Source organism: Tigriopus californicus, chromosome 7 (assembly GCF_007210705.1).
Source record: "Tigriopus californicus strain San Diego chromosome 7, Tcal_SD_v2.1, whole genome shotgun sequence".
NCBI lineage: Eukaryota > Metazoa > Arthropoda > Copepoda > Harpacticoida > Harpacticidae > Tigriopus > Tigriopus californicus.
In genome coordinates this window covers 9,597,870-9,730,507 of record NC_081446.1, presented here as the reverse complement: position 1 = coordinate 9,730,507, position 132,638 = coordinate 9,597,870, and the positions used below count along the sequence as shown (strand labels likewise).

Here is a 132,638-nt window from a genome sequence, read left to right as displayed (position 1 = left end):
AGCGTTCAATATCTTCCTATTCCATTTTTATTTTAGTTTTAGTCACAAGAATAGTCTGAATCATCTGAAACTTCATCTCAACGGAGAATCCATGCTATGTTCTTATTCCATATGTAGATTGTGCATGAACAATCGCCTTCTCGCCCTTCATATAAAGCTTTAAAGTACACCAACATGGCCAAGCTGGCTCAGCGTGGCTGAAGGGAGAACGATCGTTTTTGGCTTGACGACAACTAGCCATGAACAGAGAGCGTTCCTAGCTTGGCTGAGTTGCTTTGCTTGCTTGCTTGCTTGCTTGCTTTGCTTGCCTGTATTCAGACATCTGTGGGACTTACCTTGGTGCTGGCTTGCCAAGCAAATTCCAGTAAGTGCATCCAGCCACCGAACAACTGGAAAAGTAAATCCTCACAATATTAAGTGAGACTTAACCCGTGTTATTGAGATTGTCAGGCCTTTGGGCGCCTGGAATTAACTTCAAGAGGGATTCTGGGGCTCTTTGGAACCTTTCCCCAGATTTTGGCTCGTGTATGAAGTCACATTAAAGAGGGCGTGGTTGCCTGCTTGGTTCATTGCTCTGTTGCAGCTGCACACACATTGCCATCGGCATCTCTTCCAAGCTTAGGGAGGAACCAGAGATAAGGACGCGGAGAAAAGGGACCCAGACTTGCAATGCCATTCGGATCCTTCTTCAAGAGGTTCTTCAAGAAGTCGACCAAAGACTTGGCCACCAAATATGGCGGCGAAGATGCCGGTAATTTGGTTGATGGAGCAGTGGATGCGGGCTTCGCTCACCTCCGGCTGGACGAGAAAATGGACGGCATGTTGAACTCCTTCACCGGAGGCCAACAAGAGCACCTCATGAGTCTCTTCGGAGATGTGGGGGGCGATCCAGTGGTCATGGAGCAGACCGTCAGCAAGAAGGGATTGGACCCAGCTTTGGTTGGCAGTGTGATCAGCATGATCTCTGGCGGAGGCGGGGGTGGAGGGGGAGGCGGAGGAGGAGCCTCTGGCGGCGGGTTCGATATCGGTAGCCTCATACAGACAGTGGCCAGTCTGACTAAGGGAGGCGGAGGATCAGGTGGAGCTGGCGTGGAAGGATTTCTTAGCTTGATCATGAATGCGGCAGGGGGTGGGGGAGGCGGAACGGGCTCTACTAATAATATCCTTCAAGTTATCATCGGTCTTGCCAAGTCTTTTTTTTCAACACAATCGGGAAAGAATCCCGCCCTGCAAGATTGGGGCTCGGCTGGCGCCAAGGGCAATGGCGATCTGACCAGTTGGGCCATGGCCATGGTCCGTGACCTAATTTTCCCGGGTAAAAAGGCCAAGGACGTGATTGACGAAGATCCGGGTGACAAGCCTAACCCGCAAGGCAAAGAGGGAATCAAGGGTTGGTTCGATGATCACCCCGAAATTGGTAAAATGCAGAAGGATGTGTTTGATGATATCTTTGATACTCGAGATGACGATGACGAGAACCGTCTAGTGGATGATCCCACGCCCGTGATCCCCATCCCCAAAGGCTTCAAAGAGGACTGCTCCATTCTCGATAAAGCTTCCATTCTCTTCCTGAACAATAAGATTCTGCTTGATCTTCGCAAGGAATGGCGATTTTGTTACTCAACCAAAACCAACGCCCAAGATTTTGACGAGTTCTTCGACTTAATTGCGCTGAAGGGCCCCACCTTGATCATTATTCAAGAAAGCAATGGAAATGTGTTCGGTGCCTTTACCTCCACGAGCTGGTCGGACTCCCAAGGTGGCTGGATGGGCAACGGAGATTCGTTTATATTCTCATTGAAGCCCAAGATGGCAGTGTTCTACTCCACTGGCAAAGACGATAACATCATGTACTGCTCGCGCGACGAAGGCCTCGGATTGGGCGGCCGGGTTGGCCGTCATGGTCTCTCTATCAGCACTTCCTTGGAATCTGGATCTTACCACGAAGACGTGGATACATTCGACTTGCCACCAATCATGGCTGAAGAATTTGAAATCTCGCACATTGAAGTTTGGGCTTTAGGACCTGAGACGGACGAGTCCACCGAGAGCTCCAAGCTACATATCCGCAGGGCTAACACAAATATTACCAGCAATCGCGGAGTCGATATGGATGATCTGATGGGTCAAATCTCTTAGAAAGGGCTTCAGTTGAAATCCTGCTCTCAGCCGATCCTGCCTAGCTTCTTGAATCTATTTTCAATTCATGGATTAATTATATAATAGCCTTAATGTGACTTGCTGCTATGTTCCTATGTTATGCTTATGTTCAAAAATGCAAAAATATACAACTCTACCCTAAGAGCAATTTTTTTTTCTTCAAATATTGGTGGTTTTGGAACCATCTTTGCCAGTTCTAAAAAGATGTGAAGCCATACTGGTTCTCCATTGAGAACCGGCTTATCCTTTGCATCTGATATTCACGTAATATCTGAACCATAGGCTAGCCCTTAATGTAGAGCTGATTAGAAACTTGATCAAAAACTTGTGCAAATCTGACTGAAACTCGGGCACAAGATCAATGCCTGCATACTCCCTCCGAATATTCGCGGGTAGCAAATTAAACATTGAAGGAGCCTCTCAAGAAAGAAGAGAAGTGGACTTCATAGCCCCCTTGTGCAGCATAGCACGAAATACGGTTTACGTTCTGCACTTTAGAGGGCGCTTTGTCAATCAGCCTCTACCGAGAAAAGGGCCGATTGGGCCTATTACTTTTTATTGAATTAAAATGTGTTTGTGTTGTTTTTGACTAATAGCCCCCTGACACTGCACGAAATATGTTTTACGTTCTGCACTTCAGAGGGCGCTTTGACATCCAGCCTCTACCAAATAAAAGGCCGATTCGGGCAATTTCTTGTTATTGCATTATAATGCGTTTGTGTCGTTTTTGGCTAATTCTATCAACATCTTATTTATAATTAGTGACCCGGGTTACATAATGTCCGAAAACGAAATTGCGTTCAAGGCAAGGCAAGGCAAGAGCAGTTTATTTAGCTATCTACAGTGCCCACCGTGCCTCTTCCTATTTTTCTTGGGCCGTGTGACGTTGCAAATAAGGGCTCTTATTGTTGGAACTAGCCCGGGTTCTCGAGGGCTATATATATATATATGAAGTGGCCTCAACAGGGGCAAATTTCATCCTTGGAAAGTACTCCAACTTCAGCAAAGGCCCCGGGTTATTGGCAAATAAAGCAGTCTTAAATTTTACATGTCGTCGAATAAGAGCTAACTATTTTCTCTCTCACATACCCAGTCCACTGCCTCAGGGTCATTTGTAGGTCATTTTTGATTTGATGTTCGGTGTGAAATAAATTCCAAGTTTGAGCAAAACAGAAGTCTGGCAGTTTTTGTTGCCAAGCTTGTCGAACTAATGGCAAAGCTGCATGAAGAATCCCTCCCCTCTGCATTTTGAGATTGAAATTGCTCACACTCTTGGGAATGAGGTCTCTCTGGCAGCGAAATACGTAGCTTAACCGTTAGGCTATGCCCATTTCAGTAACTTTGAGGACATTAAGTTTTTTGAAGTAAGCACCCGTGTGAGCATTTCTCTTTGACATAACTATCCACCTTAAAGCCTTCTTCTGTAGTGTAAGTAATTTGTTAATTGATGCAGCGTGGCTAAAAAACTCAAGACAATACTCAAGTTTGCTCTTGATGAGTGCATTATATAATACTAGTCGGATGTTCGGGGGCAAAGCGTTTTTCGACAAGAATAAGGTGAACAAGGTCTGCCTTACCCCTTTAGATAATTCTAAAACATGACCCTTCCAGGACATCTTATCGTCAATAACGACCCCAAGAAATTTTATAAACTCTTCTTTGCGCTCTGCTCGACTATATGACCGTTATGCCGAAGCTCAAAATCGTGATTGACACCTCTTCTGGAAGTGTTCAGCAACATCAGCTTTGTCTTTTTCAGATTCAATTCCAGTCCATTACATTCAAACCATTTCGCCAAGTTACCAAACAAATGATTACACTCTACCCCCATATCCTTAAGGTCGTTACCGAAGTATTGAAGGGTTGTATCGTCGGCAAACATAGTTGTTTTAAACAATGTGGCCACAGGAAGGAATAGATGAGAAATAACAGTGGGCCTACTATAATTCCCTGAGGAACGCCACTGCTGACTAATCTGTGGGCGTGGTGGGGAAGAAAAGGGTACACGAATCAATCAGTGACTGGAACCAACCCAGAAACATGACCGTCCACTTCGACACACTGTTTCCGCCCCGTCAAGTAATTTTGTAACCAAGACAAAATATGGTGGCTGAACCCATAGTGCTCTATTTTTGCAAGTAAAATTTCGTGGTCTAAAGTGTCAAACGCTTTCTTCAGATCAATGAAAATCGCTAAAGAAAACTTAAAGTTTTTGCCGTTTTCAAAGATTTGTCTCAAAAAATGGTGTATGGTATGCAAGGTCGAGTGATTGGGTTGGAAGCCAAATTGGTTTGTGGTCATGTGATGTTTGTTAAAAGGCGTGAAAATCTGCTGGTACACCACCTTCTCCAGAATTTTAGAGATCAAGAATACAAATCGGTCTGTAGTTTGACATGTCTTGGCGATCCCCAGCTTTATGTAGTGGAATGAATTCTTAACATATTGCAGCCCAAATGAGGGGAAAACGTTCAAGATGTGGCTGAACAATAGGCTTGTACCGAGTCAGCTCTTAACATAGTGATACTATCCCTGAATTTAAACGTCCGATATATCCAACCACGCTTTTGAAAACGTTTACCCACCATCAACTGGATATGCTCATGCAACTGTCATTTAGGTAAAAAATCTTTCAAAGACGCAACTTGGACAATATCTCTACCACTTTTCTACGATATACGTATATGCTCTAAAACATCTTTATATATTTATCTCTGACTACTAGATCAACTTGACTAGAATAGGGCACTAGACTAGAGACTAGACCATTGACTAATTCGGAGAGCACTTTTCGTAGATAGAGGAGTGGACATTGGCGGAGAAAGGCCAATTTCCCTTTTTTTCAAAGCTGTTTGGTGGGAGCATTATTAGAAATAAACAAAAATGTACTGCCATATGAACGCACACCTATTTTTACATTCATATTGATCCAATACTAACACTCTAGACCTTCCACTACATTAAATAGAAACTTAAAATAAAGTCGGCTAAAGAAATTAACACCTTTTCTTGCAATGTGTGACATTAGGAAAGTGCTCAATTTTTTTATTTATTTTTATGCTTATTCTTTTTCTATGATTTTAGGGTTTATAGACGATACAAGGGAATGAAATTCCTGGTAAGTTATGGTGCGTCGTAATTTAAAAGATATTTGGTCGTGCAAACTGTTTGAATTAGACGCTCTAGGGCGCCCTTGAATGTAAGACTGGTCTGGGATCGTTAACGAAAAACGATTTAAGTCACGTTTACCACTTAACAATGGGTCATCTAATGGATCGAATTGTCTAGGAGAGCACGGTAGCAAGTTGTGCAAAGCTGGTGCCCGGTTTAAGACAAAAGAAGATTTTAAGCCCCATGGAAAAAGCGCCATTGAGGCCAGATTATTGTGACATCTTTTCACCTTGAAGACGCAAATTGGTTCTGTTCTGGAGCCTAGTGTTTTTGCTGCTGAGGGCGTTTTTGTTTCTCCTTCAACCCACAACGGGCAAGAGACTAGTATTGTAAAATATATCAAATTTGTGCCACGAAAATACCGATCCAATGAGAAATAATCTCGCAATAAAGATTTTAAAATTTAAAAAAAAGTTTACAAAATATTTTAGTAATATTTATTTAGTACTATTTAGTTAGTAAATATTTTAGGCTAGTATCCTTGACTAGCCTCACAAATTTTGACATACCCATCTTTGGAACAATGAGTGGTTGCTTAAAAACTCTGTGGCAGAAAACAATTACCCTTGAGAAGTGAAAGGAAAACAAGGAGCTGACGTCATTCTAAGGAGTAAAACTATAGACAATAGCTATTCTGCACCATGCAGATATTTAATTTGTCATCTATTTTAATTTGCCTGCAGATTGTCTATTGTCTATTTAAATTTGCCTGCTTGTTCAAGCAAACAGCACTCTTTTTTGAGTTCACTTGATTATGGAAATTCAATTAGATCGATCCGCAGGTTGGCTATGATGTTTGTCTAAATTCTCCCTCAACACAGTCGTTAAAATGCTGAGTAAAATAGAGTATTATGGGCCACTTGGATAGTCATTGGTGTGTTGGCTCTACCATGGCCTGCATCATGAACATGATGGTTTTAAATCATAACATAAGCCCCACAGATAGATTTATTTGACAAAAATCAATTACCTGCCCATCAGAAAAAACTCTGCATTTCAAGTTCAATCTTAACAAATTCACCGATCTACTGGTCTCTGGTTTGCCATATCTCAAATTTAAGACCCAACTCAATTGAGCAGTCAGTCCTATCAATGTAACAAGTTGAAAGTACTTATGACACAGACCTTTTTCAAGCAAATAATTAATTTTTCGAGGAGATAAAATGTGCATCTTGGCGCCTATGCTTTGATTCATAGCTTTAACATTCAGGATGCAGCCAATAGTAATGCTAAAATAGCAACAAAACACTGAACAGCCCAAAATGATCCCACCAGCGGTGTCCATGACTCATCTTTAAATACAAGCGGTAAGATGATAATGGAATCACCTAAACCATTCAAAACCATTCCCCATTGCAACAGATAATTCTAAATAAAAAAGTATTTTGATTGTGTGTTATTCAATAACACTGACTAGAAGTACAAAAAAGCTTTTGTCGCCAAAATTTGAATTTAGGAGTGTTGGCAAACAACGTTGTTAAATCTTACAATGTATACTTTGAGATGAGATGAAAAGTTTTTTTTGATTTCCTGCACGATGACATGGAAAGACGTATTATTACGGAAGCTGATTTATTTTTATTCACGAAACCTAACAATTTGATCAGAGTAATTCAGATCGAAGGCACAACATTTCGTGGTAGAGGTACGAGCTCTTCGGCATGTTGCGAGTGGAGTTTTAAAAAAATCAACTTTTTAACGCCTAGGCATACTGTATCCAATAGAACTGGGCTGAAAATCAAATCAAGAAAATATGAACAAGACCGAGCGGAATTTCGATGAGAGAAGTAAGTTAATATGTTTCGTCCAGAACAACTAAGTAATCTGTACATGCTACTTCAAAAATATTTGAATTCACAACATCGGTTTAAATATTATTCCTATTGGCCGGAGGGATTCGGGAGGTTTAGCAAGATGCGAAAGTTGGAGTTGCAATCAGAGACGAGAAGTCTGTCTTCAATGTCTGTGACAACTATTTTGTAGTGGCATCTACAGGGCTCGTTACACGTTGTTTAAAGCCTTAAAAATAACACTTCTCAATAAAATCCGAGGTACGAGCCTTAAAAAACTGCCCTCGGGTTCCTTGTGGTCTTTGACCTCACATTTCGATCCAGTTGATAGGTTCTCACTGTTTTATCCTGGGTCATCCTCTTTTTAACTCCTGATGCTTCAAATAATTTCTTGGCCCAACAGACCATCATCCCATTGCAGTTGAGGGATCTGGAGATGTCAGTCAGGTTGAAGGTGCTTCGTAAGAGTTTGATGATCGCCAATCGGGTCTCTTTTCTTTTAGCACATATTATTTTTCTTTGCTTCCTGTTGAGCTTATTTTTGTTTTCATCAATCGTAACATCTTGAAGTTTATGACACTTAATTTGAAAATTACATTCTTTGTTACGAAGAGTGCTTTTTAAGGCTTTAAACAAAGTGTAACGTTTGATATGACCGGCCCTGTAAACTCATAGACCCATGCTACTTAATAGTAACTTTACACAAAATGTCCAGGTTTTGACGTTGACAGCGTTTATTTGAGTAAGGTTGCATTTTAGTCGGTTAATTTTTATTTATTGGGCTTTTGAGTCGTTACAATTACACCGTTTTAAGATGTTATGGGGTTGCAGCTCCTTTTTTCAAAAAAATAACCAATTACTGTAATGTTGTTACTTCTAATTTCGATCGCCCAGATGACAATGTACTTTAGAATATGAGCAAAGAGGGCAAAACATTTCAATCATTGCTCAAAGTACCCGAAGGAGCATATTAAACAAAAGTCATAAAAATTATGTTTCCTTTGTGATCTGAATTGAAGTGGTTGATGATAAGCATTTATCAAATTTGCCCTAACTCAGATTCTAAATATTTCAAAACATTATCCTTTGGATTGTGTCATTGCAACAAAATGTATTGTAATGCTGACTTTTAGATCTTTATGGCAATATTTACACAAGATAAAGGGGTCAGATTTGAAGTTGTTATTAAGATGAAATTTATAGACATTGATTAACGATGGAATTTTTTAAGTAGATGATCAAAAGTAAAAGCAAGCAGTTCAGGAGACTGGAAAATGAAGCAATAACTTCTTCTGTTCTTAAAGAACTTGTTAGTTACTTGAGCATATACTTTTGAGGCATGTTTATGAGTTCAAGATCGTATCGGAATTGCATAAAATATCTGGTTAAATTATTCTCTGACTTAGCAACTACCTCTAGCTCATACGCAAGGTTCATTAGGCATCTGAATAAAACAAGTACGATAGCTGAGTAAGGGATCAATTTCATTCATGGCTGAAGTAAAACGCGTCAAATTTCGGAGGGATACATCTAAAGGGGACAAAAGATCATAGCCAGATTTTTAGGTCCCATATGCCACTTGTTTCACTAGAAATGAGACTCACGTTTTTGCCATACATTGGGATGAATTAATGAAAGATAAATAATTGAAGAATAAGTATGTAAGAACTTTTCAATTAACACAAGAGCTGTTTCATTCAAATTTTTTTGACCAAAATTTACAAAGCCCCCAATCTCAGCAGAAGATTTTCACCGATTTGATTGTATAAGAGAGTCAAGTCATGGTAGGTGAAAATATCGGCACAAGCAACTAAACAGGGATCTACCCGAGTATATTTATATAGCTATAATGGCAAGCCCTAGAATGGGCCCTACAAATTCAGTACAGGATAACTGTAATACTAAGGTAAAATCCAATGAAGCAAGGATCATCGTAAAAAAAGATTATAAATTTGCGTCTTAGGCAAGAACGTTTTGATTCATTCAAGAATGTTTTCATTCATGAAGAAATAGATTAAGGCTGCTGGATTTGCCGTCAAATTTGAAATATTTTTTTTTTTGATGGCTGTAAGATATGTATAAGGAGTTTATTCCTTTTGTAGTAAAAACAACAAGGTTTCAAAGAAATCGACTAATTAGCAGTGACAGAACGGAACACAAACAAAGAACAAACTGTGGGTCAAAAGTAGTTGGGTTGGTCTTGTGTGGATCAATATTGTGCCTGCTCATCAGGAAATGTATGAAATCCGTTGTTTTTTGAAGGTCTGCCTCTCCCTTTCACAACGTAAGAATTGGGAAGTTGAATTTTGGCTTTTGTTTAATCGTAGCATGAAATGCCATTCCCGATAATACTAGTACAAATGAATAAATGAATCTTTCTAAATGTACTTCAAGTTTCAGCGGCCCATGACGGTTATTGTTCTTTTTCACTGTCTGCATTTTCAGATTTTACAGTGGACTTGAATAAAAAGATCTGGTTCACGGTCCATACAACCGAATCGGTTGGATCAATCAAATGCTGGAGTGGACGCCATGTTTACGACCTATATCTCGACTTTTAGTAGCGAATGCCATCCTACGTATAAGCCCTCTCAATTTAATGTCAACAAGTCCCCAGTGGTAATTAGCGAATGCACTTTTTCGCTAGCCAGTAATCTCTTAGAATCCAAATGACACGTTAGTTACATGCATGAGTAACCTTATTTCAACTTATCGGGGGCATCACCAAGCTCAAGAACTATGGGGAGAGAGGGCGAGAAGCCCAGGACACCTCACATTTTCAACCCATTTCAGACATTCCTTCGTGATCTCTCCAGCGACCTAAGTCCTTGCCTCTGGCTCCTTGAACCATAAATGTATCCGCCGTTGTAAAATGAATGGGCTTCTCCACACATACTTGGAGGAAGAGGAGGAGGAAGGCACTCTGGTTGGAGTGCATCTATCGCACACGGTTGTTCTCTTTCCTGAAAGTGTCACCGCTCGGGTCCAGAGAGATCGAGGGTTGGATGGTCGAATGGTTAGATGGACGGACGGACGGACGGATGGATGGATGGATGGATGGACAGGCAATGTTGCTCAAACCGATGGCAGGGTCTCCAGGTTTAACATTTGAAACCATTACAGAGTACTTACCTCGAAGTGTTTGAGGTGTGGCGACTTGGAAATATGTTTTGCTGATCCTAAGGCTGATTGTGCGTGCTTCTTTCCTGGGTTGGTTCGTTGGTAGTACTAGTAGTAGTAGTAGTAGTAATAGTATAGTGTAGTACTCTAGGGTGGGATGGTTCGTTGGTTGGTGGACAGCATGAGACAGATGGATGGCGTGGGCAATGTTTGCTTAGAGGTATCGTGCCCTGGTTTCCTGCCGTAATAGACAAAAGGTGTCCGAAGGGCACTTAGCCAGTTATTACCTGAGACTTTAGCGGGCATAAATCTCTTTTCAAACCAGGTATGGGGCGAAGAAGCCAGTCAATTATTGTGGAATTGGAGGGAGAATCTCATTCATCTGCAGGGCCCTTTGAATGAATGCATTCAGCTATTCTATCAAAGTGCTAAGGTTGTCAAATTATTTTTTACTCATATTCAATTCGAAGAAGTCTGAATTCTGTTAACATATTTGATCGTTAATATAAGAAAAAATAGGATATTCTGAAGGAGAAATATCATTAATGCCCGCCATAAATCCCCTGTCAATTCCAGGTTTAGAACAAGCTTGATTATTTTGTTGCATATTGTCGGAGGTCAGAGCCTTGGGACGTCTAGCCAAGCCAGATATGTAGTGCCTCATCCAGTAATATCAAAGTGGCTCTTTCTTGTTCAGATGCGGAGTAACACTTGTATAAGATTTCTCGGAAAGAATGATCGGACGTCTTTGGGGAACCAAAAACTAACCGCTTTGAAATTTTGCAGGAAATGGGACGCGACCTCTCGCCTCACAGGGGCTGCTATAACGCGAGCATATTTTTCGGGTAAATGTTTTGGTGCCCCTAACCACGGACTTCTAGAAATATGGACTGCGAACGAGCTTCCCGGCAAATCGGCCTACTCTTGGTCATAGCCACTCTGAGCCACTTTTCGAATTAAAGTAATAAAATAAGAAACGTAGATCTTATCAATTAAGGGTAGGTCAATTTTATATCATTTACATGCAAAGTAGATCGTTTCAAAGTTATGTTGTCAAAGGCTTATGTAGCTGACCAAGAGCAGGCCGAAAATTCAAATTTTATGTAGTGTTTACTAAATAACTTTGAACATGTCTCCTGAGTTCCCTTAGCATAGGTTTGGACTCAAACTTGGCTGAGTTCATCTATTCAACAAGATCTTATGGTCGTATGAAATGCTTATTTGGAATAAGATGAGCGGTTTAGGAGATAGGATATTTTTGCTTCCGTTTGCAGTCCATATCTCTAGATGTCCGTGCCCTAACTTAAAATAGTGTCTTTCAGTTGACCGATATGAACTATTTCTTGTGATTGACCATGTACATGCACTGTGTTTTATTTTTTTTTGTCATGGAAAATGTTCTGTTGGTATATTTGACCGTTAATGTAAGAAAAAATAGATTGTTCTGAAGGAAAAAATATCATTAGAATATAATCAAAATGTTTCATCATTTTGGCTAGGATCGGAGCCTTGGTTTTAGGCCCTCAATTAATCCCCTGTCAATTCCAGGTTTAGAACAAATTTGATTATTTCTGATTGACTGATTTATTGATTATTGATCTATTTGTCACTCTGAAAAAAAGGCTAAATCTTGAGCATGTTGAGCCAGGGATGAGGAATTATTAAAGGCCATTTTTGACCACCCGGCAGAACGTGGTGACGGAAAATGGCAGAAAATGGCAAACACCTTTTCATTATACTTGTATATGCTTTTAATTCGTCTTTACGACTGACTGTGTTGGGCAAAGGATTATGCATTGATATAAGACATTAATCAACATATATCATTCTTGTCGGAAAGGAGTTTAAACTTTGCCACAATAATCGATCATGCCAATATTGAGGTTACCATTAGTCAAAAGATCATTAGATTGTGATCGAAATTGTATGTCTGAGAGATTCAAATATCATTCCGATGCGAATAACTACATTTGCATTCGTTTTCTTTACAATTCGAAGCTTATGGATAACACTTTTGTTCCAATCAAAAACTATACTCCATATTTGACAGTATTTATGAAATTGCTCGGATTTAAGTTAGTGTCAGACTTGTTTGCTTCTACTTTGTGCACTTAAGTTAGCAAGGACCATGCCATTATTTTTTATGCCATTGATCATTGGTTTTTTTTATTTTGGTCAAGCTTTTTAAGCACCGGCGGACATTTTGAACCATCTTCCACCATTTTCTACCATGACTGGTAGACACATACATATACACAGGCATTTTCTGCCTCAAATATTTTTTGAGTAATGAACATCCCATTGATATTGAGTACTGAATCAATAAATGAAAATGAATTGACCCTGAAGACTTTCCTGTGCGAAGCAGACTTGATAGCTTATAAATTGATATATTACAAATTGGTTGATTTTGCAAAGCAATATACCTACGACTTCGTTATTGATGACAAGAATACAGGTCAGAATCAATTCCATCTTCATAGACAAAAGATGTCTATATTATGAGTTCAATAATATCTTAGGTCGAGAGGAGCTTTCACATGCCAGAAAATATCTGCCAACAATTCTCGAACAAGTCCCATGAGCTCAGTATCTCATTTAACGTTTTAACAATACTGATCAATCCTGATGCCATTGTTTGATTAAAACTAATTGACCAATTTCAACGCCGGTCCGTACATTTGAAACCGTTTTCGGACAGGTCACAAGAGCACCTGGAAGAATGCGTCTAATCGGCACATTTTCTGCCACGGCCGTCCGTCTAACATTCAAGTCATGATAAATAAAAACTGAATGACTGATGAAGCAAATGTGAACAAGACACAAGACCATGTCAAAGGGTTAGTGCGGATAGCCGAGTGTTCTCGCCCCTTCTTCCATTGTTCGCTTCGTGACATCTTTACTCGCGTTCAGAGCATCGTAATTTGTAAATGCCCCTTGCATCTCAGCCTAGGCAAAGTACGTTCCATTACTTGTCCGTGTCGTCAGAGCCAAGATAACCTCTATTTATTTTCTTGGCCTTCGAAGTGCGAGAAGTCAAATCGTGTCAATTTCCCGCTTCGGCGACAAGCGAGATGCGAGGAACTGTCGATCCTCGCCTTGACCCGCACCACTTCCTTTTTCCGTCTTGATTCATGACAAAATGACCAAAGTTAGAGCAATGGACTCGATCCTATCTCCTTTTGGTCTCTTGTTGTTCTTTCTCCCGAAAATGTTCGACATCTCGGAAAGACCTCTTTCCGTCAATTTCAAGACAGGTTCTGAGCCTCTTTCGGTGTACCCGATCCTTGCTTGTCCGATGTTAAAGTAGTACGCTTGAGTGTGGAGTGTGGGTACGCACAGTAGTAGTGGTCCTAGTTGTGCTCGTCTTGATGATCTTCTTTTCTCGGGCGACCAATCTTTGATGGCAACCACACTTTGGAAACATGTCCAGGCTATCGGTGAGTGTGGCTCTAAAACGAACTCTTCATCAGGTTGGAGACGAGGGATGAGATTATCATCAAGAAGACTTGCTACTTCCACTAAAAGATCACTTGTTGCTTCCACAGACACACTCACTCGCTCCAGGTCTTTGATCTTGCTCGTTCCGAAAGGAGTTGAAGGAATTTGTCCAAACCATCAAGAAGCCGAAAAAGGACGCGAGAGATGGCTTTTTCTCCCTCCCTCCCTTCCTCCATGTTCTAGCCCCCTTGGATGAGCTGGTTGGAACAATTCCAAAATGAGAGCATAATGAGACAGACTTGAGGTTATGTGATGATTCCATATCTAAGAAACACATTAGGCTTTCAGCTGATGCCGGATCCATAATTCATAGCCTTTCGGCTTCCAGATCTGGTTACAGACGCCTTAAATCAAGAGATCTCGTTACACTTCTAACTGATTGACTTTTTCTTGCTCATCTTCTGTGTCGTCTTCATCATCATCTCAACCCGTTCTGCTTCCATACGGGCGATTATCTTGCTCGCCCCTATTTGTGGATGAAGTGGAGGATGAAGAAGATGATGGGGCTGAGATCTCCTCCTTGAAGGCAGCCAAGAGGCTAACCCCGATTTTCTCGCCCCACCAAACGTGTTATATTAGCAATGCTCATTAAGCATCACCTCCGGAATTTCGGGCAAAGACAGAGGGTCCGACTGAGAATCAATCGTCCTCGTTCACAGCACCCTATGAAACACATCTTCATCAAAGCTCAAAACACATTCCTTGACCTCCTATTCTCTTCAAGTGAATAACACCTTTATCTTGGCTAACTACTTTCTTGACTTGGCAACTGACGATACGTTTTCTAAGGTCAAGAAAACCTAGTATTCGCTTGGAGCGCAAAATGGCCATCACAAACATTTTAGATTTACCAACGGCTTTTGCAGCCAATTCAAACATATGATAATAAATGGAACGAACATAAAAAGGCAAACTCTTGTAGCAGGCTCATATGCAATGAAATGGCACATCCGACTACCTATTGTCAGGGGAGGCGACAAAAACCTCAAAGCCGCCGATATTGCGTACTTACCCTCACCGACGAAAGTGGCGACGGAAATGGCGGAGAAACGAACGGTGGAATGCTCCAGCGCCGATCGGCACAAGTTCACACAACGGACGTAACAGTACAGAATGCGCGGCCGGACCCTCTGTGGGTGTTGTTGGGCTAAAAGTGAACCTACTGAGGGAACTTGAGATTCTTGCAGCTCGAGTAGCAGCACCTTTAGAATGTGTCAATTGAAGATCTGAGTGATGGCAATTTCGGATTTCAAATGGCGAGAGAGAATGTGAGCAATGCAGCCAACGCTAGAGCGATGACTCTCAATTATCTTGGAGACCCTGCGAGCCAGCCCCCGAACGGAGAGAAAAATGTCTTACTTAGCCCCCCATCTCTTCCCCCCCCCTCTCTTGTCCCTCTCGTAGCAGAAGGACGAGGAGAGGTGGAAAGTGCATATATTCATTCTATGGAGAGAAATCGAGTATTTGAACGGACATTTCGAGATGAGTTTTCCTCGAGGAGGTTTTATTTTTCACCTAAATTGTTTGTTTGCACGGATATGCGTTAAGATACTGGCCAGAGACATTTAATCTGTCTCAACTTGACGGAAGATGGAGCTTGGAAGTAATGGAATGCTCAGAAGTATGGTAAGGGTTCAGACTGGTTCCAACGACTGCTGCTGCCGCAGCGGCCGTGGCTGCACTCGAGCCGTACGGATATGAGTCTCTAAAGTAGCCGTGAAGCGATGCCGCAGTGGAACCCGTCGAAACCGCAGAGCCCCCGGTGGATGATGGTGCTGGTGTCAGCGGTGGTAGATGTGGAATGTTATGATTGAATGACGCAGAGTGACAAACCGAGGATGACGAGGGATCGAAAAGCATTGACGAAGGACCCGATTTGTGGGAGAGTGCACTGTTGTGGGACAAGTTCATGTTACTTTGAAGCAGTGCCGAACTGGGATGGGAATAGAGCGATGAAGAGCCGGTGGGATCGTTATTTTGTCCCATGGAGTCTGATGGTTCACATTTAACCGGCTCGGAGGACGATTTCTGATCACTTTTGAAGTTGTTGCAGTTGCTGAAGTTTAGGCTTCGATCATGCTCGGATGGAATCTTATCCAGAGCCTTTCGATCTGGAAACAAGGTTACTGTACATTGATGTCAAGTATAAGGCGAGACTTCATACAAGATAGGTCCTATGACCAACTCAGGCTCACCAGCTTTAGAATCCTCTTTATTAGATGCGGACTTGATGGGGTTCTTCGGCTTTCGCTTTCGCGTCTGTATTCCGTCCTTTCTCATGGCCAAAGGACGGTTCACGCCGTGTAGTTTAAAGTAAAGGCCACAGGCGTTGCACACGGGCTCTCCGTCATTGTTTCGTCGCCATAACGTAGTTGTAGTGGTTCCACAGTTTGTACAACATAGTCCCATCCTTCTGGAGGATGCTTGGAACATGGAGCACTGAAACGTCGGGGACTACATACATTAAGTGCTTACGTAAGTGAGTTTGAATTGAAGGAAAATGTGGCCTTGTTCTTGACACAAACTTAAGAACAAATGATGAGAGAAAATAGGGTTATACCAGTACACAATAAGTCAGTGTTCAACTCTGGGCCTAAGCAGACACCTCAAAGGAAAGTTCAAATAACATTAATTCGTAGAACGGCTCTTACCAATCTCCGTGATGGTTTGACAAGGGGTCGGTTCATCCCATTCATCCTATGATAAAGGCCACATGCATTGCACAGATAGTGGCCAGTGCCATCTCGCCGCCATAAAGGGGTTGACATGGCTCCGCAATTCACGCATTCGCGACCTTCCCCAAAATAGTCTCCCATAGATGGATCTACAAATATGGCAATCGCACGATGAATGCAATTGGCTGATTAACTCATTCACTTGGAACAACCTCACATGCACACCCACTCATTGGACGGACGTGGTCATACTGTGCGTGTATGACACTGGAAGTAAAACCTACCATAAGTCACTCCGGCTCTCTGCAGACTTTGAAAGCTGGCCATGGTAGTGTAGCTATTCCAATTCATCATGTTCTGAGCGTAGGCAGCGTAAGGATTGAGGGCAGCCGTAACGGCTGAGGCTCCGTGTGCCCCTAAATAAGGCGATTCACGGGCCATGGCAAAGCTTCCGGCGGCGGCGGCAGCCGCTCCGTAACTAAACCGGTGATGATAAGACTCTGACGAATCATTCTGTTGTAAAGTGTTCGAGCTCCAAGAGGCACTTGGGGGCGTGGATGAGGCGTGGTGAGTTGAGGGCGACGTGGTGGGAGGCGTCGGAGGGGCTTCCGAAGATTCCACATTGTTCGCTGGCGACGACATGCCATACGTTGGATGTGATCGAACCCCATCGCTCAAATTCGCTGTGGATCCATGACCCGCGATATACATGGCCACGGACGAATGTGTGGGTTGAACAAAGGAGGTCCCATCATGGACATGATGACCGTAGGGAAATCCCACCGAAGATGATGAGGCTGCAGAGAGGGTGTTGGCTCCTCCATTGTAATTGCCCTCCTGCATCATTAGTCCTGGAACTGAGATGAGAACCATGTAAACGTCAAAGCTAAGTCATTGTCAGTTGGCCCAAGAACAGCCAGTCAAGTTCTTTTCAATCCCACGACCTCGATTTTCGTAGGTTAAACAAACATCTGGCCTGACAGAGCTCATTCTTCCTGCATCTCCCAGATTCAGCCCGAGATCATGCCCCTAAAAGTATAAGTCCGGGATGCGCATCCAGATACATTTGTGTCGATCCGAGGGATGGCAATTAATTTATGTTCCTCAACCTACCCAGACATACATAGAGTACCGAGTACGTAGACAGGCAAGAGGATGAAGACGAGGAGGCTTGATTCTTTTCATAAACAGACCCGATTTGGACATTTATCAAATGTGTGGAAAGTCTCGACTGGAACTTTTCCGAGCCAACAACTTCATACTTGATCAAAGCCGAAATTTTTTGCTTACGGTTAGGAAAAAGGTCGGTGGAGAAATTGGAAACCCCGTGTCTGACTTCATTATGGCTTGTGCCAGATAGATGAAGCCTACACTCTGAGGGAAGGCTTTTCGAAGCGGCAGTTTGAAGAGAAACTTCCTCGCCATCACCATTGCGCCAAGTTTCGACTCTTATTCTCTAGTTAATTTGCCTAATGAAGTTGAACCTCGGAAACGCGTGTCATATTTTTCCATCCAACATTCAAATACTGCGAACTTGATATCACTTACTTTCGTTTTACACATACTGTATATTTTGCTATTCAACCAAGGCATTCATGATTATTCAAATTCGCCAATGGCAAATTTGCCATTCAATCTCAAGTCCGTTCCGTAGTTCGCCAAATGATCACAACAAGCTCTCCGTGTGCTCACGTATGAGAGCCCAAAATTGGGTGGGTGTGACACGAGATTTCAAATGAGATCGAGTACACCACGTTGACTTGGTTGAGTGCGTGATGTTCCAGAACAGTTTGACAACACCAGAAAAAATCTTCCTCCAAATGCAGAACTGAGTAAATGAAGAAGAAGACTTTGCCTACTCGGGTTTGACAAATGACCCTGTGCCTGTCGCACTTCAACATCGACCGGAGATGAAATTTTCCGTCTCTCCATTCAAGAAGTACTTGCACTCCCTCATCGCTCAAAACACCATTGCCTGCCTCTACGTAGGGCATGATTTATGTCTAACAAAAGGCCTAGATTCCAATAGCGGATATGGTTTCACGATTCCTGTCAGGGTGGAAAGACTGGTCAAGAAGGTGTTGTGACTATGTATCAACAATGGTTAGATTTCTTGGCCAAAGTGCCAACATTGTGTCTCGTCAGCGTTGTCCGTTGTCACGAAGCCTGGTGTTTCCCAACCTTTGACCTCGTCACACAAATGATGAGGTCTCTTTTCCTCATGTGTCGAGTCGATTTCGGGGGCAAAGGGGTTGTGCATACTTGCATACTTGCTGACTGGCTTGCTGGCTTGGTATTTGGGAAGAAAGTAGCACAAGATGAGGTGATTATCCGCACCTCTGGTAGGCTAAATTCGTCTTGCATCGATGCCGTCAGTGACATATCTCAATTCGGAGGTCGTTGCTCTATGATGCAAAAGACCGACTTTGGTTCTTCACGAACTAGCAAATGGGTGGACACAAGTTTCGTGCATCATCACCTTCAAAAGTGAATGAAGATGATCGTATGAATAGAGTAGAGGGAATTGCTTTGACACATATGGGCATGCATTTTTTATATCTCGTTTTTGTTATACCATATTTTATAGTTTCGTCGATTTTGTTAAATCTTGTTCATTCAATCTGCATTTGTTCATTTTTCATTACTTTAATCAAAGGAAATTACTTGGAGTACCAGCGGTTATTTGATAAGCATATGAATTTGGCATGTGTTTTGGAGTGTTTCATGGAAGCTAAGTAACAACATTCGGTGTGCTTATTTTAAGGTTAAAAAACCTCACACTCATTTTAGTTCAAGAATTCAATTATTCAATGACACATGTTAGAGAATGTCCTGATTTACTTTGTAAACATGGAGAGCGAACACAAACGTAATAACCAAAAGCTAGCAATCAGTAATGCCATTAAAGTACATGTGTTCATTTCAGTCAAAAAAAAAATACTTTTCCCATGTTAGATGGTCGTGAGCCGGTTTCTGACTAGTTGATTTATTGAGCTAAAGCACAGGAAATCAATATGCGAAATTGGATGGACTATGGAGTGTATAAATGGGAGCGAGTACGCGTCAAATGGACATAACATCCCATTAAGTTTGAACAAAGAAACTCGCAAAGGAAATATGGACCTGCCGAATCGTAGTTCAGATGCATTTGGTTTTTTTCCATCTAAACAGCCTCAAAGATCTTTAGTAGGCACTGATAAATTTCATTTCTTCACCAATAATAAGTTCACCAAAAGCAGTGCAGCAATAGCGAAAAAAATCACGGATTTCTAACCGATACAAAGAATGCAATTACTTGTAAGTCGTAAGAGATTTGTTCCTCTCCAAAAGAGTTCATCGGATTTGATACATCATTAATCTGTTTAAAAAAATTGAATTCGGTTTTTATAATAGCTTTTGAAAAAGGAGCTGTAATCCCATTACATCTTAAAATCGTGTAATTGAAAGGATCCCGAAAAAGCAAAAAAAATGCTCATTACTCCTTCAGTACTTCCTCCCATTGTTTTGTGTCTCTCAATAACTGAAGGATGCTGCAATCTTTTGGGGCAATCTTCCCAGAAATTGCCGAATGCCAAAACATTAGAATGACAAACAATAAGAACGATTATCCTGTCATCCTCTGTTTGTGTGTACCTCCATGATCCTTAGTCTTTCACATTTACATGGCTTCATTATTGTATGTGCACGCAGTTCATGTAACAATAAATCTGATCGTAACGAGCAACGCCATTACATTTTTTTGGAACGGTTGAGTAGTGAATTTCTAATTCTCAAAAAATCGTGAAATGTAACCTTTAATTTGTTTGTGGAACGACTTAAGCCCTGATCTAGAGTACAAAACGCGCTCAAACGATAGATTTCTGAGCATTCATCTTATATTTCAACTACCATCATGAACTATGTACAATTAAAGTCATCTTTGATAAAGAACTTCTGTACCAAACCAATCAATTCATGATTCACATATCAGCAGTAGTTCATTGATTGTGTGGAAAGTAGCCATTGTTTTAGAAACCAAATTTGTCAAATCATGTCAGTCCAAGTACGTAAGTGAGCGCGTGAGCGACAGCATTCAAGACCAGAGGGGACCTTAACTAGACAAGCAAGGTTGATGTGGACGACTTGAATTACTCAATTTGCCTTGGCCTTTGTAACATTATTGACTATCAAGGTTCTCTATCTCTTGCCCAGGTCCTGGTGAAAACAAGCTTTTGCTTACACAGAACCTGAGGAATTACATGCTCATGAAACAGTTGTTATGTTTAAATGCAGACCCTAAAACTAGAAGTCGAAAGTACCTTATCACGTTCAAATGTGTTATATGCTTCAGATTTGTTTCATCGTAATTGTAAGCTATCAAAATAAATTCTGATTTGCATAGAAAATCGATATTTTTTATTATTGTTTTTCACAGAACACACAATGTAAGGTTTAAAAAGTCAAAGTTAACACTACCTGAGTCATCATTTTAAAGATTATAGGACATTATGCTTCATTCGTATGTACGGTCAGAAAAGGTTGCAAAATACATTTCGTGACATAAAGTTGTAATAAACTCATAACTATTTGAAACGAAAGCGATTCCGAACTTTTCAGTTTGGCGCCAATGGAATTTCAAGCCAGATAGAGAAATTTCAATTGCTGTGGACTTTTTTGGACATTAAGTAGACCTGCGAGGTGTTTGAGCAAAAATGTAACACTAATACACTTGTAAGCCGTCCAACATTAGTTTTCATATCAACATATTTCATGTTCGAAATGATGTAAATCATTCTGTTCCTATGAAGAGCGGGTAGTCGAAAATTTCGAAATTTAAATAGACTTGAATTTTGTTTTGATCTGAATAGAAGTTTGTTTTGTCTTGACTAGATAACGTTTTCCGTCTGAGACCGGCAAACCTTTACCACGGATTGCAAAATACTCTCCTAGGATCTCTGTGTTTAAAGATCTTGTAAAACGTTTGTTTACATCTTGATATGATAAATTGGCCTAGACTTCCTTTTGAAATTTGCCACCTTCAACCTGATATAAGTAGTAGTGTCTGTCGGATCATCTTTGGTAAGATGAACCAACTTTTCAAGCCTCTTGAGCATTCATTTGATTAACGAAAGAAATATTCGACGATGCATTTCATGAAATGCAGACATTGAAAGTGATTGTCATTCGAAGAAATAAGTTATGTTTGCAACTTAAGAAGCAATCAATATTCATTGTCATTTCGAGCTCTAACCTTGTTATGGTATAGTTTGATATTTCCGTTGAGAATGCAAGTTGGTTGGCCACTCAAAGCCTTGATGCAAAAATGATGTCTCCTTCCATACTGGTAATTCAAGTGGTATATGTTAGATTAGCGAAAGTCTTCCATCAACATGTTTAAGATTGGGATGCTAGTAGCTTTATTCATGGTTTTGACTTATTGATTCCGAAGAACAAAAGAATTACAAAATTGAATTTTACTTACGTTGCACATATAGGTATTGGGGAGCTATTTTAAAGATAGTTCAATGCCATTTTCGCAAGGGTTATTTGTTAAAAGCAATTTAAACTGTTTTCGTTCATATTGGATAAATTCGAACCATAAGATATAAGGAACTAGAATTTTTGCTTATTTTACAGATAACTAGAACCTTTTGTTAAAATCCGAATTGAAGATATTTTTTAATAGCGCCATTTACCATATTACCGGTAACCGTCGAGAAACCTCGAGCATTTTTCATACCTCAGGGTGCTTGAATTTATTAGAAAAACAATTCTTCTGTTCCTTGGTTCTCTGAACCTTATCAAATCCATTTCAAGTAATAGACAGATAGGATATGCTTAAATGAATATTTTGACAATGGTGAAGTTAGCAACTTATATTATGGGTCAAGATATCAACATGCATCTAAATGAGAAGCGTCAATTTCGAAAAAAAGTAAACTAATGTCTAAACAATAATAACTGGGAAGATATGAACAATAACATATTTTAAAGTTGATTTATAGGCTTTGAATGGTTTGAGCAGATACCCTGAAATCATGTTAATGAAGCCTTCGACTGCATGTAGGGATGAAAAGTAAAAATGAACATTTTTTACCGCGATTAAATGAATTCATAAAGCTCCTACTTTCTGAACTTAGAACGTGCATCAAAAAGCGTCACTTTTCATCTGATTTCAAGAGTTACTGTTCTCAACACATTTCAAATTATTTGGTCTTGTAAGTTGTAAAATTCTTCTAAAGGAAGTGAATTCGGGAACACGAAAAGTGCCTTCACATGTTGAATATTATTCATTTTTCAACTAGGTTTCTCCTACAATGATCTCTACAGCTAAGCATAAACTGTTTCCCTCTCATTAGGAAAAGACATAATTCTATAAGCTTATATTGAGCAATTCAACATTGTTTCATTGTTTATTGAGCAAGCATCGAGACGAACTCCCATCCCTTATGATTAAAATGAGCTTTTTAGGGAATTGAGCAACCTTGCAGTGTTACAAAAACAGGCTCGATTTCAGCATATGATTTTCGACAAATTTAGTCTAAAAATACCATTACAAGGAGCTAAATGTTTTCCTCATTTGCTTCAGCTAAGTTGCCATTATAGAAATCAAAGTAAAATCTCGTTCATGACATATAAAGTGAGTAAGTCTCGACCTAACCGATTGGGGTCTAGGCCTACGGTTAAGATGGCATTTTTTAAGCTGATCAAATTAAGTAAGCACATGTTCAGGAAGAGGCTTTGGTCATGAATGGTGAGCTCTGTTCGGTAATTTGAGAATATCTGGTAGAGTGAGTGCCATTTACCACCTCCGCATTCTATCCTGGGTCCGTATTCAAGCGTTTACGCAAAGAATGCAGCAATTATCACAAAGATATTTCAAGGTTGTATAAAGATATGCGATATCTTAAAAGTTGTAAACTTACCCCAAGAAAGGCGATATTCCTATCTGTGCATTAGATTTGGGCCAGTCCGCACCAGGCTTCCTTGGAATGAACTACACTCAGCACCGTACCAAAGCAACGTGCACTAATCACTCGGAGAGAGACAAAACTGGGGAAAATTCTCAAGACACTCGGGGTTGATAGTGCTCGAGATATCACCCGAAACCCACCGAGCGCCCAAAGCAAAGCAAAGCCACAGAGAAATAGAGCCAGCCAGTCAGTCAGGCCTCAACCTAACGATCTAGCCTCAACCGGTGCAAAAAAGAGTTACCCTCCGCCTGCGGCTCCAGTCGGCCTCTTCTGGCTCGTCTTCCTTTGGCGGCGCTCGCATTCCCGTTCCCTCTCCGTCTCCCCCGCCTCCAGTCTTCTCCGTCTCCGCCAGTCTCCCTCTTTTCCTAAGCCGGCATCGTGCAATGAGAGGGAGAAAAAGGGGGCGATCGCCACTTGAGAGAGCTTTTACTGGCGGCAAATCTGTAGCTCCTCCCCTCCGCTCGTTGTGAGGCTCGATTTTTCACGATCTCTCGGCAGAGAAAGAATTCGCTGCTTGCGAGTCGACCGGGGTGAGTGGACAATGAACTTAGAAGACATTGGAGAGACTGCAGCCAGTCCTAGCACAAATACCTGTTCCTCCGCCTTCCCTCGCTAGTTGGAAAAGGCGCTGGATAATGGGGGGGACCGTACAAAAACCCTCGAGTTCAGACGGTTTTTTCCTGCTCTTTCCCAATCCCTCGTATGTATGCTGGACTCCTAATGTCTAAAAGCCAATCTCTTTTACAAAGATAAGCCTGGTTGATGTCTTAATATAGGCGGGGAGAGCCAATGATCGTCTGCCGGCTTGAGGGACAGTTGTTGCTCGTTGCTGAGATGGAATAGGGGAATATAAAGATATCAGGCACAGGTCCGTTTGTCCGACCGTCGGTTGGTTGGTTGGTTGGTTCGTTCGTTGGCTGGCTGGATATTTACTCCCAATCCTCGAGACTTCCATTTTCAAAATGACACCACTCAACTCGATTTGGTCATCCCTACTTTCGTTTTGTTAGTCTTAATAGGGTCTCAAAATGGAAGTTGCTCCATCCCGAGTTAGGGGCCTGGTCATTGGATTCGTTCACTTTTAGTTCAGTTCTGAAGTTCCCCCTCGAGCGAAGAAGGGGAGCGGAGTCCAACGAAGCGCAAAATTGCACTGATTGCAGTCACCCTGAGATCTATGGTGGGGCAATTAGGCCCACGCGATAGCTGCAGAATAGCTGCGATTTTTGTTAGCTATTATCAACATGTCTCCACGTCGATGAAGTGTCAAATTAGCCCAAGGAGGCGTAGTGCCCACGATACACCAATATCGTAGGAAGGCTCGCTTCTTTCGTCCATGTTCATAGTTTCTCAGCGATGAACTTGAAGCTCCCAATTCGGGAATTGAGTCGGCTTCCTGATAAGATAATGAACACTCCGTCCTCGTCTTCTCGAGCAATGCCTTTGTATTTCAGGTTCAAATAATTTACAATCTTAAAAGCAATGCAGTACTGGGAACAAACAAGAATGCTCTATTCTAAATCCATTAATTACAAGGAAGACAATCTGAAGCAATGAAGATGGCTTGAAACAATGAAAAGTTTTATCCGATCCCGAGCCTTATCTTCTGTTCACTATAAGGGTCTTGGCAAAGAGCAATTGGCATCCAGATAGACTCAGAATTTGCAATCAACGAATATGCTCCGTATCAATATCAGAGGAGTAAGTGAGCCCACTGGTTCTCGATGAAAATTACACACAGTCATATGGATTTTAGAGGTCTGGACAAATAGAGGGTCTCCTCCCTCATTGAGAGATAAACACACCGATACTCAGTTCGTACTACACCCAGTCTCTCTTGGCCTGTCTAGCTTGCGTTTGTGTGCAAAACCACCCAAAAACTTATCGCGTTCAATGGTATTATCTTTTGGCTATAGGAAATGTACATGGAGGACCACGTTGGTTTTGCGATTGCAAATGGACTGGAAATGAACACCACCTTGATGAGCCTGAGACATGGATGGACTTGTTCCAGTTAGACCTGAGACGAATATAGGTAGGCACAAAAAACGTTCAACATCAATGAAAGATATGTTGCTCATCAAAACATGTATAGGTCTGGTTCTTAAATTGTTTTCATTTGAATCTAAATTGAGTTTATGATCAAGACCACTTAAATTTTCTTGACGTCTTTAGTCGTTAAGGGTTCTTTTTTGCTGTTTGTGCAAGCAAGCTTAATCAAAACCATAGAGTCATTATGCTGATAATGGTGTCCACCTTGTTCTGTGGTAGTTAGTAATAATGGAAGGAGTAGTGGTAGTAGTACAAAAAGCTGGGGACTGAAGGAAAAAGGCGAGAGAGCGAGAGGGTAAAAAGCCTTCCTTGCGTATTCCGAGAGCAAGATTTAATCTTCATAGATTTGGCCATTTTCGAGTTCAAACAATAGCAACAACAACCACTAACAACTCACTCAATCCGTTCTCCGATGAAGGCACTCATTTAGCCTTATTCATCTGCGGGTGCAAACTACTCGGAAGTTTTTGATTCATACCTCAGGCTTTGGCAATGATGGATGAATGCGTTTTTTGGGCGTTCATTTTTCGGCTTGGACCCTGACATCCATGAGATCAGTTAAGGCGACGTTTTACTGGGCGTTATAAGCCGACAGATTGACGCCAAATGTAAAACTATGACCACTGGCCATCGACCATCACCCAATGCCTTAGTATACGGTTAGACGACCATCCTAGAACCATTGGCGCTCTTCTCAACCTTTGACAAGAACAGTCACTCTGCAAGGATGGCTCGCCGAGTCGAGAACTGTCTAGAACTCTCAACCCAGAGTTTCGAAATCATTTACATTGTAGCGGCCGAATGTGTTTTACGGTCTACATAAAAGCAAAACACTACCATCAGCTTGATCCCACAACAATCACTTAGGTCAATGAATAGTCACTTAGCTCGTTCTAGTGCTTTAAAAGTACCATCTTTGTACAACCACCCTGATTCTGCGTGCAGTGCTCGCCAGCACCCAACAGTCTAACGAAGGGCTCTTATCTAAATTGCTCCTGTTCCGCAGATATTATATCGAATGGAGAGAATTAGGCTCAAGCTTTCCATTATGAGTGACTCGGTCCGACCACAATCGAAGCAGCCTCACCATCACCAATATACTACTGGAGTTCGGAGTTCCTAGTTCTGATAATGAGACTGACTTGTAACGAGTTCCAAAGATATGTCCAGAGCCCAAAGAAACCACGTTATCGTCATGAGGGCCAATGTTCACCAATAGTTGCGCGGGCTCAATTTTTCCCTCAAATGCGAAAATGGCAAAAGTACACAACATGCAATATGTACGTGGCGAGGTTCAACCTGGATCTGAAACGGCTCTTTTTTAACATGGAGTCTCCAAATCATCCACTCTGTCGCGAAGAATCCACACACACCTCAGCTGCCCTCCCCACCACCGAGACCGTGGTTTTCTTTCCGAAGCCAAAGATCTTCTGTGATCATTTGCACGGACTTCTCGTTCTTTGGAGGCATCGAAAGGTGATGGTTTAGGTGGGTCCTTGAGTAACTGTCAGGCTCAAAATTGACAGAGGTCCGACAACCCTGATGGGTCGAGTGATCATAAACTAAGTAGTGCTAATGACCAGGAGAAAAGGAAGACACTCAAAAGGAGCTCAAAATTTTGCCCTGCACTTTATCTAGTATGGGCTGGCACCACCATCCGGAGAAAAACAACTTTCAATATAAATTGGAAAGATTTCCCTATAAGATCATGAATGAAGGAACGAAAGAGCGAACGAGTGAACGATCAAACTTGAGTGTACGTATCGTGAGGACTAGATAATGCTTGGGCCTGGATGGCTGGTGATATGTTATTATTCGTGTTTTATTCAGGTTCTTGGAAGCATTTTGATTTCTATCGACCTGGTGGTTTTGAATCCCCTTGTTTTCTGATGAGGGGGGGGGNGGGGGGAGGTTGGCTCCTTTAGTGGTGTTCGAATTAGTTGAAAAGGCGTGACGAAATCATTAAGACAAAACTCGATCGAGTCCCCGTCTCACTGTCTCGTTGTCTCCGCTTGTCTCTGATCCAAGTCAGATAGACTCATTTCAGGTAGGTACACAGGAACTATCGAGATGAGGAGGGGAGTCACTCACTCGCTTTTGCACGCACTCACTCACGCTGGGACTGGTCTGTCTGTACTCGTTGCATGAATTGGTTGGTTATTGGGTGACGAATTGGTTTGATGATGAGACTGCCAGATCAAGATGAGGATGTGCCCGATGTCGAGGAGCACTCGTGGACATTGCCTCCACTCACTTTGTTGTCCGATTGGAGATTGGCTTTCTCACCTTGGATGATGACATCGCGTAAACATCCTTGGAAACGCTCGTCAAACTGGCCACGAGTCAAATCTAAAGTGGGCAGATCAAAGCTCGAACCTCCCAAATAAACCACGGGATCCACATTGAGCTCGGAAAAGCTTCCCGTCACGCGACTCCCGAAGAGCGTTCCGTCCAGACGTAGCTCCAGGTTCTGGTTGGTTCGACTGACCGAGATCGAATGCCAATTGCCATCATTGAGGAGCGGACTTGGGATGGTCAATTCACTCCGAGAAAGCCATCCCAAGTTCCACACCAGATGGAGCATGCCCTCCTTGAGGCCAAAACCCAAATAGTCATCGTTTGACACGTCCTAGAAAGTCCAACGCAATCATTAATGATTAATACGCCACTTGACGATGGAAGAACAAGGGTTTTGTGAGTTGGTACAGATAGGCATCATGTTGGAAGTGCTGGGCTCACCTGACCAATCCAAAGAATCAGTCCATCAGACACATTAGTGTGGATGTCCAAGCTGAGTGATGTCTCATCTTTGAAAGCCTCGCTGCTACCGGTGTCATACGAGAGATACCCATCGCCCAGTAGCTTGGGAACATCCACAGAAATATCTAGCAAGGCAATGGCAATTGTAGCAATTGTCAGGTGAAGTGAATAGATATATTATTATCATCTCACCATTTTGACATTTTTGACCCTCAAAGCCGAAAGGACAATTGCACTTGATCTCGTGATCAATAACTTCACAACTAGCCCCATTTCGGCATCCATCAGAGCCTTCACAGAGCTCGTGAACTTCGCACTCGCGGCCGTGAAATGGTTCTTCGCATTGGCACTCAAACCCTCCACTCTTGTTCTCATTTAGATCGCATGTTCCACGTCGTTGGCATCGCTCCTTCCCACATGCAGTCCCGTCGCAATCATAAACGTCCCACCCATTCCACCCGAAACTGGGCCTCAATGGGTGCCAATGAGTGTTCACCTGGATATTTCTGAGACATCCTTGGTAGGTACTAAGTTGAAAATCCAGCTCACCCAATGGATGACGATAGTCTTCTTTGATGTTTCCTATATTGGGCATTGAAAACATAAGCAGGTACATTTCAGTTTACAATTTAGTATCAAATCTGTTGTAACGGTACCGACCTAGATAGAGAATAGGTACCACATCAAGACTGATGAGGTCCAGATGGAATCGACCGACGGCATTTTGGCCGTTCAATTTCAAGAAAGCGTCTCGACCAGTCCGACCTGCCTCAATCTGGTTCCATTCATTCGTGTTAATACAGCAAAGACTCAATGTCAGCACGTTGCCAAAAGTGCTTCTGGAGCCACCTAGAGACATTGCCAGCACTAGGCTTCCGTTTTGAAGGGACAGAGAAAAGAAGTCTGCGTTGAAAAAGTCCCGCGATTGCCCGAGGAATAATAGCATTCCTTCTGAGGACTCGGGTTTAATTTCCATAGAGAATAAGGACATTTGCCGCAAATTAGTCGTCAAATTAATCCATAGTTGGGAGTATGGACTTCCTAGCCGTGCATCAGACACATCCAGACCTATACAAGAAGGGGATATGTTGAAAAGTAATAAGATTAAACTACCAATTGATGATGGACTTACTCTCCGTGCAATAGTTCCCACTTTTTCCGAAGGGACACTTGCAAAAATATGTTCCATTCAGATGAAGAGAACATTCCGAGTCCTGGGAACATTTATGCTTGCCCGTGGTGCAAAGGCTCGTTTCCTCCTGACATCGAACTCCAAACCATCCATCCGGGCATGAACATCTGCAAAATGATACGTACCGTTCAGTTGAGATGAATAAGTATTTTGACTGGAAATCATGGAACATACGTGAATGAGGCCCCATATCCAATGCAGGTGCCCCCTCTCTGACAAGGCTGAGTCGAGCAAATGTCTTGATGACATTCCTGGATGTTTCGACCATGCACCTTTTTAAGATTAACCATGGAATGGAGTGGAATGAGGGGCAAAACGGAATACGACGATTTCAGGGAAAAATCGAAGATGCAACCCTCGAAACCTCGATGAACCGGGAGATCATGTGGTAAGAAAGTGAAGTTGTGAATCTCGTGGCCGCCCAAAAACACTTTGGAAGTCCCATTTAGAAACTCGTTCGTTCCCGGCGCCTTTCCAGTTATGTTGGGAAATTGATCTACTTGCAGCCAACCTCGTTTTCCATAGCGGCCAAAGCGAACGGAATGCATGACGTAGCGGTAATCGATAGGTTGAGATGTGAAAATTCTTCGAGGGCCTTTAAAAGAGAAATAAACAATAAACATTCATAACTAACGAACAACCTTGTTCAAGGGCTTGATTTGGATCATGTCATTACCCGAGCCTAGATCCCAGGTGAGAAGGATATGTCCCTTTACATAACTCACTGCCATGTAATCAGTTCCATATCCATTGATTCCGTGTTGTCCCAGAAAGAATAGCAGAGCAATTTGGTCCGAATTTGGAGCTACAAAATGGAATTGAGCCTCAAAAGAAAGGCTCACGTCTTGTGAATTGATGCCATAAGCCAAATACGAGGAGTAGCCTCCAACCGAGGTCGTGAAAGAAGGTTGCGTGATATTGAAGCCTGAAAGGAGAAGGTCCAGCCCCATCTTGAGAGTGAAAATCAGACTTTGCTTCCATCGAATGTTCAAGCCCTTACTCTTTTCACAGAGTGCTCCAATAGTTCCCGCTGGGCACAAGCAAATGAATCCAGGACCAACTTTGCTCCCTAGACAAGTGCCTCCTGATTGGCAGGGGTTTGTGTCGCAAACCAACCGTTCGCACAGAGGCCCAGCAAAACCAGGCGGACAATTGCAAAACCAAGATCCACTCGAGTCGTGTTGCGTGCAAATGGCTCCATTTTTGCAAGGTTTCAGCGCACAGACAGCAGACTGACACTCCACAATGTCTCGACCCGATGAGGCTTCTTGGTAAAATTCTATTGCAAGTCCATTAATCTGCAGAAGAACCAGGCATAAAATGGACGGAACGACGGGCGGTCTTTAGACACAGTCTGCTTTGCTCGGCGTGCGAGTAATATCGGCAAATTTAGTTAAAGAGTTGGATTATACCCGTAGCTGCTTCATGCATCCTTGGAAGCCATGGAAGTAAACGTCCTCTTCGACCCCATGGGTCTTGGACATTTGCCCAAAATAGATTATGTTGGGCTGATTGGGCGTTGGGGATCCCAATTCTTGCTCCCCTCTCATTGTATGGGTGTCATTCAATTTGATCTCTGTCACACAATTGTCGTCCAAGATGGATAAAGTCAGATCCAAGTTCTGCACATAACCAGTGTCCACTCGTTGAGTTGGTTCGGAAAACAAGATGTGCTGAGGGCCACAATTCACTCGGAGATGCAGGATTCCTTCATGGATATAAGCGACCACTTTAACTTGGCCACCTTGCTCTGAAAACAGAAAAGGAGAATAACAAGATTTGCTTGTAATATATTAGTCATGAGGTTTGTTTACCCGTAGTGTAAAATATCACTCCAACAGGGCTAGACGATTGGAAGCTCAACCGAAGAGAAAAAGGTGCCTCTGACAAGCTAATATTTTTGTCCAACTCGTGAACAAGGAGTGAGTGTCCGAGGAATCCAGGAGTGTCCACGTGAAGTTCCTCCTCACATTGAGCACCTCGATATCTTAAGGCACAGTGACAATGAGCCCCTTGTAACGTGCTTAGGCAGACTCCGCCATTTTTGCAAACCAAGCTTTCACATTGGATTCCTGCCAGATTGTCCACTGAGAGAGATCCGCCTTGATCGACATGATTGTCGGTCGAAATGTCAGGCCGAATACTTGTTCCACTTCCTTCGACCTCGTCATCACTGGAGGCAATAATGTCACCCCCCTGTGGGATGTCCATTTCCAAATCAGGTTTGGCATCCGTAGTGGTTGAAGTGGATGTGGTGCTTAGAGCCGAAGTGGTTCCTTCAGTAGTATCTTCAGTAATCATTGCCGAAGTGGTTCCTTCAGTAGTATCTTCAGTAATCATTGCCGAGATGGTTCCTTCAGTAGCATTTTCGGTGGCAATTGCCAAAGTGGTTCCTTCAGTGGTATCTTTAGTGACAATTGCCACAGTCCATTGTTGAGCGCTCTCCGTTACTGTTGAATCCTCTTGGACATCATTCTCTGTTGATTGATCCGGAACACGTTCTTGCTCCAGTTTGCTCGAATCGGGTGTGGTGATATCTAGTTCCTCTACAGCTCCAGAAGTGGTAGAAGTTTGCTCAAAAGTCACGGGAATGGTGACACTGGAGGTTGGTGTGGGCATTGGCGTGGAGACCACATCCAAGGAAACCTGACTAATCACTGTTACAGGGATGGTGGACGTGACCGTGGGTTGGATGACAATGGTTCCCACATCTAGACCCCGTTCCTCCTTTTCATATCCAGGTGAAGTGGCGATTATGAAATCATCACCGGCCAAGAAACTTTTCGTGGATATTTCGGAACTCGAAGGTTCATAAATGAACACCGATGTCGCGGGGGGTACATTCGTTGCGTTGTAAACGATGGTGCTGGTTGGGAAGTCAGGTAAAATAGGCGTGACTGAGAAATCAGAATCGATGTCCATCTCCATGTGAGGTTCAAGACTGGATATTGGTTGAAGTGATGGATCCAATTCTGGAACAGTCTGATCTAAGCGATCAACTTGGATTGATCCAATTGCATTATCATCCCCATCTTCTTCAACAGGTCGGTTAGTGGTAGTTTCTGCGGTGGACGATGTGTCAGTGGAGGTCTGATCCTCGATATATTCATAGTCCAGGTCGAGATTCAAGGAACTTTGTGTGGTGGTATCAATTGTTGTTCTGGTTGAGAAGGTGGTAGTGGTTGTGTCATCCCCGTCATTCAAATGACTTGGATCGGTTCCCAAGAACACGGAAAGATCAAATGACGAGCATTCATCCGAGTCATCGTCCAACGTGCATTGGCATGTTTTGCCTTTGAATTCTTCAGGACACGAACAACCAAAGTCGTCGACACCATCCAGACATTCCCCACCGTTGATACATCTGTTTTTAGAAAGCATGAAAGTCAATGAGATGTACATTTGGAACGCTTGGCGGACTTACTTTGGGAAAGGTGGAAGGGCACAATCATCATATTTATATTGGCAACGAGGTCCGTGGAAATCAGGCACGCAATAACATTGAAAGGAATCGTCCACTAAGAAGCACAGGGCGTCATTTTCACATGGATTGGAATCGCACTTCTCAAGTTCCACTTCGCAGTTTGTACCCGCAAACCCTGCTCATTAATAAAGGTGTTTCCCATGATTAGATGTGCACCCTTAGCCAAACTTTGACTTGAGTTTAGAGAGGACAAACTTACCAAAAGGGCATGAGCAAATGTAAAAGCCTGGCATGTTCATACACATTCCTCCATTGAGACAGGGGCTGGTTGTTGTGCATTCATCAATGTCCTCCTCACAATGGCTGCCAGACCATCCTGAAAGATTACAGGTTGACTTTCATGAAATGCCTTTGATGATTCTCTCGCTTTGTAAAAGTAATGTCCATGATAAGTCTTCATTTGCTCCATTTTTAGTTAAATGGCATTAAAAATAGCTCGTCCATCATGAGACTGCACACCTTGTTGATCCATCCAATTGTTGGCCACAAACAACCTTTACCTGAAACGCATTCGCATGAGAAATCTGTGCCCCATCCATCAACGCACAATCCGCCATTTTGACATTTTTTGTCCTCGGTGTTATTGCTCCAAGGGGAACTGGCGTTGCACACGGACACATCAATCTCGCAATTCAGGCCTGCAAGGACGATGAATTGGTGGTAAGTGAGAAGGCCAGCTATGTATTCGTTGGTGTACCTGATTGCGTGTTCATTCTCATATCTCCATGCAACTTTCTCCCGAAAATGCAGGCCTTTTTGCCAGTCATTATTTGCAACATGCACTTAACTGCACGGCAACGAATGGGAAAGTTCTTGACGGGAGCTCTTTCTCTACGTAACGCAAATGAACTTAGGGATAGACGAAAAGAATATAGCAACTATTTCAACTACTTTGGTAATAGTGTCGTGCACAGAAATACATATTGCAAAAAAATATGTAGATGTGATTGAAGAATAGCTTTGAATTTTTCCAAAATGATATCACCTTTGACGAACGAAAGCAGGTAAGCAGGGCAAGTTTAGATAAAATCAAACATTGGATATCTTCCCACACATTGAAGGGAGAAGATTCTAGCCGTGTTCTTCTTGTCTCTAAGACCGGTAGGCTAGACTATTGGTACTAAGGAATGGCCTCTAGCTCACACTTTTTGTTTGCACACGTTACTTCTTACCTCTAAAGCCCAATTGACATTGGCACGTGAACCCATCGACGTTGTCATGGCAAGTTCCATTGTTCAAACATGGCTCAGAAAGACATTCGTCGATATCAATTTCGCAGAGGGAGCCTAAAACACAAGTAATCATGTTGGTTATCTGAAAAGGCTCGGCCTTGAAGGTTGCAAGGAATTTTGTATTGCTCGGTACAGAACCAAGAGAAAGTGCTCGTCCGTCATTTGTTAATTGACTGCGGTCTGAGGAAGACTCTCAGGGTCTGAAACAATCAAAGCAGTCCCTTGAACGGTTTGACCCATTTTACTCATTCTAGGGAAACTGTGCATGAATACTCCCTCCCAAACGGAAACCGTTTGCCGGCTTGTCATTCTACGTTTTAGATTTGAAAACTCATAATGTGGAGGACTCTTGTCTTCATGGTTCCAAGAGACTCGAACTATTAACCGAGTTTACAACTCTCCTGCTGGTTGGAGTTTCTCAGCTCAGCTCATGATAAGTTTCTCCCCCTTTCTTCGTAGGAGATTGCTGCAAAAATCACACGCAATGCTTACTCACAGTTACTCTCTGGCCTATATTGATCAACCAAAGTCCAGCTTCCTTTAATGTACCAACAAACAACAATACCACGCGCGGCTAGCACCATTAAAACTACTAGAGCTCCTCTTCCCGCTCAGAGCTCGGAACTCTACCGTTTTTGAGGGGAATTATCACGACAAACTTGGATGAAGGGGACAACCGACCAACATGTCCAAGGTACAAGTACTCGTGTACATTCTGATCATGAATGGTTGTGGTCTTTAGAGCCTGAGCATGCTTGCTCGCTTGGTCTTGTTCAATGCACCGTGATTGAATGACAGGCCAGAATCAACCAATGTGACACCTCTTTCGATTGCACAACCAAAGACGATCAATCATTACCTAACAAAAAGCCCAGCACGGAAGCATACTTGGAAAAGGACAGATATGAAAGACTTTGAAGCATTACCACTGAAGCCTGAGGGGCATGTGCAATTGAAACTGGCCACCAAATCCAAACATGTGGCACCATTCTGACAAGGGCTGTTCCAACACTCGTTCCAATCTGTAGCGCAATTGATCCCGGTGTAGCCGTCTTCACAGTAGCAATGATAAGGCCTAATGAGATGAATATTATAGCGGATTGAATATGTTACGACAGATTGATTGACTCGTCAATAGTATCTAACTACGGCTTAACGGCTACCTTGGACCCGTGCCGTTGACCACACATATCCCATGTTCACAAGGGTTCTTCTTGCATGGGTTCTCTGGCGGGTCAGTGGTTTCTCCGTGGGCCAATGACAAGCACATTAGCAAATCAATCAAGGTCTTAAGAGGGACCATGTTGGATCACAACAGTGTCAACGTGCCATTCCTGAAGAGTTGGCGGGATCTTGGGCACCGCTCAGTTTATTGTGGAACCGATCAGCTGTTCCGCGAGCTCATGTCAAACTTGACACACACACATGGCCTTTCACTTTCAAATACCGATCTGCAACTAAATTAATCTTGCCCTCGTTGTTCACTTTCTTTCCGTGGTCCCTCCCGCTTAGAGCACCTTCTCGTCCATCGTCCCACTTTTTGAGGTCATCACGAAAGGAGGGAGAGGAACATGGTGGCACACTATTGTGGCTCCGCAACGCCAGGTTCGAGGCCGAACGAGGTACAATGAAAGGGACGGGGAGAATGAAGAGCAGAAGACGACGTCTTCGTTCGCCACATGGCCAACTAACCAACCTACCTACCTACCAACCAACTAACCAACACCACGAGGATGGCTCCACAAAATCAAATGTAAAGGACAACGTGATAAAGGGAAAACAGAGGCAAGAATAAGAGAGAAACGAGGGGGATGTTGGACTATCACTAGACAAGCCACATCGAAGTGTGCCAACATTCAATAGTATTGTGATTTTTGCGAAGATGGTTGAATTTAAAAGCCCTCTTTGTGACATATGCGTCATAATAGTTTTGTGTCGAGTTGCGTTCAAAAAGTACCGAAAACTTGGTTGAATTGAAAATTGTTTGGTTTAGGTGAAAAACCTTTGAATAGCAACCACTCGATCCTGTAATGATGGCTAAACTTCATAGATTACAAAATGTCAAACCATTTTTGAAGAACTGAAAACGTTTGTTTAGTGTCTTTTGATCTGGAGAGTCCTCTTTCGAAAATCCTGATCTAAATGGTACGAAGATGTATTAAAAAAAGGCGATTCTCTTTATTTGGGCCTCCATTATAGCCCTTTATTGTACATGTCGTCTGCTTTAAAAGGGAAGGACGTGGCCCGATCAGTCTTGAGGCCAGGTGTGTTTCACTGTGGTTCCATGTGGCTCCTTCTCCTTCTTCTCGTCGAATGGAAAATGCAGTCCCATGTTCCAACCACGGTTGGACGACCAAAGATTGGTTGCCATGACAACCTGAGCTATTCCGAGAGGAGAAGTCGACCAAACATCTTGCGAAGACGGCAAATGCTTAGGGATAGATGTTTCTGCGAGCCTATGTGGACGTCCAGGTTGCCCATGGATTTCCGACGTCCATGCGGCTCGAATCACGAGAGGGCAACCTACTTTTACTCTGGGTGTTTTTCATGACTTTGCAGCACGAGAGCTAACTTAACGACAAAGATTTTATTTGAAGTTTTCTCTCATTTTTTTTCAATTTTCCCGAACTTCCTGGTCAATATGATTTATTCAAGAACATGCTTGTGTCTTGGAAAGTTGAATCGTTGGCTAATGTGCCGAAAGTTATTTGTGGATATTCACACACGATTAAGGCTTCATCCATAATCGATTCAGATCCTCATTTTAAATGGCTTCCGACTTGACGTTACGATTAACTAATACATTTCTTATATTTTTTCAAATGCTGGAGAGCAGCACATACATTTTCCAGCCATAGGCATTTTGACCAACATCAAAGTAGTTCCATAACTTAATCAAGCTGAAACTTTGTGAGCTACACGGATAACGTCTTCAGGGGCAAGTTTTGGGCCGGCTTTAACCTTTTTATGGGCTTTAAGAACGTCAAGCCATTTTTTACGCAAAGCAATTGGTCAACGATTGTCCTAGCGTTATTGGGTTTAATGCTTTTAGCTTTAAGGATATTTATAGAAATATGGCTAGCTAACTTTATCTGCTCATTGGACATGGACATTTATGCAAATTTAGGAGGAATAAAATATCTGGCCAAAACATACTCTTTCCAAGGGAGCAAGCGAACGGAACTGACATTGACCTTCACGTCAAGTTATGTGGAAAAGATTCTTTTTCAGCGATTAACGAACAACACCATTTTAGTCATTCTCCGACCAAATCCCTTGCAATGATTCCGTGTTTGAAAGAGAGGGTTATTTTGCTATTTTACAAAATGCTATTTGAAAGGCCACCTCAAAAAAGAGCATTGAAAGCCACGAGAATCAATGGCTCCTTATAGCTCCTTCTGTACGGTACCCACAGTTCAAACCTTGCTTTAGATCCACAACGGTGAAATCCTGATTGTCAGTCTTCGATAACGACTGGCCGTGGGAATACCTAAACTACGCCTTCTGCAATCATGCTCCAATGACAGTGAATCTAGGTTGGTTCATTTTGAAAGCATTCCATAAACCAACTCAATATTATCAGGGTCATTCCCATGACAAATAAAATAGTGTTTGAAACCCAAGTGAAATGATGGCTCTCAGTTGTATGTTGGAAGTATGGATTTGAAGAGGCCCTGGCAAGATTGACGACACCCAGGTGTCCGCGTATTGTGAGAGAATCTGAAAGGGCCTAGGTCTTTTCTTTGTACCGATTTTAAGATGATCTTTTTCTGCAATGTTCTAGCCTATTCTCTGGTTAGCGGTTACAGAAGGGTTGGCCATGTTAAGTGCAAAAAATTCTCAACCACATTGTGCCCAACATGGCAGAGGTAGAAGAAAGGTATGTTCCGATTACATATCTATGAATGCAGTTTATTACATTTTCTGGAACAACGGATTACAAATGTCGAGAATCATATTTAGAAATGTGACCACTTCTGGCTTAACATTTGCTAGTGAATTAATGATTCCTAATATGAGAGTCGATTTTTTTGCAAGAATTAAAGTAGAACGAAGAAACGACGATCTTAAATCCTAGTTCTGACTTATTTACCAATAAACTGAATAAACTGCCTTCTCCACTGCATAGCAAATGTTCGTAATCGGTACATTATTTTTCCCTGAAGCACGTCTTACTACTATAAATATAGCCAAATTTCAAATAATTTTAACCATTTAAACTCTTTCATTGATCGTGAATAATACAATGGAAATACAAGGTCAAACAGAAGATGCCAATAATTGAATGAATGAAGTGCTTTAGTTAGGCCTCGGTTCTTCGGTCGATTGCCTTAAAACCCTGGGTTCACCTTTTGTGGGCGCATATTTTCAAAAATGCCATTTACAGCCAATTCATGGCCTCTTTTATGTTTTGATGAGGAAAAAAGAAACGGATTTTTTTTGTAAATATATTTTTTATCTGACAAAGCTTCGTTTTTTCCTGAATAAAATAATAAGATTAAAGTTTTCATTAAACTTAAACTCATAACTTCAGCTGAACCTTGATCTGTTTTGAAAAATGCTCTTTTGTGTCGTGCTTAATTTGACAAAAGTGTTCCGTTTTTAGGGAAAATATCCTTTCACAAGAGCTTAGTTGCCATGGCTTGGCTAGAAAACCTCTCTAGGTCGGCCCAGTTCAGTTTGCTCATTACGCATATTTGAAAGAATGAAATAATGGTCTTCTAAAAACAGTTTCTGCACGGCAAAATTAGAGGGCAACCATGTTATTAAAAGTTAAAGAAATATCATGCCTTTTTGGGAAACATTCAACCATTATTATTGAATTAAGTTCTAAAAAAAAAAGTAAGAACAGTAATTTTAGTAGCTAAGCATGGAATATTCAAGTATAATTGACACAGAGATAAAAAGTCACCGGGCAAGTAGAGATCAATGAGAATGTGTTGTTTCAGGTAGGCAAATGCAGTGGTGTTTGTTCAAAATCAAGAAAATTTTATTCAGTATTACCAAGCCATCCGTCGTATTTTCTTATTTAGTATTTTGTTGATATGAACCGTAGCTAAGATGAAATAGAAATCTGTTAGGTGATGGACATTTCTGCCATTCCTACATCGATTATTTTTCTTGAAATTAAGGTCAAGCATTGTAACTGTTTGCGATGTCTCGGGGTATCTAATTATTAGAAAAAGAATTTGAACCAAGAGAACATTGTCCTTCCTTAATTTGTACTAGTTCTCCCTTATTTTAAAGCGAGTTGGTCAAGAGCTACCATTGAATAATTTTAGTTAGAGCCAAGATTGGCGAAGGGAGTACTCCAGTAAGTAGAAAGAAAAACATTTCACTTTTAGAAATCAAATTAGATGATTCTAGATCTAAGACTATATATGAAGTTCTAGATCTAAAAACCATGATATATTTATACATTTGTAAGTGTTGGGTACAAGTTTGTCTCAAGCAATCACCTGAATCGCTATTAATGGAAGTTGACTCACGAAGCTAGAATTATTTTTTCCCGTATGTTCAGCTTTCCAATGGTGTATATGGCATGTCAAGTGAATGAAATTAAAGGAAAATGTGGTCCGGCACTCTGATTTTGGCACTTTTGGGAGGGTAAACTAAGACAAACATGACCGTCAACTCGCACCAGCCGCCCATTGCATTCTCAGAATCGTGTGATTTCGAGTGAGCTGTGTTACAAATCCCATCAAAATGAACATGTTTTAATCGGTGAAGGCACTATCAAATTGGCTCAAAACCACAGTGCTATTTGCTAAGACCAGCAGATGAAATGAAATAAATGCCATAATTCAATGCACGCACAGTGCGATTTGGCTGGGCATGTTGTCTTTGATTTAACTGCATAGAATAACGTGGGTTGTTCATGAACGGGTTCACTTGACAACCCCTATATGTAGAATTTCGAATTTTACACCATTGGAAAGCTGAATATCAGGGCTTATCGAGGGTGTGCGTGATTTTCATACCTATTTTTGTCGCACCTACCGTGGCTAGAAAATCACCGTGTTTGGAGCGATTTCAAGTCAACCGCGGCCCTTGGTATTTCCATTTTGGCAAGCCTGTTGTGGTCATCAAATGTTCCATTTACACAATTAACCCAACCTCCTCGCTACAACTCCGCTTCACAACATGGCTGACGAACTCAATCGATGTAAGTTTCACGGCTATAATCCCCTCGATCAGGTCAACCATGGCTGGGTGAATTCTATTTTGCAGTCAGTGGCGGTACCCCGGCCTTTGAGGCCCACTTGGAGAAGAAGCGCGAGGCCCTGCGTCGGGCGCTCCGGGCAGAATATCTCCGCAAGAACTTCAAGCCCGTGGACCAATCCAAGTTCCATGGCCATCTCTTTGATTCGGCCTTCTACCGTTGGCAGGCCATGCAAGCCACCCGCGGCCAATACATGTACCCGACCATGGCTGGATTCGCTCGGGTTGCGGCCATCGTCATCGTCCCAGGATGCTTCTTCACATACTTTTTGATCAAGAGTCGGGTGAGAACGCAAAGGGGCTTGGACTTTCTGACAGGGTTTTTGAATGACAAAGGTGGCATTGGTGGAATGTAGGAACATCAATGGGCTAATAACCAAACCATGTAAATAACCTATCCATTTGAACTCGTCCCACAGTCAGACCGATATTATGCGATCAAAATTTTGGACCCTGACGTACTCAAGATGCTGATTAAGATTATTAATTCATTGTTAGGAATTCGGATGATTGTAATCGGAAATGCCCAGTCTGACTTTTTGTCTTGAAAAGGAATCAATACTAGACATGTTGTTTTGTGAGCCGCTCAATGGGGGAACCTGGTGGAACGAAGCGGTAATCTTATCCGTCCGGTCGACCTCCGCCCTAGATGACATTGGTTCAAATCGATCGTCGGAATGGAATTTCTTAATGATTTGGGAGGATTTAAAATAAATAAATGAAAGATCGAAGCGGATGCACGTAAGGTCGGATAATTGGGTCTGGTTGAAGCCCTTCAAATTCAAGACTTGGATTTCTAAAGGGACATTACATTTCTGACACGAAAGCAGACTGCATCTGCTGATTTGACTCCAACATCCTTGCTGATGTTTCTTCATGATTGCGCTTAGCAGTGTATAAGGCGGGATTAGTAGGGTGTGAGACTTAACAAGTGAACTTTAAGTGGAGTACCCATATGGCCCACTCTTGAACCAGCATGGTTTTGGGGTTGACTGAGGTGTTTTCAAAATGAAAATGAATTCGCTGTTGTTATCATTCAATGCATTGTTATTGTTATTGCTATAGTGTAACTGTTCAGACTTTTTTTTATTTTAAGGAGCATTGGCGAAATTCGATTTCCGCGATGGCTCGCCATGATTAAACTACCGGTATTTTTTGTCTGACCCAAGCATGTTGACGCCACTCGGGCTTACTACAGCCTAATTTTAGATTCTGAGACATTTTGAACAGGAAGCTTCTGAACACAGCCTTTGTTGAAAATGGCAAGAATCTTTACAAACTCGATTGACGACTAGTCGTCCTGTAGCAGCTTTTTGAACTCTTGGGTGTTCTTCCCCCACCTTAGCGGGGTAGAAAATAAGAGCTCCCTGAACTCGGGGCGAGTGGCGTCAATATGCTTAGGCGGAATGCAAGTGGTTTAATCATGATCTCCCTGAGCAGACAGTGAATTCAGCTATGCTCAAAATAGACCGCATTATATATCAATTTCTGTATTGAAAGGTGTCAAACCAATTGAGAAAATGTAAAGCGGATACATTATAATTGTGAAAAGAAACACCCTTTCTGTGGAATCGAAGGCATTGAAAAGTGACATGTTTGCGCCTTGTTCAAATTCCGCGATTTACTCTGCAAATAAGCCTCTCTTGGCACACGGTCTACGAGTCCTTCCTGTTTTTCTTTCAGAGGGATCGGCATGCTCGATTTCGCTCAGGAGTGGTGGCCTATGACGACGAAGAAAGATTGCGCTTCCAACGCAATCTGTGATTAAACATAAGTATATTGGTTACGCCCATGGTGGACGACCGATTGGTAGTAATAAACGTTGCTTTCTTCATGTAATTCCAAATGCTAATCAAGGTGTATCCCTCGTCTGGCCGGATGATGTCGGCCGCGATTTGAACGCTTGAGCTAACACTTTATTTGCACGTTTTTTAATGGAAACATTAAACTGAGAGGGTGGGAGAGCCAAAATAGAGTTTTCCGCCGCCATTGTAATAAGAGGAGCTCGTCAGAAGCGATATAGTAGCATCACACGCGCAGGGTTTCCGATGAATCCATCGACCAACGTCCCGGATTGGCGCCAATTCGAGTGGGTGGGGACGAGGGGACGACAGATGGGTTTAAGACTTTTGTATCACAGGCAAGGTCGAGGAAGAGCCGTCAATAGAGATAAGTATTAACCATGCTAGCCAAGAAGATCACGGTCAAAGACACCAAAGACAACGTGGAGGCGTACGAGAAGTAGTGCGGGTACACCATTTGACACCACCAGATCATGACCAACACGGAGCCCAAGAGCGGATAGCACAAGTGAGACAAGTCCAGGTCCTCGGGCTCGGCTTCACCCGACACGCCGGAGGCGTCACCCGCCGAGTGGGCGGAGGCCGTGGGCGGTGGACTGGCGTTCTGGGACACCAAACAATGGACCACGCAATTGTGAAATAAACCGTGTTCGCTGAGCGTGCGATCATCACCGCCCAAGACATGACCGTTGAAAATAAAGCGCACCCGCTTGTTGGCCGCCAAATCCGGAGCAAAATGCCGCAACTTGAAGCGGCCCAATTTCTCGGCCAAACAAGCCCGCACCTCCTTGTGACTATCATTCAAAAACTTGAGCTTAATGCTAACTCGATCCTGATCTTGGGCTTCATCGCTACTCGGCGGGTCAGCCGACGCCAACGGGTCCGAATCCGCCGCGTTGACTGGTGGCAACGCATCGGAGGACTCGGTATGAGGCGCCGGTGAGTCCGTCGCGGGGTGAGCGGGTGTGGCGGGCGCCACGGGTGGTGTGGGCTGCGGGTGGCTATCGCGCACGTTGGACGACCACCAAGACAAGGCCCCGATAAGGATGAGCACCATGCACGAGAAGAACGTGACCACTTCATCGCCTAGGCCTTCCACCATCATGCTGGACGAGCTGGACGATTTGTTCGGTCTGGGGAGTCACTTGTCGACCACTGGTTTGTTCACTGGCTGCCCTGGACTGGGCTCAGGCCCTCACCAACGAGGGGCTGGCTACCGTGAGGCCTTTAACAAGACACAGGCACCCACGGGAGGAAAAGGGGAGGGGGGGATAGGAAGGTTACTGGGATCAAACTTTCAGATCAAAGAAAACCAATATGACGTAGCAACAACATTATCATCCTTGTCATCTCCGTCATAATCTGGGACGTTTCACTGGAGACGGGTAGTACGTTTTACGTTTCTTTAATAATGAGCCAGGCCCCAGGCCCTGGAAGATTTTTAGGACGGGCGGACGCGAGCGATCAATAAGCTGTCAAAAATGTATGGGTGGTTCCCAATCAACGTCGAAGGCCAGAGCGGAGAGAGGTCTGTCCACCTGACACTTGACCCACGGGATAACAAATCTTCGCCCGACCGTGGATATTCCTATCTAGGTCAGACTTGAGATCGATGGTCGAATCGTGACGTCATTGTGGTGGGTCTGTCTTCGACTGAACATAGAGCTAGAACTACGATAGATGAGCCACTCGATTAGGATTACTCGACGAGTATGTGGCCAGTTTGGGGGTTGAACGTCAAACGGGTCATATTTGACCAGATTAGGTTGGGCCCATGGAGTTGAGTCTGATTGGGGCGGAAGAGGGTTGAGTGGGGATTGCTTATCTGAGCCCAAGCCAGGTTGGGTTTGGATTGAGCTTGACCCTCGGTCTTTCCGTGAATACCCTTCCCATTCCGTAACGTAATCAATAACTGGGGCACTTATGACGAAAATTGCCAACAGTTATGCATGTATACCCGGGGTTAATCTAGTATCTTGAAAATTATTCGGTCCCGAGGAAGTTGCGATAAGGCCTCTCCGTCCACTAGCCGTTCTCTATCTTCGGGGAGTTCCTCTTTAGATAAACTTTACCGCACTATTCTTCCATGGGTTTCCAACTACGTGTTCGAGAACCGCGCATTCCAGCAGCCGCCTAGTCCCTCTCCTATTCCCCCGCCCAGCTCCACAAATCCACCTGCCTGAAGCCCACCTTGACATATTTTGGCCTAGTTCGCATCTCAATCTGACCTAAAGTGCTCATGCTTTTAGGCATAGCTGTGAGACCAGCTCAAAATCCTGAAAGTCCTGGGTTCGTGTCCCCGTCCCGCCGTCTTGTCTTCGTTCCGTCGTTCCGTTGTGTGTGTCTTCCTCCATGCCCACCCACTCTGTGAGCGCTCCCATCGGAGGCCAGACCAATGGTGGGGCCAAGGTGATGATCCAGCCATGTGCCAGCCCCATGGCCTGTCCCGCTCGCCCAGCTCCGCGCTTTTAGTCCGCCCCGTGCGCCATTTGGGCCGAGAAAAGGCTGTGCCTGGTGGGAACGGCCTCCGAGGTCACTACGACGGGTGCGCTTACCTCGCCTGCCTGGTCTCATCCGACTCGGGAGAGAAAGGTCGGCGGCGTGACGGTGACCGGAGAGTACTCCCTTGGCGGCGAGTGGCCTTTTTTTACGGATTGGGTGGACTTGAAGGCCAGAAGGCGGACCTGGTTTCGTCCTCCTTGTCCTCGTCCTCCTCTGCTACCCGTTCTCCTCGTTCGTCTTGGTTGGAGTCAGCAGTCTTTTTGGCCCCTGAAAGTTTGCCGTCTGTGAAGATTGCCATCACTTGTAATCCCGAAGCTTGGACAAATTCCCGAATCTTCGTCCTTGAGGATGGTCCCTATGATGCTACGGGCCCGATCCGGTTGTACCAACCTTGGGATCAGTACATAATTGGCCCCCGATTTCATTCAGGTAAGCTAGAACCCGTGGTTGGGGTCAGGTAGACAGATTCAAGGTGGTGCAAGCATCAGCCAAAGATTTCGAAGCCTGATGGTCAAGAGGACCAATGCCCTTAGAGGACATTACTTCAGGGGGCCTGAATCAATGGGTTGGGTTTTGTGTCGAGAAATATGCTATCAATGGCGTTGACTCACGTTTCATTTGGGTTGATCAGGATGAATCATCTCGGGAGTGGATCGAGCCGTGGTTCCATGGTCAACCACGTGGGCTTGTCTGAATCCCTTCAATATTGTGAGAACGTCCAACACATGATCGAGATCAATGCCGATCACTTGGAGCGCCTCCGAGCGTCGCCCGCTTCCGTCGGACATCTTTACTCCGCGGGTTCAGGTAAAACCACGAAGTTATTGGATGGCGAGTAATGATGGATGATACTCAATTATCGGGCATTATTTCCTTCTCTTCTCGAAATTGTGTAGAAATCACCAAGCAAGAAATCCGTACCCTCGAGGGCAAGCTCGTGAAGCTTTTCAGCCAACAATTGGCCGTTCGAGCCTCCCTGTCCTCCCAGGATCAAGAGGCGTGTCCCACGCTCAAGAAGTTTCCGTTCTTGTCCAAATGGTTGAGCGTCGTAGGCATTACCAAAGACTCGCAGAGCGCCATTTCGAGTCGTTGGAACTCGTTGGAGCAACTCAAGGAGCAGACCGAATCCGAGTTGAACCGTCAACTTTTGGCCTCGGCCTCCAAATTATCCGTGACCCAGAGAAACGAGGACTTGCGTCGTCTTTCGCGAGCTTTACAAAACCTGCGCAAATACACGGATCACCTAACCCTCCATGGGCTGGCCCGTGCGGGTGGACTTGTGGGCGGTGATGTAGTCAAACTCGATCTCCATTGGGACTCTTGGACTAGTGCCTCTTCGTCCTCGCCCAGACTGTCGTCCGAGTGCTCGTCGCCCAAAAGTGATGTGTTCGTGCCCAATAATAACACGGCTTCGGTTGTGAATACCGGACATGTGGTGAATTATCCGCCTCGAGGCGATTCGGCTTCGTCCTCAATGAGCTCGAGTAATTCCTCACTGCCTCCGCCTTCACCTGGCCTGACCTTGTCACCTCCCGTCATGCCATGGCCGGAGCGGAAAGCCACGCCCCCGACCACGCCGCCGTGGTCGGCTGTCGCCTTGTTCAACAATAAAGCTCAAAACCAAAAGTTCCCTACCACACCCCCTCCCAATAAAAAACATTCCATTACGTCGAGCTCTTCGCGGTCGGATTATCCCTTGACCAAGTCCAAGTCTCACGAGTGCGAATTAGGCAATCGGATCATTAATACCAACAATAGCTCGTCGGCTAATAGTGGAAGCGAGGTCACGATGTCCATGCATCATAAACCTTCAGTCTTGCCCACCACACCCCGTCCAGCTACCATCGACGAGAACGGAGAGAACCGTTTGCATTCAACGATACCTTCATCATCCTCGGCGTTTACCTCGGCGTCGATATCGTCTTCGACTTCGTCCACCTCTTCGAGAAGAAAGCACCTGACCACGGAATCGGCATTCTATATTGAAGACCCAGTGGACACGGGTCCCTCTCCCGTGGCTTCTCCACATCCCTTCGATCCGAGTTTCGATCACTCCAACGCGTTGCTCTCCATACCGAGATCACCGAGGACCCCCCGAAGCATGGGTCATGCCATCAAGCATATCTTCAAGAAAACCCTGAAACCGGGAAAATGTGCCCTGTGCTCGGAATATATGTTCAATGGTAAGTGACCTTATATTCGACCCGCCCAATCAACTCTCTATTTATAACTTCTCATCTACTCTGCTTTCCAGGCTTAAAATGCAAAGAGTGCAAGTTCAAATGCCACCGTGATTGCGAACCTCGAGTGCCTCCGTCGTGCAGTCTTCCGGACGATTTGGCAGACTTCTATTTCCGAAGCATCACGAAAGATGGCTCGCCTATTCTTCCCCCTCGGATCCACAACCCCTCCTCCTCAACCATTCACTCGGACCACCCCATGCGAATGGGAGCGGGCTCTCAAGCCATCATACATCCTTATCCAGAATCCTCTTCGAATACCTCCAGTTGCAATTCTTCCACGCCCAGTTCGCCAGCCGTTGTCGTGACCTCGCAACCGTCCGGCTCGCACTCGGCCACGATCTATCAGAGTCGATGCGGAAATAAATTTACCTTCCCGGATCCGCCTCACGGACTCAGACCGCAAGATCCTCTCTCCTATCATTTAGGTCAGCCGCCGCCGAAAGTGACCAGCCCCAATTCGATCATTGACTCGGTCAAATCTTGTGATAGTGACAAAACGTTGTCGGGTAAGAATCGGACTAGTGTTTCACGAGGACTGCACGCCCTTCACAATGTAATCACGAAATTTGCTTGCTCTCAGTGTCATCTCTCACAGGTACTTCAGGTTCCTCAGGATCGGCGGGCACTGCCTATCGACTTGATTCGCAAGATTCGACCGCCTCCGTTGATGATGGGTCGAGCACGTGGAATGCGGGGAGGCAAACCTCGATTTCAATCCGAGAGTGGGACATACCTTACGAAGAACTGGTCATTTTGGAGCGAATTGGAACCGGGCGATTCAGCACAGGTATTGATTGGCTATTGTTGCTTGTTACTATTCGCTCATCGTTAGCTTAAATGACCTCCTATTGATTTTTCTAGTCCATCAAGGCAGCTGGCATGGAGATGTGGCGATTAAAATCCTGGACATGGAGAATATGGAGGATGAAGCGACTTTAGAAGCTTTTCGATTGGACGTGTCTACATTTCGGAAAACGCGCCATGAAAACTTGATCCTTTTCATGGGAGCGTGCATGAATCCTCCCAAACTAGCTATAGTCACAAGCTTGTGCAAGGGTGTGTTGTAATTCTCTTGATTCAACTAACAAATATCAGGCCTCGTCTTTTCAACGGCGATTATTAATTGCATTCATTCTAGGTAATACCCTGTACACCCACTTGCATCTGCGCAAGGACAAATTCCCTCTCAACAAAGTGATAATAGTGGCCCAACAAATCGCTCAAGGAATGGGCTACCTCCACCATCGAGGGATTGTGCACAAGGACTTAAAAACGAAAAACATCTTTCTTGAAAAGGGTCATGCCATCATATCCGACTTCGGTTTGGTCAATGTGGCTCGGCGACTCTGCGCGCGGCACACGGCCGGCAATCGATCTACTCCGAGGTAAATCAAGACATCCCAAATCAAATCAATTGTCGAGCCGATTATTGACTTTAAATCTTCAATAATTTCTTTAGGGAGAGCATGAGCATTCCTCAAGGATGGCTGTGTTATTTGGCGCCCGAGATCATGCGTGCCCTTCGTGTTCACCCGACCGAGGGTGAGGACCTACCCTTCACTAAAGCAAGCGACGTGTTCGGCTTTGGTACTGTGTGGTATGAGATGCTCACCGGGGAGTGGCCCTGGAAGAATCAACCGCCAGAAACGATCATTTGGCAAGTGGGCAAAGGCATGAAGCCGTCCTTGGCCAACTTGCAGTACTCGCGAGATGTGAAAGATATCCTTCTGATGTGTTGGACCTATCGTCCGGACGACCGACCCGATTTCACACAGTTGTCTAACACGTTAGAGAAGATCCCGAAGAAGCGAGCATTGGCTCGAAGTCCCTCCCATCCTGTGCAATTATCCCGCTCTGCCGAATCCATGTTTTAGAGAAATGCTTCAAAGACGTAAGCGATTACTCCTCTTGACCCTTCCTCTCGCTCTCTCATCTTCTAATGTTTGCCACATGTCAACCTCTCCGTGATGATTATCAGAAAAAAACAAAATCAAACCCATACATTCGCATTTGACATAAAAGTTTTGAAAATGGGACATCTTTGAGTGATGATTTCTTGCAGTTCATCCACCCCCCTCCAAACCCAACAATCTAGTCCACAACTCTTATGAATATTACGATCCTATTTTTACCAATGATTAAAACACATTTCCCTGCCAATTTGACCGAATTTATTCATCTGGAGAGATGACTCGTTTTTTCCGGAGTTCTCTGAATGGAGATTACCCACAATGGGGCATCTCACCCTTTCGCATCAGATATTCGCTTTCATTATTACCTTACCCTCGGGAATGACCGGAGGTTTGTCCTTTCAAGATTGTAAAAGTAGTTTGGACTAATGATGTAGGTTAATACTAAATGCCACTTGGACGAGGTGAACTGGAACTCGAACCAACAAATCGCGCAGTTTTATGAATAATTGTCGACTGCAAGCTCCACCCAAAAATTATTAATCGAAGCGGATTTGTCGATTATATTGCACCAGGTTGGAAAGTTGGAATATTGTCGAGCATTCAATCTGAGTAGTTTGGAGAAACCCTCTCGACTCTCGAGTTGTGAACCTCTCAGTAGGAGCCTGTTACGGACGGAGCTCGTTCAAGCTCATACGAGGGGAAAGGAAAGTATTTCTAGGAGTCCATAATGAGGGAACGACGAAAGACTGACTGGTGTAGTTTTTTTGGTACCGCAGCGTGAGTTGCCTTTCGTGGGGTCGAGAACGCCCTTGGAGGTAGGTAGGCAGGCATAGATGAGACCGACTGGGTATGATTTGTGTGGGTGCTGCTTGTACAGTATGTTACAGCAGTATGTTTGAATGCACGTGCATGTATGAAGTCTGTAGGAGCCTTCTACTTTCCCGTTCGCAGCTACATACACCATAGAGTGCCACAAGAGTGCACATACTGGAATATGTTTTGACATGCTTTCGTCTTTCACGCTCTCGTTACTGGCCTCTTCCCCGCTAAGGACCTTTTTTTGCTTTCAAATGAGCGAGAAAGAAGATCAGGCTCACCTGTTTTCGAAAGGCCCCTCGTTCAAGTTCCCAACGTCCTCTTCTTCCACGCCTCCGCCTCTGCCTCCGCCACCGCCACCGTCACCACCAACATCATCATCCTTGTGCGAACGCTCTTGCTCAAATGTAAAGTCCAAAAATTAGGCGATCCATGCAATGGCTATACATACAGTAGTGGCCTACAAACTTAAGAGAGTGAGTGAGTCGCGAACGGGCTCCGAAGATGGCCAGGGTCCAGGTGCTTTGGAATATAACAGTGTGGTGAGGAACACACTCCCTCACACACTCGCTAACTCACGACCCGAGTCCCGCTCTGTCTAACTAACTCTGAGACTTCACGATGAGTCGTTGGAAAGGACTCCACTTCTCGAATCGACTTGTGGTTATTACTTATGAATTAGACATTGGGACTTGGTGAGTTCATGAGGAAGGGAGCCTGGTGCCCGTGCCAGTTGTTCCAAGAAACATTGGGTGAAAGCGCGATCCTTTAATACGCGACAATCTAGGCACAAGGGGGGGAATGTCCTTGCTAGCCGAGAAAGACTCGTTCTTGTCCATGGCCTCAACCGAGAGTACTCCCTTTCAATCTCCCATCGAGATGACGTTACGGAAGCATCCCGCTCACACGGATATCGTGACCATGGAGGAGGTCAGACTTATGTCCAAGACCGAGTTCAAGAAACTCGAGCACGACCTCCGCACCGAGGCGCTCTTCGGGACCATTTTCAACATTGTTCCAATCACCAATCAAATGTCCAACGGGATCAATCGCCTCTCTCGCAGACTAGCCGCTTTAGAGGAACGCTTCCTCCAATCCAAGCTCCGCCCAGACACAGCTATCAGTCGAACCAAGGTCATCGAAGTCGGAGGCAAGTTGGGCGAGGATGATGGATCCGAACCTGATTATGACGAGATGTTGCTGGCCTCTCCTGGCAGGACCTCGACCTTCGAATCCCGTCCAGAGCCCTATGTGATTGAACGGAGTCGGTGCATGCATCAACGAGTCATTCTCAACGTAGGTGGAGAACGACACGAAGTCATGTGGAAGACGCTCAATTTCCTGCCCAAATCCCGACTGGGACGACTCAAGAGTTCCAAAACCCACGAGGAGATCCTGGAGGTTTGCGATTCGTATTCACTGGTCGACAATGAGTACTTCTTCGATCGACATCCGCGCTCCTTCAAATCCATTCTGAATTTCTTTCGCACCCACAAACTTCATGTGGTGGACGAGATGTGTGTGATGGCCTTTGGCGAAGATCTCGAGTATTGGGGAATCGACGAATACTACTTAGAGTCGTGTTGCCAGCAAAAGTTCAATACTCGTCGAGAGCACATCGAGGACGAAATGAAGAAGGAGGCCAACAACCTGAAGAAAGAGGATCCTGAGGAGTGGGGTGACGGTCGATGTGTCAGTTACCAGAGGTTCCTGTGGGATCTCATGGAAAAGCCCCATACGTCATTTGCAGCCAAGGTAGGTGACCACCCTATTTGACCTCAATGTCATAATTTGATTCCAACGTGGATCAAATATTAAAGCACACCAACCAATTGATTGATTTTGTTGTGACCCAGATTGTCAGTGTGATCTCCATTACGTTCATCGTGGTGTCCACTATTGGGATGACCTTGAACACCATGCCGAGTGTGGCTGATATCGACGAGAATGGCGAACCCACGGACAATGCTCAGTTGGCAATGATTGAGGCCGTGTGCATCACTTGGTTCACCATCGAATACCTACTCAGACTCGCAGGTACAAACATACGCTACAGTACATGTCGTATTTAAGTAGAAAGTAGATTGACTCGGCAGTAAGTGGAAAAAAAGCTATGTCTTACAAGACGAGAATTATCTCTTTGAAGTCTGAGAGGTTCACGTATTTGATGTTCTTTTTTTTGTCCGGCTCATAGGAGCGCCCCAGAAATGTGCTTTCATCAAAGGCGCCATGAACATCATTGATGTACTCTCCATCATGCCTTACTTCATCTCCATCTTTCTGATTGAGTCGAATGCCAATGCGGAGTCCTTTGACAACATCAGACGGTTGGTGCAGGTGTTTCGCATTGGAAGGATTTTGAGGGTGTTCAAATTGGCTCGCCATTCCACTGGCCTTCAAGCCTTCGCCTACACGTTGAAAAACAGTTTCCGTGAGCTCGGACTCCTCTGCCTGTTCATTGCCATGGGGGTGCTCATCTTCTCAAGTTTATGCTACTTCGCCGAAAAGGACGAAGAAGAAACGGCTTTCACGAGCATCCCGGCCTCAGCATGGTGGGCTCTAATCACCATGACCACTGTTGGGTATGGAGATCTCGCTCCGGCCACACTCTTGGGGAAAATCGTCGGTAAGGGTTGTTTGAAGAGAACAAAGTAGTCTTGAACTAACGTCCCCCAAATTTGAAACTCATATTTTTACTAAATACCCCACAGAGGTTGGGTTCGCTAGAGGCATCAAAAACAGTTCAGGCTTTTTATTGTCGAAGAGTTTATTTCGTCAATTGATAAGATTTTATTGTTTGAAGGCTTTCAAAAGCTTGTAAAAACGTTTTCAGAGAGCAGAGCGTATTTAATTTGGAGATAGTGGCCTTCGCCAAGTGAGGATCATAGTTGGCTTACAGATGCACTACTTCGCATCAATCTAATGCAGGGTGTTCGCAAAGCACTTGTCTTAATTGGTATTTTGAATAGAAGCAAGTTTGCTCATTGAGTTCAGAATACATTTTTGTTAAGCATGGGACTAGCTTAGCCGTTTTAAAGACAAAGCCGTCGTACTGAAACTTGTGACTTGGTGTATGGCTCAGGATTAAAGAAAGGTATGCAATCTAAGTCGGTCTTTTGTATGATTCGATAATTTAGGGATTACAATTTCCTGACGTATCCCCTGTGAACAATCTTGATCCATTTGAAAAGAAACATCCTTAGACGATAATATTTTTGAATTTTTTTTTGATGCCCTAACTATGTTAATGCCCAAGTTTTCTTACGATAGAGACAATGTCAGAAGGAAGCAGGAGGAATACGGCTTAAATACTCGTATAGTCTACGGACTTCTAGAAATCTTCTCGTTTTTCCCGTGATATGATTGTGCTATGCCACTGTGGAAAATAAAATTGGTAGTCCATCTGATGTGAATGCACTTTCCTCTCCGAAACTCTCATTTCTAGGGACTTGTTGCGCCATTAGCGGAGTACTTGTAATGGCACTTCCCATTCCCATTATTGTGAACAATTTTGCCGACTTCTATAATGAACAGATCAAGCGAGAAAAGGCCGCCAAGAGGAAAGAGGAAAGGGAAAAGAAACGCAAAGAGGAAGAAAATCCATCCAAGCGGGGATCACTCGCTCCGGAATCTCAGATGGGCGGGATTAAGTCGTCATCAGCCCGAACTCGTGCATCGCTCACCTTCCAAGAAACCAGTCCAGTGGTGGCTTTAAATCATACCAGCACGTGAAATCACATACCACTTTGATTGGACACTCAAGGGACCACCGATCAATCATGCTATCGATTTGAAGGGGATCAAACGAGGGGGAAAAACGAACAAAACAAACGCATTTGGTTTCACTCACGTTTTCCTATTTCAACCGCAAATAACAGAAATATTAGAAATATGTTCATACAAATCATTGACACAATGGTATTAGAATCAATTGATGAATGGACGGACCATTTTGGTCCCCTATTCCCTCACTAAGATTTGGTCTCAAGTTGCTTTTTCAGTTCTGCTCGCTCGTTTTGAAGAGCACGATTGAGTTTCTCCATGGCACCGAGTTTCTTCTTGACAATCTCGAGCTCTTTCTCTCGATCTAAGGCCGTCATGTTCATTCTCTTGACTTGGTCGTTACTGGACTCGAACTTGTCTTTCCAATTGCTCGTGTCTCTCTCGAATTGACGGAGTTTCTTGCCCAGGCGTTCCATCTCCTTGCGGAAATTATTGAAATGGTCCGACTTGTCGCCCAAGCCCTCTTGGAGGGTTTCGTATTGCTTCTGATAGTCTTCAATGTGCTCCTTGATCTCGCGGTTCTGTTCTAAAAGCTCCTCGTTCATTTTTCGCGCCTCTAACAACGCTTTATGGAGTTCCAATCGCTCTTTGGTGAAGTTGGCGTTCAACTCCGCCTTCTCGATCTTGGCCTTGGACAATTGAGCTTCGAAAAGTTTGATCTGAAGGTCATGCTCGATCTTGAAGGATGACATGCGTTGCTCTTTGCCCTCAAACTGGGCCAAAAGTTCGGCCAGTTTCTGAGACAGGAGCAAATTCTCTTCACGAAGTTTGGAATCACTTTCGCCACGAGCGCCAACTAGACCCGAGAGCTCGCTCATGGTATCTTGGAACTTCTGGGAGCAATCGATTCGCTTTTGAGTCTCTTCCATGAGCTTGAGTCCGGCCTCTTCCTTGGTGAGGACAATTTGAGTCTTGAGGGCTTCCACCAACCTCTGCATGGTCTCTTTGGTCTGTTCCTGCTTTGTGACCTGCTCCAGCAGGTTGTTCGTCTCGTCCGTCATTCTGCGACAAAAAAAGGACCAGCAATAAGGTAAGACCGCATCGCTTTTATGGCACTGTAAATGTGGTCTTGCCCCAACTAGTACTTGTTCATGGGCATCCAAGGCCCGGTCCGATCAACTTAAGTGTATCTTTTCGGTGCACCAGTCTTATATTTAAAAAAAAAGAAACACATTGCCTTTGTACAAAATTGAAAGTTTTATTTAATCGTAGTCATTTCCATTGTTTTTACTAAACTTCAAACTTCAAGACTTTTCAGCGTTAAAGAGTTGGCATCAACTCGGATTCGGCACATTCTTGTAATGTTTCGAAAAAACATGTACGGTTAGGTAAGTTTGCAAACACTCAAAGAAAAATGTTTTCATCCATTTTTTATGCTACATATTGTGAGTTTGTGTTTGTTGCCGATCATTTTTGTACCTCGTGTGTAAGACAGCCTGCTCAACCCGCTCAAGTTGAGCCTGCTCAAATTCGTTGGGAGAAGGGCCTTACCTTTCGTTTTGACGGAGACTTTCGTCAAGGGCTAAGCAAACGGATCGCATGTTATCGTCCACTTGGGCCTTGACCTCAAACTTATCTAAAATCAACTTGATTCTCTCGTCTTTGCTAGCGACTGGAACCGGTGTCGTGGGGGCCTCCGATCTGTTGGAAAAATGACGATTAGCATCATAGGGCTTTCTGTCTACTAGAATTGCAAACCATCAGGGTTACTTACTCTTCCGGTTGCGTGCCGTTGGTGTCTTTGGTATCACCCATGTTGATTCGAGATGATGTGTTTTCGTTTATTAAGTTCCTGTCGCTTGAGAAAAGCGATCTATTCTGAGCAAGTTCTCTTGTATACGTGAGCGTGTAAAGGTGAAAGCATGCCCCAGTTTTAAGCTTTTGGCAAATCCGCCAATTCCCGTAGAGAAAGCCCAATGGGACAAAACGTTCCCAGATGCTTGTTCGGCGTTCGCATATCCCGTTACATTGTATATGAATGGAAAGATGAGATGGGGAAAGCACCCAATATGATGGGATGCCCGATGAGTCATAGGAAACGTGTTCGGATTTCAGGATTGTGCTTTTTTTTTGTATTTATTACTCGTTTAAGAGAAAACAGCCAAACAAAACAAGATTTAAACACGACTAAGGACGACGATTTCTTGAGCTAAAAAAATAGTTGCTGGTTCACGGGCGTCCATCGGCGCATTGGAAATGCCACTGTCTTGAATGCATTCGGTTCCCACTTTCACCAGAGACTCTGTCGTCCTTGGTGGATCTTTTGGCTTCTTCTGGGTTTACGAAGGAAAAAGTTGTTGGGTAGATGGGCAATGGCTGTGCCATCGTAATGCTCTGGGGTGCGCCATATGAAAAGTGGGCTATAACCTAGCTTTTTGGGTGGATAACGATTGCGAAAACCCTAAAATGATAGTCAACAAAAAAAACCACTTCAACATTGACTTTTCCGTGAAAGCTTCAGCGAAGCCCCGGATGTCCTCACCTTCGGCTTTCTCAAAGATGCTTCGGATATTCGAGAACACAGTTTTGGAGTCCAAGGCGGCATTAATACCATTGTGGAGCCCACGGCGTTGGTAGTAAGAGACCAGAGGCATGGTCTGTCTATGGTAGGCCTCTAAGCGTTTCTTCAAGGTCTCCGGGTTATCATCGGCCCGCCGAATGAGCGGCTCGCCCGTCATCTAGAAAAATCATCATAAACTCTCTCAATCCTGTCCAATCGAGTCATGATCTCGCCCTTCAACCCGCCACATACATCGTCCAATCCCGGCGTTTTGGGCGGGGCAAACTCCTCGTGATAGGATCGACCCGAGGCCAAATGGAACCACCGCCCGCAGATCCGTTTGACCAGGAGCGAGTCGTCGATTTGGAACTCGATCACCCCATCCAAAGGCTCCTGACGCTGTTCCAGCATGATATCGAGCTTCTCGGCCTGTCCGACGGTCCGCGGGAATCCGTCAAGCAAAAAGCCGTTCTGACAACGCGGCGAATCCAGGTTTTCCGACACCATTCGCAACACCAAATCGTCCTGGACTAAACGACCGTCGTCAATCACGCCCTTAATCTCTTGTCCGAGAGGCGTGCCGCGTTTGACCTCGGCCCGGAGCAGATCACCCGTGGCCAGATGGCACACCGAGAAGAACTCTTTCATGCGTTGGGCTTGCGTACCTTTACCGGCACCCGGCGGACCCAAGAGAATGGCTCGAATCCCGGTAGCACTGGCCGATGAGCCGCTGGAGGGGGCGGGGGAGGCATGAGTGGGGGCCATGCTGGGAGGGGTGCGAGGGGAGGCTCGAAGGGAAGAGAGAACCACCACAATAGACCGACCGGAAAGTCGAAGGAGCCCAACCAAGCTAACAGCAGTCCAATACAGCTGACACTGAAACTCACGTTGTTGGATCCACTGAACAATGAACACTTCTTTCCTTCACACAAGTACAACTCATGCACTTCATCAGACGAAGGCTCGAACTAGATTTACTCGGACTGAACAACGAACGGACTGAGAAGCTGAAATCATCATCAAGGATCAGTACAAGTGGAGATTGGTGACGTGGATCATATGTACGAATGAGTGAGGAGGACCCATTGAACAAGGACAGAGAGGTTCATAAACTACTAGTCAAGAATGAAGAAGAGGCAGACGGCGTGGGATCATAAAGCTGAAACCAAGAGGTTGCGAGCTATTTTGCATGCTTTTGGCGACGTGTTAAGTGCCTGCCGAGCCGGGATGTGGCTCAATCGGCTCAATGGCGAATGAGAAATGATGGGCCGGAAAACGGCTGGTTAGGCCTATTTCCCAAAAGGGAGCCAAAGATATACCTTTTTATTGACTCAAATGGCCAATGTGGGGAATGTTCTCATTTTGAACTTGTGGGATGGAAACGCGCATGCCGATAAAAGCTAATCTAGAGCGACACACGACTGATACGAGAGAAGGCTTAGGGATAATAAGTTTTGAATAATGTTAAGGCAGCGGAACGAAGCGAGTCTTGGGGTCATAAAATTGAGACTCAAATGATCGTAAAGTACCCAACAAATGATCAAACAAAATACTCGGGGAACTATGGCTGCCAAGAGTTCTAATATACCCAATGGGTTGGTCTTCCTGCTGGTTCTTTCGTTCAATTCAGTCATCTGGCTTTCTCTTTGCCTCCATATGTGATATATTTTACTCGCATGTTTGGACCTAGTTTGGACCCATCCCTAGTTATTGTTGAAGTCAATATGCAAGGAAGTTCGGCAAGCCGTCACCTCCAAGTTCGATCAAATTGATTCCAGTCAGATTCTCGTAAAGATGCTGCCGAGTCAGGCGTTGAGTGGCCTATTGTAGGTTCGTGATGTTATCTTCAAGAAGATGATGATGACCTCTTGGATTCTTGTTTGACCCATTGTCCTAATGATTCATCACGTACTGAATCCGTGTTAGAACCAGAGCGTGATGCAAAATGGACGTGAAACCACAGTCACTACTCAAAAGATGGAAGGAAGGCTTTCGTTTTGATCCGGTTTGAGAGTTCTCAATTCTCATCATGTTCTAAGCTCGATTTTTGGATACGGTCGTCTCCTCTCCTCTAGCTCTCGTTTCACCCGTCTCACCACGGTGGTCATAAAGCCTTATCAAGTATTAGGAGAAATTCGCAAATCCATCTTAACAGTCTTGTACCTCACAAAAAACCAAAAGAAGTAATTTTGACCGGATTGATTTATTGGATCCTGGAGCAAATTTAACGCTCAAATGGCTAATAGTTAACAATATTTGCTTTGGATGTTTGTCTTAGACTTCAAAAAGGCTTTTGAACCACTGTGGTAGTCGTCTCAATGGTGAGACGAGAGGGGTAAGCTGATCATCGAAGAATCCAGCCTAATCATGATTGAATCAAACGCTCTGCCATCAAACTCATAAGGCGATTGCTATAAAGCAAATCTTATCTCCGTCTGGCGCATGTGCCCTAAAAACGTGAAGCTCAAACCGGATTCTAAGACTGCAATGGAGCTTGAGAGACTCACTAGTCAAGGACCTTCCGAACTCGGCTTCGGCATTAACAGAGACGCAGCAGGGCAAATTTCGATAGGGCAAGGAGATGATGTATTGAAAGAATGAATATCGTTTAAAACGTTCACACGATGCTTTCTCGCTTCCTCTTGAGCAATGGGGTGCGTTTTGGTTCCAGGGTAATTTCTTGCGATGTTTTCATGCCCCGCTGGAGGCTGCCCATCTTGTTGCCGTCTCGGCCTTTTCGGCCTTTGGGCTCATGCACGTGCATCCCGCGCTTAAGGGTGAGAACAGCTGAAAGTTCCTGGGGGATTTGGAGCAGAGGATCCGTACTCCCCTCTCCAGTGGGGAAACCATACTGAGAACCAATGGAAGACTGGGGCCCAGGGTGAATGTCACAGAGCAGGCCTTCTCTGGATAGCCGCCGCTGAAATAAGGCAAGCGAAACAACAATCACTATCTGTCAGGTTTCGCAGCAATCCTTTTCGGTCTTACCGGCAAGGTACTGCTTGACCCTACGACATGGGAGGATCGTAAAGCGGTCCCAGGCCCGCCTTGGACACCTTGTTGATAGGCCTTGGCCTCAGTCGATTCAGATACCGTTGGTGGATTAAAGTCGTCTAAGAGAAATAGATTGGGGCGTTGGGCAACGTGTCAAGGTGCTCGGCTTGAATTGCATTAACTTACCATTAAAAGGAGGTGGGGGAATCATATCGATGGCGTTTACCATATGTTCCAAGTTTCTGTCCCAGCCGGTCTCCTCATGAAATGTGTGCTTAAGAATGCCTTTTCGAGTGAGTGGCATATCGTTGCCTTGAGCCTCTACAACCATAGGATCACCCCCCGCGAATCCCAAATCGAATGAGGGAATATCATCATCGTGGTCAAACACCGGCGGTCCTCCGCCAAAACTATCATTGGGCGAAAGGTCGGACTTGACAAATGCGGAATTGGTGTGTCGGTTGACTGGACAGACACAAAATCGAATGACCAGACTGGCCACCACTAAAATGGTGACGCATCCCAAAGTACCGACTAATGCTCCCGTGAGCACCGCCCATTCGTCTTTTTCTGTTTGGGCCTCTCGCCCGGTTTTAATCACTCCCGAGTCATCGGCTCCTTCGGAAAGAGTCAGTTCCACGGCAGGATGCTGCAGTGTTTCCACGATTACGTGAGTTGGTTTCCCAACACCTTTCTTATTGGTAGGAGTGACGGTAGTCAGATAGAAGGTTCCCTCCGACAAATGCTGAATGAAGAGATCGAGCTTCTTCGTGGTCTGATTATAGACCACTTTCCCCGTCTTTCTCTCTGCCACACTGACAACGAACTCTTGTTCCATCCCGCCATCGAAGCCAGGGATGCATTGAAGATGGAACGTTTCCGACGATTTGTTTATGATGGTACAATTAGACACCGGATCGGGAGCAACTGGAAGAAAAGCGGAAGTTTGTATCGATTCCATTAATGACTTCGTCGTTGGCTTATTCGTACTTACCAGCCAGAATAATGTGGAAAATGCAGGGGTTTCTTTGGTGACCGACTTCATTGGTGGCAGAGCACATCAAGGTTCCGTAATCTTTGTTATTCAAGGGAGTGTACGTGAGTTTACTCCGTGTGCCATTCACTTTAAGTACTCTCGAAGGTGGGACTCGAATGTAATCTGCCGAATTATTGAACGACCACTGGAAGTTGAAGCTCGTCGGATTGGCCACGATGTCACAAAACACATCTACCATTTCTCCTTTACCCACTCCGTACACAATGGGCTCCGAATGGGCACAAACGGGAACGTCTGTTGAAAAAAAAGGACAAAAGAAAAGAAAGAAGGTTTAGACGGTAAAGGTCAAGGACAAAGATCGATCGTCAACGTCAAAGTGAGAGAAGAGGGTTCATACATTTAACATCCAAAAAGATCTCTTGAGAGCTCCCTCTGCCGATGGAATTAGCTGCTTGACAAGTGTAGGAACCGGTTCTGGACCGCTCGATGCTCTGCAGAACCAGGCTTTGGTTAGTCAAAATGATGCCTCCCGATGGGTTTGGCGTCAAAGGCTCATTCTGAAAAAGACGTGCCACTTCCTTATTCAGTGACTGCCCTCGAAATGTTCTAGTTTCATTTCTACTCGGTGGTAGCAAGCTACTCACATTGAATTGCCACATGACTTTCGTTGGCGGCGGTTGAGCGTCGATTCTGCAGTCAAAGTATACATCGCCTCCTTCGTAGATGTTATCGTAAGAAATTGACGCACCCAAGGCCAGTTCCACTCGGGGAGCATCTGCAAAATAGAGGAAGAAGTGGAACAAAAGTCAGGGATTTGTCTTTTGGTTGTCAGCCGTTTGGCTTGCTCAGTTAGTGGATCGAGTTCTGCTCTGTTTGCGCTCTTACAATCAATTTCCAGTTCCATATGATCTGACAAGGTGCTCTGTTCGATTAAGCCGTTCGTGGCCTTACACATGAGGATCTTTCCAATGTCTTCCAATCGTGGTAGAAACGACAGAATGCTGACACTCGTGTTACCATCACTGGAATCCTGTCAACGGGATCAGATGAAAAAGATAGTGGTGGCGTATGGCGTCTTCAAAATTATTTAAATTTCTCCCTTACCGAATGAGTTGCATCTGTGAGCCGCTTTTCATTGAGAAACCAGGTTATATGAGCGGGAGGCCTCGATCCTGAGGAGCGGCATATGATCTCGGAGGGTCGTCCTGCCACAAAGATTTCCTCTTTGTTGTCGATGGATATGCTCATGGGTGCAAAGTTCATATCCACCGTCACCGTGTTTCGAATGGGTCGAGTCAGATTTGTGTTTTCCACTTCGCATGAGATCTCGTTGTGTAAGAAAGTCCGATCCAAGTGAGGAAAGGTAATCTCGTTTCTGGCAGTGCCGTTAGCCAGCACTTGGTAGGTGTCGTCCACCAAATTACCATTGTGCCTCCATTTTACACTGGGGATGGGAACACCTGAGAAAGGGATTAACAAGATAGGGATTGATCAAGGTGAACTCTCCTTCTTTTTTCCTCCCTCCCTCCCTCCCTTCCTTCTGCTATCGTTCTTCGTTACCAACACCTGTTCCACGAGAGGACCGTCGACAACTTACCGTTAAATGCATCGCAAATCAAGGTCATGCTCGAGCCCTCTCGGTACGGACCCACATATGTTGTTCTGGGAGAGCCAGTTTCGTCAAAAATGACCACAGGAGAGGGTGGGACTGAAAATGAATAGAATGTTAAGAATGACTCGTGTCTCGCGAAGGCTGATGATGTTATTGGGCCTCGCCCTCCCCCAAGCATACCTATTACTGTCAGGTTTATGAGGGTATTCCTGGTGGGTGCTTCGGTAAAATCGACTCTGCATCGATATTGGCCTGCGTCAGACCGCATGACATCGTGGACCATTAAGCGAGCAGGAAAAGCCTCGGGACGAAACGTGGCTCGAGTCCCGAGCCACTCGTCGTCTGACCAAACATCCGCCGAAGCCAATCCTCCCGAAGGTCCCACCTCCAGACTAAAAAACAAATCGATAAATTGAAGGGCGATTTGAATGAAACATTCATAAGAAGTTACGTTCGTACCTGAATATTGGAACGCCAATATCCTCTCGATACCACAAGATGAGAGTGACTTGTTCATGGTTATTTGGCAGGCTGATATCACAAGGAAGATTGACGGTTCGGTTGGCCAAAACCACGATTTGAGTCATGTTTGTGACTAGAAAAGCAAGAAAAGTGTTGATTTCGTTATTGCCTCTTAGGTCTTACCAGACAGATCGAAAAAAGGCTCACATCCCGTTCCAATATGCATTCCGTTCATTTACATTAGCTGTTATTTTTATGTGCTGTCGGTCGTTTTGGTGGTGGGGAAAAGGGTGAATAGAAATGTGGCTGGGCTCTCTAACTAAATTACTCTGCTCTCGATAAACACCTTATGTCGAAGGGCCAAACTGGGGCGGGTTTCTTTTTCCCTCTCTGGCGGTAATGTATTTTACAACCTGAAGGAATCGTGGTTCGAATGGATATTGCTATGGGGCTAGCTTTGGCATTGCTTTCCTCCTTTTTGCCTACTACGACTACTATGCTGTCCTTACTACGCGCTGTTTCTCCCGGTCTTGACGAGATCCAACACTCTCTTGAGACCTTTCACGGGGAGTTTGCGACTAGTTTCTCGTTTTGGCCAAGGATAAAATGAGCTTCCCCGGGATCGAACCGATGGCCATTACTCCAGCCTCCAAGACGGACATAGATATCCATCCATCCATTCATCTATCCATCCATGGAAAAGCTGCTTGCTTGCCTGCCATCTACGTACAAAGGGATAGTAATGCCCCCGGTCTCCTTATGCATTGCTTGCCTGTGTTTCATTTTCCTCTGCCACTTTTCATTTGAAGTGATCCTCTTGATGCGTGAGTGTGAATAGCATATGTGCGTATGGAGGGGGGAGGGAGGCAGGCTATTGGGCCCTCTTTCTCGCCAAGTTGGTTCCTGCGCAACAACCATCATCACTTCCTCATGTAAATGTTTCTCACTCGCCCCACCAAAACACGCACCGGTTTTGGTTTTTGGTGTATTGTCAAATCTAAGTGGTTGATGCTCATTGCTTGAAAGGCTCACGATTAGCAGAACAATAGGGATTGGCGAGAAGAGCACACCTTTTTGCCGCCGTTCCATTCGTGCTCAATCTCGAGTCTGTTCATCTATCCCTCTCTTTCATTTCTGGGACGCAAAAAGGCAGCCGAAATTTGTGGTTTTCCTTTACGACTTACGTTGCAAGTGTGAGAGAATAGTGAACAACCACAAACGTACGAACTAAAGAGAATTTGTGTCAGGAACAGAGGCCTTTGTGACATAGCAAGCTATATTTGTTTGTGTGTTTGTTTGCATGTCTTGGTTGTTCTCCTGTGTGGGCTATAGTAGTTCTGCGAGAGGCTTACAGACTCCCAAGGGACGCATACCATCGTACCATAGCAGCAGTAGGGATTCTCAACTGAACCACTTCGCCGCCCAGTGGAGTGCAGTGTAGTGTGTTCTTGAAACATGGGACAAAAAAAGAAACTGAGTCTTTAAAAAAACAGTCTCCTGTTTCAAGGCTTGAGGAGAGCCGGAGGATTTTGCAAGCTCTCGAAAGCTCGTGGGGCCCCAAAGAGATGACGTTGGATCCGGCCATTTTCTCATCTTGGGGCCAAACCCCTTTGCCTTCGAGATTTCTTTGGGTCCAAGTTGTAAAGTAAGTGCAATCATGACATGAAGGTCTTTCGAAATCGATCGCCTCCTGGACAAAACAGCAGAGTACAAATGATGGTCTTGGTGGTTTGAAGTCCGACATAGTAGAACAATACTGGACACCTTGGTTGCACAAGGATTACATGCCTGTGTGCTTGGTAGGAGAAATCCATTTCAATCATCGAAAGCTCTTGATTGAAAGTTCTTCTCTACCTATGGTTCAATTTGCGAGCAAAAACAGACTTAATTGAAGGGCAAATGATCAACAGAACAAAGGAAATAAGAAGAAGAACATCAGAGAGAAACAAGATCAGATTGCCCTTAGGGTTCAAGTTTTGAAGTCTCGCAAATCTCTTCTTACCTGTTGAAGATGCAGCTGTGATTGGCAAATTGGGATCGTCAGAAGTCGAAAGAAGCTCATCAGTCCCATAACTGGGATACGTTAGTGTGGAAAGTAGGAGCATCACGCCCAAGATCGCCATATTTCACTCTGATTTGATTGCTGTCTTTGGGTTTCAAATTCCTGGAGTTCAAAGTCTTGCGGAGGATCCTTTTCGTTTAAGACCGCGTTTGGTTCATTGCAATTCTTGGCGAGTATCTTGTGCAATTTATTTGATAGGACTAGATGATGAGACCGGACATAGAACCCCTCGGTAGCACCATTGAACACTCCTCCTCAACCGCCGACACCACTTCTACTCTATTCCTCCTCCACCACCATCAAGACTCCGGTCTGTCAATAGAAGGTTGAAAAAGTAGTTCATCAGTTGGAAACTCGAACGAACGAAAGGAGCTCGAGGTTAGTCGGTTGGTTGGCGGTTTGCACAAAACACAAGGAGTTTTCCTCTTGCCCGGCCGAGTGAGCCATGCTGGTGTGGTTGATACGTACCAAGAATGGAACTAGCTGAAGGCCAATTGTTTCTCCATCACTTGGGTCTTCGACATCGAGTTCATTGTTCCTTCAGCTCCCACGAGAAGAGGCAAGCCAACACACGAATCTCATTTTTGGCAATCAAAGAAAATAAAAGAGGCCATAGATCAATGCCAAACCTTGGTGAAAGGTGGAAGAAATAAGGTTGGTGGGGGATGGGAATGGGTGTATCCGCTTCTTGGCTACTTTACGCCAAGACCGTAATGGCCGTGTCGAGGAGGCTATCGCACGTCCATGAACTGAAGTTTGAGCTCAAAGTTGAAATTCACTGGTGTTTTGTTCGTTCCGAATAATCACTTTGATGCTCGAGGAAACCCAGCTAATGTCACTCGGACACGGCCTCCAACTTTTGTGAGCCACACAATCAGGAGAAAGAGAAAACGCTGAATCCCTCCTCTCTGGCTCTGCCTGTTCCTCCTCGCCCTTCGTTGCCGTCTCGATCCCCATCGCTCGCACTTCCACTCAACTATAGGAAAGTGGAAAGCTCCCTTTCTTCGTCCGCCACGATCTCACTCGATCCTCGTCTCTTCGTCTCCCATGCGAGTTGGCGACCCCTCTCTCTTTCTCTCCCTCTCCTTCTCCTTCTCTTCTCTGGTTGGTGCTGGTGGAGGTATAAAGGCCTCGCTCGCTTCTTGTTTTTTTTCTACTTCTGTGAAGGCCCTGCCTTCTGAGACGGTTCCAGCCTCGAAAGGAGAGAGAAAGAGAAAGAGAGAGGATAAAGACGAGGCCAAAAAGGTTGGAGCTTGGAACAATCCGTCTACTTTTCTTGAAAGAGTAACTTTTGGAGAGTAGTGCTTGAAGTGGAAAGTCGTAATAAATCATAAGTATTAAATTCGAGCCACTATGTCCCTGAAATGTCAGGCTGCAATTTAGGTTGTCACCGAGATGTTCTATGGTACAACGGGAAAAAATGCAATGGTTTCAAGCATTCATTGGAAAACCCAGCAGTCTCGGCCAAGGATAGCTATTCTACAATTGCCAGAAGGGCATTGGGCGGGTTTTCCCGGCCAACAATTATGATAGAAAAGAGGTCGGGACTTGGTGGTCGCCAAGAGGCAAAGAGGCAATCGAAGCCATGGCCAGCGTGGGATTCTCGGTTGGACTTCATTTTGCTCTCAAGGAAAGTTGTTATGTCTTTGCCACCACTTGGGCCACGTTTAGAGTGTGGCTCCTGGTTTGGTGGTTGGTTGGGTGGTTGGGTTGGTGGGTTGGCAACTTGGTTGGTTGGCTCTTCATGAGAAGTACCGGTAAGGGGAAAGATCGTGTAGGGACAAAACAACCACTGGAACGAAGGTCGAAGCGAGGGAACAGTTGGAATCAACGCATTGGATACGAACGAGGGAAATAGTCGGAGGCAAATCAAAGTGTCTACATGCATATTGGATCAGGCAGAAGGGACCAGGTAGAGAGAGCTATTGGGTCTTTAAACGTTTTCCTTGGAACGAATTGCACTTGGATGAAACCGGCAGCGTGAAATCGAGCCGTCTCATATCCCTCGATCGCCACGCACATGAATTGGGTCAGAGAGAAGGCGAATTCTTGTGTAAATGAGTACAATGATGTATTCTCTATCCCGCACGATTCACTGTAATCGTCTTTTATTATGTCCCCTAACGTGAATTAATGGTCCTTGTCCATCACGATGCTCTTGCTTGACAAAGGGTGAATTGGAACGAAGCCGAGGTCAAACTATTGAGAACCGTTAATATGCCCTAATTAAAGGTCTTGGGATAGCCCATCTACCTTTTAGGGTCCTTGCATCTACGTTCTACGTAGATACTGCAACGGCAACAAATCGCACAGAAGGCAAAAACACGTTGTGGTAGAGAAAATAAAGGAAAAATCTTGAGAAAGGTTAAGTGAATCACAATATTGGAATACTTGTTTGCCTTACAGCTCTTGGGAGAGAAGTGCCTCTCCCACCAATATACTGAGAGCAGTGTTATGGTTTGGACTCAACTCATCATTTCGACAGTAAGAGTGCCCTTTCGTTGATTTTCGAGTATTTTAACCAAAGCAGTCAAACAAACCAACCATGAACCATCTGGTTTCTTGAGGTTGGAAGTTTTTTTTTTTTTTAGAATCGTATGACCAAATATGCTAAAAGTCAGTTTTCCAAAGTTCACTCAAAAGAGGTGGACTGGCTGCAAATGAATTAAACCTATAAGTATCAGCTTTCTAACTACAGCTCAAGATTGCCCTAGTTGGCATTCAAATAAAAGTTTGATCAACGTATCATGAACTCCTTACAATATGGGATTGTAAAAAGATACATATTTGTCAAGTATTGCTTCAGTCCCTTCAATAGTCGGAGTGCTGGCCATATTTCTTTAGTGCGTCAATGCTTACTTCAGGCAACTTTAATGCTTAGACTGATCGCAGTATTTCAATTTTGATTATTAATTATATACTAATAATAATAAATGAATTGATTTAATGAAATAATATTAATCATATACCTATAATAAATGTATGTTATTAATTTCGGTATTCATTAGTATCGCAGTAAGCAAAAGTAGCTTTCAAGTCAGCACTCTGGTGCACTACTTAGGGTAGCTGTTGTATCTAAGGGACAAATATACGCTATGCATTTGTTCATGTTAACATCCGCTTATCCATCTCCTCGTCCAAGGTTTGGGTCGAGCGGAAAAAAAAGTAACCACGGTGCTATTCGTCTTGAGATGAACGCGAAAACTTTTTTAGAGATATATTTCCCTCTTTGCGGATGACACTATCAAAAAAGTTTACAAACCTCCCATACCGACCCCAGCAGAGATCAAGAATGAGAAAAAAGCAGGAGTCCGTCCATGCTTCTCTGAGAACTTCTAAATGTTGACTCGCCAAAGGTTGGAGTGGTTCCAGACGCAATAAAAAAGTCACACAAGTAAAACAAACAAGGATTGTATTCAATACCAGAGATAGATTGACACCTATGAAAACAAGATCGAAAGAAAGGACGCCATCAATTCATGAATGAATGATGAAAATCGGTTGGTCGAAAGGCCCATGGCCCATGGGTGTGATCTAAGATTGGGATGCTTCCATGCCGTCACTCTCCAAAGAAGTGTGCTCTTTGAGGACCGTGTCGGGTGAGGTCAGATTCAACTTTTTCATCGAAAAGTTGCCTGATCTGCCAGCCAACTTGGAACTCAGGAGATTGGCGTTCCTCATGTGGGATGGAGAGCTATGGGCGGTGTAGGTTCCACGGGTTTGAGGCGAATGAAGCCTTTGTAGAAACATATTCAACATGGGGATCTCTCTTAGGGAAGACTTGGCAGCAACAAAACAAGTGTTTTTCTGCCGGCCATCGCTGTTATTGCTATTATTATTGTTGTTATTGTTGATGATTTTCGAGGAACCCTTTCGGAGAAGTGTTCCTTTCTTCGACGATTGCTTTTGCTGAAATGTGGAGTTGAATGGGCCATTCATTACAAGATTACAAGATTCATTACTTCTTGGAACTCATGCTCGGTGTGCTTACATACACTCATTACCAGTTTCCTCATTCATGACCGTTCCTTCGTTCCCTTTCTTTTCCCAAACATCAAGGAATGAACATTAAACTTACCGTGAGCTTTTGATATTCTGGGTTGTCTAGAATTTCCGAATCTTTCAAGCGAGGTTCTCCCTTTATAATCCATTTCGGATCGACTTGGCAAGCTCCCTCATCTGTGGGAAATTAAAACAACAACAAGTTAGTTGAACGCACGGCTCCATGAATGTGCTGAAATTCTAAGGCTTACCTGATGACAGGTCTTTAGGAGCCAAGGCAATAGAGGGTTCAATCGGATTGAGTTCTTCACCCTCACTTTCCTCTTGGACTCGAATGTCGTGTTGTCGTTCCTCTCGTTCATAATCGTCCTCTTCGCTCAAGCTGCTTTCCTCTTGGCTTTCGTAAGACCAACTGGAGTCCTGATCGCGTCGAGAATCCTGAAGCAACAAGCTCAAGGAACGGGATTTGCTCAGAGTGATTTGAGAAAATGCCTTCCGAAGCGAGAAGTAAGGTCGACTTGGATGGGAATTCCTAGTATTGGAGAGGCAACTGCTCGACAAATGCCGACTCAGACCAGAGCGAACCCCGCCAAATGTAAGGCTTCGATGACGAGTCGAATGGCCTGATGGCGCTTTCATCTGATGAATATCGGAAGACAACCTCCTGGTTCGATGGTTATAGCCACCCCCGGCCTCAGATTCAGATCCTGACGAGGTCAAGGTTGACGAGCTGGGAGAAGCCTTGGCTTGTGAGGTCTTCAACCCTCGTCGGACGGCTCGCACTCGATGTTTTTGGCCTGGAAAAATTGTGCACGCTGAGTAATCAGAATCAGTTTGTCTACACTAGTCTTCATCCGAGTTCGTGTGACTGATTGAAATGAAAATGGTGGCTCGAACACGGAAAACACGACGAATGTGTCTTACCTGTCAGATGAGCTTGGAGTTGATTTGAAGAATTGACTGATACAGCACAAACTTCGCAACGAATCGGAGTATTGCTCAACACCCCTGAATCTGATGGGTCTTGGTTAGATTTTCGTGGAACTTGAGCTATTCGCATGTTGCTTCCGTGGTGGTTATTGTTGTTGTTGCTGGTGGTGGTAGTGGTGGTACCATTGTTGACTTGTTCTTCTGATTTCGGATTAATGTACAGAGATTGGTGAGAGCCACCCATCCAGTTGGTCTGGTTGTGACCAGGGCGACCGAGAGAGTTTCTTCCGCTGCCATACGATCCTCGCCCATGGATGTTTTCGCGTCCCCTGGCCAGATACTGAGGATATTTTGATCCCGGATGCAGCGACGAGGATGAGTAGGAAGCTGAACTCAAGAGAGAGCTCGTATCTCCAAAAGAGCGGTTCGACTCTGCCCCGGAATTGGCACCTCCGGCACAAGACCCATGGTTCATGAAGAATCCTGGGTTATTGTGCCCTGTGGGTCAACTTGCCATTATGTGATGGTGATTGAGCACATCTGGATTCATAGCCATGGGCACTGGTGCTATGTCCACATTGGGTTGGGTCGGTATGGGTAGATAGCCAAAGAAAGGATGGGGGGCATAACCGGGCAGGGGGTGCGCCCCAGGGATTACTGAAGGGCACGACGTAGAAACCGGGATATTGGCACTGGGATAGGCCATCAAGCCTGCACCAGGCACAAAGTTTGGAGTGGTTCCATATGCTCCTCCTGGATATAGATGGTTGTAATTTGGGAACATTTGAGGATTCGGAGGGGGTGACGAAATGAATCCCATGGGATTGCCCATGATATTGCTTGAATTTTCTTGTAATCGATAGGTTGGAGTTTGGTCCACTTTTTCTAGAAGACGAACGAGGTGAAACGTCAGAGACTTGTATGCCATCGGTTATCTCTCATAGGAAGACTTACGACTCTTTTCCCAGCATTGCTGAATACATTGCAGCCTCTTGTGATGTTTCTTTCCCGAGGAATGTATTTTTGCTTGCCGGCATGAGTTGAGCTGAATATTGCACACTCTGCAATAATGCGGCAATGGTGTGTTCACCAAGCTTGACCTAAAACCAAATTTGGATAGAGTTGGCATTAGAACGATACTCAAGTCGCTTCCGATTGGACATACATAACGCCGTGAGATGAGCTAAACGATTCTTTGCTTCTTACCCATTTGCCATGCCTGAACCGGCGATTGCGTGACTGCCGCTGCCTCCATGATTTCTGCTACTGCTGTTACTGTTGCTGCTACTGCTGCTGCTCCCATTGGCATTCGAGCCAAAGCCCGAGTTCGACGTGCTCGGGCCTGACAGGGGCTGGAGAAATCCCTGGCATTGACAGGGTTGATAGTCGATGGAACCATTAGATTCCATCATGGCAGAGGGATGATGACTTTGGAACCGAGGATCACTTGGTAGCACACCTCTTGGGTCAAATTCTATGAGAAGCACATTCTCGGATTCTCGGAAACGGACCAAATTTCTCTTCTCAAGGCCCTTTTTCACTGCGAAATGGGCAATCCACATACGACGAGGAGATATGAACACTTTGCATTACGGTGGTTGACTACCAAGTATGAGAGAGAAAGAGAGAGAGACACACACACACGCACGCACGCATGCACTCACTGTAGCACGTACGTACGCACGCACACGTAAGACGAACCACGGCCACCTGGCACACTAGTGCGGTTAATCTGCCTCCTCACCTGCCTCACAACCTCTCCCATGAATAGACTTGCAAGACGTGAGCCCTCTCGATTCTACCTACTGCACGTCCCGACTCCATACGCAAGCATGCATGGTTTCATCTTGTACTTCTGACGAGGGAAAACCAGGGACATGGCCGTCCATCTATCCATCCTTCTTGATCAAACGGGCCTTCGCTTGCACAGGCCATGGAGATACCTACTATTACCACTACCTTCATGGCACTACTTGCCACTCGCGGAGAGAAATCTAGCCAATTGGCAAAACGAAATAACTCAGCAGTGAAGGTATGAACTCTGGTAGAGTGGTAACCACATACCCCGTACCTATCTCGATCGATCCTGCTACCATCGGGCTATGCTATCTGTGCCAGAAGGGCCACCTGATACTGTATTTTCTGTACGTTCACGACGGTCTACGAGTAAATACTTAGCCTACTTAAGCGGGATAAAAGCATGCGGAAAATCCCTGAAGGAAGAGGACTCGGCCCACCATTTAACATAGCTTGTTTGCAACCCACGCAGCTCTGGACGGACGAACCAAGGATTTCGACTCGTAAGTCGGGGCCTTCCATTCCCAACCCATCCGGCACATGAAATTGCACTTCAATTTTCTTGGGGGCCCCTCGTCGTTCACCGATCTCTCGTCCTATGCACAGATTGACAATTGATGGACGGATGGACGGACGGACGTTTGGACGGTTCGGACGTACCCAGGAACGGACAAGTACGAACGGATGGTCGGTTTCTTGGCGGGTACTTTAAGCAGACCAATTATGGATGCAGGTAGTGAAATGTTCTAGACGAGAAAAAGAGATCTCACGCTTTTCGACAACTCGAATCTTAAGTACGTTTGGACCGAAATAATTCATTACCACTGGGATCGGATGGATGTCTTCTAGTTATAACAGCGTTTATTCTTTTTTTGTCAGACTGGCACGTTTTTTTGCAACAATGATATAAATAACAGTGGTAGTAGATGAACAACGACGATCTAAGCAAATTAAATTAGGGCAAGTAGCATTAACGATAATTCACAATTCATCAACAAATAAACGATAAACCTCTGTATGAGATCAAAGGCATCACACACTGACTGTGCGTGGTGAAGGAGAAACGTGGGAAGGAAGGATAGAAGACTGATATCACATTTAGCTGACTGTTGGATCACTGATGAGCGCTTGGTACAACTCTCAATAAGGCAACCCTTGGTTATTTGTAGTCGCCCACAATTTGGGTCAAGTTCATTTTGAAATTGTTCTCTTGTTGAGGGCGGTTAGGGTGGTCGTGGTAGCTTTGGTCTGGGCCAAGCTCGCTGGCATGGCGAAGAGTACTAAGGTTTGTGGAGGAGCGTTGTTCCTCCGACCGAAGTGGGCGATGATCAAAATAAGCATGGCTATCATCATCATCATCATCATCATCATCAATAGCATTACTGAGACGACCATTATATCCGACCGCTTGGGTCGCCATTTGGACGTCAAAAATGACGTGCAACGCCTCATGGTCGGAGAGACTGACCAACTCGTTCTTTTGATTTCGCGTCATGAACATGGGCATGGTGAACTCTGAAGTTCGCATCTTGACGTGTCGCTCGTTGGACGTGAACATGAGGTAGTCGATCCGCTCGGGGAAAGCCTCACGGGTATAGGTGTTCCTGATGTTGCCGAACGTGGCAAACCAAGAATGAAAAGAAGTCTCTGGATGAATATCGAGTAACGAGTCCTTGAGCACGCGTCGCAAGATCGAGTAGGGCTGCTTGCGGCCGCGAAGAGGCAAGGCATTGAGATCTCCACCAAAGAGCTTGATGTCTGCATTGGATCTCTCCACATATTGGGCTGCTTCGAGAGCTTGGGTGAAACGATAATTAGAGTTATCGTTATTGGGGTTGTTGGTGTATGAGACGAAGTGAGTGGTGAAAACATCTACCGAGAGTCCTTCCCAACGCACTCGAGCCCTTCCCACCCCTTTAGAAACAAAGATTTCTCCGTCAAAATTCCAGAAGCTTCCACGCTTGGAGAACGGTTTAAAGTCCACCTCTTCGATTGGATGTCGACTCAAGATCATTAAGCCTGAACAGCCCATTGGGATCAGAAACCCGGAGCAATCCACATTGAAGCTCTCGAAGAAAGTGACAAATGGCAAAGTGTGTCGCAAAACATTATAATCTTCCTTGAACCAAACTTCTTGGAGAAGGATGATGTCATAGTCACTAAGGGCGATGATTTCTCTTAGGGCCAAAAATCTATCACGTCTATCCAGTGACCACGGCCAACTCAGGCCCCAAGCGTTCAAATTTAAGATCTTCAACTTCTTGGACTCTGAAAAAGACGAAAAAAGAAGACGCCATTCTTAAAAGGTCGGCGGTCGTTAGCATCAAAACATGTCTAGCTACATGTGGCTTACTTCAACCCATGTTGCACCGTACCGATTGAGCTCTACTATCACACAAAGCCTTACTCAATGCCCAAAACAACTTTGGCTCCAAACCTGTGAGGGTTTGTGAGACATTTTGGTTGCTTACTCACTTACTTCTCTTTTATCGAGCTCAAGGATAACGAGGGCTCAAGGTGTTCTTTAAAAAAGTTGTTCATTACTACATGCATTTAGCAAGCAAATGACAGGCATGTCATGAAATGTGGTGCCACGCTTCGATTCCGATGAAATCAAGTTCAGCTCGCCCACAAATCATTCAACCAGGCGGAATGAAATGCAAATTGAACAAGAAAGACACAAATGATCGTATTAGCAAGGACTTGTTTGCGGTTATGACAACGGCCTTGATTCATCCCTTTCCGGAAATTTCTTTGTCCCTTTTCAAGACGTTAAATCGTCATTTTTCACAGGGATTAAACGCGTGTTGTTGTTCATAGTCATTGTGCCATTGCTAGAGGGAAAGAAGTAGGAAGACCTTCACTTCTTGTGTCGCTGTTTCTGCGAAAGTATGAATGAGATGCGTTGCCAATCAACTTACCCCAATAGATGTCTGCCTTCCGAGGATAGGGATGCCACTCATCCGCGAATAGAACTGGGATCACGGAGAGCAAGAGGACCAAGCCGAGGATGAGTTTAAGAGCACGTTGAGAGGATGTGTCCCAGGCTTGATAATAAGGCCTCATCCGAGGCATCCTAACTCAGAACCCACACCGATGATCCGCCAAGTGCCCATAGCATGCCTGGTACGAATCTCTCGAACTCGCGGAACAAGCCCCGAAGAGGACAGAAGCACAAACACAACCACACGACCCAGAAACGACTGACTGATGGGACTTTTTTCTCTCTGCTGGTGCCACGAGGATTTCCTCCACCACAGTTGTTGTTAAACAACACAAAAATGGACACCCCCAAGAAATGGCACTTATCCTCGGCGCGTTTTTACCTCCGTCTGGCAAGTCACATCTTGACTTATGGCATCGTAGGCCTGAACTCGGTCGAGATCGTCTTTGCCACCGTCGCCTTCTTCGGTCCTCGGAGGAGTGTGTTTTCAGCCACGAGTGTGTTCACCCTCCTTTTTCTTCTCCTTCTTCGTCGCTCTCGTTGGGTCTTTCTTTCCTCCTCGATCGTGTTTCCTCGCTCCTTCCAACTGATGTGCTTCTTTCCTTCGTTCCGGCGAGGCCGGACTCCTCCTCGTTTGACTTGGACACTTGAGATCGTCGAGATCGGCCTAGCTGCTTTTTTTTCTCAAAGTGTTTGCCTCCAGTTACATGTGTATTTGTTACTTGGTTCGGGTCGCTGGAGATTAGTCCCAAAGATTTTGCTCACTCAAGTCGCACGTGATCGTCGTTCGTTGTTTCTGAGCAGAGAATACAAAAAAAAAACCACATGCGGACGATGAAGAAAAACACACCCAAGCTGTTGTTGCTGATGCTGAATTGTTGAGTTCAAGACCTTGGCATTTTTTGTTCCATTTCAAAGGAATTTGAAAGCCAATTTTTGCGACGCGGATTTCGTGAACTCCGCGATCTATACAATTGCAGTGGAGACTGAATTAAGGATGGATTTGTTGATGTGACCCTCCGAGCATTGTTTTCCCAACCATTCAATTTGTAGCGGCTGGTGAGCGAGCAAAATTTGACACCGTTCAAGGTTTTGCTATTCCTTTTGATAGCAATAACTCTCGTTCAGTTTTAAGCCGCCGCCTCCTCTTCCTTCAATTCACCGAGGACAAACTCGGGTCATGTTCATTTGGTCCTTCATTATTCTAGGGAACAAGTTATGATAAAGCAGTCCAGGAAGGAGGGAAAAGGGGGAGAGAACGCGACACCTTGACCATCATCGTCAGTCTTTTGAATTTCGAAATGTGTATGTACTGTCGACGAATTGGAATGGAAAGATCGTCGTGTACCCGGTGGAGTAGAGCAAGCAAGGGTACGTAGTACGGACATGTGAGTCTGTGCATGCGAGTGCTTGATAGCCTCAGGTACAAATGGGATGATGACCAGAGGTTGAAATAGGCCTTTATTAAGACGACCTGTTCTGATGTGTTCGATCTTTGGTGCTCGACCGGACGGACCGCTGCCAACGGTTTGAGTATTCATTCATGTTTCTCGAGGACTCCAAGTCGGTCGAGAGAGTGGAATGTCCTGACTTTCCACGCACGCGTCTCATCCACCCATCCATCTAGGTATCTATTCATCCACCTGGAGACATGAAGCTCCAAAGTCTTTTAGAAGCCAACATGTAATGAAACCGTTACTTCTTGACTTTCGTCAGTGAAGTCGGACCAGGTCAGACCTAAGATGTGCGTACATTTACTGTATCTGGGGATCAAAAACACTTTGGCTCGCCCTCTCAAGTCTCCAGCATAGTAGTAGGTACCTACGTACGAGTACGTAGGTACGTAGTATGTTGTAGTATGTGTTGAACTGTACGGGTGCTTGGGAGGCATGGTTGACAAGTTTCCTTGAAATTCTCAGCATGCTATTTGCCGGTAATGTCATACTTGATCGCAGAGAGGTGAACGTGTCATTTCTCTAGGTTCCACATTGAGAAGCCTCAAAGTACAAGGTTCAAATCAAATTATGCCATTTTCACTGATAAGCTTGAAGGTACAAATGAAAGTCTCTGGTTTCCGAAATTGCCCTAAGTAGACATCCACCTGTGGATGCTAAAGTATGTTCAATGAAAAATGAGGGCCCGGCCTCGTTTGTATTGTCAAGGGTGAGCTTAGACGACTTGTCGAGTTTTCACAACCTTGCTCTGCTGCCAATCAGTCCGTTCGTTCGTTCGTTCGCTCGAGAGCGGTTCGTCATCGGTGGGGGCAGCCTTCTTCAAGGTGTACAAGTCCACCGTTGGTCTGTACTTGCTCACCTGTGATTCGGATTTGGGGACGACGTACGTGCGTGCACGCAACTCGATCTCGGGGAGGTACTACGTAGGTAGTATGTAGTGTAGAGACTCCATGAAAGATAGAAGATACAAACACATACTGCATTGACTTGAGGGAAATCCCGAGGAGCTTCCATAGACGTACACTAGGTTGAAGAGGCATGCTGGCAGGACTACTGTTCATGCAATGTGTGGTGGTAGTGGAAGGAGAAGGACGGATGGTTGGATGGATGGATGGATGGATGGATGGAAGGGCCTTCCAAGTAGTGGTCTCGCTGCTAGGGCCAGATCATCGAAACTTTTGCCGTAGAGTGAGGCAAAGAGCGAGGGAACGAATCAACGAACGAACGAACGCCCCGATGAGGATGGTAGAAAATTGTGTTAGTTCAGCAGGCTCGAAAGAGAAAACTGAATGGTTATCCGGACATGCTCGGCCATGATCACGTAAAGAGTGGATTTGGTAGTCTACAGTGAGGCATCATGGGCTCCTCTACATAGATCGATTGTTCTGCTGCCTTCAAACTTGGATTGAGGCTGACTTTTGGTCGAGGGTGATCGTCTTCTTCGATGACGACGACGACTACGAACACGAAGAAAAAGTCGAAGAGGACGAAGAAGACGACGCCGAAGACGACGACGACGACGACAGTATAGGATTCGGTCTGCATTCAGGGATTTTGGTCCGGAGACTTCAACGAAGACATGGAGGAGGAAGTTCAAGATGGACATTTTTGTCCATCAAACGATCCTCAAAATTGTCGAGTATCCGGAAATGCTGTGTATTGTCAGTGTATATTTGCTCTAGATCCCTTTCCCACTCCAAATTCGAATCGGTAAGTCCTGGGGTTTTCAGCTTAATCAAGTGGTCTCTGTCCATTCAGATCTCATAAGTATGGCTTATGCTTCCAGGAACTCGTCCAATTTGAACCACTACTGTCGGGTTTGCAATACTCAATTGAATTCTTGTAAGCAAGTGAACATTCACATCAGTGGCAAGAAGCATCAGAAACGATTTAACTACCTGAAGTACTCAATTGATACCGGTAAGTTCAATATCCTGTTACTTCATTCATCGAGTCATTCACCGCTTACCCTAGTACGTCCGTTTTAAACGTTGCTTTTCATGCCCACCAATCTTCGATATAATCAATGCCAGAATTGGGTTGAGTTGGGGATTCGACTAAAGTAGGCGTTTCTTTCTTGCAACATTTCAGCTCAAAACAATATTCTTGAAACCTCCCCTCCCAGTCAAGCACCCTCCATGGTCATAAGTCAACCTATGCAAAGTCAATACAACCCGATCCCAAATGGGCTCGAGGCCAATAGTCAAGTAGTTCCAAGCAATTTCCATTCATGCACTCACAAAATGGGGCCCGTGTTCTTTGTGATCAACGGGACCCCCACCAATCGACCCGGGGACGTCATGTCCGCACCAGTTCTTCCGCCCCCTAATGTGCCTCAGGCACCCTTCCCACCCGTGATGCCATCCTCCTCGTCCTACTTCCATCCATCATCTCCACATTATGAGTATGGACCCACCGGTCCTCCATTGGGACATTACGGCCAGACTAGCCCGACTTTGACATCTGGCCTGGGTAGTTCCTTTGGAGATTGCAAATCGACCGAGACAGGGTCTATCTTAAGTGCCACGTCCTACTCGTCCCTGGGGAATCATCCGCCTCCATTTTCGGGCCATTCCCAAGTCCCTGGGTCTCATGATATGGGTACAACGAATTATTCTGTGATGGTTCCCCGCCACAATAGCTATCAGCCACCCCCGTTCCCAGCCACTTCCCATCAGGAGTTCATCATGCTACCGCCCAATCGACAAGGTCACGTGTATCCACCTCCACCAACGGTTCAACCGGCTTCGTTGTCGAGTCCGGTCTATTCCTCGGATGAGGCTTCGTATCAAATGAGTTCATTGCACCACGCCTTGCCGCCTTGTCAAGGCATGGGCGTGGCCAGAGTGACCAGTGGAGAGGAAAGCTCAGGCAGTGTGGAAAGCAATACAAGTCATGGAGGAGAGATTCGATGTGAAGTGTGCCAAGTTTCGGTCAATTCGTCACACCAATTGCACGCTCATTTAGCCGGTAAGACATATCACGAGTGATATCAGAGAGCTCGAGACCCTTTCGCTATCTCGAGATTTCCAATTTTCTCCTTGTTTAGGTCACAAGCACCGTTTACGTTGCCTCCGTCAAGGCATAGACCCGGCTCAATCGATGCTGCTGACTCCGTTCTCCTCAGCATCTCCCTCGAGAACCCCTTCAGAGTGTTCGTACTCGCCAAAGTCATTGCAGAAAGTGCCAATGATGACCTCTCTCCTTGGAAGTCCCTCAACGGACAACAAGACACCTCGGGAAGTTCGTACCAGCCTTCTGGAGACACCGGAACAGTTCATGCAAGTTCCATCTCGGTCAAACACGAATACTCAGTTACTGCCGAACAAGGCTGCCAATGCTAAGACGATCAACAAGAAGCCGGGCAAAAAGGCCAAAGATGGGCCTACCGAATCCAATGCAACGGTTGCAAGTAGTGAGTATAATATTCAAACAGCTTTTGAAAGGCTGAGTGATTGGTTTCAAAATAAACTTGGTTTTTCTCTACCCACCCTGTAGAATCCCCTTTACCTGCCGGAGGCTTATTGAGAGACTCTCACGAACCATCAGTCACTGAAAACAAGTCAAAGGTGAGCTTTCTAATGAAGTGCAATGGGTTTACTTGATCATATTCAAATTGTCGTTTTTTCCATCGTATGAAATTCCGAAGAGCAAATCCCACGAAATTATCAGGCCTTCCACCCAACAACCTGCCGTCAATGCTGCCAAGGACTCCATGTTACAAGCCAGTCCAATGCTCGACAAGTTTCTGCAAACTTTAGACTCTCATCCTGTTAAAGGCCATTATGTAGGCAAACGAGGAGTTGAACATCCCGCCTCCAAAATGGCTCAGAAGATCTAGCGATGATATGACAACAATTTTTCTGACACGCCCCACGTGGCAACCCAATTTGATACATTGCTTGGCGGAATCGTTGCCTCAATTTGACTTTGAAGGTCGTTTGCCATGAACAATAAAATACGGTGATAGATTTACGAATTGCCTTTTTTCACTTGATCAAATTCAGGAACGATTAGCGTTCTGTCCTTGGATTGATGACCACCAGAAAGTTACCAATCAATGACATGTTCGATTGTCTGATTCAACCTCAAAAGCTGTTCAAATCAAATACATGTATTGTGCACCACGCGACGATAATTAAGAGATACAATCCCAACCATGATTATGATCGATGTACATCAAAGTCTCCTTTGAGTTATTTGGTGCGGTCCAAAAGCCAATCAAAAAATGAATCATACTCTTAGGGCCTCTTTATACTTGCACGCTTACTTCTTGATCCACAAACTGCTCTCTGACATTGTCCAAAAATAAGCCTTCGCTGAGCACATTTTTTCTAAAATTATTTCTGGCAATAATTTCCGAATTCCAAATTCGAATGCAGCCTTGAGTTGACAAAAGCGAGGGTTTCGGATTAATCATTACATATTGCCGACATTATTTAATCATGATCAAAGTGTTCCTGAAATAAATCTATCTATATTTTAATGGTTTCATCAAATACATATGTTTTGTAATTCTGTGTTAAAACAAAACACACAACATATTGAATCACTGAAACGCAATTTTGTTGTTGTTTTAAGCCATATTGAATTTCCAACAATGATTATACAAACTTGTTTGTGTCATCCTCCTCCTTTCAAGGGTCAAATTTCATGGAACACTTCGACTGTTGCATTATATTTTTTGAGAACTTATAAACTGCGATTGAGAATGTAGCCTCTAGTAGTACATCTTGTTTTATCCCTTGACCTTTTTCTTTAATTGATCCAGTTCCATAGATGAAGTAGATAGTACAAACTTTGGAAAGAAAGCAGTTTTCCTATTTTGCATTCTAATTTGCTTTGCAAGCATCTTGCCATATAAACTTAGTCAAGAATTGAATAAATATTGTGCTAAGCCAATTAGCATGATTGATAGGCGAATTTTTTTTTGAATTTGTTCGATTTTGCTGACATGAAAAAGTACAGGTTTCAGATTGTTTGAAACAAAAGTCATTTTTCGACAATCTGGACTGAATATTTTACATGAATATTCAAAAATTGCCCCAATATGGCCAAAAATTTAGTTTTTTTTTTTTTGAGTCTCTAGAGAAAACATCTTTAGACCCGACTGACCTTGGCATCATGGGCATTGAACTGACCAGAATATGCTTTTATTGAGAGTTCAAGTCCGAAGATTGCCCAATTACATTCCGTTAAGCTCGTGTTGCTGAAATCATTCAGTCGAAAAAATATCCGGCAACAAAGTGGTGTTCAACCAAGAACCCCTAAAGCCTGGATAGGCCACAAAACTTGCGTTACATCCTCCAGGCAACAATGGAATGCTCTTCCGATCTCGGGAAACACCTAGCTCTATATTGATCTTTTGAAAAACCTTCACGTATTAAACTTTTGAATGTGCAATTATTACTTTTCGGTACTCAATAAAAACTCTCTCCCACTTTTATTAATTAATGTACTGGGATACAATATAAAAAAGGCCATCTTCGAAGATGCGCCTTCAAAGTGAACCAAGAGCCATTAGTCCCTTATAAACCAATATGTAATGGTTTTTTTAGGACATTATATGATTTGGCAATCGACCTCGTATGTATTGAGAAGGATCTTGTACCTGAGAGCGCAAGAATCACGATTTCTATCACTCAACCTTTATTATGCACAACAACAAAAACACATGTTCCTCTTGACTTGATCGAGACAAGTTCAAGCCAATGTCGAGCGAAGTGACCCTCAATCTGCGGACTTCTGTGCCTAAAATGGCCCCTCAACCCCGTGCGGTCGTCGTCAAACCGGCCGAGAACCTGGCGGTCAGCTTAGCTCAGATCCAAGAGCTTTTCCATCCGGATGTTGGAGGGTCTTGTTCCACCTCGGTTTCGCTGCAGTTCGAGCCTCCGGACGCTATGGAGCGACTAGCATCTTGGCTGGAGGCCTTGAGGCACGCCACCAAGTTCTCTGACCAAGTGGCTGTCCTGGACCAGGTGATGGAGGATGACCATATGGGTTTATTCTTTGAGCAGGCCGAGGATTGCAATTAATGACTGGCCGCCGAATTTAGACCGGATTTATTCCAAAGTCAAGTCAGACAAAGCTGGGATTAGAATCAATGTACATGTTGACACAGAAATTTGCTCAAGTCAAAGAATGAAAACATTGGTATAGAGTTATTAATATTTGTTGATAATGGACTTCTTTAGAGCCTTGACTATTCTGCTTGATCTGTTATCTAACAAATTTTTGACTAACTCTGGGTTTATATCTGTCACGTTTTTTCGATAAGTTTTCTTTGGCGACTCTTGATTGTGTGTAATCAGCCGTGATATTGGCAAACCAATGAAGACCAAACGTGTACGATAATGTTTGGTTAGAGGAGCGCACAAGTCACTCCTCACTCCCCTTTTTTTTGCACCATGATGCATGACATCAAGCCATTCAAAATGGGCCAATGTCTTTTGACGTGGAGTGGGTTCATTTGTTGCCATTTGCCTAACATGTCGGCCACGAACGAAGAATGAAATGGGTATGAATTAAAACCACATCGTCCCTTACAGAACGATTTTTGACTTAGGTGGAAAAGCTAGTGTCAGATCAAGAATCAAGTTTTTAAATTCCAGGTTAGATTAAGCACTGTAATCACAACGCCAAACGGCACGGATGGATGTGTCAGGGTGTAAAATATTATGTACGTTGTCTTAACTCGAGGTGGAAAAAGATTGAGTCCTTGAGATGATGAAGCGGTCCGTTAGATATCAGCCACTTAAAATGGCTGGCTTATTTGTGACAATGAAGACAATGCATAGAATAAGGCAAATGCTTGGTTGAATTTTCTTTACAACTTTCGCATTTTTATTCTAGATATTTGAGGACGGATGGGCGTCTACGTCTAACGTTTGGTTAGCACTGGGGCTCTTCCTAACCTTCCCGCCCTCCTCGCATTTGCTCAACCGTATTCGAAAACAATTGACCCAAACTTCAGAGGTCGACGCCCTTAGTCGCCCTTTGGTCAGTATTTTGACCGTTTTAGCCCGCCAAAACGAGTCCATTTTAGGTCCGGCCTTGGGTCGATGTCTGGAAAGCGGGCCAATTACCAAACAGATCGTCGTGGCTGCTTCCGAGCAATTTATGCCCTTGGTTCTGAATCAGATTTTGAGCATGAATCCGGGAGTTTTTAATCAAGAGCCCCAGTTCACATCCTTGATCCGTGCATTAGGCCAATTGTCTTCCCTGGGGAATATTGACCCACCCCCGAAATCTACTCTTAAGGCATTGGCCGATCTGACACGAGCCCCAGAGACCTCCATGGACCACAAGCTCAATTTTTGCTTACCGGTTTGTCGTTGGATGCTGCTCACCCATGATGTCTTGATTACTTGCCAATCTATGGTAGGGAAACAGTAATTCCGAATGATAAATGCTTCCTATAGAATGAAATCGCAATTGTTCTTTAGGTTGCTGATCTGGAACTGGACCACGACCCAAGCGCTGAAGTGTGTTTTATACAAGCCTTTATAGTGAGTTGTAGGCCTAAAATGTTTCGTGAACAAGGTCCCAAAGCGGTGGACAGGATTCTAGTTCTAACAAAAAAGTGAGTATTTCAGGTGGATCGTGATAGCCTTTTTTTTAATCTTTAATCAACCACTCCATTGCACTAACGTCTTAGGCATCCAAGCGGACCTGTGCTTTTGCAAGTCTCTCGATTTGCTGTTCAGTTCCTCAAGAGAATCAAAGCCGAATTTACTTCGTCGTCTGATATGGAAATGGATCTTGAAAAGTGCTCCTCTCAGTTGGAAGATCTCCTGTGGATCCTGTTCGAATCGAAAATCGAGAGCGTCCGACACAACACGTGCAATGCCTTAGCTGCACTGATTTCAATCCTGCAACACAAGGACAAGCAACATCTGGATGGAATTCTCCGCAGGATTGTATCCATGAACTCGAGATCCAAGATCAGATGTCTAGCATTGCTTCAAGTTCTCAAAGCTCTGCCTTGGACTGGAACTTTGGACAAGCTTCTAGATGAATCCATTCAGAATGAGGTTACGGCTTTGTTTGAGGACGTACATCTCAAGAAATATGCCATCGAGCTCTACGAAGCATTATTGGTCTCCTCCCATCAAGGCTCGACGGAAAGTCCCCAGGAATGGCGGGAACATTGGCTTCCTCCGCTATTTCAGGCATCGCATGAGCCAGAAATCGAGCACCTCATTACCAAAGTCTGGCGATTATGTCCGGACTATTTTGACAATGTGAATTCAACCCATCAACCTACAGACAGTGATCCAAAATCTCAGAAGATTTTCCTCCTTGTGATCAAAAGTAAAAAGAGCTCGAACAAAGCCAAGTACGAGGATTTCCTGGATTTGAAAGTTTATGTCCACTCATTCCTGGCTTTCAACGATGACGTGAGTTCGAACCTTTTAATGAAAAATGTCGGGAAGCATTGCCACTCATGTTTTTGGTCTAGGTGCGACTCTTGGCTTTTGAAAGCCTTATAACTTCACGGAAAGGAGCCGAGCCTTACACAAAACGAGAACTTGAAATTGTTTTGAAGCAAAGCATGGAAAACATGAATTTGGAAACAAATTGGGCCAAAGAGCGATACATGTCTCTAAATAAGAAGGTTCGAATTGTTTACTGGGCTCACTGCAATGGCCGATGATGTTAATTTTGTGTCTTTTTCAAGTTTTGCTGCAGACTCTCTGCGAGTTGGGACGCAATGGTTAATCAGATGGGTCTGGATTACCTTTCTGCGTTTGTTCAAGATCTACGGAAGATTTATTTCCAATCTCTGTTTCCCGAGGCCAATCCTCCTCGACGAGCGATGGCCTTAGAGAGTATACGAATCGTTAGAGAGGCTCTTTCCAAGCAATTTCAACCTGCTCGAGACCAATTCGAAGGAAGCATACTAATCAAAGTCTTAGGAGACAGTTTTGAAAGCAATAAAAGGCTGGCTTTGAACCTGCTGCAAGATTTCAACTCTGACCAATTATCCTTGGCTACCTCCAGCCAAGTGGGTCCCATCATTGACAAATGTCGAATCATGCAGAGATCAACGAATCCGGCGCATTCGCTAGAAGCGGCATATCTGGTGCTGCTCCTCTCCAAACAATGTGGATACAAACAGTACCTCGGAATTGAAGATGCTACTCAAGAGGATGTGATCACGTTTACAATCCAGCGATTGCTAAGAGACTTGACCGATCAACTATCAGTTGCACGATCAAATTTGTCCCAAGCCGCACAAACTCATCCAATGTATGGTGTGCTCCTTAACTTGCGGATGTTTTTCGAATTCAAATTGATATCCAAGTCCGGTTGTTTTGGAGATGAACTTGAAGCCCTATTCAACTTAATGACTGACATTCATGAGGTGATTCTTCCTGTTTTACAAAGCGACGCTCCGGAGGGTGTGACATTCGAAACAGATGCTTCCAGTAGTGACGCCCAAGCTTTATTGTTATGTGCATGGAGAACCAGCAAAGAAATCAGTCTTCTCATGACATCCCTGGCCAAGGTGTATCTCTTGACCAACCAGCACGAGCACTTATGTGGGATCTTCCGATTTTTATGCGATTCTCTGTCGGTGTTGAAGCATCGCGGAGCCTTTGAACAAGCACATCTTGCTTTTGCTACTCTCTGCCAAGCATTGGGCGGCTCCAAAAGACTGAAAAGTTTGGTCGACACGGAACTTGCCAAGGTCCTCCAGGCCATCTCCAATGGAGAGAGCTTGTGCAGTACTCGACGAAGTGCCGGGTTACCATTCTTGATATTGTCCCTGGTGAGTGCTCAAGGTCGAGAAGATCGATCAGGAACACTTTCGTCGGTGATGCAATCTTTGTTTTCGAACGCAGAGGATCCGGACATTCCTGTAGCATCACGAGTGAACGCCCTGCATATTTTAAGAGCTTTGTTTCGAGCCAATGCCTTTGGTGACGATATGTATACCTTTACTGAGCAGGGCCTAATAACCACGATATCCGGATGCAACTCCAACTTGTGGGAGGTGAGTCAACAGAATAGAGTTCCATATTCAGTCACACTACTAGTTCAGTAACATTTTTGTCATAGATCAGAAATGCCTCTACCCTAATGTACAGTACACTGGTCACACGCATCTTTGGTGTGAAACGCGACAAAGATGAGTTTTCGCAAAAAAATGCCATCACAACCAGGATGTTCTTCCAAAAGCACCCAAGACTCTTTCACATTTTTAAAGCTATGCTTCAGAACTTGGTGGAATGCTTGGACAAAGGTCGAGGATCAACTTGGCCTCAAGAATCGGTTTGTGTGCCAATCTTGGTTTTGTTAGCCAAACTCAAACCCGCGCCGATTTCAACTGGCGTTGATCAATTCCCGGTAAGTGAGACATAATCTCTTGCCTGTTGTGGCCTTATCTGTATTTAATTTGCGAATAGAGCTTCCTTATCAAGCCCAAGAGCGAGGTTTTCTCGGAGATAATAAGAAATCATGAGCTAATAGTCTTTTTTCGAGTGTCTGTTCCTCAGTTCGACGGATCAAAACATATTTTCCATTATTCACAATGTCCAAAGAGGAAGGTTCATCGCCTAACTTGCTAGACGATTTGAACTTTCTCGAGCATTTTTACGAGCGTGGAGGCTCAGATGGTGCCGATAATGTGGTTCGACAATTCTCACCATTTTTGTCTCATCCCAATTTTGGGAGCCAAAATAAAGAATTGATGAAAACAATTGTGCGGAAATATTGCCGAAGTGAAGAAACAAATGGCGTTAGGACCTTTCACTTGAAAGCAGAATTTCTAGGCAAACTTCCAAGTGATATCCTCGAAATTGATGTGAGCTCATTAAGACGTCGAAGTCGAACCTTGCCTATCTATGAGCCATCAGAACAAGACGAGATCAACCGTTTCATTCCTCCAAAGAGCATTCAAGAAAATGTTGAATTTCCAAAAATAGAATCCGACGAAGAGAACAATGAACCCAACCCTCCGCCCTTACCGGAGCGCAAATCTCTTTCGTTACCAGCTATAGGTCCACATTTACCATTAGACTTGGGTCAACCCCCTCTATTACCTCCTAAGCGCAAGTTGCCGTCACTTATTGAAAAGAAACCGCCACCGTCAAAGCTCAATTCTTCAGAGCGACCTCCACTCCCGGAGAAACCCAACGCTATCAAGATGAGGCCGTTAGACTCTGACGTGCCTCATCAGCCCCTTTCAGGGACAAAGTCAAATCCAACAAGTCTCGCCCACGAGGAAAGACCTGCATTGCCTCCCAAATACAAACGGAGACCTGGCCCCCGATCAGACGACGAGCTCTCTAATAAGAAAGAGACCTTTAAAGCTCAGAAAAGTGTCAAGGAAATCAGAAGCCAATTCGAATCGATCGAGACCAGTTCCACCACCGGCAAATCCGGTCCCAATGATAGGAGACTGAGGCGACGACCCTCCTCCGTGGTCGTACCGAAATTAAACACTGAAATTCAGACCTGGTTGAGACTCGTCTCAAAAACTAATCCGGACTTGAATAGAGTCATCAAGGTGGTCGAAAAAAATCATCGGATTCTTGGAGTCCAAGATTTGTGTGGTTACACGGGTCTTCATTGGCTGTGTAAACAAGGCAGTTTTGAAGCGGTGGATCGCTTGTTCAAGGCGAATCTCGTTCATCGCTCGGATCTGAATGCTCGATCCCGAGGAGGTTACACAGCTCTGATGCTTTGTGCCATCCAAAGACACTCAAAATTGTACAACATGATGCGAGAGCAGCCTAATTTGGATTTGTCAATGAGAGATTACAGTGGGCGAACAGCTGAGCATTTCTATGGAGAGGACCAAGAAGAAGACTTGACAGATGGACGGAGAGACCGTTCCGGAGGGGAAAGGTATGCCTCATATTCGAGACAAGATTCCCGGACGAGCCGAGGAAGGGAGAGAGTTCATCGTGGAGCCAAGTTTCTGCGCAATGTAGTTCGACAATCGGGAATTTTTTCCCGTGAATGACCAATTCCGATATCAACGATGTGCTTGAATACACTCATTAGTTACTCATTGCCTTACAAATGGTTCGATTGATCAAGTTTTGACTTATTTCTAGAGAACGCGGGTAAAACTACGTACTTGAATGGTGTTTCATTTGCCTCGCTTGCGATTAATAAACGGAAAGCTAACTAATTCCTGTTGCTTGACAAAACTAAAAAAACATAACTGTGCTGTGTTTGTTATTTGATTAGGAGTCACTCCTCAGTTTGTCGATATACCTTAAGGGCAACCACATCCCGTTCCTTTGCCTCGGAACAGTCAATGACATTCACTTGTTAGCAGTTGCTCGATCACGACGAAATTTTAACTCCAGAGTAAATTTTATGTTGAAGGGCGAATCCCGTACATTCCCGACGTTAGGCTATTGCCTCAAACCCAGATTTTATTTCTCTTGTAGATGACAGAATACCTTCCCGTATTGTGCCAATGTGCTGGAAGTTCTATTCAAAGGGTGCGTGAGTTGTCCGCTCGTTGCTTAAACCTATTTGCCACTTCCCCTGCGTCACATTTACATGCCAACTGGCTCCTGGATTGGCTCAGATCACCCAATCTGGACCTTTGTCCTTCGAATACCACCAACCAACTCCATGGACGACTATTGATAGTGGTAGGTTTGATTCCAGATCAAGTATCGAATCTTGGTCACACATTCAATCTCAGTTTTTCAATTTTAGGAATACTTTTTACGATTAAATGGGCTGGAATATACCCGGGACAAGGAGCAGTTTGGTCGTTGGTGGCTGGAGATCTTATGGCAACGGTTTGATGGCTTTGTTCTCCTTCTACGTCATCCTTCGTTTAGTCTCCGATGTGTGGTGTGTCGTATCTTCTTCCATTCCTTGGAACTGATCCAATTCGACGAATCGACTCGAACACCAGATATGCTCTTAGAACTGAATCGTGGGTTACTTCTTCAGCATGAAAACCTAATTGCAGATCCTGAGTCTTGTCGGGATATTGCAGCATTTCATTTCCGATCTCTAACCGTTGACTTATTTGCCGCTATTGCCCTTCGGTTCGAGGTCAACCTTGAAGACATGATCCTCATGTTCAGATTTGGCCCTGAGAGTTCCCGAATGAGTATCCTTCGACAATTGGGCAACTCGCAGTCCCACTTTGTATTGTCCCAATTCATTCCTCTTTTGTTGGATTCTTGTCTCTCAAGTGGATCCGTGATATTGGAACCACAGCACAATGAGTTTTATGAATGCATCCTCGAGGTGATCAACAAGTGGTTGACGAGAGTTGAAAGAGACAATGTGAAAAATCTCTCGAGCTCTCATTTGAATCGATTACAAGAGCTCGTCACCATTTCTATAAATAGGGAGACAATGAAGGAGCAAGAAGACGAAGAAGCAGAAGCAACAACGGCAAGGGCTCTAGAAACTGAGGACAAGAGTGCCAGATTGATGTGGTTTTCCCCACAATTGGTTTGTTTGGCATCGAAGTTGAATTCTTGGAATAAGGTGAGCCATAACTTTAGCTTTCCTAATGGCATTGGTTACATAATAAGTGAGTATGCTACTGCCGATTGCTAAGGAGAGAAAGCCTACCTATTGATGTCCAATAACGGGCGAATGAAACTCAAGCTCTAAACGAGGACTGCGTCATTAAAATGGCAAGTCCTTCAGGGCTTCTTCAACCCACGGCTGAAAAGGTTCCTTTCATTCATTTCATGTTCAAATTGACGAAAAAAGAAATCCGTCTAGTGAAAAGAAGCGTGATGACTCAACACCCCACATTTTAAAACTTCACTTCAAAAAATCGGAAACATTCATGGATCGTACGCTTGATATGGTCCACTAATAGATCTCCTCCACTTGTTGAAAGCTGAATTGAATTGGAGACGTGAACAAGTTCACAATTTGGAGGCGATATCTAACCAATAAGTTATTTGTGGTCTTCAATCGAGCCATTAGTGGAAAACAGATACCTTAAATACATACCACTCGTTGTATTCCAAGAACGAATTTGATTTGACGTCATACGCCCGTTTGGAAATTGAATCTGGTATACAACGATCGATTTCTTCTCCCTAACCATTACTTATCAATAAACAGATCATTTGTCGATTCATCAATTATCAAGCCATATGTTTTCTGACCTATTGTAAGTCTTGTTTCCAACTTTGAATTTCACAGATCAATTCGTCCGCATTCTGGGATTTCTTACTACAAGCGACATCTCATAATGGTCTGGACACGGATGAACAATCCGCTCTGGCCATTGTTCAATGTCTTCAATACTTTCACCAACAAACGCAAAACCCGACGCTTCTTGGTAAGATTCGACATTTGTTCCCCTCTTCAACGATTTGAAAGAATTTCCTCGAAATGCGAGACCAAAAATAGAACCACCAAGTGTAATTGATAACCTGCACGATTCTTCTATCAAAACCAATCAAATATTCCTGTCAAGACTACTTTGTTGATTCCATCCAATTTGTGGATGGATCAACAAGTCGGTCGTACCCTATTCATCAAATGGAGGCTCTGGCCGTATAAAAAGTATAATATGATTCTATCATACATTTGTTTCCGATTTACTCTTTTTCAGATTGGCAGGATTCCCTAGTGTGGTATTTGGTTCTGACTTTGTGTTATCATAATAATTGGAACGTTCGAAATGCCATGTGTCAGTTCTATCTGGCAATGTTTCCCTTAGAGTCTCATTCGCCACCATCGCAGTTGGGACCTAATTTCATTCGCAGGATCCAATGTAACTTTGGAACGATTGGTGGGGTCCTGAGATTCTTGCAAGATCTAGCGGATGACCACTTCCAGGTAACGCATCTGGTGGTTTCAAAAGGTCATCCATCTTCTTTCCATCCATTCCAACCTTCTCTCGCTCACTCTTGTAGGAGGAACGCGACGACTCGATTTTCGACCAAAGTGCGGCTCAAAATTGGCGGGAAAACCATTTGATCAGAAGCGACCTCAAAGAAACCTGTATGGACTTCATTCTGAAATCCGATGTGGATCTGCTAGCCCTCCAAAACTCAGCCGGGCTCTGTGAGGGTCTAAATTCGAAGGCTGCCCTTCTGACTTATTTTGATACAAGCTACAAAAGTGAGACTGGTTAACAGAATGATGATCTATTTTCAAGTTCGAATAGTTTCTTTGACAAAGTCAACATAAAAATAGTCGTATCTAGAGGTGGTACAACGGCAACACAAATGATGATCAATTGTATGGTTCATCTTCTTTGGATCACAAAACAGTTCTCAACCAATACCAGCCATCTTGCTCGAGGGAAAAATAGATTTAAGCTTAAAAAATAGATCCCTCCCCCAAATTTTAAAACCCCCGTAGGAGCTACCCTGATGGTTGTTTTCTAACATTTCGGATGTTTTGAAGAATAAGAGAGGCGGATAGTTGATAGTTGTATCAAGAAGAGAGTGAGTGATGTTGGTGGGGAAGGGGGGGTCAATATTGTTACTTGCACTACTGGGCGTAGTTCAGCATCTCGGAAAAAGGTCAACAACAGAGTGTACGGTACATGGAACAAGGCTGTCTCTCAATTTGGGAGTGCAATGCTAGCTATAGAGTTTTGTTTCGTTGTTCTTGCGAGCTCTTGTTTGGTTTGCCGCTGTTTTAAGGCTTGTCAGAAGCTCATTCGTCATTCTAGTGAGAGTCTGTTGGAGCTAGTTGTTGTTGGATACGGATTGAAATTGAGTAAATAGGTCAAATGGAGTGATATTAGGGGAATTTAGAGCTCAAAATTGCCGGGAAAAGGTTCGAGGTGGAGGGTTGTAAGTCCAATTGTAAGTGGCCACATTTGCGGAAAGATCACAGACAGCTAGGTGTAGTTACGAAGAAGACGTATCCAAGCAAGTGGGCGTTTCTTCATCGATATTTTCATAATTGTTGATAAATAGCATTACAAGCAGGTTTTTTTTTAAATGTACTTATGTGCGGTCACGACCAACAAAGACGAAGGCCGACCAATCCTTTTTCAATCGCCTTTTGTGGTGCTTGTCAAGATCATTAAGCGGTGCAAATAGTGTTGAGTGAGTTTCCCGCCGTTCTTAAGAGGTGGAATTGCGGAAAGGTATTGAGAAAAGGGTGTTGTTAAGTCGTACTAATACTGACAAGTTGTTCATCAAGAGTATCATCAGCAAGGTCTCAGTTCTCTTCGAGAGCTTGCTTCGTGACAGAGAGACTGATATTGTAAAGGTCTTGGTTCAGTTTATGAAGATTGTGAATTTCCTCCTGCGAGTCCGTGGACCCGTCGGAAATGAATCCGGAGCTCAATCCGCCGCTCAGCGGGGTCAGTCCCGGGGCTCCTCGGGCATGCGCTGCACTACCCACACTCAGGAAACTGCGGGGCTCCTGAGGAAGGCCAGAATCTCGACGATCTGACGGGGACGATTGGAGACCCAGAGGGCAACCCGTGCCCCCCATGGAAATATTTGAAGATAATGAGTGATCACGTCCGTACGAAGTGGGCGTGCTGCTGAAGAATGAATCTCTGTGGTGGCTGTCGTCGAGAAACGAGTTACGGCGACTCTCATCCGAGGACGAGAGCGACGAGTTCCGACGACTGCCGTCTGAAGAAGATAGAGAAGAGTTTCGCCGACTCTCCGGCAAAGACAAGTAATAGCCCGAATCGCAGGATAGTGTGGATTCCCGCCGACGGCAATCTAGCAAGTTGGAGAGGATCTCCGAGTCCGTGATTGGAACCTGAAAAAGAGACAGGTCAAACGAATTCAGAAGTTCCCTCCGTTAACTTACCGTTCTCGCGTCTCCTTGATAGCTATTTCGTTTGGCCTGAGGATACAGAAGTGGAGGTGTGATCTCTGGCACGGATCGGCGCTGTAGGTTCATGAAAAGACCATCATGTCCCTCGGGAAAGAGCCCGAATTGGGAGAGACCTAACCCTGACGGTTTGGGCACAACCTGTGATTGGAAAGCGAGGGGTGTGCTCCCACGAACAAAGCTCGTTGGCATACCTCGTGGAGCCACTGGGATCCCACTGGACATTCGCCTGCAGTTGTTTGAACCCACCACGTCCTGGGGAGTGAATCTAAAAGAATCATAGATTGACGTTATTCCTTCACTAACGAAACTTGTTCGGGTTTTCCAATAATTTTAAGTTCATGTACTTACTGTTGCTGCTGTTGTTGTTGTTGCTGCTGACGCATGGAACGTAGTGGACTGGGATTTCTAAGAAGCTTCAGCCAAGCTCGGAAATACTGCTTCTGTTGAGGCTGATAGGCCTCCCTCTCGATGCAATGCTCTAGGAGTGCAGAGGCATTTTTCACCACTTTAGTAACCACTTTCGGAACAGGACAATCACTCAAGACAATGATGGAGCACACTTTCTTCAGAACTTCGAAGATAGATTGGGGAATGTTCTCTGTGTCGGGCTTGCACGATGACGGCCAATTGGGCATTGTCGAATCCTCGGGGATATCCCCGAACGAATCCGACATCCCAGAATCACTAGCGGCCTTCGGTGGTGCAATGACGTGAACGAGGGTGTTGTTAGAGTGAGAGGATAAGTCCATGGAGAGCGAGTGGTGAGTTGCATTGTAAGGCTTTAAAGGCATCAGCACTACCTTTTCAACCTCGGGCAGGAGTTTTTCCAATCGGACCAAATCATCCAACTTGGAAATGTCCTATTTAAAGAAAGTTGATTCAATGCATGACACCTGGGAAATACTTTGCCATTTCACATCGGAAATGCGGGTTGTTTACCTCCAAGGCCAATTGCAGTTTTCGAATGGTCGAAGGTCGTTCGTTGATGAGCTTGACTTCCTTGAGTATTTTCCCCTTCGCACCTTCAGTGACTCGATCCTTGGGGAGTTGTTCCGCGTTCAATGCCATGAGATCCTCGTAGGAAAATTTCAAAAGGAACGTGGTGTACTTGTGTAGACGGAGGGATTTCAGCCAAATGTGAAGCTCTGGAAACAAGAAAAAGAAATAGGAACCGTTTGCTTGACATTTGCAATGGATCAAGCCAAACCGTCATTGAGTCAGCTATGATCTTCACGGTTGAATTCATTGATTTTTTTTCTTTTTACGATTTTGATTTTGCCTAACCTTTCATGCCCGAGCCATCAGGGAGCTTATTTAACAACTCTTCGATCTGCTTCTCCGTTTCTGAGGGTGTCGTACTGAGAGTCGTTCCACCCGACATCATTACGGTGGATCCACTTTTGTTATTATTATATCTGACCACCGTGAGCGAGTTGGATCGGACTTTTCCTCCGCCCACTGACCACTCCCTATCGGGGGTGGAGAGATGTGATCCCACGGTGGGAGTCAAGCTGTGGGATCGCCAGATACGATTGTTAATGGAGGATCGCGATCCAAGATCCTCTTCCTCGATGGCAAAATTGCCCTCAGTGAATGAATGATAGTGTGTTATGGCTCCCCCCACAGAGCTCACCGTCACTTGGGGGCACATGCGACTGTCGTCTATCATGGTACTGAGGCTGTGCGAGGGCATTGTTGAGCTAAACCCAGTTCGAGTGCCTCGGTCAAGGTTTCTGCAAAATCAATTTCTCTGTTTAAATTTGTCTAGAATGAGGTGAATGGGTCGTTTCCACGTACCTTATTGAATGATCGATGGCGGGGTATTGGTCTGAGCACAAATCTGGTTGAGAGTTCTTGTCCATGGGCTGAATCAGGAGTGAGGTTTTCCGGGGTTTATTGACTATTGTGGGCCAATTATTGGTTTGGCATGAGTCAAAATACAGGTCTGTCTCGGGGGCTGAAAGAAATCGGAGTAAAGCCCAATGAATGATAAGATCCGTTTAAGGCCAGCCACATCACGAACGGAGAAGCAGAGAAGACCTCCCCAAGAGGAGGGACAGCAACCACCTGCTCGACGGTAGCGGCGTCTCACCGAACCAGGATTGAAAACGCATATGCTGGTTGCGGTAAATTTAGATCCTTCTCCAAGCAAGAAGGCCTCCTCACTGGCTTGCCCATTCTTTGAAGTCGGCTAAGATACCCTTCCTCCCCCTACTTTGAAAACCTGATGCTCCTGCTTCCTTGAATTGCTTGTGCCAACGACAACCTTTGCCAGGCAACCTTGTGCCATTCGGGCTCATCCGCGGCGAGAAAGACTGCCAGAATAAGAGAGAGAAAGAAGGAAAGAAAGAGCGAGAGAAAGAGATGTGACGTTGTGTGGCAATGATGAAGAATGAATCAATTCATGCTCCAAGTTTCTCCTTCTCTCTCTCTCTCTCTCTCTCTCTCTCTCTCCCTTTCTCTCAATGGAGCCTCAGGTAGAGAACGAGGCCAGTTGGTGGGTGAAGGTATCCACCCACTTCAACTTCAATCACCCAAGAGTCACAATAAGTCGAGAGGAAAATGCGAACCTGCCAGATGGAGATCCTAAATACTGGCCAGACTTTAATCACTTTCCGAATGGAGCTCTTCAAATCTTTGAGAGTGGTTGTATCACTTAAATTGCTATGAATGGCTTTTTCATGTACATAGTAGAATGTTTGCTTGACTCACCTTTCTGGTTCAGAGACCCCACGTAAATGCCACGAGGAGTCTTTGGGCAAGAAACACCACTTGCACCACCATGATCCCAGCAGAAACAGCACTTCTTGTATTCTATCTACACTGAAGTCGTGGCTGATGTGTTCCTAATGCTCATCTTGTACCTAGCAGTTCTTGTATTCGTCGTGGTAATGGAACAGGCACAAGCTCGCACAAGACAACCTTTTTTGTTCGTTCTCAGTGGAGCTCTCTTGCTCATACGCTGTTCCCACCCGCCATTCACGACCAATTGCACTCTGGACTGGCCTTTCATTCTTATGAGGCCGACGACGACGACGACGACTACGACGACCAGGTCGAGGGCAAGAACGAGGACGGCAACAATCGCAGTCTCGTCGCTCTATTTCAAAGTAGGATACATACACTTGGCCATTGGACAGCTTCTCTGCCAAACAGACTTGAACTTGTGTATTACATTCAGAGACTGTGATGATTTCTTGCTAGAGAAGCTGGAACGGCTTTTTTTCAAGACACTTCTACTTGTCCTGGTTGGTCCAAATGAGCTTGAAGCCAGGAACGTTTCTTCTTTTCTTTTTCCTTGCTTTCGTAGCAAGTGGAACGTGGATGGATCTCGGAAAAGCAGACACGCACAATCTGAAGTAGGCCGGCCAAACACAGGGAGAGAAAAGCGGAAAGCAGCAGGTTCAGATTGTTCCAACTTGATGACGTCAATGCAAGGAGGAAAAGAAAGGTCGTCCCTCTCCTATTTCACGAGAGCGAGAACGGCAAGACACGCGGAACAAATTCCATTGAGAAGAGGCATCCACTGGGGTATCCAATACCATTAAAATCTACAACACGTAAGGCAGGAAAGGCATTGACGTCATAGCCTGAATGTAGACTAAACCAGCCCACGAGGACACCTTCAAAGCGGGTTCAGCAGGAACCAAGGAACTCTGGCACCAACACGGTTGGTTTCCACGTACGTCAGTCACTTGGTTGGACTGAAATGGTTCTTTTCAAAGCAAGTGCGGAACCAGAATAACTGCCACCAAAGGATGAGTGGATTGCAGCGAAGAGCTAGCAAGCACTCTGTAAATGAATAAGCAAGTAAACAACGATGAGGAAGATAATAATAGAGAAGCGACTGAGAGAGAAGGAGCAAGGGGAAGAAGAATCAAATTGTGCTGCAACTTCATTCACGTTGGAAACGTGATCCCCGATGGTCTGAAAATAAACTTTCCCGCTTAGACTCACGTCATAGAACTTGGGATTAGGGACATTGGAAGACTAGCTATTCCTCAAAGAAGTGAAGCCAAAACACTTGGGAGTTTTTTTTGCCAAGAGCGCGACAATTGTTGTCACTGCACCTTATAGGGCATCCACAGATCGAGTTGAATACTCTTTTTTTTATCTCTTCCTTGTCTCATGTTCCCATGTCTTCCAAAAGACTTCACATCAAATTGATGTTCTGACACAATAACGCGCGGTTTTTCCTTCTCTTTCACAATCACTGATCCTAAAACTTGTTCTTTTCGGGAATATGGCCTGGCGTAGACTAGCAGGGATGAGTTGAGGCTCGATTTTTAAGAAGCATTCTGGAAACAAGTCTGCTCCTCGCTCTGCGATCTTGGGTCCAAAAGCAGAGTGAGTTTGCAATGTATGGGATGCTGCTCACTCAAATGGGACATGTGACGACGGGCCCCCACAGAACATACGATGACGTCACTCACACTTGAGAATAACGAGAGGGAGAAGAAGAAGGGGAGAAAGCTGGATTTTGGTCGTGGTACTGGTGCTGGTGGTACTGGTGGTGTTCCTGTGGGCAATCTCTGTACCTCATGGTTTTCGAGAAAGTAAGATTGGCTTGTTCAAATTGGAACGAATCCTCAGGGATCCTCCTTCCTCTCCAAGCTCACTTCCAGAAATAATAGCGGTGGATAATTTGAGGGCTCCTTTCTATCCGGACTACACACCAACTAACCAACCGAATAACCGAGGAACCAACCGGCCAAGTGGCCAAGATGAAGACTCACTTGCCGCTTGCGAGAACAGTACGACAAAAGTTGATTTCCGCAGTCGTTTGCCCTTTTCAAAACACTCACTCCCCTATGAGCTACCAAAGTCCTCGTGAACATTGCCGTCCACGCAGGATACGTTTTGAACATATTAGACCAAATAGCTGTATGTAGCCGATCTCATTATTTCCTCGCACGGCAACACGATCGTTGCTCAATCGTCCGCAAGTGCAGTACTACTCGTACGTACCCACAGACTGGAGGTTTTGATGTTCGCTCACTACTACCTCCAAACCACTTCGAACAACAACTCCGTCCTACGCCCTCCAAATGCATTGCCCGACATGTGTACTGTCCTGTTCCTGCGTATGAGGCTCTGCAATAAGGGAATGCGGGACTGATGAGGCCCTCCTGTTTTTACAGTATGTAAGATCTTATGAGAACGTGAGCAACTGACAATCCTGAGGAACTTGAAAACGTGACCCTTCGCGGCAATACCTCCTGCATTGATTGTGTACATCTAAGCACATTGATACTAAGTAAATAAGCCTGCCGAAAATAAGACTAAAACTCCTGTTTATTTTTTAAACTTTTGAATTACAAAAATATAAAATAAAAGATCAGCCATTGTTACTTAATTTAATGCCTATGTGCAATTAAGAAGAAGAAAATTTGTGAAAACAACGCCTGTCAAATAATAAATATAAATAGCATCAATTTCATCACTCATCGCCGGTCTGGCAGAACTATAGATTGAAAGAATGATAGGACGTCGGATGAATACCTGCGGTCTGATGCAGAAAATGTCGAAATTTGGCAAGCCTTAGAAAAATGAATGTAGGTAATATTTATAAAACAAGGTATTACAAACAAAGCACATTTTTAAATCATCATGAGGAAAACTCGAGTAAATGAGAAGTCAACACAATTGGACATGGCTGTAGTCTTACTTACGCTTGCTTCTTAACGTGAACGAGGAAGCTGGCGGGTAAGGTTCATGCTCCGACTGTGTTGATGCCATCCCAATCACTTTAAGGTTTTGGTAGTACGTATCATCCGTGTTGTTGTGTATACGTGTATGCGGTATAGGAGATATCGAGTATATGAGTGTGCAACCCTCCTCGAAGCAACGAGATACCAAGAAACGTCATCATCTCACCCAATTACCACGCAGTCCAAATTCGACTCAGTTCGTGCACCTGGCAGGCGCACCCACTTGGTTGTTGATGAGTTTGATGTCCTGAATTATAGTCATGCTACGTTTAAAGAAGGTAGGGATGATGATGATGATGATAATGATGATGATGATATACTTGAAGATCAGGGTACATGTAGGGACTATTGGCTTGTCTGTCCTACGTGCCACGTACAACCAATAGGCGGCGCCCAGACAAGGGAGGAGTCCACCCTCGAAAAAAATGCACTCTGCTACTGTTGTGCTTCTATGTATGACTGTGATATCCCGTTTCAGTCGTGGTTCTTCCCGTAAGTATTTGCAATGGCTCTTGCGGACCGAGACATCCCATACGAGGGTAGTTTTGTCAAATAATTACTTTGATTCCTCAACGAAACGAAGGTGATCGAACAGCCAACCATCCATCCATCCATCCAGGTGTTTCCTCAAGGAAGACCAACCGCTCATACCATTAGAACACAAAGCACTTCGTGCGGACGCAAATCAGGATATGCAGATTTTGAAGAGACTAATGAGATCACGAGAATGGAAGCTTTTAATCATTGCTTTGTCGCTTCGTGTGTGTGTACTCAATTTCAAATGTACGATATGGCGCCGATGGCAGTTGCAATATTGTTTATGTGGCAAATTGGGCTTGTCCCAAGGATCATATTTAGGGTGCTAGGGCTATTTTTGCTTGGAAGAAAGATTAGGATGCAAGCGACCTTTGACCACTCCTTAAATTTCGATTTGCAAATCAACTAGAATTGTGATTCAAGATTCCCTAGACTGCTTTGAACGAAGAAAAATATGAACAGAGTCTAATCAAATACCCTTCAATGCTTGATTGGATTTGCAGCGTAAGAAAATGACAATCACTGTGAAGACTGTCTTGATAATTGCAACTATGAAATATTTATTGAATTTGTTTTGCTTGTATTTTCGTTCCGGTTGCTAGTTAGTAAATAAGTATTCAAATCTCGATTGAGATGCAGCACATCATACTCTTTAGGTACTTTGAAAAAGAAATGTACATGTTGACGTTAAGAGATTTAGGATAGATTGTTGGTTGACCCCATTAAAACAATAAACTAGGGTTTTCATTTTTATTGCTAACTTCGAGACACTTTTGCTTCAGTTAAGAAACATTTTGCATCTTTTAATCATTTACTATAGTTCGTTGCATATTACACTCTATTATACAGTATAATAAGCAAGTGACTTCTGTGAACTTACTGTAGGAGGGGCATCCAAGATTCAAGCATGATGAATAATTTGTGACCCAAGCCAAGAAAAGTGGGAGGAAAGGTTCTCGGTTTTATTGCTCGTTTTTATTATATTTTAGAGCTAAAGGCATCATGTGCAAGACACTGAGTAATACCCTGATCTTATCAAGAGAAATGTGGCAGTAATGGCACCTTGGTTAAAATGGTTTTAAGAAACAATTTTGATTCCGTAATTGAGATGAAATCCCTAGATGGTGTACTGAGAGCACCTCCCATAAGTTCTAGCTTCACCTTTTAGATTTTATTAGCTTTACAGCCCGTGCGTTCTTCCATCATAAGAATCAATGTTTCCATATTCCACTTGAAAATGATTCCAAGGATTTACTCATTCGAAAATAGTGCGTGGGCGGAACTTGTCGGCAAGGTTGTTGGTTTGGAAGCACGAGATGGTGGCAGAACTGCAGAACAGCTGTAGCACCCATGAGATGTCTTTACCGTAAAGCTTGCCTTGAAGAAAGGCACTTGTTGCTCATAGAGGGTTCTCTGGTACAGGAAGGAACCAATTCCTAATAAGTCAAGGACAAAACTTTCAGCCGAACGTTCTCTGTTTCAAAGGGCTGATCTAGTTCACAGTAGTTCGAACACTCGACTTAGAGCACACAGAGTGCCTCAGCTTTTGTACCAACAAACCGGCAAAACAGCAAATCTGAAGAAAAAAGAGATGGCGAGGGGATTGGGAGCAATAGAACTGGACTCGCTTCCTCCCACTAAGATGCAGTGCTACTCCTCCCAACCATCTGCAACCAATGGTAACGCTGGTCAGGTGGGTTGCTAGAAGGAACCAACCGGTATTCTTTCATATGCACCAGTTGAAAGTAGCGAGTGGTATCCGGTGCAGGAGATGACAGATTCAATCTAATACGGGAGTTTGGTAAGATACCGGAAAGGTCAGGGACGTGTTGGGTTTAACTCTTCGCTCATCCGGGTCTACTAAAGCCAAAGTACCGCAACGGGTGGAAATGGAATGAGGGCTGGCTATCCACAGCTCAAGAGCGATCGACATTTAAGTACATTGAAGCTTGTAAAATCATTTAGGATCATGTACGTTGTGAAACACACACTGACGGCTATGTTTGCCACGGATCATTGAGCGGATGGATGTTGCCGTTTTTTTGCGCCGAAGAGATAACATGAGAATCTTTATCATCTACAATTGCTCACGTGGGATTTGCCAAAATTAAGATATGAAGAAATGAATTTGTGCTGATATTATCTCTTCATATGGTTAAGATTCCTCCCGCTTGAAAACATGAGGTTAGTTCGAGGCTTGCTAGTTGTTCGCAAAAGTTTCAAGAGTTTTTGAAACCAGTTTGCATTACAAAGGAAACTCGACGTTAAAGCTGCGAATTCCCTGACAAGTTAACCAAAATTACACAATCAACCTGACAATCTATCTCAAGCACCACTAAATGTGGTAAATAAAAACTAAGACGATAAAAAAAAGTTTCGCTAAAATCTAGATCCAGTGCTCAATGGTTTAAGTTGCCTTTTTACTTTGATATCAAATTTGTCGAATTGCACAATGACAAGGTTGTAGGGAAAATCTGAAGCATAGAGTGAAGTTTTGAAGATTCCAGTATTGTCCTGGCGCTATCGGGAAACAAACAGTCATTTTTTGCTCCTCCTTTTGTGCTTTTCCCGACAAAACAAATGTTTTATTTCGTATTTTGTTAAACATGTCAGTGTATATCGGGCGAGCTAAAACACGACTGTGAATGTTTTGATGATTTTGTCTCTCCATTTTTTGAGAAAAATACTTTTGATATTTTTATCATATCTTTAATGGTATTATTAACGCCAGACTCCATATGTTATGGTAGACTTCATCACCTTCTCAACTTTCTTTTTCTCGTGGAGATGACGTCATCGCTAAAACTGGGTCAGTCATTTACAGGTTGCGAATTTTGTAAAAAGAAAGCCAAGAATCGAATTAGGAAATACTTTTGGATTCACACTTCTCTGAAAGAGGAGAAAATTTGAGAAAAAGAGGAGGGTTATTCTAAATTGAGGATGAAAAATGAGTATGTCAGAGATTCGAAATGTAAAATAACGAAAAAAAGCGGAGCCGCACCAAACCTGCATGAATGAATCCATGGCTGTTGAGTGTTTTAAGAGCTTGAGTTCAACAAAAGATGTGGCAGACCTAGCCCATATATTTAGCAGTTTTCTCAAAATGTGCACTATTTGGCAATATTTTGCGCTCTCCGGCAATTTTTATGTTTTTCTTTACTTCCTTTATTCTTCTGGATGCATCATTATTCGTAGATCAAAGTTGGGTTTAAAAAGAACTTTAACCCTAGAGATAGTCAATGTTGCATTATTTGACACTGGTTTACCTTCTTTCAATCATTTGAATTGAGGCCTCGAAGTTTTACTTGATTTTGACGTCGAGCGAAATTGAGAGGTTCGCCATTGATTGTGAGTCTGTCGTGAGAATCTGAATAGCAGAGAAACGAAATTCACTGAGTTGCTGCATCCATGCGCTTTATACGAATTTCTTTGCTATTGTGCTCGACATGAAAATCTACTGAAAACTCGAGTTACATCACCAAATAAATTTCATTAATCAAAAATGCAGACAGACCTCATGTCAGCCCATATCTTGTTAGCATTTTGAGGCAAGTTTTCAATTCCAAGGATGGGTGAAACAGAGCGGACCAAAGGCTGCACGCTGGTTAGGGCGTGCCACTCGGGATCGAAGCCTAGATCGATGATTAAGCTGAAAATCGTAGCCTTACCCCATCATTGGCATGTACTAGAGGGCTTGTCCCTCTAGTCCTCTAGCCCTCTAGCATGTACGTATGTCATTCATATTTGGCGGAAATTCCAACCCACATCCGACCCGACATCTCAGACTCAGCATTCTCTGTGGCCTGCCAAATCCGGCGAGTGTTCATGCCTCGTCTTTCTCGATATCCTCCATTCAGACTGGGGCCGGCTCATGGGCTGGGAGGCCGGCTTCACCCTGCCAACTGTCTGGCCGGCCTGAATCCACGAGGGCGCGAGCGAGGGCGTGAAGGAGCGAGGGGGGGTGCATGTATCGACAACGTGTGTAATGTGTATGTACGGTATGTAAGGAGGGAAGGAGGGAAGGCTGGTCCTGATAAGCAGAAGGCGAAACTCCATAGTACATGTGGCCTGCTACATTCTACGTAGATACAGGCTCTAGCCTTGCTCCATCCCTCCATCCCTCCATCGCATGCGGACGTAGAGGCCAAGAGGCTGCGGTCCGGGCCACCCACTCGTTGTTGATGTGGAAAGTCAGCTAAGGAAGCAAGGAAGGAAGGACATTTCTCGAGACTTGAGAGCGGGTCTGTCTGTCAGTCTGTCTGAGGGCCTATCGCCATCCGAGAATCCGACGGAGTGACTGACTGCCTTGATTACCTCGGTCTTGCCTCCGTTCCTGTCCCACCTGAGCTGGGTCTCATTCGGCTGGGTCGACCGGGTCTCACCTCCTCAGTGGAACGAAGGCTGCCACGCTGCCTGCCTGTCACGCAGACAGCTGTTTACTACGGCTTCCGCGTGGTCCCAGGACCGAACCGTAGTATACCGTAGTAGGCCGTCACAGGCCGTTCGAATTTCGGTCTCGAATTTCGGTCTCGAATCTCGTGTGTGAAATCAGCCAATCCGCTCGATCTGGTCCGGGCCAAACTTTGAGAATCTCGTGCCCGTTGCCCGTTGCCCGTCGGCCATTGACTATTGCGCTGCGGTCATTGGTCCGTCCGTCGGTCCGACATTGGTTCTGCTTATGGGTGTGACTCACTCCCCATTTCGGATTGAAGGGCTGTAGGTCCAGCCGGCCGGCCTTGCGTGTGGCTTTGGGTGGGTGCTTGTCCGAGTGAGAGGTGTATCGTGGGGAACAAGCTCATGTTCGCGTTAGGGTTGACTTCTTCAGTCCTTGATGCATTCTCCGGGCCACGCCTCTAACCATCATCTGGTTGTGACCTCGTACGCCCTTCAGGCCCCGCCACCCTATTCGCCCCACGCCCATCATCCCCCGGCCTTGTCGTCTCTGTCCGGCGGCGGGGGACCTCATTCGCCTCACCAAAACACGACACGCACCAGTGATTTGCATCCCAACCATCCGCCTCATCACCATCACCATCCCCACCACCATCACGCCCACAGTCACAACCCCCATCCACCCCCTCATCCCTTCGCGCCCACCGCCCATTTTTCAGCCCCGAATTCTTTCGCCCCGCCCGGCGCGTATCCGTACCCGTCGGACGACCCTCGATCTTCGGGCTCGTCCGGCATTCAAATCCTGCCCACTTTTGGCGGGGTGGCTAATAAGCGCGAGGCGGTCCATCCGGGACATTGGGGTTTAGCCCATTCTTATCCCGATATGACTCAATATAATGCTAATCCCGTGGGCGCGCTCCAAGAGCGGTACCAATCTCGTGGCATCCTGCCCGAATACCAGGTGATTCAAGCCGAAGGGGCTTCTCATTGCCCGACTTTCGCCTACCAGGTCATCGTGGACGGGAAAGTGGCTATGGGTAAGTGGACACCCGACAATCACAGTCTGGATATCCATGGGTTTTTGACATGAGGGAGATATGCTCACGTCCTTCACGTGTACATCCAAAGCCAGACCTCGAGCAGTTCGAATTTTGGCCAAACTTGACATACATGTAGGCTCGACCAGTCCATGTTCAAAGCCAGGAATCAGAACCGGTTCCTGAGTAAAGTTTAGGGATTTAAACCGAATCTTTTGTTACGTGGAATGATTAGATTTCATGAGAACGAAAGGAGACGGCGATCTTCAATCAACAGTTCAATACTTGGCTTTAGAGCTTCGCAAAACACGTAGTGTAAAGCATACGTTCATGTTTAGAACTGAAGGTCCTCGGTAATTATTGACACGCCTTTACACGGTTCTGTCCAGGAAATCTCACTTCCCTGTTTTTTATATTAATTTGAATTTAGCTTCTCGAGTTTCTTGTGCATCCCTGTTGTTGACAAATATAGCGTACTTCTTTGCCCTTTGATGAGTGACACCCATCGATGATACTCGTACTCACAAGTCTCTCATGCTCGCGCTTCATAAGTGTTTTCATTCATTGTCGTCGCTTTTCCGCAGGATCTGGGAGTTCCAAAAAGCAAGCGAAACACAACGCCGCCCGCTCCATGCTAGACAAATTAGACGGTCGTGTCCCCGTCCAAGATTTCGTTCAACCCTTGCCTCCAGTGTCTTCTTCCGTTGGCCAAGGGGTCATGGTGGGTGGCAAAGGTGGTAATGCCATCGTACCAGGCGCTCCGAATGATCTGATCAACTCGGCTGCGGGCAATTCCATCGGTCAATTGCAAGAGCTCTGCGTTCACAAAGGACTGCAGATGCCCATGTACGATGTAAAGGCCGAAGAGGGCCAACCTCATCAAAGATCTTTTCACATGGTTGTTCGCGTGGGATCACTCTCAGCCGAAGGCGAGGGCGCCTCCAAGAAAGATGCCAAGCGAGAAGCGGCCGTGAAGATGATCAGCCGCGTTCACGAGTACTTGGCCAACCACCCTGAACTAGATGCCGACATCAAACCTCTCGAAGCCCAGATCGGAGTTATCAAAACGGAGCCCAGCGACTCGAGTGCCAGTTCGACTTCCGGTGTTGAGAAAAAGATCAAAACCTTAACCCCGAAGGAGTCGAAAGAGATCCAGAGCTTTTACCGAGACCTGAGCGACGAGCCCGGTAGTCTATTGCACAAGCTGCAAACTCTTTCATTGAAGCCTCTCAAAAGCGGCTACGTGTCTCAATTGGAGGCCCTGGCCAAAGAGCAAAAGTTCGGAGTCACTTTTGTCGAGATTGAGGACGCCACGGACGAGGGGGACACTCAATGCTTGGTGCAGTTGTCATCATTGCCCGTGGCGGTGGCCTTGGGTTTAGGCCCAGACAAAGAGAGAGCCAAGGAACAAGCCGCACGGAATGGGCTAATCTACTTGAAAATGATGACGTGCAAATCCACGGAGCAATCCAAAGTCGAATCGTCCGAAACAAAAACTGAGGCCACGACCACGACCACGACCCCAGCCCCAACTCCTACTAAAAGTAACTAAGAATTTATTAGAATTGGATTACCCCCTTTTGTTAATCGCCCCTTTAAATCAGGAACGTGCGAATCTTTTTGTACGGAATATAATATGGATCCTTCTCACCTCTCATTTAAAGCCTTGATGGTCTTCTGAGAAGTGAGAAGGAAACTTGGAATATCCCTAATTGTTTATGATAAAACCTAGTGTTTGGCTTTCTATTTGTATGGAAAACTATAAAAGCGAATGGAAGTAAGACGGTAGGAAAATGTCGACTCGTTTTCAATGTTTGGCACACGGGGTGTTACTTTATTGATCAGGCATACAAATGTGAATTGTTTCTATTGGATCTTTTTGGTCTGAGCGGTTTCCGATTGCTTGAGCGTCGACTTGTCGGCTGTAGTTGAGGACTCGGTGGCATCCACGTCTTCCTCTTCATCCGATAATGGTCCTCTTCTGTGGACTTGCCAATCCACCACCAATCGACAACCCAACATCAGCATGAATACAAGGGTCGGCGCCGTGCGCTCAAATTCATCGTTGATGGCCAAATGCGAGTAGCAATTGAGCATCTTCAGCCCAAAGAGAATGATGTTGGCGCCATTCTTGACCATCCTCCCGGGTACGGTCATGAGAACGAGGCCGCTTAGAATCTCTGCCCCGCCCACTGCGCGTCTGTACCACTTGGAGGCCAACTTAAAGTCTAACGCCTTGGACAGCGGGAACACCTTGGCATATTTTGCGTATTCCGTGCGCAAATCTTTGTGCAGATCTTTGCTGATTTTGGGAGTGATCTTCAACACGCCTAGATGGAGTTGGCGAGGGTAAAGAGAGAAAGTTGAAATGTGGACTTTACATCAGATAGAGCGCAAGATATGCTACCTATATGCTACCTACCGAGGAATATGAAAAAGGCTCCGAGGAGCAAGGATAAACTTCTCAATACAATTTTGGACATTTTAAACACCGCGAATAAGGAACAGCTATTGCTGAAGGAGAAACTGCTCAGGAGATCGATCGACAGTTGACTGTCCAAAACATTTGGATCTTGTCGTCCTTTCCGTGTGAACACAAATACGTATGTATCCAGTGTTCCTCTTCCCTTTTGGAGAGGGGAAGAACACGAAGAGGGAAGTATTGGAGCTTTCTCTGTTCTCGGTCTTTCTTCTGGAGGAAACGAACAATCGCCTTCCAACGGAAGAAGCACAGTATTGCCCTAAACTTTGACCTAGTTACCATTTTGGAATACGGAAATGAGAGACTATCGAGCACAGATCAAGAGGCTTTTATTGGCACAAGATTAAATATAATTTGCCAGAAACATGAGTTGAGCGTCCTTTTCCAAACATTGGAGTTTGGCCAGGGTTGGTGCCAACACATCAGCATGTCCTCGATAACCAGTGCCTGAACAAAAGAGATCGCTTGAGTACTAATCCCGTATATAGTCCAGTTGCTCACCCAATCCCTCACGTACCTTTGTCTTCCAATTTTTTGCCATACACTACTTTCCCATCAAACTCATTGGTTTGGATCTCGAAATCCGTGCCAACTTGAGGAACGGTTACCCCAAGATGCTCCTCAATATCGGCTAACATCTGCTTCTCGTCGAACCATTTGCAACAGCCACCCCTTTCGACGGTATTAGTGTTCGAGCAATTTCTGCCCCGGCTTTTGCACCACTCGCCGTGATACCAGACCTAAGCATTAGAGTACGTAAAACCGTAGCACAGAAACATGTGACAAACAAACGACACTGCCAAAAGACCTTTCCCGATTTCACCTAGAAATGATGATTCTGATAAATAAATGCCTCCTCCATATTGAAAGGGATGGGAAAGTCTTAATGGTACAGCTACCTTGACAATTTCGGCTAGATCGTGGTTCAAATCGCTACTTCAATATTCGTGGGAAGTACATATTGTACGTGCATAGGAACTGATCCCTTAAAACAGAGGATCCCTACTTGTTTAGATTCATGGCTCCGCAAAAGATTTAAATTTGACTTTGCTCACCTTTTCGGGCTCTTGGGACACAAGCGAAATAGCTAATCCCATTCGTTCTGCCCGCCCCACGCGGCCAATGCGATGAACGTAATTGGCCTTATCATCTGGTAAGGTCAAGTTGATCATGAACGGAAGACCTTTGACGTCGATGCCTCGTGCAGCCACATCCGTGCAAATAAGGAAATTCACCGCTTTATCCTGTGCATATAATAAGGATAAAAAAGCGGAAACTCGCTCTTATCAGAATGTTTTAGCAGTGCTTAAACTATTCGCTCACTGACATGGGCAATTCCACCCTCTTTGTGTACCTTAAACAATTGCAGATTGTCGCGTCGCTCGGTGGGTTTTCGATCTCCGTGAAGACACACGCAAGAATGCCGCTTTTTGAGATATTTCTCCAAGTTATCACAGTCGAGTTTAGTTCGACAAAAGATCAAGCCATAATCGATTTGATGTTTCTCGATGGCTTTTAGGCAGTACTCCGCTTTCAATACCTTGACTGCTTCCGAGCGGGAATCTGCAATCAAAGTACTCCATCAAAGTCCGTCCTCGTCTATCCAAAACACGACAAGCTTTTACTTTTATCTCCCGCCAACTTGTCATCTCGCTGATGCACCCCGTCGGTAGGCACTTGCTTCAGGAGCTTCCGCCAATCCTGATCCTTTGCCGGATCGACCCAAGCCACGACATGATGAACCGTTTCCGGGACCGAATCTTGACCTTTTAAATCGACCCAAGTCGGGAAATGCATCAATTGGTCGGCCAAGCGTCTCACGTCAAAGTCGTGCAACGTGGCCGAACACACGATCATTTGTAAGCGAGTGCCGTCCGAGGTCATCTTCGGGATCTTTTCATACAACCGATGGATGAGCTTCTCATAGCCGGCCTTGAGCAGGGCGTCGGCCTCGTCCAAGATGAAGAAACGGCACTGCTTTAAGGACAATTTGCCACCACTAATGAGGTCTTCTAGACGACCGGGAGTCGCTACGACAATGTCGACGCCCTCCTTAAAGGCCTTTAATTGGTCTTGAATGCTCACCCCACCCACCACGAGATGCTCGCGAATGGGAGGATGAGGCAGTTTGGTCTTGAATTGGGCAATCTGCTTTTGCGTTTGTTCGGCTAATTCTCGCGAGGGCTAAATGGGCAAGGGCAAAGGGCAAACAATCACCAACCATCCGGAGCCATGGCAACTATTGACCGTACGTACCTCAATGATAATGGCTTGAGGCGAATTGGCCGCGATCTTCCGATCCACCACATTTTGTTGCTTGTCATTCACTACCATCACAGTCTCTGGGGATTGATTAAAACCGCGGTAGCCTTCGACAGGCTGGTACTTCCAAGGCTGATCACCAAAATTGAATCGCATTTCCGCATTCTAAAACCCCAAAGCCTGTACCGTTAGCGCCGTGAATGGGGCTCAAAATTGAATGCTATTGATTCACCTTCAATACAACGGCAGGATAAAAGGCTTGCTTAAGTTGGTGCGACTTCAAAGTAAAGGCCAGTCCCAAATCCACACCGTTCTTAGTGTAAGCGATTTCGCCGTGATCCAGATCCAAATAGCATCCTAAAACATCGGCTTGCCCGAAGGCTTGTCCGTAATCGTCAAACTGGCGGTTGTTCGATTTCTTGCCCGTACCGCCAAACCCGTAACCATGCGGACAGGTGCCTAGGTCCAAGGCGGCCTAAAATGTCGGCCCATGAACCCGTGAGAACCCAAATACCCAAACTCACATGGAGGCCGGGACCGCACTCACCTGACCGGTGGCAAAGCCCACGCGACACAAGCCTTCATCCTCGACATAGGCCTCGAAATACCATTGACCGGCCCCTGCCACGCCCAATCCGGCGCGACACCCGTGCCATTCTTTGGGATGTCGGCTTTGGCAACGTAAACCATCGGCCGAAATGGCCAAGGCCGGACTGCGATCCAGCACGGACATGCGCCATTCCGAGGTCGGAGTGGCATCCTCGGACCCGGGGGTCGAGCGGGCGGTAGGCGTGCCGGCACGCAAGGCTTTGAGGCTCTCCCACGTGATTTGTAGGACGGGCAAACAAAAGGCGCCGGTCTTGCCCGATCCGGTTTCGGCGGCCATGAGCACATCCCCGCCGCCTAAAATCATAGGAATGGCCTCAGATTGCACATCCGTGGGCAAACTGAAGGACAAAGGGATCGAATAAACCTCAACCCAACCCCTAGGAGAAGAGTGCCAGTCCTGCCTGCGGCACAAACCCACTCCCTTACCTCCATCCCATGTGATCTACGGCCGCGCCCAATTCGGGCAACACGCCAAACTCTGGAAAAAAGAGGCAGGCCAATAGATGATGAGCATGAGGCTTGAGGGAATTGAAGGGGGGGTTGGTTCACAATTACCCTCAAAGGCCGTCATGATGATGAGACGGAACAAGAGGTCCTCGGACAATGGATGAATGGATGGATGGATGGATAGATGGATGGATGTTCAGACCGCCCCAGATTGCCGTGGGTGGGACGGGCTAAGATTGGGCCGCGAGCAAATTTCGCCGGTCAGACAATGCCTACCACCAATTACTTACAGCTCTTGTTGAGGCAGGCATAGTTGCCAGATTGGGCCTGGCCTTAGTTGCCAAAGAGTGCGTGGGTCGACTCAAAGAAGGCTGGCATTGGAGGCAGTTGCGCTGGCCCGAACGCGAAGCCTCAACACTGGACGTTTCCTCGACTAGCGTTGGTCCTGACCGTCCTGACCTTGGCAGTTATGTCAGCTGTGTGGGATTCGAACAGGACGGTCAGGTAGCATTTTTCGATGTCTTTTTTTGGAAATTAGCATTATTTCAAGGCCGCTAGCATTGGAATTTTTTTATTAGCATTAGTCTGGTTTTTAGCATCAAACTAGGATTACTTGCATGGTCCGAGCATTGGGAAATCTTGTCTAGCATTTTAGCATTTTTTGAGCATTATTTCGCTGAAAAAAAAAAATATCTCACAACAGAACTACATTTGGCGGTGTTAGCAATGTTCTTTCATTGGATCCCTTTCCCATTCCATGAAATTGATATGCTGTAGCCACAAAGTGATTACCATTGGAATGCATACTTACATTAAGCAAGCCAAATGATTTATTCAAAGGGAGATTCAACCAAATTTTTGTTTTTAACCAGACTTTTGGCATACAAAAATATTTTGGGTTGGCTAACACAAATAAAAGAAATTTATTAAAATGGCTAGTGCACGTATAAGGACGAATTACCAATCCTTAATTAAATGCAAGTATGGGTTAATTTCACTGTAATATTCCAATAAACATAAATATTTGGTTAGTTTCATTGGATTCAAAACAGTGTTCCCCCACACATTAGAGGTAAACCAAATCACAAGATTTGCAAAAAATCTAGATAGAAAAGAAAGACAACAATTGAGCACTATGGATAGGTAACTTATTGCAGCTAATGCAAGATTAAAAAAATGAATTTATTATTATAATTATAATTGTGTGTAAACAAGCTTTGTTTACGTCCTAAAAAAATCCGCAAATAAAGCTTGTCACATTTTGGTGTCCCCTTCAAGTCTCAGGTTTCAAAATTAGGAGAATATCATAAACACAACTCCATCAATTTTAACTTTAGGTTAAAGAAGGTTTTTCTTTTGATTTTTGTGTCTTTCAATTTTTTTTCCTTGAAGTATAATTTTCAAAAAATTGCCTGAACATACCCTGTCAAAGAGTGCCAAATATAATTGAATTATGAATCTGAAATCCTTCATGAGCACCATGAATATAAGGCTTTTTTAAAGTAGCATTGTTCTAGCATTTTCGAATTCCAATTAGCACTTTTTAGCACCAATTTTGCACGAGTAAGCATTGCTGACTGAAAAAAACTGGGCAAAAAGAATCAAATAAAATCCAAATTTTGATGCCGGATGTACAGGGCTTGAACCAGGGCCAAAAAAATGACTTTGTGTCCGTTACTCATTCAGAAAAGGTAACACCTTGTGCATGATTAATGGGTATTGGTAAAATAACGGTGTTGATATTTTTTTCTGAAAAGAGGGCCTAAGACTGGAACAAATGGGACCCATACTCCTATTTTCTACGAACTAAAGAGAAGTGTTTGCAATTAGGCCATGGGACCCCATTCCATATTTTGAGCCTAAACTGTAAAGTTGTTGGCCTGCGTAGTGACCTTGCCTATAACCTCATCAATCATAATGTTCTTCAAGAAAGTGGAAGAAATGAAGGAAACTGAAAAAAAAATGAACGGTTTACCTTTAATACATATTGAATTCATATGAATGATGGGTGTGAACTTCATGCTGTTTGGTTTTTTGATTATGAAATGCATTTGAAAAAGCCCATTGAGTTACCTCTTTTTAAATGTATCATATATATTTCTGTCAACACAACTTTGTGTTAATTATTCAAGCTTGCTCTTGAAGAACTTTGCAACAAAAACTTCTCACAGGACACTTTTATCTCATTGTTCAAAAGGGCTCTTAGTTGTTAAGCCCGTACAAACTATATATCATGACACTTCTTAGATGGTATTTCTAATGGCTGAAAGCTTGTTTACCTGTCAAAAGCAACTAGATTTTGGTTCAAGTAATCACCATAAATAGAATGGTGGTAAAAAGTGAGGAATCAAACAATAGAATTGGCTATTTTACTTTTCTGGTTATTTTTTTGAAACATTATACACCCAGTTTGATAACAACATCTCACCAGCCAAGGTGATGAAAATAACAGTCATAACCGTTATTGAGCTGAATACCAAGGTTTTAACAAAACTCAAGCGTTTTTTGACCTACTGAGTGGCTAGTGCACATTGCTCTTTCATTGTCTGTCCTCTGGCCACTGGCCCCCTCCATGTCTAGAGAACTCCTTGCTCAAGGCTACCTTTAACAGAAGGATTGGACATGGCAATTGGTGAAGCTAGGCCACTTTGTGATAACAATATTTCAGCTCCCCAAAAGTCACAAGGGATACTGCCATACATTATGACAAAGCAATTTAAAAGAAAAACCTTGTTTTTCTGACAAAGTGTTTTGAGTTATCATACTTCAAATGAAAATTTCGAAAGTTTCTGGTTCTTGTGTTAAAAATTCTAGAGCTTAAGAATAGGTAACTATGAATACATTAAAAAATGTGCAGTTTGGTCTCACATACCAGTACCTTACTGCCTCTTTCTATTTTTTGACTCGGTCAAAGAGCTGTGACAAAAAGAAAAATCGGCCCAGCTCCCCTGATGTCCTCTCCTCTAGTTAAAGGTGTCCCTGCGGTACTCAAGCCCTGTTAATGTCTTACCTGGTCTGACCTTCGGAACGCCAAATGAAATAGAGTCCCTCCGAAAATTCTCAAGTCATAACTTGACTTCATAACTCGAGATAAAAAAAAATTTGCACTCAAGCATAGAAAGTTATTTGCAGGCAATTTTCTGCCGCCAACCAGTTCAAATAACGGTCGATGAATAAAGACCGACCAGTGGCCATATAATGCCACTTTCTAGAAAAACGCTGGTAAAGGACAGGCTGCTGCCGTCCAGGTCATGGCCCTAAATTGTCAAAACCTAAAGTGGCACGCAAATTTCCCATTTGGCAACTTTAAATTCACAATTCCTAACAATGAACCATCGCAGCTGAGTGAACAGTGTTTACCACTCCTAGGCCTGAGTCACAGACCGCCTGAGCCCATCCTAGATTCAAGCTTAGCTAGACTGGGACCCGATGGATGGCCAGAAAAATGGGTCTTTACGTTAACTAACTCATCCATGATTAACATCATCGACCCGTGTTACGACAACTGCCCCAAATATCAGTCCTGGACCGCTCGTCACGTCAGACGATCAGAGACTTAGGGGCTTTAAAAGTAGGTGGGCCTGTCAGGCTTGGGAATCAGCTGATGTTTTCAGATAGGCCTGGAGACGGCAGGGCGGTCATAGTGGCCAATTTGGCTCTTCAAAAGCCATATAGGATGAATCTGGCATCCCCGGCCCACCTATGGCATCGGCTTCGCGCCCAGACTTGACATTGAAAATGACGTTTTTGAGTACTAGGAGTACCAGGTTTCCGATCTAGTCATCGCGACCACAGACTCCGTCCCGAGGTAGTCCCCACCCGACGTCGGGCTTGACAAGACTGGTGGGCTGGTCTCCGAACCGATCCCTGAGTCAGCAACCCTGAAAGGCGAAGACTAAGTTGATAAACAAGGCTCTGCCAGATTGGCTAACTGGCTGGCCGTCCTGCCCTGGCCATGTGTGTACATGTGTACATGTGTATATATATACATATATATGTACTTGGAAAAGTTGGTAGGGAGCGTCGGTAGGTAGGTGGGTAGGAAGGATATGGACCCGTGTCCACAATCAACCCAGAGACACGTCCCCACCTTTCGGGATTAAGGCTACCCTCCGTATCCGGAGCGATTGACCTCGACCATGAGCACCACCACACAGGCCGCCCAAGCTGCCGACCCCGAGGCCAACCCCGAGGCCGACCCCGAGTCCGAGTCAGTCGCGCTACCTTGGCATCATGTGCTCGAGAGCCCGAGCCCCGAGGACCATCCCGAGGTCGGTCCCAGTCGCTCTGTCGCATTCCCATCTGACATTGCAATTAATAGCCAGCGTCGATCAGCCGGTCCATTTCCTTTGATTTCGGGTGTTCTTTGCAGTTGGCATTGGCTCAGTTTCGTGAGGAATGGCAACGCGAAGTCCAGACTGGTTCGACCCGCCCGCCAGCTCCGCCCCCTCAGCCGACTCAGGCCCCAACAGAGGCTAAGCCACCCGTTGCATCCGACCCTATGGCCGAAGAGAATCGGATCTTTCAACAGGTAAAATCACTCACCACCGCCAGGATTACAATGGAATGAACCCTGACTGATGAACGAACGATCCGATTGGTACGGCTGCTCAAGAAATGCCATTGAAATTGGCCAAGATACAACTAAAAGGGGAACGATGCAAGATATTGTTTGCCTGTTTACTCTTTTTTTGAACAGAATCATAAATGAATGTATACATAAAAGAGCGAAATATGGCGGTCAACAAAAATGTCAAAGAACTTTTGAAAAGTTGCACGTTTTTTATGAGCACTCTCCTCTGCTAAATCTTGACATCTCGAATTCTCAAAAGTGTTATTCCTCAGCCAAGTTGGGCTGGGGGCCCAGCGGCCAACGGTTACATATTTTCAGCCGCCATGGTAAGCACGGGCAATGTATGTATGGTTCGTGAATTGTTTCAGGCGCGTGAATTCTTTTTGGCCGGTGTCCGATTGGAACGTCATGGCGATCTCCACGATGCGGTTCGCGAGTATCAGAAAGCTTTTGCCTTGGTGCCGGATATCGATAAGCAACATTACGCCCGTGCGTTGAGTGAGATTCAAGCCCAACGTCACTCTGACCAGGACTCGGACCAGGACTCGGACCAGGACTCGGACCAGGACGAAGCTGAAATCCACGAGGCCTCCGATCCCACTCTGGGCCTTTTGACGAACGATCTAGATGAAGATCTAGGCGATCTTTTGGCACGTTTCAGTCACGTGGCATTATTTACGCATAAGGTCGAGTTCAACACGCCCGTTCGGCATGTAAGTGTTTCGAAATCGATTTGGGGAAGAAAAATCCATCACACCCATGGTTACCGCCTTATTTTTTGACAGACCCATATCAGCGATCTTCCGCCCGAGTTGGTGATCAATATTCTCAAGTGGGTGGTCACGAGCCAACTCGATCTGCGCTCACTGGAGCGCTTCTCGGCCAGTTGCCGTTGGTTCTACCTCTTGGCCCGTTCCGAAGAGCTTTGGCGTCTCGTGTGTTTTCGCACGTGGGGTCCGCTAGTGGAACGCCCCGTGGCCTTGTCGTGGCGTGAGCACTTCCTCACTCAGCCTCGAGTGCGCGTGTCGGGTTGTTATATAGCCCGATCGTCGTACACTCGCCAAGGGGAAAGAGGCTTTCAGGACAATACGAGTAAGAACACTCGGACGTGGCATCTCGTCCGATATTGCCGGTTTCTGCGCTTCTTCCCCGGCGGACGTGCGGCCATGGTCACGAGTGCGGATCCACCCCAAAATGTGGTCAAGACTTTGGCTTTGACGGCGTGAGTTATTCCGTCGATGACCTGCCTGTTGGCCTTATCTAGGGTTTAGTAGTATCCAACTTTGTTTCTTGTTTCAGATGTCCCCCTCAAGGAACCTTGATAGGGCAATATAAGGTGGTCAAGAATCGTGTCTATGGCATAATCAAACCCATCAAAATCGAACCTGTGATCAGTCAGCTTCGTCGAAATCGTCGACGCGGATCCGTGATGCCCACCGATCTCACACCAGATCAAGAATTCCATTTCGTAAGTAACCCTTAACACTCTTCAGTCAGGAGAGTTATGATCTCACAAATATATTTTTCGTAGGAGATGGAAATCCATGGGAAAAATATGCAGAAGCTCAATTGGATCTCGTACCGTGCCTTGACCATTCACAAGAACGGGCTGAAACAATGGACTGATCTAGATGCCGATCATCGGGATAACTACCCGCCGTTAATATTCTCCCCCGTGAAAAGTTATGCATTCGAGGCCCTGGGGCCATTGGTGTAATATGAATCGTAACAACGAAGATATCATGTTTTATTGGTGCTCACGAGGACTCATTGCATCAGCATCGGATTTCTATCACAGCTAAACCGGGACATTCATTCCATCCATCTATCGATGTGGGGGTAATTCCCCTATTAGCTTTTCAACAATGCTGTGTTCCGTGGTTCAAAGCACTAATCCACAACAGGTCGTAACTGACCGCTTGATGCATCTCGTAGGCCGCATACACAACTAGGACGTGCATAATATTGTGGGAATTCAAACACAAATCGAACTGTCCCGGATACCAACGCTCAGGAATATTCCACGCCCCTAATGCTCCGCCCACCACCGCCACTACATCCTGAAATGACCAGCCGATGGATAATTGTTTTCGTTTTCCAATCCGTGAAATTCCCGCAATTTTACATACTGGCCCAAATCACGTCGTTATATTCTAGCATTTGATGATAGTAATACTAACCTGTAGCAAAAGATGGGGCATGGCCTTAGGTGATCCCCTAGCTATTTTTGATACACGTAAAATAACAATGATGAGACGGAACAGAAACGGAAACAGAAAACTGAATCGCCTTTGCCATGGGGATTTCGCCGTGACGGCCTGAAAATTGAGCAAATAGTAAGTAGGGCACTCTTTCTTTCAAAACTAGGCCCCAAATTCGGTCTAAAACAAAACCCATCCGTTTTACCTTGTAGCATGAAAAGAACGAGCCGATGACAAATGTCATTAGTGTAAAGTACCGCCAAGCCGGGGGAAAGCAATATGTGGCAGCCGTCACGCATGGAAGTGTCCCTGAAATATTATCGCTTTTACAATGTTTGTCAATATGCTCTGTCGAGCAAGTGCTCGGGTTCTCTCCATGTCAAAGAGGAAGACATACCGCAATTCTGAGCCACCCAAATGCCGAACATATCCATGGCCAAAAGCTGTTTATAGGTCGTCAATCCGCTGTTATGGCTCATGAAGAGGTGATACAATGTGGAACCGATCCACGGCGATAAGCAGCTAATCACGTGCAAGTAGGGTAGGATTGGGATTGTGTCCAGTTGATCCCAGGGCAACATGGTCGGTAGGTAGTAGAAGATGATAAATGGAGGTAAGGCTGTGTGAATAGAGATCTACTTCAGAATGGTTTGGAATGGCGTTAATGGGAATCATTGCTAACGGACGATGCCTACCATGAGTGAGAATGTTAACGGTTTCATTATGAATGTAGAGCAACGAGGCCAGACAACCCCACCAATCCGTGATGGGTCGGTAGTAGTACAGCACGTACTTGTTGAATCGCAAATGGGCCGGCACCTCATGGCGGAATTTGAGAAATCGCGGTTTTTCCACCGACATGGTGACAGCTCCCAGGTGCGTCCCCGAAGCGATGATGCGGTGTGTCCCTGGCTCGCTCCACTCAAAGGTCACGAACGACTTTCAACTTTGAAACATGTCGCGGTTCCGAAGTTGAACGAGTAATCGCTGTTCGTCACCGAAACTTCCTACACATGACTCACCATGAGGCTGGCATTACCATCACGGATCTCTCATTTTCGCCAGGAGGGAGGCAGGCAGGCCAGCCATGAATTCCCGATGAGTCCGAGTAAGTGAGTAAGTGGGATTCGGCTCAATCGAGTCACTCCTCACACCTCAAGTCGCTTATCAAATAAAAACACAGATGAGCCGCCACCACCACCGCACATTCGATTATATTGGGCGAGATTACATCGCCCGGGTTCTCAATCCCCGTAGAAAACTGAGAATATGGATCCTCGAGATTGACAATCCGGGTCTGGGATGATGGTTATGGCGATGATGATGATGATGATGAAAGAGGTCAATCCGATCCATGTGATGTTGCTCCGTTCAATACGTGTGGGGCATGCCTGCATGCAGCATCATGCGGACCCGCCAATGCCAATGTCAATGCCAGTCACTCACTCACTCACTCACTCACTCAGTCTGTCTGTCGGTCGGTCGGGCAGTATTATATTATGTAGAGGAGGTCACCACTGGCTGGGCCTTAGTCGGGTCTCAGGGGAATCCTCTGGCCTGAGGCTCCCCGGTCAACCTGGGCTCAGCTAACTGGATTATGCCCCACTGGTGGCACTCCGTCGCCCTAGTCCCAGGCGGTGGCCTCCCTTTCGTGTGTGGCATCCACGGGGGAAACAAGCTGCAGGCCTCTCTCAAACAGGCCTGGAGAGACACACACTCACACACACACACACACGCACATAGACCCATCAACATCATGCATCAAGTTCTTTCGTTCGTTCGTTCGTTCGTTCGTTCGTTGGTTCTCTCCGTTCTCTCTTTCTGGCCAAAGTTTCTTTCGCTCGCCTTCCTTCTAGTTCTCCGTGCAACCCCTGCAACCCATGACTCACTCACTCTCTGGCTCCTTCTCTTTCGCTTGCTCGTGCTATACACTGTGGTGCTATGTCGTTGGTGTAGATGAGTTGGGAATGAGTTGAGGTGTAGCCCAAGGGGGACCATGCCCCAGTGGCCAAGTTCAAGGGACGTGCCCAGGGACGACACAGGCCCAAGTAGATCGACCGAACGAAATGGACCGTTAACACGCCAAGCCCATGAAGAGACAACGAGCAGGAGGAGGAGGAGGAGGAGGAGGAGGAGGAGGGAGACCTGCCTTGAGCCTTGAGGCCAAGACACTCGTGTTCGGGCTAAGCGATTGCGCTTGGAGTCCGAAAGACGGACATTTCAGCTCAGGAGTCAGTCGGTGGGTGGATCACCTAATGATCTTTACCAGGATCGAGGATCACAGCACAATAATAATAAGCCCATGCTCTCTGGCTTTTGGACTATATGCCTGCTTGGTAACTCTCGGTACATGTACATTCATTCAGTTATGCATTGTCGACTAGGGCTGTACACGGGTCCATTCATGATGGCGCAAGTTTCACGAGTCTTTGGTTCAATGTTAAAGTCAATGTTTTGAAAAATCAATCACGAAAAAAACGATCTTTCAAGAAATGGATGGTACGGTCAGAAATTCTCCAGGGCGGCCGAAAAGCTGGCACAATCTTATACCTAAGTACGTTAAAGTGGTAACAGCCACATGATGGGTGATCATGTGCTGCCAGGAATCAAATGACATGCATGGGAGTCTTTGCATTGTTTCCAACAAGATCAAGCAACAAGCCCGTTAGGTTAAAGGAGTGCAATGACGGCTCGAGTTATACGTGTCTTCTCAATGACTCGTAACACTCCGACTTTACACGGTCGCCTACCCTTCACAAAACCTCAGAGAGCCTTTGAAAAAGGTCGCAACTTGGAAAAAAAATAACGCAACCTAGGTTAACAGCGGGGGTAACCTTTCAATAAGGCTTTTTGGCCTAAAATTACACTTTTGATCATGCTTGACTTAGTTTGGATAGAACATTTTATCTTATGGGGTAGAATATCAGAATAGCACGACCACAAAATACAAAATAGCAACAATTTCTTTGATAAGTACTAACGTTTTGCCTAACGTTAAGGCCAAGTAATCAAAGGATTTCAATGATAGGGACAAATAGCCTTGCAAGATGTGTAGGTTACCTTGACAATTAGAAGATTTAAATTTCATGATGTCTTATTTGTAATTCTCTCATATACTTGGCTCTTGCACATTTATTCCGTGACCTCGAACAACTAGAAAAAAACAATTAACGTTACGCTAACTGCCATCAACTACGTTACAACTATGTATACTCTCAAGACTTTTGATGTCAGGGAATGGCCAGGAACCTGATTTATTTCGTCAAAAAAGTCAAGTGTAAAAATGCATTCTAAGCCATTTGAAACACACTTTAAGATGCATCAGTCAAAAATATAAACATTCACAATCATCGGTTTTTAGCTTTGCACTCATTTCAAATTTCATGGACATATATCTACCGAGTACCTTGGTACCGTATCACAATGTGAATGGCACTTATTTCATACAGAATGACCATCAAACACCCAACAGACTGCACTTTTTAAAAACTGATGTTGAAGGCTCTAAGTCTGGGAATATCATTCCCACCCGAAGTAGGCACAACTCAACCTATGCTAGCGAGAAATCGGTCTCATTGGATATTGAATTAATTTTTTGAAAATTTATTAGATTGTGCCTTTTCATATGCGATTTAATTTATATTGGTTGGTGATTTTTGAGGCCCATTCTGGATGTTAGTGCTAGCGTACAACCACTAGAAACGAGGATAAGGTGGGAAGACCTGGGCTCGAACCCATGAACCCGAGTACAACTTGGTCGCTTCCTGAGCAATTGAGCTATAACAATCTCCTACCCATCATTGAAGCATTAGGCTATATATTGTTGTGAAAGTTGACTTTCTCTACTACGCCCGTACTAGGGTTACCGTGGACAGCTTAAATGAAAATTGCCTTCAATGTAACTTCCAGTAAATGGAAATAGTACTTTTATAAAAGAAAAAATAGCCGTATGAATCTCAAAAACATAGATCCATGGGATTGGCTTTTGAATAAGATTGCTTTATTTGAAGAAAACTTTCTATGGGCCTAGAAGAATTGCCACGCAATCAATAAAAAATAACTCTAACCTGCATGAGTTTAATGAAATTGTAAGTTGACGTGTTGCAGGAGGACGTGCATGCATAGATGATCCACCTACTCACTCATTCATCCATAGATGATGGTTCTTCTTCAAATGGAAAAATGGATGGATGAGAACAAGTTTTTTTTTCGACTGGAAGGGCTAAGGATTTTTAAAGTTGCTCTTGACAACATATCTCGATCATTTCTCTAACGACATTTGCTCTATTATCTCTAAATTAGATGTAGAACTAGAATTTTTCGAGACTGAAAGTGTGTTTTGTAATCATGTACTTCATTTTCAGCTTTAGAGGAAAGCGCTAGTTGGATGTACGAGCAACGTATTTAGCGCGGTTTCCTAGCTCGAGACCAAAGAGCACTTGCCGGTTCGAATCTCATTCCCGACTTTCTGAAGGATACATTTAGACACTATTCACACTCACCAATGGAGGAACCATCTGATACTGGACATCCTATCGGAATTTCGAACTAGATAATGTGATGTTTGCCTTCCTCAAGCGGGCGAAGCTCATCCCTCCGATCCTGGCACCCCAAAACAAACAAAAATCTCATGTTCTTTCCAACCCATACATTGCTGTAGTAAAAATCTTCATGATCTCCGCAACTTCCTGATTTGTTTTCGTAAATCTTGCACATCTAAAGGAAAATATAGGAGCTCATCATAATGAGATAACAATCTTATGTTCTGAGTAATAAAGATTCATGAAAGCCAAATGCAAGATATCATCCAATACGTATCCATTAGTGGACGAAATGTCAGAAGATATTCTGGAATGCAATACAGATTTATGACATCCGGTTTGATGATGGTGTCTTGTACAATAACTCTTTTATGCAGAAAGTTGGTAAAAATCGTTAAAAAAATCTAATTGATATTACTCGCTATCTCGTTAGTTAGGCATAATGTGATTGCAATTGCAAACTAATAAGATGAGTGGAGCTGCAAAATGCTTAACGCACAAAGTTCGGCATTTTGTTATTAACAGACATGACCAGTTCGGTAAAAGAGGGCCCATTTTTGTTGGGAATCCTATGGACCGAAGAAGGCAAGATAACTTTCCACCCACGTCTCACTTTATTTCTGTTATTTTTTTCATTCTCCGTACCAGGCCAGTGATTATTCTACGAAGGCTTGACCTGAAATGGAAGAATGTGCAAATATGCAATTCTTGCAATGAGGCCAAACGCCGATTTTCTCACGTTGCTCCGTTCATTTTTGTTTGGCATGCATTTCGGACTTGGGGCGAATTCGGTAGTAGCAGCAGCAGCAGCAGCAGCGCTAACCTTTTATCGGCTTAATTGGATAGGTGGGAGTCATTATTGGCTGACAAGACCCGTTCGTTGATGGTACGGAAACGCTCAAACGAAACTTAAAAGAGGAAATGCGCCGTGTGTACACTCGTGATTTTATTTGATCTGACAAGAAAAGGCAATTCACAAAGTCACCGGAGAGAGACATCAAAGTAATCTGAGCCGACCAAACTACGACAACGAAGAGAAGGAGATGGAGGTGGAGGTGGAGGTGGAGATTTAATGGACGGAGACGGATGTCCGCCTCCTGATTGAAGCCCGATGAAACAAATGGCTAGAGCTCGGTCCGGCACGAAGTCCAAGAAACCAGACCCTGGTCCCATCATCAGGATTATCATCATCTTTTATTTCGTTAGTAGGACACACATTCCTTAAGAAAGCCTTGTAACTCTTTCGGAACGGACGGAGGGGAGTGGGTCATTCTGAAAATAATTAAAATGTGATTACTGATTATGAAGGTTCTGTTCAATATTCCATTGTGCAACAAGAAGATGCAAGAAAGGTTTGCAACATTAAATTTGTACAAACTTAGACGAACTGACATTATTCTTTTGTTGTATGCAGAACAAAGAGATGCCGTCCCGGAATAATTCTAAACTTGTGTCACAACATTGACCACAATGAAAAAGTCATGAGTTTTTGTTAATCTAGAGGCAAACTGAAACGTATTAGTAGAAACCAAATCAGCAATAAGTCATTTCACTTGGATTACCAAACGTATTAGTGAACCACTTTTTTCTACTTATCACTGCGTTTTGGTACCTTGTTTTGTCTGAACATTGCAACGTAAATTAATGCCAGTTTGAAAAACAAAGCGTAACAAAAAAATTGAAACCAATGCTGAATTTGTACTGTTAAATTTAAAATTAGGTTTGACATGGATGTTAATACCACAGTTTTATTCCGATCTCTTCACATAAAATTCTTCACCCTACGAATAGTTGGTTTAAAAATGAATCCATTGGCTTCACTGTAATCGGCAATACTGTTTGCTTTGAGAACTAATACATTCATGCATTCTTGTCTGGTTTACATAACCCACCATCCCTTGAAGAATGATGAATAGGATCTTGAAAGCTTTTAAGTCAAAGAGGTCTGATTTGTTCCACTTTGGGTGCAAGGATCTAACCAGCGACGCCAACCACCGCATCAATCTATACAATCATCTGATTGATGGTGCCAAAGTAAGGTCTATCGCCAAAGTCTGACTTCAAGATGGTTCTCCTTCTTTTTGGAGTGGATTTGCTGTGTACTAGGTCAAGTGTGTTTGAGAAAGATCAGGAAAGGAAACCGAACTGAGGACACCTATGCTCACATGGTATGCAACAATGCTGAATATTTTACGGCTACTCACTTTGCTTATTGAATTTTATTATTGCAACCCATAGATTTGAAGTCATGTATTTTCTTGTAGAAGTTCGTTACCGATATTTTGAAAGAGCTACTATTGAAATATCTCTTTTCAATCACATATTTTGTCACGTTCTTAGAGTATCGAACTCAATTTCTTTTTCGTACTGTCCGTACGAAGAGTCAGGATTGGTAACAGGGTAATGTTGGACGAGCGTTGGTTTATTCATCGCTAAACATTTTTCTCCGAATTTCAATGTTATTTGTCAAATTTAGAGTTTCTGAGGAAATGTATCTTTTGTTTTTCCTTTTTACAAAAATAAATTCTCTAAACCTAGTGAAGAGTTTTCTCGGAGGAATTAATCCAAATAAATTCGGCGCTCTCATCTTTATCAAGCTTTGTTTTAAAAAAACGGACTCTTTAGCATGCCTTTCATCTTTGCCTAACTGATTAAAACCTGAGTGCTATACAACAGACTACTTATCGGCGATTAAAAAGACTTTATATGAATGTTATATCAGCCAATGGGTTTTTAATAAGGATCTTCGATGTCATTGTCATGCTAAATGTAATTTGAATTATGCAAATTTTGTATTTATATATTATCATCAACACATATGACTACGAAGACATTCCCGACGAAGTAAGTCAACAGAGCGGTGCTACTTCATTATGCCCACGACGCCCGAAGCGGTCATTAATTGAACATTTTTCTTTCCAGTTAACTTGAGGTACGTATCAATCTCTTTTCCCTTTGTTTCAATTCAAAATCATCCGTCTCATTTTCAGTATTTTACGTCCAAGTTACTTGTTCTGTCCAGTAGATCTATTTTTGTCCAAATTACTAAGTTTATCTTCCTTTGTCTCTTTTGATCAGTCTATGCGTCGTAAATGAATGTTTCATCTGATAGAATATGTACCAGTTGTGCCAAAAGTCCTCGGACAAAGTTCACTAACAACTTCAACCAGGTCCACTTGGAGAACAAGGGATCGAGGGGTAAATGGGATTTAAACAAGATGACAAGCACACAATTGAAAGTAATCAATTTTTCCAACACTCCCTCATTGGCAGCAATGCACACCTCCATCCGTCTCCAGAATGACTTGAACGCCTTTATGATGGCCTCGTCTGACATGGTGGCCCTCTTGACATTCATGGCCATGATGAGGGAGTCCGCCTTCGGGTGGAAGACTCTGCAGACCTTCTCCTCAATAAGCATCCAAATGAAGAAGTCCATTGGGTTTAGGTTCGGGATGAGGGGGTCCAAAATTCCTTGGGCCCGAATCCATTGGAGCTCAACTTCAACTCCAGATACTCCTGAGTGAGATCAGAAGTGTGACCAAGAGCACCATCCTGCCCAGTTCCAAGCACTGCAGTGGCTGATAAGGGCGGGGATGACCTTTGCACCAAGAATCCGGCTATACTGGGTGCCTTCCAGGTTGCCCTTGATCGAGATCAGAAGTAGTCGAATTCTTTTTTTTATAATTTGGGCAATCACTGAAGTTGCCAGTGGCATTATACGTGTTCTTGACCTTATAAATGGTGCTCCTGGCGATGCTGAAGTTGGTCGCGACGGTCCTGGCGCTGTCGCCAGGCACAATACACAAAATTATTTTTTCACGGTTTCTTTTCCTTCATTTTTTTCAAACACAAGTTCAAACACTAAGATCAGCTGTTGCAACGAAATATCTCGCTAGATATGCTAAGATACCCCTGCAATTAATTTGTTTTAAATATCGTTCTCAATCACTGAGCTACGAGATTTAAAAGACGTGCCCGAGGACTCATGGCATACCCGGTACAATGATGTACGAAAGTTCCAATCCCATGGATTTAAAAGTATTTATGAATTGCAAGTGGTGGCCTTTGATGATTAGTATAGCCTCGGCTCAACTCAGTAACTTTTCTGAGGGCGTTGGACAACTACCATTAAATCATTATATTTTCGATACGTCAGCCTTTACTTTTCATCAGTAATAAAAAGCGGGAAGTGTATATACAACATTGGCTCAAAACCTTCCCTGGTAAACTGTACCATGAAAAGTTCATCTACGACTGAAAATTGACAGATTAGTACATCTTGGATTGCAGTTGAGGGCCTCTTTTTAAAAGGATGTTTTTAATACCTTAATCGGTCTCATTGTACATTTCAATCACATTTTAGATATCACTTAACAACGAACAGTATGTTATTTTTTCTCATCAGTAGGCGATATTAGGGCCCATTCTGAGTTTCAGCGCCACCGTTCAAGGTATTCCAGGCATATATCCTAGAGCAATGGAGGACTGGAAAGTCCTGGGTGTGAATCCATGATCCCGAGCAAAAGTGGGTCACATGTGAATCGATTACACTAAAACCATCATTTCAACTTTGATCAGGTCTTTTTGCACATTAGCAAAATAGCACAGATTCATTCATCTGTACTCTAAAAAGAGATATTTGTTTTTCATTTGACAAGAAATAGCTGACCTCCAATTAGTTATTAACGTTTGAATTTAGAAACAGTAAATGCTTGGGTTAGCCTTTGGTTTGAAAAATGCAGAATTATCGCATGGAAATAAAAGGCAGATGGTGCAAATAAGACTCATCCGTCCTAAAACGAATACAAACCGTAAGATTTAAGATGTGAAACGAAATTGAGGATGACTTGATGGTGGTTTCCATGTCGTAAGCAAATTGAATGGTTCTCTTTTGAATTGTAAGGTGTATAAAGGTTTTCTGACATTTTAAAAATCAATCACTTGACAACTTTGCGATTTGCATGCCAGCTTCTTGTCAGACAGCTAACATAACATAACTTGTGAGCTTAAGGCATTATATTGGGGGAAAGCATTTCAAGAATGAATTACCTGTGATTCTTCATGGCCTCAAACTTCCGGAACACTTTGCCACATATCTCACACATGGATAGCTCAAAAGAAGGCTGTGCGACTTCGGAATGGGTTCGTTCGTGGATCAAAAGGTTGTATTGCTTGGTAAAGGATCGCTTGCAGAATCGGCAATCATAGGACTCTGGATGAGCTGAATGTGAGCGACACTTTCTCCGGGTCAAGGATCGGACCCCTTCGGGGTGGCCTTTGGGCAGGATCGAGAACATTGTTCGCTCGATCGTTGTTTCGTTCTTCTTGGTCAAATCAAGTCACAGCTTGTGATCTACGACTCACAACAACCAACGATGGTTAACGTGCACCAGTTGGTAAATCTTCCAATGTTTAGAGGACTGTTCTCGTCAGCAAGATTTTGGGGCTGAGAAGCGAGCCACGCTCAATGCTTTTGAACATTATGGATGGCCAGTGTTCGGCCCCCAAGCCTCGAAGCCCTCGGCTCTGACTCCCACGGCTGCCAAGGCCTAGATATCAGTCGCATGTTGGCCAAGGCAGTTCAGACCCGCTGAACTGAAGGCAGTTGAAGAAGCCCTTCTACGAAATCAAGAACAAAGATCGTGAGACTTGCTGAGTGCTGGCTGGTGGCTCGGCTGGCATCCCCCCTGTCTTTGTCCATATCAACCACTTCGATCTTGGACCGAGCTGATGCCTGCCAAACTCGGGCTCCATCACCCAGATCTTCCAAGTATGGTATATGACGAGGGGGTCCTCGACGTACGCCATGGCTCACGATCATCTTTCTTCCTCACACATGAACAGAAGACCAACCACCATAAGTGGTTCACACAACGTTTCATATTTGCTCTTGTCTGGTTTGTCCCCGCGAGTGTCTCCACGAGACTCCGCCTCTCTCCAGGACTCTCCTCTTCAACCATTGGTTGTCGCCATTAGCGCGGGATCGATCCATTCCGCTCGCTTCCTCGCGAGCCTCGCCTGGCCTCGCCTCGCCTCGCCTGGCCTCGCCTCGCCTCTGTGTCCGAGCGCCGCCAAGAGCGCTGATGTGATGCTGCCTGGCTGGAGGAGGGTTGATATCAAGATCAGGTAGACTTTTAAACCATCTCCAGGTCCGAATGGATGGATACTTGGCATGTTTGCAAATCTACCAATTTAGATGAACGCTGAAGATACGAGGGGAAGGGAATTACTAGGCCCGTCTAAGTAAGAATCTCTTCATCTTTGGACGTGCTAATCCATCCCAAGCTAAATGATCGTGGAGGAGCCGCAACGACCGTCGCTCATCTCGAATAGTTGTTCGAATTGACTTTGGTGCATTCCGGACAATTGTTCGTCCATAATCACGCCGAGGTTTCAACGACAAGTGCTCTCGAGTCCAGTTCTTCTCCTCGCCATTGTATGTATGAAGAAGCACTATACATTGTAGCTACAGTCCTCGGCAGCCGCGAGTCCCAAGCGAGCGAGACTGAAGAGCCGAGTGCGGTGGAATATCAAAGGGATTTCAAAGGCAATTACATCAACTTTTGTGATGACAATAGTCGAGTTGACAAGTAGACAAGATCAAAGAAGATCTGACGGAGTCGAGCGGACCAGATTCCGCCTGAAAAGATGGTCCAAAGGCAAATGAGAACTCGAGTTAGTTGAGTGAAAAAAACAACACACCAGGGATCTGGCGGCGAGAGAAAATAGACAATCTAAACTCAAAGGGATACGACGAGACTCGTCGGATCCTCACGAATGGAAACAAAAAAGTTATCTTCCTTCTTCCTCCTCTTTCTTTATCCAATTCAATATTGCACTCAGAGCCCGCAACACAGCGCCCATTTTGCTTTTCTCTTTAAAACAGTTCAAAGTGGAATAATGAATTTTGAAATTGCTTTCGATCTAAAAATCTAGGGTGGATCTTGGTTCTTTGAGTTGACTGGGTACTTGCTCCGCTGGTAAGTACTCTCATGCTCATTCAGCTCAGAGAAGCGAGGCATAATGTACCTCTGATCCATCTACTGTCGAGGCTTTAAGTGGCTACCTCAATGAGTTTATGACCATCGCCAACGAGGTTCTACTTGTATGCATTTAAATATGGACTCGAATCGAGTTCTCCTATACCTTTCTATAAAGCCAGAAGTGAGGCAGGCTCCCAAACGAGGCAACACCCATCAGAAAATGGGAACTAATGCCTTCTCGGCAACGATTGTCGAACCGAACGAACGAATGGACGCCGGTTCTTTTACCCATGAAATAATGAACAGTAATTGAAACTGAGCAAGCTGAAAATCGGGTTTGACGTTGCATGACTTGATTCAATACATCAACAACTCGTCGATCGATGAACTCGGTTTCAAAGATTTCGTAAATCGAGCGAGTTTGCTATTCGATCCAATCCATTTTTGGCAATGACCAGAAAGAAACAGTTCCGAGATTCAGTGTTGTTTAAGACTTCCTAAACCGCTCTGGTAACCGAATACTACACAGTATTTGGTTTGTTTGCATGCCAGGAAATTAGTCGATTGAGCGGACGTTGACATTGACTTTGGTGTGTTCATGCATGACTGGTTATCTAGATAGATGGTTGTTAGCTAGCCATTTAAAAATGGTGGCAACCCTCTAATCGAGGTAAGCAACTTCAAGAGAGAAACGAGGCGAGGCTGAATGAAGACTACTACTTGCCCCTACCCAAACCAAGCATGCGAGATGGTGCTCGCCTATTACTAGTGTACAATATGTAGACGACCGACTGAGAATGGATGAATTAGACTTGAGCGCCCCTCTAGCATCATCATCTTCATCATCATCATCATTATCATAAGACACGGTAGGAGTGGAAAGATTTCTACATTTTTCAACTATTTATGATCCTCTCTTGTATGCGCATCATTCGATTATTTTTCGGGTGGAGTCCACACAAAGGGACGGCAAATCCGTGCCCGAAAGACCCCGAAGAGGACGAAGAATGCTCCTCATGATTGCACTACGCCCTAAGGGCAATACCAACTACTACACTTATGACTACTTCATGGACCATGTAAGATGTCTATGAGTGTCCAATGAGCTTGAATTGGGGAGGAACCGAAGAACCACCTCCATCAGCCAGTTGGACATCCTCGAGCATTTATGGTGGACGTACATGTTCGACCATACATACGACCATACCCGTCCGTAAACATATGTACGTTCACTGGGGCTTTAACGTGGAAGGAATTTAAGTCGTCATCCTCTTGCATGTATAATCGCGAAGGTGCTGCTGCCATGAGGTAGGTACACCCTCACTGTCGCCGTGTTTCATGCATTTACTACTTGTGGTGCCCAAGCAGCTAGGCGACGTATCTGTTTTTTTCTCTCTCTCCTCCACCTCATCCTGGAGGGGGCTTTTTCAGAATATGGTTTATGGACGTGTCTTATGAGTAGTCGTCACATCATACCCGCCAAGCAAGTTAGGATAAGCCTTGGTGCTTTTGCTAAGCTTGTGGAGATGATATTGGTGGTGGTGGTATATGCCTCCAGCCTGGTGCAGCGTGGTTATATGTACCATTTGGCTGGTCTTTGTCCACAATCTACCGTGCCACTAACTCGGCAGGTCTCTTTCCTATTCCACGACCGCAAGGTTTGTCGTAGTGATGAGGATGATGGTGATGATGCAGAGAGGTGACTGCCATCCCGCTGAGAGGGTCACCAATGGGGTGAATGGAGGCCTTCTTGCCAGCCATTGACACCGTTAACCATCTACTGCAGCACAACCAAGCGCTACTACTCAAGTTTGATGTCTTTTGGTCTTTACCGCGATTGTCGATTTCATCTTGCGCGGGATGCCGAATCCAAAAAAATACGATTTTGTTCGTTGAGGATGGTTTTCAGATGCCGAGCTTCTCTCAAAGAGCGTTCAAATAATTCAAGTCTTATTCTATGGAGCGCAGTGGCTTACCGATCCGTGTTATCATTACTCCCGAGTCAGACCAGGAGCATGAACCGGGTTGGGCCAGCGACAAAAAATCAGTTGACTGGAAATTCAAGACCCGACCCCTATCACCCCATTACTCGGCTTTACGGTAATGCGAATCGGATCAATCCCACTAAAAGAGATTACGAGTCAGGTTGGTCCTGATGACATACCTTTCTTCTTGGTCATCACCATCATGATCATCATCATCATGATCATCATCACGGTCGACTTCATCGCTTCAGCTCGATCCCAAAGCCCACACCTGTTGCACATCAGATTCTCAGAGCGACCAACCAACCAACCAACCGACCAACCAACCATGTGTTCATTCGTGTGGGGAATCCATGGGAACGACTTGATCTGATTTGCCCTTTGGTATGCACAATGGAATGCTTGGCACTGGCCAAGTATATTATTATTACTATTACCACCACCACTACCACTACCACCATCATCATCCGCACCAGCTCCATAGCCGCAACCACTTTCTTCCCCATCGAAGTCATCGGCGAAGGAACGCCGACGTCGCTCAAGATCGGCTCCCACGTTATCGAAAGCGAGAATCATCTTCGAATCTTTTCGAATACAGCACAAAGTTACGAGGCAGCATACAGCGCATACAGCATATGGACACACAGATACCTACTAGGTACGATACGCGGCGCTTCAAGTACGTAGTGTCCGTAGAACATTGGGGACGGCACGTTTCATCGTCTGTCTTTGGAATGAGCGCAAGTTTCTCATGGATCCAAGTGGAAGAAGGGAAAAGAAGATGATGATGATGATCTTGCTTGGGATGAGGCAAGAGACGAGAAGATGGTTGTTGTTTGGTAATGATGCATCATCACGTCATCGTCATCGGTGAAATGATCTCGGGAGTGCATGCGCGGGGCAAAGGGCAAAAGAGCTTTTTGTCCCCTCTCTTGAGAATCTTGCGAGTGACAAAGAAGGCCCTGTGTCCGCTACACTCAACACTACCTACGGACATGTTCATCTCAGCAGTCTCTGGAAACACAAACAATACAATGGTGGACACTAATCCGTGGTGAAAGTGGGCAATCAACGGACAAAAAAGCCCTTCCATTACCCCTAATCCTCTTAGGCTAGTGTGTAACCCATTACGAACCGAGTTTTAAACCAAGCCTCGAGGTGGAATCCAAAGAGAGACGAAATATGGGTTTTATGATTCTATCAAATATTGCACACGTCTCTCCCTCTTACCTTCCTTACTTCCCGCTAGCTTCGTGAACCACATCAGTAGGACTTAGGAGCCCCAAAAAAATCGAGCAGAATTAATGGGGCTTTAAAAATTTCCGAAATCAGATTAAGTTGGTAATAATCTGCCTCGTTTGCTTGTTGAGAGTTTCTTCAGCGGGTGGTTGTCATTCTACGTGTTTGTGAGTGTGTGTGTATGTCTCTCTGTGTGCTTTGCCATGACAAACCAGTTCCTGAGAGATTCAAAAAGCAACTTTTATTCCCAATCTATGTACTCGTACAATCTGAATAGTGAAGCCACTTCAAGCGAATGAGCAAGACGAGTACCAAGCAAACAAGTTTTCAGGCAAATATCCTCATCCGGTGGTCGTTTCAATCATTGTGTTCGCTCAGGTCTTTGTGGTTTCGAGCCCTGCACGTGTACTGTACACATAACTTGGCTTCCTTCTTTACCTTTTTTAGGCTCGGTGAAACTTATTGATGGGAAACTTCATTTCATCGTTGGGAGGTGACTGTATGCTCGAAAAGAAGACAGAAAAGCGCAGAAGACCTCCCAAGAATCCCATTCTGGAGAGTGGCCACTAATTTGTGTCTTTGAGCTTCAGACAAAACCACTTTTCTTGATAACTCCTTCCTCTCCCTTCAGTGGGTGGGTGAAGCGAAGGGCGGAGAGACGAGAATGGGAGGGCAGCATCACTTTCTCGTTTCCAATGACCAAGATGTGCACTCCGCGGTGTGCACCCGCCGTAAGGGGAAATGGATGAACAACCTCGGGATTCCCTCTTCTACGGATCCATTCTCCCCAAGTGGAATGTCAAGTGGCTATGAAAAGGGATGCTTTTAAATGCCACACACACATATATACACACTCACACTCATAAAAGTGTTTCCATCATTCAAATGAATGAATCTTGCACCTTGACCTTTGTATTACTTTCTTACCAAGGACCTTTAAGTTTTAGGTGGGCAAATAATGAAACGATCGTACGCATATAGATTTGGATTGATTACTTCATTGAATAAGTGATTTGGATATTGCATGCCGCTTCAAGCGGGAAATACCAACCAAATAAATCGATAGACTTACAATATTTTATTACTTCAGGCATCATATAGAAATAGCAAAAGCACACCTCATACATAGATAATTTGAAACTCCAAAAATGTATAAGTTTTAGAGGTGAAATATCTCAATAACATTGAATCCAAAAGAGGCAAGAAATTTCAAATAGTATTCAAAACTGGCTGAATATTTTCAACCTATTTAAAACATTCTATTGGAATAAATGATTTTTGGTTTATACAGTGTTAGACTGGTTAAAAGTCATCCTTATATTCATCCCTGCATCAATGGTCAACTATGTTTCTGATCTAAAGTATTCTCTTAATTGAAAGATGACTTGTTTTGGTTTTTCATTAACAATTTAGCTAACCAAGAGATGTACGTTTATCATGATTGGAATATTCAAGGGTAAAAAACCAAAGAAAACATGAGAAACAGGTACTATTGGAATCGAAGTCAGATTGACCCCTCGACTAAGGTTTGTCAAACAAAAAATCAACTCTGTCAAACTCGGATTACGAGATTAGCGCCCACAATCAGTCTACATTCAACGATAAGATGTTGGTAGCGAGACAAACCAGAATTCTCCTCATGAGTCCGTTTTTGAAACGCAGATCGACCATAAACCATATTTGGTTCGAAGCCATTAAAGCTCATTGGTTTCGACGAGCAGGACTCTCGTAGTCAAATATTCCA

General features: G+C 44.6%; 21 protein-coding genes and 1 long non-coding RNA gene across 33 annotated transcripts; 9 read left to right on the top strand and 13 right to left on the bottom strand.

Annotated features, from left to right (window-relative positions):
• The first annotated feature begins 295 nt into the window (after nt 1-295).
• On the top strand, nt 296-2,302 carry LOC131884341 (calpain clp-1-like). Its single transcript, XM_059232085.1, has one exon. It carries the CDS (start codon nt 670-672, stop codon nt 2,137-2,139), a length of 1,470 nt encoding a protein of 489 aa, XP_059088068.1. The 5' UTR covers nt 296-669; the 3' UTR covers nt 2,140-2,302.
• A 12,925-nt stretch (nt 2,303-15,227) lies between these two features.
• LOC131884091 (transcription factor GATA-4-like) lies at nt 15,228-23,531 on the bottom strand. Of its 4 annotated transcripts, XM_059231735.1 has the most exons (5): nt 23,320-23,531; nt 16,699-17,271; nt 16,391-16,563; nt 15,935-16,193; nt 15,228-15,865 (listed from the first exon to the last, which is right to left on the bottom strand). In XM_059231735.1, the coding sequence occupies exons 2-5, from the start codon at nt 17,258-17,260 to the stop codon at nt 15,315-15,317; spliced, it is 1,545 nt and encodes a 514-aa protein (XP_059087718.1). In that variant the 5' UTR covers nt 17,261-17,271; nt 23,320-23,531; the 3' UTR covers nt 15,228-15,314. The 4 variants fall into 4 exon arrangements, with proteins under 4 accessions (XP_059087718.1, XP_059087715.1, XP_059087717.1 ...); XM_059231732.1 differs by lacking the exon at nt 23,320-23,531 and having other exon boundaries at nt 16,699-17,375; XM_059231734.1 differs by lacking the exon at nt 23,320-23,531 and having other exon boundaries at nt 15,228-15,850; nt 16,699-17,356.
• LOC131884095 (uncharacterized) lies at nt 23,377-29,998 on the top strand. Of its 2 annotated transcripts, none has more exons than XR_009373682.1 (5): nt 23,377-23,897; nt 25,281-25,399; nt 26,423-26,904; nt 28,556-29,756; nt 29,875-29,998. It is a non-coding gene; the product is annotated as an uncharacterized LOC131884095 (long non-coding RNA). The 2 variants fall into 2 exon arrangements; XR_009373681.1 differs by having other exon boundaries at nt 29,847-29,987.
• On the bottom strand, nt 27,310-35,513 carry LOC131884087 (protein eyes shut-like). The gene is made up of 16 exons (XM_059231726.1): nt 35,248-35,513; nt 35,011-35,159; nt 34,025-34,138; nt 33,353-33,490; nt 33,052-33,168; nt 32,793-32,967; nt 31,183-32,732; nt 30,781-31,118; nt 30,369-30,666; nt 30,045-30,293; nt 29,543-29,963; nt 29,309-29,475; nt 28,837-29,244; nt 28,369-28,758; nt 28,156-28,301; nt 27,310-28,045 (listed from the first exon to the last, which is right to left on the bottom strand). Exons 1-16 carry the CDS (start codon nt 35,385-35,387, stop codon nt 27,614-27,616), a joined length of 5,232 nt encoding a protein of 1,743 aa, XP_059087709.1. The 5' UTR covers nt 35,388-35,513; the 3' UTR covers nt 27,310-27,613.
• Nucleotides 35,514-40,091: 4,578 nt separating this feature from the next.
• Nucleotides 40,092-42,145, top strand: LOC131884094 (uncharacterized). The gene is made up of 3 exons (XM_059231740.1): nt 40,092-40,250; nt 40,316-40,590; nt 41,990-42,145. The coding sequence occupies exons 1-3, from the start codon at nt 40,229-40,231 to the stop codon at nt 42,068-42,070; spliced, it is 378 nt and encodes a 125-aa protein (XP_059087723.1). The 5' UTR covers nt 40,092-40,228; the 3' UTR covers nt 42,071-42,145.
• A 321-nt stretch (nt 42,146-42,466) lies between these two features.
• On the bottom strand, nt 42,467-43,213 carry LOC131883454 (transmembrane and ubiquitin-like domain-containing protein 1). The gene has a single exon (XM_059230930.1). It carries the CDS (start codon nt 43,211-43,213, stop codon nt 42,467-42,469), a length of 747 nt encoding a protein of 248 aa, XP_059086913.1.
• Nucleotides 43,214-43,987: 774 nt separating this feature from the next.
• LOC131884088 (kinase suppressor of Ras 2-like) lies at nt 43,988-49,013 on the top strand. 3 transcript variants are annotated; one of them, XM_059231729.1, is made up of 8 exons: nt 43,988-45,039; nt 45,242-45,417; nt 45,507-46,793; nt 46,865-47,359; nt 47,458-47,640; nt 47,715-47,909; nt 47,992-48,238; nt 48,313-49,013. In XM_059231729.1, exons 2-8 carry the CDS (start codon nt 45,243-45,245, stop codon nt 48,725-48,727), a joined length of 2,997 nt encoding a protein of 998 aa, XP_059087712.1. In that variant the 5' UTR covers nt 43,988-45,039; nt 45,242; the 3' UTR covers nt 48,728-49,013. The 3 variants fall into 3 exon arrangements, with proteins under 3 accessions (XP_059087712.1, XP_059087711.1, XP_059087710.1); XM_059231728.1 differs by having other exon boundaries at nt 47,449-47,640; XM_059231727.1 differs by having other exon boundaries at nt 47,434-47,640.
• Nucleotides 49,014-49,299: 286 nt separating this feature from the next.
• Nucleotides 49,300-53,502, top strand: LOC131884090 (potassium voltage-gated channel protein Shab-like). Its single transcript, XM_059231730.1, has 4 exons — nt 49,300-51,337; nt 51,439-51,619; nt 51,777-52,208; nt 53,028-53,502. Exons 1-4 carry the CDS (start codon nt 50,384-50,386, stop codon nt 53,312-53,314), a joined length of 1,854 nt encoding a protein of 617 aa, XP_059087713.1. The 5' UTR covers nt 49,300-50,383; the 3' UTR covers nt 53,315-53,502.
• LOC131884092 (alpha-taxilin-like) lies at nt 53,418-55,237 on the bottom strand. 2 transcript variants are annotated; one of them, XM_059231736.1, is made up of 3 exons: nt 55,080-55,237; nt 54,857-55,006; nt 53,418-54,367 (listed from the first exon to the last, which is right to left on the bottom strand). In XM_059231736.1, the coding sequence occupies exons 1-3, from the start codon at nt 55,118-55,120 to the stop codon at nt 53,554-53,556; spliced, it is 1,005 nt and encodes a 334-aa protein (XP_059087719.1). In that variant the 5' UTR covers nt 55,121-55,237; the 3' UTR covers nt 53,418-53,553. The 2 variants fall into 2 exon arrangements, with proteins under 2 accessions (XP_059087719.1, XP_059087721.1); XM_059231738.1 differs by having other exon boundaries at nt 55,064-55,206.
• Nucleotides 55,238-55,451: 214 nt separating this feature from the next.
• LOC131884093 (adenylate kinase-like) lies at nt 55,452-56,822 on the bottom strand. Its single transcript, XM_059231739.1, has 3 exons — nt 56,118-56,822; nt 55,848-56,043; nt 55,452-55,766 (listed from the first exon to the last, which is right to left on the bottom strand). Exons 1-3 carry the CDS (start codon nt 56,628-56,630, stop codon nt 55,726-55,728), a joined length of 750 nt encoding a protein of 249 aa, XP_059087722.1. The 5' UTR covers nt 56,631-56,822; the 3' UTR covers nt 55,452-55,725.
• A 1,606-nt stretch (nt 56,823-58,428) lies between these two features.
• On the bottom strand, nt 58,429-64,883 carry LOC131883882 (neural cell adhesion molecule 1-like). Its single transcript, XM_059231483.1, has 13 exons — nt 64,461-64,883; nt 63,933-64,304; nt 61,928-62,063; nt 61,649-61,860; nt 61,454-61,564; nt 60,961-61,316; nt 60,742-60,886; nt 60,501-60,631; nt 60,254-60,413; nt 59,854-60,150; nt 59,046-59,786; nt 58,854-58,978; nt 58,429-58,785 (listed from the first exon to the last, which is right to left on the bottom strand). The coding sequence occupies exons 2-13, from the start codon at nt 64,051-64,053 to the stop codon at nt 58,483-58,485; spliced, it is 2,838 nt and encodes a 945-aa protein (XP_059087466.1). The 5' UTR covers nt 64,054-64,304; nt 64,461-64,883; the 3' UTR covers nt 58,429-58,482.
• Nucleotides 64,884-67,387: 2,504 nt separating this feature from the next.
• On the bottom strand, nt 67,388-71,001 carry LOC131883157 (putative uncharacterized protein DDB_G0277255). 3 transcript variants are annotated; one of them, XM_059230536.1, is made up of 7 exons: nt 70,989-71,001; nt 70,131-70,464; nt 69,879-70,024; nt 68,919-69,809; nt 68,246-68,791; nt 68,071-68,171; nt 67,388-67,901 (listed from the first exon to the last, which is right to left on the bottom strand). In XM_059230536.1, exons 4-7 carry the CDS (start codon nt 69,397-69,399, stop codon nt 67,527-67,529), a joined length of 1,503 nt encoding a protein of 500 aa, XP_059086519.1. In that variant the 5' UTR covers nt 69,400-69,809; nt 69,879-70,024; nt 70,131-70,464; nt 70,989-71,001; the 3' UTR covers nt 67,388-67,526. The 3 variants fall into 3 exon arrangements, with proteins under 3 accessions (XP_059086519.1, XP_059086518.1, XP_059086520.1); XM_059230535.1 differs by lacking the exon at nt 70,989-71,001 and having other exon boundaries at nt 70,131-70,570; XM_059230537.1 differs by lacking the exon at nt 70,989-71,001 and having other exon boundaries at nt 70,090-70,146.
• Nucleotides 71,002-71,551: 550 nt separating this feature from the next.
• On the bottom strand, nt 71,552-74,681 carry LOC131883158 (putative neutral sphingomyelinase). Its single transcript, XM_059230538.1, has 2 exons — nt 73,643-74,681; nt 71,552-72,989 (listed from the first exon to the last, which is right to left on the bottom strand). Exons 1-2 carry the CDS (start codon nt 73,794-73,796, stop codon nt 71,881-71,883), a joined length of 1,263 nt encoding a protein of 420 aa, XP_059086521.1. The 5' UTR covers nt 73,797-74,681; the 3' UTR covers nt 71,552-71,880.
• A 692-nt stretch (nt 74,682-75,373) lies between these two features.
• On the top strand, nt 75,374-79,094 carry LOC131883156 (uncharacterized). Of its 2 annotated transcripts, none has more exons than XM_059230533.1 (6): nt 75,374-76,829; nt 76,906-77,039; nt 77,211-78,089; nt 78,169-78,534; nt 78,618-78,689; nt 78,758-79,094. In XM_059230533.1, exons 1-6 carry the CDS (start codon nt 76,699-76,701, stop codon nt 78,958-78,960), a joined length of 1,785 nt encoding a protein of 594 aa, XP_059086516.1. In that variant the 5' UTR covers nt 75,374-76,698; the 3' UTR covers nt 78,961-79,094. The 2 variants fall into 2 exon arrangements, with proteins under 2 accessions (XP_059086516.1, XP_059086517.1); XM_059230534.1 differs by having other exon boundaries at nt 75,375-76,829; nt 78,618-78,688; nt 78,769-79,094.
• Nucleotides 79,095-80,762: 1,668 nt separating this feature from the next.
• Nucleotides 80,763-90,236, top strand: LOC131883037 (thyroid adenoma-associated protein homolog). Of its 2 annotated transcripts, XM_059230368.1 has the most exons (12): nt 80,763-81,097; nt 81,972-82,499; nt 82,565-82,701; nt 82,777-83,518; nt 83,581-83,736; nt 83,800-85,119; nt 85,185-85,472; nt 87,530-87,739; nt 87,807-88,598; nt 89,274-89,412; nt 89,689-89,915; nt 89,993-90,236. In XM_059230368.1, exons 1-12 carry the CDS (start codon nt 80,831-80,833, stop codon nt 90,212-90,214), a joined length of 5,028 nt encoding a protein of 1,675 aa, XP_059086351.1. In that variant the 5' UTR covers nt 80,763-80,830; the 3' UTR covers nt 90,215-90,236. The 2 variants fall into 2 exon arrangements, 1 of the variants encoding a protein (XP_059086351.1); XR_009373572.1 differs by lacking the exons at nt 89,689-89,915; nt 89,993-90,236 and adding an exon at nt 88,830-89,142 and having other exon boundaries at nt 89,274-89,409.
• LOC131883038 (uncharacterized) lies at nt 90,211-96,747 on the bottom strand. Its single transcript, XM_059230369.1, has 7 exons — nt 94,605-96,747; nt 93,690-93,849; nt 93,177-93,625; nt 92,832-93,037; nt 92,241-92,752; nt 91,866-92,157; nt 90,211-91,814 (listed from the first exon to the last, which is right to left on the bottom strand). Exons 2-7 carry the CDS (start codon nt 93,752-93,754, stop codon nt 91,257-91,259), a joined length of 2,082 nt encoding a protein of 693 aa, XP_059086352.1. The 5' UTR covers nt 93,755-93,849; nt 94,605-96,747; the 3' UTR covers nt 90,211-91,256.
• A 5,418-nt stretch (nt 96,748-102,165) lies between these two features.
• LOC131883045 (RISC-loading complex subunit tarbp2-like) lies at nt 102,166-105,281 on the top strand. The gene is made up of 2 exons (XM_059230375.1): nt 102,166-103,569; nt 104,154-105,281. Exons 1-2 carry the CDS (start codon nt 102,972-102,974, stop codon nt 105,119-105,121), a joined length of 1,566 nt encoding a protein of 521 aa, XP_059086358.1. The 5' UTR covers nt 102,166-102,971; the 3' UTR covers nt 105,122-105,281.
• Nucleotides 105,282-105,373: 92 nt separating this feature from the next.
• On the bottom strand, nt 105,374-106,359 carry LOC131883046 (novel acetylcholine receptor chaperone-like). The gene is made up of 2 exons (XM_059230377.1): nt 105,992-106,359; nt 105,374-105,899 (listed from the first exon to the last, which is right to left on the bottom strand). Exons 1-2 carry the CDS (start codon nt 106,050-106,052, stop codon nt 105,436-105,438), a joined length of 525 nt encoding a protein of 174 aa, XP_059086360.1. The 5' UTR covers nt 106,053-106,359; the 3' UTR covers nt 105,374-105,435.
• A 4-nt stretch (nt 106,360-106,363) lies between these two features.
• On the bottom strand, nt 106,364-109,677 carry LOC131883044 (ATP-dependent RNA helicase Ddx1-like). The gene is made up of 10 exons (XM_059230374.1): nt 109,478-109,677; nt 109,349-109,400; nt 108,861-109,260; nt 108,546-108,788; nt 108,308-108,478; nt 107,677-108,235; nt 107,406-107,614; nt 107,107-107,295; nt 106,569-106,791; nt 106,364-106,498 (listed from the first exon to the last, which is right to left on the bottom strand). Exons 1-10 carry the CDS (start codon nt 109,491-109,493, stop codon nt 106,395-106,397), a joined length of 2,166 nt encoding a protein of 721 aa, XP_059086357.1. The 5' UTR covers nt 109,494-109,677; the 3' UTR covers nt 106,364-106,394.
• Nucleotides 109,678-113,293: 3,616 nt separating this feature from the next.
• LOC131883307 (F-box only protein 9-like) lies at nt 113,294-115,698 on the top strand. Its single transcript, XM_059230751.1, has 6 exons — nt 113,294-113,640; nt 113,742-113,900; nt 114,311-114,655; nt 114,728-115,164; nt 115,242-115,410; nt 115,474-115,698. Exons 1-6 carry the CDS (start codon nt 113,509-113,511, stop codon nt 115,657-115,659), a joined length of 1,428 nt encoding a protein of 475 aa, XP_059086734.1. The 5' UTR covers nt 113,294-113,508; the 3' UTR covers nt 115,660-115,698.
• LOC131883308 (progestin and adipoQ receptor family member 4-like) lies at nt 115,676-117,892 on the bottom strand. The gene is made up of 5 exons (XM_059230752.1): nt 116,839-117,892; nt 116,541-116,762; nt 116,349-116,452; nt 116,123-116,260; nt 115,676-116,002 (listed from the first exon to the last, which is right to left on the bottom strand). The coding sequence occupies exons 1-5, from the start codon at nt 117,002-117,004 to the stop codon at nt 115,802-115,804; spliced, it is 831 nt and encodes a 276-aa protein (XP_059086735.1). The 5' UTR covers nt 117,005-117,892; the 3' UTR covers nt 115,676-115,801.
• Nucleotides 117,893-121,615: 3,723 nt separating this feature from the next.
• LOC131883306 (protein drumstick-like) lies at nt 121,616-126,290 on the bottom strand. The gene is made up of 2 exons (XM_059230750.1): nt 125,737-126,290; nt 121,616-121,956 (listed from the first exon to the last, which is right to left on the bottom strand). The coding sequence occupies exons 1-2, from the start codon at nt 125,982-125,984 to the stop codon at nt 121,887-121,889; spliced, it is 318 nt and encodes a 105-aa protein (XP_059086733.1). The 5' UTR covers nt 125,985-126,290; the 3' UTR covers nt 121,616-121,886.
• Nucleotides 126,291-132,638: the final 6,348 nt, after the last annotated feature.

Excerpts from the sequence above, each read along its gene's own strand:
- LOC131883046 (XM_059230377.1), bottom strand. The coding sequence starts at position 106,052 with ATGTCCAAAATTGTATTGAGAAGTTTATCCTTGCTCCTCGGAGCCTTT. Across the intron at positions 105,900-105,991 it reads AGCCTTTTTCATATTCCTCG|GCGTGTTGAAGATCACTCCC; the intron begins GTAGGTAGCATA and ends AACTCCATCTAG.
- LOC131883045 (XM_059230375.1), top strand. The coding sequence starts at position 102,972 with ATGCATTCTCCGGGCCACGCCTCTAACCATCATCTGGTTGTGACCTCG. Across the intron at positions 103,570-104,153 it reads GGACGGGAAAGTGGCTATGG|GATCTGGGAGTTCCAAAAAG; the intron begins GTAAGTGGACAC and ends GCTTTTCCGCAG.
- LOC131883308 (XM_059230752.1), bottom strand. The coding sequence starts at position 117,004 with ATGTCGGTGGAAAAACCGCGATTTCTCAAATTCCGCCATGAGGTGCCG. Across the intron at positions 116,453-116,540 it reads TTGGGTGGCTCAGAATTGCG|GGACACTTCCATGCGTGACG; the intron begins GTATGTCTTCCT and ends ATAATATTTCAG. Across the intron at positions 116,003-116,122 it reads TGCCCCATCTTTTGCTACAG|GATGTAGTGGCGGTGGTGGG; the intron begins GTTAGTATTACT and ends TGGTCATTTCAG.
- LOC131884087 (XM_059231726.1), bottom strand. The coding sequence starts at position 35,387 with ATGGTCCCTCTTAAGACCTTGATTGATTTGCTAATGTGCTTGTCATTG. Across the intron at positions 31,119-31,182 it reads AGTGATATTTTACACTACGG|AGCAAGGTGGCCAAGTTAAA; the intron begins GTAAACAAACCT and ends TTCTGTTTTCAG. Across the intron at positions 29,245-29,308 it reads TGGGAACTATTGCACGGAGA|GTCTGGATGTGTCTGATGCA; the intron begins GTAAGTCCATCA and ends CTTCTTGTATAG.
- LOC131883454 (XM_059230930.1), bottom strand. The coding sequence starts at position 43,213 with ATGATGGTGGAAGGCCTAGGCGATGAAGTGGTCACGTTCTTCTCGTGC.
- LOC131883882 (XM_059231483.1), bottom strand. The coding sequence starts at position 64,053 with ATGGCGATCTTGGGCGTGATGCTCCTACTTTCCACACTAACGTATCCC. Across the intron at positions 60,887-60,960 it reads TCACAGATGCAACTCATTCG|GATTCCAGTGATGGTAACAC; the intron begins GTAAGGGAGAAA and ends TCCCGTTGACAG. Across the intron at positions 59,787-59,853 it reads TTTCCACATTATTCTGGCTG|TTGCTCCCGATCCGGTGTCT; the intron begins GTAAGTACGAAT and ends CTTTTCTTCCAG.
- LOC131883038 (XM_059230369.1), bottom strand. The coding sequence starts at position 93,754 with ATGGACAAGAACTCTCAACCAGATTTGTGCTCAGACCAATACCCCGCC. Across the intron at positions 93,038-93,176 it reads TGATGGCTCGGGCATGAAAG|AGCTTCACATTTGGCTGAAA; the intron begins GTTAGGCAAAAT and ends TCTTGTTTCCAG. Across the intron at positions 91,815-91,865 it reads ATCAAGGAGACGCGAGAACG|GTTCCAATCACGGACTCGGA; the intron begins GTAAGTTAACGG and ends TCTCTTTTTCAG.
- LOC131884094 (XM_059231740.1), top strand. The coding sequence starts at position 40,229 with ATGGCTGACGAACTCAATCGAT. Across the intron at positions 40,251-40,315 it reads GGCTGACGAACTCAATCGAT|TCAGTGGCGGTACCCCGGCC; the intron begins GTAAGTTTCACG and ends TCTATTTTGCAG. Across the intron at positions 40,591-41,989 it reads ACTTTTTGATCAAGAGTCGG|AGGGATCGGCATGCTCGATT; the intron begins GTGAGAACGCAA and ends TTTTTCTTTCAG.
- LOC131884341 (XM_059232085.1), top strand. The coding sequence starts at position 670 with ATGCCATTCGGATCCTTCTTCAAGAGGTTCTTCAAGAAGTCGACCAAA.
- LOC131883158 (XM_059230538.1), bottom strand. The coding sequence starts at position 73,796 with ATGCCTCGGATGAGGCCTTATTATCAAGCCTGGGACACATCCTCTCAA. Across the intron at positions 72,990-73,642 it reads GAAGGCAGACATCTATTGGG|AGTCCAAGAAGTTGAAGATC; the intron begins GTAAGTTGATTG and ends CGTCTTTTTCAG.
- LOC131884088 (XM_059231727.1), top strand. The coding sequence starts at position 45,243 with ATGAATCATCTCGGGAGTGGATCGAGCCGTGGTTCCATGGTCAACCAC. Across the intron at positions 47,641-47,714 it reads AACCGGGCGATTCAGCACAG|TCCATCAAGGCAGCTGGCAT; the intron begins GTATTGATTGGC and ends TGATTTTTCTAG. Across the intron at positions 47,910-47,991 it reads AGTCACAAGCTTGTGCAAGG|GTAATACCCTGTACACCCAC; the intron begins GTGTGTTGTAAT and ends CATTCATTCTAG.
- LOC131883037 (XM_059230368.1), top strand. The coding sequence starts at position 80,831 with ATGTCGAGCGAAGTGACCCTCAATCTGCGGACTTCTGTGCCTAAAATG. Across the intron at positions 85,120-85,184 it reads GCAACTCCAACTTGTGGGAG|ATCAGAAATGCCTCTACCCT; the intron begins GTGAGTCAACAG and ends TTTTTGTCATAG. Across the intron at positions 85,473-87,529 it reads CTGGCGTTGATCAATTCCCG|ATGACAGAATACCTTCCCGT; the intron begins GTAAGTGAGACA and ends TTTCTCTTGTAG.
- LOC131884092 (XM_059231736.1), bottom strand. The coding sequence starts at position 55,120 with ATGGGTGATACCAAAGACACCAACGGCACGCAACCGGAAGA. Across the intron at positions 55,007-55,079 it reads AACGGCACGCAACCGGAAGA|ATCGGAGGCCCCCACGACAC; the intron begins GTAAGTAACCCT and ends TTTTTCCAACAG. Across the intron at positions 54,368-54,856 it reads AGTCTCCGTCAAAACGAAAG|AATGACGGACGAGACGAACA; the intron begins GTAAGGCCCTTC and ends TTTTTGTCGCAG.
- LOC131884090 (XM_059231730.1), top strand. The coding sequence starts at position 50,384 with ATGTCCTTGCTAGCCGAGAAAGACTCGTTCTTGTCCATGGCCTCAACC. Across the intron at positions 51,338-51,438 it reads ATACGTCATTTGCAGCCAAG|ATTGTCAGTGTGATCTCCAT; the intron begins GTAGGTGACCAC and ends GTTGTGACCCAG. Across the intron at positions 51,620-51,776 it reads ATACCTACTCAGACTCGCAG|GAGCGCCCCAGAAATGTGCT; the intron begins GTACAAACATAC and ends TCCGGCTCATAG.
- LOC131883157 (XM_059230536.1), bottom strand. The coding sequence starts at position 69,399 with ATGAACCATGGGTCTTGTGCCGGAGGTGCCAATTCCGGGGCAGAGTCG. Across the intron at positions 68,792-68,918 it reads ACTCCAAGCTCATCTGACAG|GCCAAAAACATCGAGTGCGA; the intron begins GTAAGACACATT and ends CAATTTTTCCAG. Across the intron at positions 67,902-68,070 it reads CAGAATATCAAAAGCTCACG|CAAAAGCAATCGTCGAAGAA; the intron begins GTAAGTTTAATG and ends TCCACATTTCAG.
- LOC131883044 (XM_059230374.1), bottom strand. Across the intron at positions 107,296-107,405 it reads ACAATCTGCAATTGTTTAAG|GATAAAGCGGTGAATTTCCT; the intron begins GTACACAAAGAG and ends TTATATGCACAG. Across the intron at positions 106,792-107,106 it reads TGTCCCAAGAGCCCGAAAAG|GTCTGGTATCACGGCGAGTG; the intron begins GTGAGCAAAGTC and ends TCTAATGCTTAG.
- LOC131883307 (XM_059230751.1), top strand. The coding sequence starts at position 113,509 with ATGAGCACCACCACACAGGCCGCCCAAGCTGCCGACCCCGAGGCCAAC. Across the intron at positions 113,641-113,741 it reads GCCCCGAGGACCATCCCGAG|TTGGCATTGGCTCAGTTTCG; the intron begins GTCGGTCCCAGT and ends TGTTCTTTGCAG. Across the intron at positions 113,901-114,310 it reads AGAATCGGATCTTTCAACAG|GCGCGTGAATTCTTTTTGGC; the intron begins GTAAAATCACTC and ends GAATTGTTTCAG.
- LOC131884091 (XM_059231732.1), bottom strand. The coding sequence starts at position 17,287 with ATGGTTCTCATCTCAGTTCCAGGACTAATGATGCAGGAGGGCAATTAC. Across the intron at positions 16,194-16,390 it reads TCAAACCATCACGGAGATTG|TCCCCGACGTTTCAGTGCTC; the intron begins GTAAGAGCCGTT and ends TAATGTATGTAG. Across the intron at positions 15,866-15,934 it reads TAAAGAGGATTCTAAAGCTG|TAACCTTGTTTCCAGATCGA; the intron begins GTGAGCCTGAGT and ends ATCAATGTACAG.
- LOC131884093 (XM_059231739.1), bottom strand. The coding sequence starts at position 56,630 with ATGGCCCCCACTCATGCCTCCCCCGCCCCCTCCAGCGGCTCATCGGCC. Across the intron at positions 56,044-56,117 it reads AAACGCCGGGATTGGACGAT|ATGACGGGCGAGCCGCTCAT; the intron begins GTATGTGGCGGG and ends TGATTTTTCTAG. Across the intron at positions 55,767-55,847 it reads CATCTTTGAGAAAGCCGAAG|GGTTTTCGCAATCGTTATCC; the intron begins GTGAGGACATCC and ends CTATCATTTTAG.
- LOC131883306 (XM_059230750.1), bottom strand. The coding sequence starts at position 125,984 with ATGTTCTCGATCCTGCCCAAAGGCCACCCCGAAGGGGTCCGATCCTTG. Across the intron at positions 121,957-125,736 it reads GAGGCCATGAAGAATCACAG|AATGACCCACTCCCCTCCGT; the intron begins GTAATTCATTCT and ends AATTATTTTCAG.
- LOC131883156 (XM_059230533.1), top strand. The coding sequence starts at position 76,699 with ATGGAGGAGGAAGTTCAAGATGGACATTTTTGTCCATCAAACGATCCT. Across the intron at positions 76,830-76,905 it reads CCCACTCCAAATTCGAATCG|GAACTCGTCCAATTTGAACC; the intron begins GTAAGTCCTGGG and ends TTATGCTTCCAG. Across the intron at positions 78,535-78,617 it reads CAATGCAACGGTTGCAAGTA|AATCCCCTTTACCTGCCGGA; the intron begins GTGAGTATAATA and ends CCCACCCTGTAG.